Source organism: Pongo pygmaeus, chromosome 3 (genome assembly GCF_028885625.2).
Source record: "Pongo pygmaeus isolate AG05252 chromosome 3, NHGRI_mPonPyg2-v2.0_pri, whole genome shotgun sequence".
Taxonomy (NCBI): domain Eukaryota; kingdom Metazoa; phylum Chordata; class Mammalia; order Primates; family Hominidae; genus Pongo; species Pongo pygmaeus.
This window is the reverse complement of record NC_072376.2, coordinates 81,940,729-82,084,907: the sequence shown is the minus strand read 5'-3', so window position 1 is coordinate 82,084,907 and position 144,179 is coordinate 81,940,729. Positions and strand designations below refer to the sequence as shown.

Sequence of the window (144,179 nt, the reverse complement as noted above, 5' to 3'; positions counted from 1 at the left end):
ATTATTGTACAATATAACTATCCACTATAATTTGAGAAAACATGATTTTATATGATTATTGTAGATTTGTGCAATCAATGCCCAGTCTGCAAGATTTTTACTGAGGTTTAATGCATTATCTTGATCATTTTCTGTATGCTTTTATCAGTTAAATTTGGTCAGTTCTAACCATTAAAAAGCTCCATTTGAAGCATATATTTAGGCCATTTGTGGTCAGATGGGAATTTGTCCCATAAGTAAATACAAAATGAAATTATTTTCTGAAAGTCAGTATTTAATTTTCTGTGTAACAAGGTCACATGTAGGTTCAATATGTAATTGATCATCCAATATTCAACACTTCTAGTAATGAGAGGGTCAGCTCTTAATTACTATAGGACAACACCATAAACCAGGACTATTCCAGGCATACTAGGGCATGGACACTCTAGTCAGATGACACAACTACTTTTGAACATCTAACAGATTCCTTAAACAAGTGAAAGTGGAAATAGATCAGGTAAGGGGAAACTACGGAAAGCTTATTTCTTTTTAGGATTCATACTCATTAGAAAATTAATACATATAGGCCAGGCACAGTGGCTCATGCCTGTAATCCCAGCACTTGGGGAGATGGAGGCTGGCAGATCACTTGACGTCGGGCTTCAAGGCCAGCCTGGCCAATCTGGCGTAACCCTGTCTCTACTGAAAATACAAAAGCCAGGCATGGTGGTGCCTGCCTGTAATCCCAGCTACTCAGGAGGCTGAGGAAGGAGAATCACTTGAACCCAGGAAGTGGAGGCTGCAGTGAATTGAGACTGTGCTGCTGAACTCTAGCCTGGGCGACAGAGCAAGACTGTGTCTCAAAAAATAATAATAATAATACACACATACATACAAAAATGAAAGGAGACCTCATTAGCAATAGATAGATTTTGAGAAAAAATACTTTGTCAAGTGGTAAATTTTACTATGCAAAATTATGTATATTACTGCTACACATTCTACTTCATATTTAAACCTGCTCTGGGGAACTCATTTTGTTGAAGTCAATAATTCAGAGCATGAAATTTCAAAGGTAGTTTGTCATAGTTGTCCCAGGACATTTGACAAAAGATTGATAACTCTTCTAGGAAAATGTTCTTTTATTATGCAGCAAACGGCTAACCTTCAAGAAAGAAGCTTACTGAGAAATGTAAAAGATATTTTTGTTTTTCTCTAGAAACTTACATATAATTCGGAACCTACCAATCAGAAATATCTCTTTCTCTGACTTGCTGGAACATAGTTTTTGTAATTGATATATTTTCCTGAGTCTAAGCATTGGACATTTTTGTATAATAATGTTATTATGGGGATATAATGCATTTGATAGACACTATTGGTTAACAGAAACATGGTTTACCAGATTGGTGACTAAGTCATCCATCAGCAGAATGTAATGTGCTATTCCATAATTAATTAATATGGTTCTTTAAAATGATCAAAACCTTTTTACAATTGTTATTCTACTTGCTATTCACAAGAACTGTATACTATAGGAAAAGCAGGCGTTAATTTTTCTTTGATAGATAAGAAAATCAAAGCTTTTATAACTTAATTAATTTCCACAGGAGGCATATAGCAGTTAACAATAGCAATTTAAGCCTTTCAACATCACAGCCTATGCTCTTTCAAATATACCATGTTATTCACTGACTCAATGAGAGCACTTATTGTATGGAAGATATTATATCCTTGGATAGTTGTTGGAGAAAGAAAATTGTAACTAGTGGGGGAATTTCTAAATGCAGTAAGATGAATTTATTTAAGCCATCAAGAGAAGGAATGAGAGTGAGAAAAACTAGTAGAACAAAGTGTCATTGGATTACTAAAGACAAACTTTACATATTTCTTTAGAAGTCTGTTGACTTTCAGATATGCAATTTTCTTAATTCAACATAATCCAATCAACATCTTTGGATCCATTTTTCCTTTTAGCTATTACAACGATATCAATAATAAGAATGTTTCATTGATTACTTAAATTTTAATAGCTAGTAAAAGATTTTGGCAGCCATATGGATGTACTAACCTGCCTAAAAGTAAATAATTGAATAGAAAGGACATTTTCGGATTGAAAAATTTAAGGATAAAGAGATTCCTTAAAAAACTACACATACAGCTACCATATGATCTAGCAATCACACTACTGGTCATTTCTTCAATATACTGCTTTTCTTAAAGCAGTATATCGAGGTATATCGAAGAGGCATTTGCACCTCCAGGTTTATTGCAGCAATATTCACAATAGCCAATATATAGAATCAACATAGGCATACAATAGCAGATGAATGAATAAAGAAAATGTGTTATATATACACAATGGAACACTATTTGGCCATAAAATGGATGAAATTCTATCATTGATGGCAACATGAATGAAACCAGAAGACATTATGTTAAGTTAAATAAGTTAGAGACAGAAAGTTAAGCACCACATGTTCTCATTCATAGGTAGAAGCTAAATAAACATTGATCTCATAGAACTCAAAAGTAGAACACAGGACACTAGAGGCTGAGAAGGTGAGGGGGAATGGGAAGATAGGGAGAGATTTTTTTAAAAGATACAAAATTACAGCTAGATGGAAGGAATAAGTTCCAGTGTCCTATACCAGTGTAAGATAACTATAGCAAACAAAAACATTAAATAATTTCAAATAGCTAGAAGGAGGATATTATATGTTTGCAACACAAAGAAATAATAAATGTTTGAGATGATGGATATGCTATTAACCCTGATCTGATCACTATACATTGTATGTATCCACACATCAGTATGTACATCATAAATATGTACAATTATTACATGTCAAATCAAACATGTAAGAAAACAGAAAACAATAAGTGTTGATGAAGATGTGGCGAAATTGAAAACCTTGTGCACTGTGGGTGGGAGTGTAAAATGACATTGACTCTATGGAAAACAGTATCGTGTTCTCTCAAAAATTAAAATTAGAATGATCTCATTTTCCAGTAATGCCAATTCCGGATATATACCCCGCCAAAAAAAATTGTGGTATAAAAGAGGTATTTATTCACCCATCCTTTTATCAGCATTATTCATATTATCTAGAGGAAAAAGCAATCCAATAAATAGATAAACAAAATGTGGTATATGCTTAGAATATAATATAATTCATCCTTAAAAAAGAAATGAAATTCTGACACATGCTACAAGATGGATGATCCTTAATGACATTTTGTCAAGTAAAGTAAACCAGTCACAAAGGAACAAATTATGTATGATTCCACTTAAATGAGGTACCTGGAGTAGTCAAATGCATAGAGAAAGAAAGTAGAATGATGGTTTCTAAGGGCTGGGAGAAGGGGAAATGGGGATTATTGTTTAATGAATATGAAGTTCCATTTTTGCAAGATAAAAAATGTTTTGGAGATGCATGGTAGTGATGATTGCACAACCATGTAAATGTACTTAATGTGCCCCTAAAAATGGATAAAATGGTAAATTGTATTGTGTGTGTATTTCACCACAATTTTAAAAAAGAAAATTGTCAACCTTAAGTATAATAATATAATAGGTAAGTAGTACCAGTCTAAAAATAGGAAATGATTAAATTTATCACTTTGTAAGAATCAAATCAGTCCTTAGATGGTAGCTTTAAAAATATTTCACTTATGGATGATTTCTTCAACATAAATGACATTAAAAAATATCAAGATAAAGCATGAGAATTCAATGTGAATAACTGGGAAGACCTTTACAAATAGGAAGTAAAGCCTGAGAGTCATTTAGAGCTTTTTTTTCTTCTTCTTTTTTTTTTTTTTTTTTTAAGGTAGAGACTCTTGTTAATGGAAAAAGGCTAAAGAAAGTAAGGTAAAGGTCATTTAAGTAAAACAGGCTGGGATGAACATGGAATGAAAATGAAACCTATGAATGAGAAAGGTTCACTAGAGACCCTTACAGACTGTAGATAGACACAGTAATACTGAGAAGAGGACCAAATAATGGAATGACAGATATGTCAAGGCAAGGACGCCACTTGAACAAACTGGTGCAGAATGTAATCAGAAAGTAGAAGTGGTTATAAAATTGGGTGGTTTTAATTTGGGTTTAAATTTTGGCCTTTCTTGGAAGTAAAGGAGATGGAAAAGGTTATTAGCAATATAAGTGAATTTTTATGGACACAGCGAAAGTGGCTATAAGAAGACTGTGGGGCTAGCATGTTTTGGGAAAGGGATAGCATGGAGGTGAATTGGGAAGAGGAGACAGCAGTCTAGAAATTTTTTGAACATAGCTAGTTATTATGCATTATAGCAGTGAAGAATGTAGTATGGTAGAAAAGATTTCATGGAGGCACATGAAAATCCATAAAAATTTTTTAACAAGTAGGCTGGGTGGGATGTGGCTCACACCTGCAGTACCAGCACTTTGGGAGGCCAAGGTGGGAGGATCACTTGAGGCTAGGAGTTCAAGATCAGCCTAGGTAACATAAACAAGAGCCCATCCCTACAAAAAAAAAAAAAAAAAAAAGAAAAAGAAATTAGCTGGGTATAATGAGATGTATGTGCCTATACTTGAGAAGCTGTGGTGGGAGGATCACTTGAACCCAGGAGTTCAAGGCTGCAGTGATCTAGGATGGCATCACTGCACTCCAGCCTGGGCAACAGAGAAAAACCCTGTCTCTTGAAAAAAATTAACAAGTAAAATTTATCACAGGATTTAGTTTCTAAATGTCTCATAAAAGAAATAAAGTATGGAAGAAGTCCTCACTTCACAAAACAGACAGCATGTGATGGGACATGGTGGCCAGGAATTTGAAGTGACTATCAGTATTTGTGTAATATTAGAAACATTGAGAGTGAGAGGAGAGGTTTACAGATAAGTGTTAATAACCAGTGTGTAGAGACATGAAATTAAAATTTTAAAATAATTTGGTCAGAGAAACAAACATGAAATAATACATTTTATATTTTGAAATACACTATAGTTGAGGAATATCAGAACTTCGGAGGAGTACAAAAGAGGAATTGTCATTCTAAACACGAAAAGGTTGAGAGAGAAGTCTTGAGAGATGAATAGGAGGGTGAGCTGAGGAAGTGAGGATGCAGGAGGAGGATTACATATGGAGGTAGGAAGGTGTGCTGATGGCAGTGATTTGAAGTGGATGTACCATGGTGCTAATAAGGGAAGTGATGGGTGATATACTTGGAAAGAAAGGCTGAAAGTGAACATGGAAGGCCATACAGTATAAAAAGAAATTTGGACATGATCTTGACAATTGGACATTCTCCTTCCTTATAAGCAAGGCAGAAGAATGAAATGTTGATACTCTCTTTCCATGGGCCTTGAGATGAAGCTCTGCCATGCTCTCACCCCACCTCACCTCACTCTAGCTCTTTCCTGCATGTTATAACTTACTCCTGTTGTTTCAAATCATTATGATCATGAACTGTTTCAATCCAAGTACCTTCAGGAAGTTCCTCTTTCTCTGCCTGGAAGCTCCATAAGAAAGATATAGGAGTTATATTCCTCCCTGATTCAGCAATTCACAAGCCATATTTCTGGCTGCCTTTTTACTCTTTCCAAGCACTCACTCAAGGAGACAAGGAAGGGCATTGACTACAATGAACTGTTTATTGTCATGCCAACCCTCTAATGCAATTATATTCCTCCAACAATAGTAAGAGCTGGCATTTATTGAGCACTTACAATGAGCCAGGCACACAGGTATAGTGCATAAGTCGGAATTTGTGCCAACTGAGTTTATCCAGAGCCTCCACACTTAAGCACTGTGCTTTATTTTGTAAATTATACCCCAAAAGACTTGCTGTGCCTTGGATAAATATTTGAGCAGTCAGTGGAGTTCTACAAATGACTTTATAATACTTTTGTGCTTTATTATTTATATTTTTTATAATCAAATAGATTAATAAAATAAAGTCAGTTTTAGAAGTTTAATTTGTAAAGTGAGGTATAAGGTGTGAGCTATAAGCTCTCACTTATTGAAGAACAGTTGTAGATTAAGTTATTAGTTAAATATGTATAATATTTTTAAACATAAATAAGATAAATAAGTGACAAAAATAATTGACCAAATAACCAATCATTGATGAGGAAATACTCATGACAATTATAGTCCTCATTTCTGCAACTAGTCACATGATCATAGCTGGTATTGATAACTACCTTCTTTTGCTACCCATTAGCTCTATGGTTTATGTATATGAAGCTCGTGTGTAAGACATTACATATAATTGCATAAATCACTTATTTTCACTTTTTCTTATATCACCATTTTCTCAATCATTTTTACAGATGGTTAATTTTCAGCGAATTTTAAGCAGTTGATCTCATTCTTCAAAGTTCAAAACATAAAACAAATAGTCGTAAACTTTTTGGTTGGACTATTTTTCCTTACTGAATAAATATTGACCTTTCCATTTTCTGGGGCTCTTTTAAGGCCCCAAGAACCAAACCTGGAAAATCACAGTTCTATATAATCCCATTGAATGGCTCTACAGCATTTCATCTTACTGTTAAATCAAAATTTATTTAGTCTATATGGCCAATAGTTTTATATCACATATATTAATCTGGTTTTAGATTTTGTTTATTTGCTTGCTTCATATCTCATAATTTGATAGTCAATCAGTTGCCCCAATCAAGATATAAATTAACTTTCTATACTCAGTAATTATAAAAATATTGCTTTGGTTTTTAGAGTAGGTAATCTAGAAGCGATTAGGACTATGCTGGCGAGAGAAAAGGGACATCTAGAATTTGGTAGCCAGAGAGGATTTCGACAGATCAGTAAGCAGAACACAGTCTGGACAGGGTAGGCTTGTGGTATGTATACTGCTGTTGGAGATCCTGGGTAACCTAAAGCCATTCAGCTTGGTGGTTGTCTTCATCCCTTCAGGCTGCTATAACAAAATACCATAGATTGAGTGGTTTATACACAAAATAAAGATATTTCTCACAGTTCTGGGGGCTGAGAAGTCCAAGATTAAGATATTAGCAGGTCTGATGTCTGGTGAGGGCGCATTGCTGATACAAGGCAACTTCTTCCTGCATCCTCACGTGGTGGAAGAAACTATCTAGCTCTCTTTTGTCTCTTTTATAAAGGTACTAATGTCATTTATGCATACAGGGCCATCATGACCTAATCATCTCCCAGTGGCCTCAACTTCTTAAACTATTTCACTGGGGATTAGATTTTGATGCATGGGCTCTGTGGAGATAAAAATACCTAAACTATAGCAGTGGTACTGTTGAAATATCACTTCCTAGGTGGTTAGGAAAATGTTAGATACATGCCTACCTCAAAGTTTCACCATTTGCCTATATCCTGGATCATACTCATCACTTCCCTCTTAGCATCTAAATTTCCCCTCATATTTATTACAGAATGCAGGAGCCTTTTCTAGCCCCAAGGGTTGGTTGTTGGTTGTAAGTAACTGAAACCAGCTCTGGCTATCTTGAGAAAAAGTTTATCGCAGAGGAGAATTCAGAATTACTGAGATTCTATATTAAATAATCAAGGTATCTCTGAAAGGGATAAGATAGAACAACAAGGGTATCTCACTGGAATAGTTTGAGCATTACAGAGCAGTTGGGCCAAAATATAAAAACTTGTCTTCCCCTTTGGGTTATTCAATAAAGATTTGCACTACCAGGAGAGAGGATCTGATTCTCTGGGTTATATTGGCTTGGATTAATCAGGGTTCTCCAGAGGGACAGAACCAATTGTATATATATATGAGTTTATTAGGGAGAATTGGCTCACACAAGCACAAGGCAAAGTCCAGTAATAGGCCATCTGAAAACTGGGAAAGACAGAAACTGGTAGTGGCTGTGTCTGAGTTCAAAAGTCTCAAAACCAGGGAAGCCAACAGTGCAGCCTTCAGTCTGTGGCCAAAAGCCCAAGGGTCCCCACAAACCGCTGGTGCAAGTCCCAGTGTCCAAAAGATAAAGAACCTAGAGTCTGACGTTCAAAGGCAGGAGGAGTGGAAGGAAGCATTCAGCATAGGAGAAAGAAGGAAGCCAGAAGACTCAGCAAGAAAAGCTATGCTATCTTCTTCAGGCTGCTTTATTCTAGTTGTTCTGGCAGCTGTTTTGGTGGTGTCCACCCACATTGAAGGTGGGTCTTCCTCTTCCAGTCCACTGAGTCAAATGTCAATCTCCTCTGGCAACACCCTCACAGACACACCCAGAAACAATACTTTACCAACCATTTAGGCATCCTTCAATCCAACCATGTTGACAACTGATATTAACCTTACATAGCTATAACAAAGCATGGAGAATTAGGATTTGGTTCTTTTAGCTTGCATAGCAGGAAATCAGGTAGTATGCATACCAACACACTAAGATCACACATAATAGAGGAAATCAACATCTCCAAAAGACATTCTGAGAGCTATTTAAAACTGGAAGTTTGAGGATTTGCACAGTACAAATCCTAGTCAAACATGGAAATCTTCCAATTACTTCTGCTGATGAGTAAAACAGTAAGTAACTTAAATAATCTGCAAATCATTTATGTTTGATGAATTATAGCAAATTCTTGTGACACATAAAGTAACACAAATTTAGCATTATCAGTATGCATAAGCTGTGGTTAAAATTGCATTTATTGATAAAGGGGGTAAGTAACACATAAGAGAGTTTTACTGTACAGAATAGTAAATTTTGTAATTAGGTCACATTTATAAGAGAGTAGATATTGTAGACAACAACTACATGTTATTTATTATATTGCAATCATAGTATATACTTGTTTACATCTTTATTTTTGGACTTCCGTATTTAAAATGTGAGAATCTTTTGTCTTGACATTTATACCTAGTACCATGCTTGGACACATACATATAGAATACAGAGATAAATGTGTCCCCATAGATTGAGATGAAATAAATAATAACATATCTGCATTTCATTTTCTAAGTTATTAATATATTATTATAGAATAATATTGCTTACTATAATTTACTTCATAAACTTGAAATTTGGAGTGCTCTGGAATCACATGTTTTTCTGTCTTCTTACTGCTTTTGAGATCTGAAGAAACACTGTTGGAAAAGTGCCTTCTTTTGAAAAAATACGACTTTTTCTTAAATCTATGATAAAGGATTACTGAAATAGTATTTTTATTTTTCATGCACCATGAAAGGTATTTTCATCCTTACAAATGTGAGAGTAGTTAAGGTAAGATGGGATATTTTCCATATTTCCAAAAAGTTGGATGAGAAACCACAATCCTTGAGAGACATGCTTTGAAACAATGTGGCTTTCTTTCTTAGCAGTCAGAGTTATCCCATGTTAAGAATCCTGCAGGGCAAAAAAAACAAAAACAAAACACACACAAAAAACTGTGTAATTAATAATCAGTGGTTTTATAGGTGTCTTGAGGTAGTTACATATATTCTTCTCTGTGGTGCTAAACTTCTAACTCTAATCTACATTTTGCAAACTAAATATCTAAATGTGACTAGGTAAAAAGGAAAAAATCACTGTAATCAAATACATTTAACAAGTGTTGGGTTAAATGCTATGAGAGCTTTTTTTTTTTTTTCTTTCAGTTCCAGGGATATTAGAGCCTTTGATTTACTAATCTGTTGTACAAATTTCTAGGAGAAAGGTATAAAGGCATAGACTATATTATTTCCCAACAATGTGAAAAATCTTTTTTTCTTTCTTTTTTTTTGGAGTCCTGTTCTGTCACCCAGACTGGAGTGCAGTGGTGTGATCTTTGCTAACTGCAACCTCCACCTCCCAAGTTCAAGCAATTCTCCTGCCTCAGCCTCCTGAGTATCTGGGATTACAGGTGTGTGCCACCATGTCCAGATAATTTTTGTATTTTTAGTAGAGACAGGATTTCGCCATGTTGGCCAGGCTTGTCTTGAACTCCTGACCTCAGGTGATCCATCCACGTCGGCCTCTCAAAGTTCTGGGATTACAGGAGTGAAGCACTGCACCTGGCCTTGAAAACTCTTTATTTTTGACCTATCAGTTACATCTCCTGAAAATACTGGGAAATTCTAGTACAAATAACTAGGAAGGAATCTTATTGGTGCATCGCAAATTTTTAAATCAGCCTTGGTCGTCATATCCTGTCACTTTCTGATGCTAGAAGTTCCACACAGATTTCTTTTCCTGTAATGACATCCTGGCAGCCTTTCAGTGGTTCATGTTTTCTATTTCCAAGTCTATGCATAATTTCTCACTTGTCATCCTGAAAAAAAATGATCAATCCCCAAGGGAAAAGAGGTTTTAGTTCAAGTTGAAGGTTATTAAGACATGAGGTGTTCATTGACCATAACACAAATGGGGGATAGACCATGGAGCAAGAGCTTCTAGAACTTGTTAGGAAAGAAATAGACTTTTACATTTCCAGCATCTGGTGTAAGACTTCAGCATATATATTTCAGCAAAAAATAGGTTATATTATCTCATAGCTGAGAGAAATTATAATTTTTGTGGTAATAAAGATAAATCCTTTATCTTTGGTCTAGAAATGTGGACTACCAGGCAGATTCAACTAACACATTATTGTTGAATGAACAATACATAAATAGACCAATTAAATTAGACATTACAGACTCTGAGGACAGAAGGTCAAGAAAAAAAAAAACTGCTTACGATAAACTTGATTGCTTATAGAGATCTAATGTCCCAGTAATCATATTGGGTCACTTAAATTGAGTAATCAGAAAAATATTCTGGCTGTAATATTATAATAACAATAGAATTGCATATAATATTATCATAGCAGTAGAATTATACTATAGTACAGTCAGCAACAAAATCATGTTGCACAAGCAAAAAGAGTAAATTAAAGGTTATTAATGCACTTCACATAATATTCTCCTTTAACTATTGAAACAAAGTCTTCTGGCAGACATAGAGCTGGTCCTCCTTATAGAAGTAGTGCTCATGTCCATAAAATGACACAATACCAAACACTGTGTATTGGGTATTAGATTAGAGATGCCAAGTTTTATTCCGTTAGGAAATTCAGACTGTCCACAAGTAAAGTTGTGATTTAGTTAGTTAAAATATGTGTAGTTTAATAAATAATTTTTACAACCTGCTTGAATTGAGAAATTCTTTGAAAACCAAGAGCATGCATGCCTAGGGTGACTAGCAGGCCTCTACCACTACCCTCTTCACATAGAAAATAAAAGACAGAATATATATACATAGATATTTATGTATATTCCAACATACATGCATACTTAAATATGTACTTAAGTATATAAGTATATAATATATATATATACTTAAATATATATGTAGAAGGAATATCTATTTAGCTACACATAAGGCAATTTAGCAATACCTGACTATGTTTTTCTAGTTTAATTCAGCTGTTTTTATCTAGTAGGATGCTTTTTACCAAAGTGACAATGGCAGAAGTTCATTAAAATTTTGGATGGTGATAAAATTAATACCATGTTGCTGGTACATATCCTGCGAAGGAAATAATATAAAATGTTAATTCTTATATTTTATATTATGATTCAGATTATGCTGAATTTGAAGAAGAAACAATTTCATCTTCCTATTTTTGTGGTATAAATAAGTTGAGGGTTGAAGTGGAAAACATAGAAACCTTTGTCTGACTCCAGTTCATGCTATGATCAAAGTAGTTAAAGCAACTAGAAAATAAATATAACGAATAAATAGAGCATATAGAAACATTCAGAGGAAAACTAAAAGCTTTGCTGGAAGCAATAATAGAATAACCAAAAATGTTTTCATCTTCAATGCCTCTTTGAAAACCTATGGAAAAAAAGCATGTGCCAGAAACAAATCAAACAAAAAACAAACAAAACAAAACAAAACAAAAAAACCTACACATTTAAACACAATCATGTAATGTAACTTTTCTAAGATTATGGCATATTGTTTTGTTAATTATTCAATTTTCTGTTTCAGGCAATTGAGGTAGCTAGTCAGGGTCAGACTTGGAAAGCAAAGGATAGTCTGAATTCTTCAGACTACAAGGATAAAAATAGAAAACATACTAAATAAAAAAAGATAATATTGCATTTGTTTCTAGACACTGTATAAAATGTTAATTTCAAAAGGCAGAACTAAGGCAATGACATTGTTACACGGTTATTTATAGGATCCTGTGAATGAACAAATCATTGTTCCAGGTTGGTGATTTGAACACAATTGATACAACTCAATCTTCTGCATTACAGAGTAGAACTTTTTACAACTTGCACCTTTTGTCTTCTCAAGTTTCTATTTTATTCCAAACACAGCATCTGGTGAATTGTGTCTAAACTTGGCATTATTCACATATATTTTCTTTGTCACAAAATTATCTTTGTAATGAATTCTCACAATTCGCTGCTTACCATCCTCTGCTTCAGTCAACTGCCCAATTGCTATTTCTCAAACTTACTTTTGCTTTTTCATCTTTCTACCTTTGCACAATTTTTTCTCAAACTCTTGAAATATACAGATCTTTAGATGAAAGAAGTAACAAATAATGAAAAAAAAGGAGCTGAGGTATAAAATAGACCTCAGTTCAAAATCAAGCCACATATCCTAGTATAATTGGGTAAGATAAAAATGTTCTTTAAAATAAAATAAAGGCAGACATTTCTCTATTTTTTTGTGACTCATAAAAACTTGTTTAATTTAGCAAAGATGTAGCAATATCCTGGTTAAATTTAGGTTTAAGATCTGTTAAACTGTTCTTTAAGATGAAGTAAAAGAGTATCTGTTATGAGTGAAGACAATGTTTATATGCTAGTTGAGTTTTGGCTTTCATCAGTCACCTTGAAACAAGGATATGAGAGTCTTGAATTTAGCTAGAGGTGACAGAATATGAATAACTCATTTAAAAAGAGGTAAATTCCAACATATGGCTCTAAGACATGGACAAGAAAAATGATGTCGCTTGAGAGACTATTGGAGTTTACCTCATAGATTTTACCAACTTTATGTCATAATTTGGTTTTAATGTGTGTATGTTTTTTTCTGAAATATTCTGTTCTGATATCAAGTGCAGAGAAATGATAAAATATTCAACAGCTTTGTGTGATGATATCTTGAAGAGTGGAGGAAAGCCTGCATTCATGCTTGGAAAAAATAAAGTAAGAAAAGAAATTCAATATGAAGAAATTTTGATGCAATCCCCAGGGGAAATGCCAGGAGCAACAGTTCAAGATGAATCAGGAAGAAGTTTCAAAATCCTCTAATATTCTGGAGACTTCCATTTCCTGGGGTATATATACCTGATGGTTTTAAGCAAGAATAGTTCTTTTTGCTTATCTAAAACCAAACAAATTATTCCAAATTCCTTTACTTCATTCAGATTTAAAAAAATAAAAATGAAAATGTTTGTATTATGAGACCATGTTATTAAATAGATTCTCTTAGAAAACAATTTAGTTTTTTAGTATAAAAAATCTAATTATAATACTTTGTTAAATGAAATTATAAATAAATTGGTAGCAAAGACAATTGATCTCATTTTCCATTTAAAAAATACTGTGTGACGTGCACCTTAGTCTCACTGACATCTCACAGCCCTATCACTGTGGCACCTCAATGTGACCTCACAGCTCCATCACTGCTCACCATACCAATGCCCTGTAGCCTGCTTTTCTGTTCCTTTACTTACTTTCTTTTCTTTCTCTCTTTTTCTCTTTAATATCCTTTACCATCCTGTAGCTTAATGCATACTTTCTAATTTATGTATTAATATTTTTTCTACCTATACTCCTTTACAACATAACTACCACAAGATGAATATTTTTTGCAGTGTTGTCTACTAATGGAATCTAATAATCTAAAACATAGTATTGGGCAAATAAATAGATTTTCAAAAGTAAAAAGACAAACAATGTCCAAATCAAAATTTAGAGATTAATTAATATAAAGGTTTTACACATTGCATTGATATATCATACTTCCTTAAACTATTCTTATTTTAAGAAGCCAAATTTATTTTTTCTCTTTCTCACTTCCTCTACCTTCACTGATCTAAAGTTAGTGTTTGGATGTGGTAATTGTTGTAACAAAGTGCAGGAGTACATTCATTGCTTCGTAATTTTATTTTGTTTTGTTTTTTGGGATGGAGTTTCACTCTTGTCACCCAGGCTGGAGTGCAATGGTGCGATCTTGGTTCACTTCAACCTCCGCCTCTGGGGTTCAAGTGATTCTCCTGCCTCAGCCTCCTGCATAGCTGGGATTACAGGCACTGACCACCACGCCCGACTAATTTTTGTATTTTTTTTTTTTTTTTTTGGTAGAGATGGGGTTTCACTATGTTGACCAGGCTTGTCTCGAACTCCTGACCTCAGATGATCTGCTGCCTCATCTCCCAAAGTGCTGGGATTACAAGCGTGAGCCAGTGTGCTCAGCCCATTGCTTTGTAATTTCTAAATATATTCATTTTATGGATATTGCTTTGTATAATTATGTAAGCTTTATAGAAAGAGTTAAACATAAATAAGGAAATGATGCTGAAAATAGTTTATGTCTTTAGCATACAATAATTCATGAGTTTGAAATAATGAGAAGTATTAAAATGATACATTAGGAAATTAAGATGTTACAGATAAAGTGTTCAGAAAATAAATACAATGTATTTCCTAGGAATGTTCTGAACTCACTGGCAACTATTTTAAAGTAGACAGAACCAGGAAATTTTTTGCAAGGAATATTTCCCTGACATGAGGTCTCTAGCACTGGTATCTTCCTTCAGCCAAAATTAAACAAGTAAATGGGAAAAAAGAACAAATTGCTCTTTTAATTCATGACATAGATTAACTATACTTTAAACTATAAGCAGATTGTACTTATTTCACATATGTTCTTTCAATTTGAAATCTCAAAGTATTGAAGAGGGAAGAAGTAGAAAGTTATTCAAATTATATGGTCTAATCAAATGTTATTCTACTACTGATCTAATATTGATATATCAGGTTCTCACAGTTAAAATTATAATTTGACAAAGTTATTATTACTTAACCTTCTCAAGATTTAAGTGTCAAGTAAGCTCAGAGAAACAATATTGTATTTTTTAATATTTGGAAAGGAATAGAGATACAAAAGTAATGAAGCGATATGAATAATGCTATTATGTCTCATTTTATGAATACGGACACAGACCAGCTGTTTTAGATAATAAAAAATGTACTTCCATTTCAAAAATGTAATTCTAAAAGTAATATTTATATGTAATATTCAGAAAACTAATATGGTTGTTAAATATGATTGCAATTTCCAAGTAGCCACCATAGATCATGCATAACCAGTACATGATTGGCTCAGGAACACACAAGTTGTTGAGGTCCCTGGCAATCCCAACCAGAAATCAGTTTCACCAAGTTTTTGCTTTTAGACTTAATTCTATTTTACAATATATTTTGTCTCTATCTTATGTCGTAGCCCATGGGGTTCAAACCCATCCTTTCCCTTTAATGACGAGAGGACATTTGCCCTACACTGTGTTTCACTGATGCAAACAATAATCCAAAATCTTCCTTGAACTTCACCCTTAAATTCCCTTTTACAACCACCTGTTATGATATCAGATACTTGGTTTTGAAAGTAGTCAAACGGTGATGATATCTGTGAGCAGACTACCTGTGTTTACGGGATCACACCTGAAAATATGGGTGATGGAGGTAGGAGGTAATTTAATATGTGAGAAGATATTAGAAGAAAGGGCATCTGGGGTAAGAATCAGAGACCTGTTGGGAAGAAACAAGAATGGAAAAAGGAAAAAAAAAATGACTTTTGAGCATCTGGCTCACTCAGCACACTTTGTAGTGTAAATGATGGCTAAATGTTGTCCCATAACTTGAATAATTTTGGGGGGTCTGAAGCATTCAAATGTTTGCACCATTTAAAAATACAATATATAATTTAGTAATTTTTGTCTTTCTTGAGAAATCAGATGACCTAACAACACTGGTCTGACATTCCTATAGGGAATCTGTACAACTTGGTCAGGGGCTGAGTTGTATCTGTTTTAAGCAAGTTATGCACTTTCAACTTAACTCACTTCCTGCAATGCTCTGTTAACATACATTTAGCCTGATTCACTCATTTTCTTGTTGTTAACTGCTTGGTTCCATAGGAATTTGAGTCTGGACAAAACACAACCTCAGAAATATTGCTTATTCATCCATTCACCAATATTTGTTAATAATGTAAATTGTCTAGAATATTGTACAAACTGATAATGATTAATGCAAAGATACTTTAAATCATGGGTCTTGCTTTAGGGAGATTAGGTTGTCTAAAGGGAAATAAATGAGCCCAATATCAGCTGTAATCAAGGTGGAAAAAGACTAGTATCTCAAAATATGTTATCACTGCATAAAAGAGAGAAAATCCAGCTAGGAAATCAAGGAAAGATATTAATGGAGAGAATAGAATCAAGACAGTGACTTGGTAGCCAGTTCAAGGGTAGGTAAGTGAGAACTTATGGAGAATGTTGGGGAGATAAATCTCTTTATCTCTATATGAGCTTGTAATATTAGGCATTTGGTTAAATTTATTAAGTTTATATATGTATATGTATAAACATATATATATATGTATTTTGTATTTATATAATGTATTTGTATGGTCTATACATGGAGACTATATTGATATTATTAATCATTTGTCCTTCAGCATATATATATATATAAACTCTATCAAAAACTTTTTTAGGAAAATCTCCAAGGTTTTTAATAAATATTTTATGCCCACTTCCATGCATCTAAATAAAACCAACTTTAGATTGTTTAATAATAATTAATATTAATTGAATAATTATGAAGTTCCAAATACTTTATGTACATTATATCTTTTAGTCCTTACAAGTACTCTGTGAAATTATCTCTAGTTTACTAATGTGAAACCTGAGCCTAAGAGAGGTTAAACAATTTGTCCACAGTAAGATAGGAAGTGGCAGAGCCAGGATTTGAATCCAGATAGCCCCAGGGATAATACTACTATGATATATGATGACTGCATATGCAAAAGCAACTTTTTTATCAGTGGGAAAAAAGGAAACATTCAAATATTGGACATTACAAGTGGACTAATCCAGGGCATGAATGTTTCTCATGTGATTTGTTAATTTCTCTTTTCAAATTTTTTATTTATTCATTTATTTATTCTTAAATTTTTGTGGGTTCATAGTAGGTGCATATATTTATGGGGTATATGAGATTTTTTGACACAGACTTGCAATGTGAAACAAGCACATCACAGAGAATGGGGTGTCTATCTCCTCAAGTATTTATCCTTTGAGTTACATACAATCCAATTATACTCTTTATTTTAAAATGTACAATTAAGTTATTATTAACTATAGTCACTCTGTTGTGCTATCAAATGGAAGGTCTTATTCATTCTTTCTGACTATTTTTTATACCCATTAACCATACCCACCTCCTCCTACAACCCCCTACTATGCTTCCCAGCCCCTGGTAACATCTTTCCACTTTCTATGTCCCTGAGTTCAATTGTTTTTATTTTTAGATCACACAAATAAGTGAGAACATAAGATGCTTGCCTTTCTGTACCTGGCTTATTTCACTTAACATAATGTTCTACAGTTCCACTCATGTTGTTGCAGATGACTGGATCTCATTTTTTCTTGTGGCTGAATAGTACTCCATTGTGTATATGTACCACATTTTCTTTATCTGTTTATCTGTTGATGGACACTTAGGTTGCTTCCAAAACTTAGCTATTGTAAACAGTGTTCCAACAAACATAGGAGTGCCGAAGTGCTGCAACAAATATAGGAGTGCAGGTATCTCTTCGATACACTGATTTACTTTTTGGGGGTTGCATACCCAGCACTGGGATTGCCATATCATATGGTAGCTCAGTTTGTAACGTTTTGAGGAATTTCCAAACTGTTCTTCATAGTGGTTGTCCTAATTTACATCCCCACCAACAGTGTACAGGGGTTCCCTTTTCTCCACATCCTCTCCAGTATTTGTTATTGCCTGTCTTTTTTATATAAGCCATTTTAACTGGAATGAGATATCTCATTGTAGTATTGATTTCCATTTCTCTGATAATCAATGATGTTGAGCACCTATTCATATACTTATTTGCCATTTGTATGCCTTCTTTTGAAAAATGTCTATTCAAATCTTTTGCCCATTTTTTCAGATCAGATTATTAGATTTTTTTTCCATAGAGTTGTTTAAGGTCCTTATATATATTATGGTTATTAATCCCTTGTCAGATGGGTAGTTTGCAAATATTTTCTCTCATTCTGTGGGTTGTCTCTTCACTTTGTTGATTGTATCCTTTGTTGTGCAGAGGCTTTTTAACTTAATGTGATTTCATTTGTTCATTTTTGCTTTGCTTGCCTGTGCTTGTGGGATATTACTCAAAAAATCTTTGCTTAGTCCAATCTCCTGGAGACTTTTCCCAATGTTTTCTTGTAGTAGATTTATAGTTTGAAGTCTTTAATTTTTAAATCCATTTTGATTTGATTTGCAAGTGTCAAGATATAGGGGTCTAGTTTCATTCTTCTGAACATGGATATCCTGTTTTCCCAGAACCATTTGTTGAAGAGACTGTCTTTTCCCCAGTGTATGTTCTTGGTACCTTTGTGAAAAATGAGTTCACAGTAGTTGTCTGGATTTGTTTCTAGGTTGTATATTCTTATTAATTGGTCTATATTCCTGTTTTTATGCCAGTACCATGCTGTTTTGTTTACTATAGCTCTGTAGCATAATTTGAAGTCAGGTAATGTGATTTCTTCAGTTTTGTTCTGTTTACTTCGGACAGCTTTGGCTATTCAATGACTTTTGTGTTTCCATATAAACTTCAATTTTTTTTTCTACTTACATAAAAAAAGTTGTTGATATTTTGATAGGGATTACATTGAATCTGTAGATTGCTTTGGGTAGTATGAATGTTTTAACAATATTGATTATTCCAATTCATGAAGTTGGAATATCTTTCCATTTTTTGTGTGTGTCCTCTTCAATTTTTTACATCAATGTTTTATAGTTTTCATTGTGAGATCTTTCACTTCTTTGATTAAGTGTATTCATAGGTATCTTATTTTGTTTGTAGCTACTGTAAATAGTATTACTTTCTCTTGATTTCTTTTTCAGATTGTTCACTGTTGGCATATAGAGATGCTACTGATTTTTCTGTGTTGGTATTGTATCCTGCAACTTAACTGAATTTGTTTATTAGTTCTAATAGTTTTTTGGTGGGGTCTTTAGATTTACCCAAATATAAGATCACATTATCTGAAAACATGGATAATTTGACTTCTTTCTGTCCAATTCAAATACACTTTATTTTTTTTCTCTTGTCTCATTGCTATAGCTAGGTCTTTGGTCTTCCAGTTCTATGTTAAATAACAGTGGTGAAAGTAAGCATTCTTGGTCTTGTTACAGATTTTAGAGAAAAGGTTTTCAGGTTTTCCACATTTAGTCTGATACTAGCTGTGGATCTATCATATATGGCTTTTATTGTTTTGTGGCATATTCCTTCTATATTCTGTTTTTTTAGGGTTTTTATGGTGAAGGGATGTTACATTTTATCAAATATATTTTCAACATCAATTGAAATGATCACATGGTTTTTATCTTTCATGCTGTTGATATGATGTATCACATTGTTGATTCACATATGTTGAACCATGCTTGCATTCCAGAGATAAATCCCACTTGGTCATGGTGAATGATCTTTCTAATGTATTGCTGAATTTGGTTTGCTGGTATTTTGTTGAGGATATTTGCATCAAAATATATAAGCAATATTGGCCTATAGTTTTCCTTTTTTTTTCTGGTTTCAGTATCAGGATGATACTGGCCTTGTAGAATGAGTTTGGAGGTATTCCCTCCTCCTCTATTTTTCAGAATAGTTTTAGTACGGTTGGTATTAGTTCTTCTTTAAATGTTGATTTGTTAACTCCTCTTGAGTCTCCTCTCTAGAAATAAATAGCAGCCCCTTCCTCTGAATTCTCAACATGACTGTGTTGAAAAATGTAAAACAGAATTTCAAATGTCTTGTGACTTATTTTTTTTTTTTTTTTTTTTTAGACGGAGTCTCCTTCTATCACCCAGGGTGGAGTGCAGTGGCGTGATCTCAGCTCACTGCAACCTCCACCTCTCAGGTTCAGGTTCAGGTTCAAGCGATTCTCCTGCCTTGGCCTCCTGAGTAGCTGGATTACAGCGCCTGCCACCACACCTGCCTAATTTTTGTACTTTTAGTAGAGACGGGGTTTCAGGATGTTGGCCAGGCTAGTCTCAAACTCCTGACCTCAAGTGATCTGCTTGCCTTGGCCTCCCAAAGTGCTGGGATTACAGGCGTTAGCCACCACGCCCAGCCACCCTATCTCTTTAAACACTAAAATACTTTCTCGAGACCCAGAAATTGTATATTAATACAAAATAATAGGGCATGTTAAGTGAATGGGAATTTAAGGAAGAAAATAATACATTATATTAATCTGTTGGATTAGCAAAATTTTATCCTCTATGATACTCTTTTAACAAAAAGGTCAGCAGTAACTAGGTGTCTAGACCAAGATTTCATCTTTGATTTGTCTGTTTTCAATAACCCTTCATTCAATTAAATACCAGCTCTAGCAAAGCTTCCTTTTTAGTCTCTTGCAAATTTACTATATCTCCGTTCTCCTCAGTGTACTCTTCCCACTGTCTCTATCTCGCTCCATTTTCTATAGTATTCAACTTTTCCACACTGCAGCTTCTGTGATGTTTTCAAAGCTTGAATCTAAAAATGTCACTCTCTTGTCTAGAACACTAAACCTTCCATGACAACTAAAGTTGAGTTAGTTGTTTCTGCTCTATATTCTCAATCTCTCATGACTATCCTTATTTTAACATTTATTTCACTTATATTAGTAATTTACTATTTTTTTCCAGATTAAGGTGTAAGTTCCTGAAGGGGAGGAAGAACGCATTGCCTGACATAGTTGACAGTGACTAATCATTGAATGAATACATAAATGAGAGATAAAGAGTATGACATCTAAAACATCATATTAAATGCTTTACAAAGAGACAAGGAAGTATATTCATTATGACAATGGATCGATTTTTGAAACTCCATTTGTCACATACTCTAAAGATTACTCTAAGGAGCCGAATTTGTTTCCTATGAATTTCATTATAATCTTCATTTCATAATAGTTGGAAAACAATAACTAAGAGTACCTCTGAAAATAAGTATAAAATAATGCATAACAAAATAGAGCATATTTAACAAAACTATAATCTGGTACTATTTTGAGATACATTTTTTAAAAAAGTTTATCCCTAAAGTTGTGATATCATTTGTTATCCTTTGATTTCTTTACTCTCATTAGGTTCTCAATTTTTTAAAATACTCTAATGAAGTGGTATATTTTAAATATATAATCAAATAGATATCATTTTATTTCTTTTTATTCATTTAAGTATTTTGAATGCTTACAAATTAGTTGTGGTAACAGTATTTTGAAATACTTTGTATTAAGATAAGATCCCCTCAATAAATGTGTTGAAACATAGACTTAGTTGTCTCTTACAGGAGATGTTCAAGAAGGATCCAAGGCATACAAGTTATTGGTCTAAAAGCCCTGAAGAATTTCCTCTGAGCCTGACATTTTGTGATTCAGCTCATGTGGTATTATCTTTCAATAATACTGTATGGCAATTTTTCTCAGAATCATGTATATTATAGAATGTTCTACATATAGTACAGCAAATCAGAATAATTCTCCTTAAAAATAACATTGCAATAAACATTTCAAATGGAATTTTATGCGTCAAAATGTAGATGTATAACATTTCCTCCTTATTCAATTTCTTTTTGCCTAGTTTCCATTTAATTACATATATACAAAGAGAACTTTAAACAGTTTGGAAATTTCATGCTGAAACAATACTATCAGTTGCATAAATTTTCCTATTTTACGATTAACAACAACTGAGATTACTATCCTCAGTGTGAGATGTGGTCTTTGGTTCCTGATCTCATTTAGCCTTATGTTAGACTAACATGTTATGAAATTGAATTAAAAACACATGTTTAAGTGACGTGTAAAGTGTTATAATTGAATAATTTGCTCCTTTACATATTTTCACTTGAATAAGAAAGATCCACTTATTCACCTGTACTCTTTAATATGATAAATGTCCTGTAAAATATGAGAGAAAAATAATTGCTCAAAAAAAATTTCTGTTGGCAGGGATGTCTATAGTTAGAAGGGAAATGAATCTTGAGAAGCCACAGATCTGGTGCAGAGGGAGTTCTAGAGTTCAGAGCAGGACTCAATTCTGTTAAAATCTCAGAGCACTCAAATTCTACGAAGCCTCAAAATAAATAATTTACTAGCCTACATATGTACTCAGGATAAATAGATTCAAATGGAAGACTGATTTATTTATGAAAACATGTGAATGAAAAAGAAAAAAATGTATGCTTAAGCATCAACCAGGAAGGGTTGAATTTTCATAAGGAAGAAATTTCCCCAAATAAAAAATATTAAAATTCTAAATTCTAAATGTTAAAAATTTTAAATTAGATTAAATTAGGTTACAGAATCTTATTTTGAAAAAGTCTGTAAAGTATTTTATTCACTTTATTAAATAAAAACTAAAATTTACCTAATGGAAGGATATTTATTATATTTAATTTCCTCCTCTCTTTCCAGTTTAGCGAATTCTGAAAAATTCTCTTCTGTTTGCTTTGGCTTTTCAAGTCTATTTTTAGCTTGATGCAAACTTATCTGTACATAAAAACAGCCATCTTTTTATACCTTTTCTAGAGTTGATAATGAAAGTTTTATAACTAAAAAAATTTTTGAAGTATTGCCTGCATGTAAATGTGATTGATAGTGTTGCTACTGTTTGATTTACAGACAGAAACTTTCCAAATATGCACAACTATAATATATCAATTTAAAAACAACAACAAAAGAAATTTCACTTTTCCCATAATAAACATCATTGTAAAAATTTGTCAGTCAACAAACACCCACTGAGGACATATGAGTACTAGCCATGCAACTCTCTCAGTCCTTTACACTTTACACTTTCTCACATAATTACACTTTCTCACATAATTTTACACTTTCTCACATAATTAACCTCAAGTCCTTTACACTTTCTCACATAATTAACCTCAAGTAATTAACCTCAAAAAGAAAACCTGTATTTTCTTTTACTGACATCTCCAACACGTCTTTTAAAACCATAATAATTCCATTTTAATTTCTTTAACCATGGTCTTCATAGCTTTTCTGCATCTTTAATGGTTTTCATTATATACCTGCTAATTTTTTAAAAATATGGAATCCTTTAAACATAATTATAAGTCAATATAAAATATTTTTATCATAAATTTAGTTAGTTACATTGGATCTAATTTCAGCACATTGTATGTACTGATTCAAAAAAAATGGTAACGTCAATCTTTTAAAATAATCAAAGGAATTGAAATACTATTGTGATTTGATGCCCACCATCACCTTAGGTCAGGATTTCGAAACCAGACTGGCCAACATGGTGAAACCCTGTCTCTACTAAAAACATAAAAAATTAGCCAGGCATGGTGGCGGGCACCTATAATTCCAGCTATTCAGGAGACTGAGGCAGGACAATCGTTTGAACCTGGGAGGCCAAGTTTGCAGTGAGCTGAGATCACGCCACTGCACTCTAGCTGGGCAACAAGAATGAAACTTTGTCTCAAAAAAAAAAGAACAAGCCCTTCCTTAGCTTTCAGAAAATATACATCATTCATTTTCTCACTTACTGTACATTATTTTATTTCAATATCACATATTTCTAACATAGGAAGCCTTCTATTAATTATACTTTTATACTCCTCAATCATAAGACTATATTAATACAATGAAAATTAGTAGTCTTAAAAATATTTTTAGTGACTATACTTGTCTAAGTGTTAAAATACGCATGTAGTTTGAGTTATTCTTGTGTGTTTGATCAAAACAACATATATGCATTTGCCTATATATTAGTTACTTATCAAAAAGCTGAAATTGTAGTAGAAATTCTTATTTTAATGATATGGGTGATAGGATTCATGGTGCCTTGGTTATAGGAGGATTTGCTGACACCTATCGTTTGAATTGTTCCTTTAGTTTGCACCTCAAAGGTTTTTTTTTTTCTCTCTTAGAGCAACATATTATGTTTAGATTTGGGTTGAATAAAGGGTATGTCTTTATTATCCTTTAAGTAGAAGGAATTTGATTGTAAAAGGGTGGGTGAGAAAGGAGGACTAATATGGTGCCGCTACCATGTGTGTTCTGAATAGAAGTTTAAGGAAGAGTATGATTGAAAGTTGAATGTCTGTGCATTGATTTCTTAAAAACACATGTGTTTGATAGCCCTTAGAATATATTCGTGAGCCCCCAGGTATGTACCTATCAGTTTAAAGACTATTGTTCCATGAAATTATAATTTCATGTTAAATATAACTTTCCTTTCTATTAGCCTCCTAAATGAATGCCCTGAACTGCTTTGAAAGAAATCTGGTTTGCCCTGGAAGAACACATGTTTTCCTTCAATACCATCTAAGACTCCTCTGGTCTGAATTATCTATCCCAGCAACAGGACTGTTGAACCCTACTGAAAACAACAACAACAACAACAACAACAATATTATGCACATTGTTGCTTTTATATATTTATGAGCTCCAAAGGCATCCGGTCCATAAATATTGTCCACAAAAACTAATGTATTTCCCATTTTCCATTCTGCTAATTTGGTGGTCCCTCTGCCATGAAAACCTGACTGCATCAGATCTACATTCACTGTTCTTGCCATCAAACCTGCAAATTCATTTGTCTGCACTTTGCTTTGCTCTTTCTTTCTCTTTTCAATAGAACAAGTGTCCCTCTACTTCTTTAAATCAAATATTCCACAATGCTGAGTATTACAAGGACTGTGCTCTATTAATGACCTCCATAGTCTGTGTACTATTAACTCCTCTGCAGCATTTAATATTACTGACTTTTATTTTCAAGGAATTTCCTCTTCTCATGTCATCTCTAATAAGATAAAATATCTTTCTTGCTTTTCTTCCTCTTGTTTTCTTGGATAGCTTTCCTTCCTTAACCATTCCTTATAGATTGACATTTTCAGAATTTTTTTTCCAGCCATTGTACATGTTTGCTTTGTGTGTGTGCATGGTGGAGGAGGACGGTGTACAACATCTTTGGAACACTATTTCCTATATTTTGGTCATTTCTCATATTATGACTCCTCATCTTTCAAGGTAGAAACCTAAAAATTTACTTTGAGCCTCCCTTGCCACTACTACAGTAAAGTGCAAAGCAGATTGTGTTTTATTAAAGCATGTTTCCCTACTGGCTCCCCATTGCTCTAGGATGATAGTCAAACAGCTAAATCACCTATGAGTCTTTGCATGATATGGGTCTTGTTTAGATTTTTAACCTCACTTCATACCACCCTGCAGCATCCATCTTTTCTCAGGGATACAATCACAAGAGACTTCCCTCAGTTTTAAGAATGCATGAAGCTCTTACTCCTTCAACTCTATGCACGCGCTGTTCGCTTCTCCTGGAATATTTCTATGTTGTATTATTCCACTCTATTCCTTCTCTTGCCTGGCCTACACCTGCTTTATCATAAATTTCTTTCCAGTGTTTGTTACATGACCCTTTTCTGAGGTCTAATTTTCACATGTATCAGCATTGTATCTTACCAACACCGTATTTTAATTAACTATTTACATGTTTGTCTTTCCCTACAATAAATTCTTTGAGGACAAGTAGAGATATTGCGGTATCATCAGCAACTTGTAGTACTTGAAATATACATGGCCACAAATTGATTGTTTTTAATGAAATTGAAATTGAATTAGATATTCATCCCTAACCCCATAGCCTTGACATAAACTCAAAGGAACAAAAAAGAACATGCTTGTAGTAAACAATTTCTTTGTATGTTTTGATGCCTAATACCTGATGAGTTTAAATGTCTAGGATCTAATTCAGTAATGATAGAAATGTGTAGACAAATAAAATTGTAATGCTTGTCTCTCAACAAAGAAAGATAAAATAATTCACATTCTAAAGTCATGGATTTAATTGTAGAATTTATAACTGAAGGATTTGTTACGATTTTGATGATAGGTTTTTTTTCAGGAAATAACAAACTGTTTAATATTATTTCAAACCAGATACAGAATTTCTGACTGTCTAATTAAAGAAAGATGATTTACTGCAAGACCTATTTAGTTTTTCAGTTACTTTGCATTTAGTCGTCTGAGTATATTATGTTGCTCTTTGATGTCACTTAATGATCAAAGCTGATACTTCCTTTATGGAAAGAAAGGGATACAAATTAAAATAGATTTCTTGCCCACAAACCTTCTCAAATATATAGGGTGTAGAGAGGATTATTAAGTCTCCCCAGATTTTGTTTTTTTTGTGTGTGTATGTGTGGCAGGCAGGGGTGGGGTGATGGAGAAAAGGGGAGTACTGAGGGGGAAAAGATGGTACTTTGTAGTTTTCCTTAGTCCTTTTATTAATATTATTTGGTCACTACAACTATTCCCCAAATGAAAAATTAAAATATTTCCATTTGGAGTGGTCAGAGAACACTTAAATCTATAAAGTAAGACTTTGCACCTTTTAAAGACTTTATGTATGTCACAAAAAGGTGTTTGGAGTTAAAATAAATCCCAAAGTCTGGATTTGCTCTTAGCTTTTAACAGTTGGGTCAGCATCCTTGAAAACTTCTTAGGTTTTTACCTCCTCCTACTGGAACTAAAGGGAATATCACTGTTAACACCATCAGAAATTTAAAAACAGGATTTTTTTTCTTTGAATATTTAGTAGACCTCGTCTATAAAACCATCTTAATCTGATATATATTTTCTGTAAATTAGTAAATTGCTAATTAAATTTCTTTTGAGGCTCTAGCATTATTTAATTACTAATTATTAAATTTCTTAATTGTTATGGCCTTATAGTATTCAATAAGTATTAAAGAAATGTAATAAAAACATAGCATTTATTGTTATTTCTTTATATTTATTATTGAGTAGAGTTATATTTTATCCAGAATAGCTCCATTTCGTCTATGTTTAGTGTATTGGCAAAAGAGAATTCTTCAATGTCTGTCAACCATTTCTTTGTATAAATCACTGATTCTCATTTGTGGTATTATTTACATACACCATAGTATTCCTCAATCTATTTATCTGAATTTCCTCAATTCCAATTCTTATTTCAAAAAAAAAATCACTTTTTCTAATCCAAGAGTTCTTTTATTTTCTGCTCTTATATTAATGTTGAGCTTTGCATACTTCGAGTGTCTGAAACATTATTTTTTCTAAATGTTAAATACATTATCTCATTTTTTAATAAACATTTCATTTTAGAACAGTTCTATACATACAGAAAATTAGCGAAGACAGCACAGAGAGTTTCCATATATCATCTATATCCAGCTTTTCCTGTTACTAACACCTTAGTGTAGTATATTTGTTACAATTAGTGAACCAGTATTGCTGTATTATTAAAGGCCTTGATCACCTTTTAGTCCCAGGAGTGCAAACTAGCAGTTGAAACACACTTCATACAATTTTTGAAAAAAATTCTTTAAAAATTGGAATACTTCACTGTAGAAAATTCTACAATTTAATGTTTTATAACCTGACTTTTGCTTACTTGTTGTACTATTTATTCTGTGTACTTAAATTAGAATTTTATTCCTAGGTACTATATGGTTGGTGTACAGCCAAGGTGCTACAGGACAAAGATTCCAGGTGACCTCTTCACTTTTGTCTCACCAAAAAATCAAAGAAAATGTAAAACTGATGCTCTTCCTCTCATTATAATGTGTTATATTTGTTTAGACAACAAAGATGAGAACAAAGGATAACACCGAGCAAAGAATGAATGTCCCTAAGAAAGCAAGAGGGGATGGGATACAAGGCACATATGACAGTCCTGGACTTTAATAAGAGAAGGAATGCTTCTTCCACTTAACAGAAAGTAACAAAATTTATGCAAATGCAAGGAGGTTTATAGGCTTGTCAGTAGATAGGATAATAAAGATGTTACTGACTGTGGCCTCTATTTTTTTTCTATTCTGTTCCCATCAAACAAAATTCTGAATCATTCTTTGATTGTAATTGTTAAGAGAAGGATTTAGAAGTTTGGGGAGAATAATGAAAGTATACTAGCAAAAAACACCAAAAAGAAATTTTATCAAAAAAACCTCAACAACTATTTATGTAATAATTAATTTGATAAATATTTCAATACTTGCTAAATGCAAGGAACTGGTAGGTATTGTGACGAATAAATATAAGCTGCACAGTCATTGCACTCTAGCAGTTGATATTGTAGTAAATTTCACACTTATGGAATTGTCTCATTGAATGTGGAATGGCTAGAATCAAAATGCATAGAGAACGCATAATTTTCTTCCCAGAGTGATGCAGAATTGAGTTTAAATTTCGTTTAGTATCTGTATAACAATAGATAACTTTAAAAATATTCACTAAGTCTCAGCTTCCTCCCTGGAAAGTGGGAGTCCCCATCTGTGAATCACAGTGAATACTGATGAGTTTTGAGCAAAGCACATAGCACAGTTCCTGGTGCATAAAAAGGGTTCAGTAAGATATAAAGATGATGACAATGATAATGAAGAATATCAGGTGCTCTAAGGAAGATTTTATTTCTGGTTAAAAGCTGAATCTATAATATGTAAATTTTATAGATTACCAGGCTTTCATATATTTCCTTTATTTAAACTTTCCCCATACTCATTTTCATCTCTTAGTTCATAAAATATATAATAAAGTGTTTATATTATTTTATCCTCTATATGATACTGTGAATTGGGAGATATTTAGCTGAAGGAATTTTATGAATGAACAATAAATTTGATATTCTTACTCTAAACACCTAAAAGTAAGTGCTTTTCTTCTTGAAACTCTGCTATTTGACTGCACCTTGATAACCCCTGGTGTGTGGCCCACACACAAAACCTTCGTACACCGAACAGCATGTGTCAATATACGCCATATTTTTCTGGAGTCGCCTTCAATCTCAGGTTGCAGAAAATATCCTGCCCTCCCTCACTGCTGGTGTTTACCCTTCTTAAAGTAGGTATGGTGATTGCTTCCATAAAAAAGCCATTGCCAAACTGTTCAAGACCTAAGAAGTTAAGATTTTTTTCCATGGGAAAATTTGTATAAGAAGCAAAGTCCACCAACCTCTCACCATAAAATGTTTATCATCCAGATTAACACTTGGAGAACTAGCTAATTATAGGCAAAATATATGAGAGTTTGAGAAAATCATCCATGTAAGTCAGTACTACCCATCTCTTATAAAAGTGAATTCTAAGCCTACTTGTAGTTAAAAAAATTTGAAGTTCCTGCTGGTTGTGAGCAATGTAATTTAATTTAATTCAACCGTGATTAGTACATGTTATGGCAGTAGGTCCTAAGGATATAAGATTTCTCTTGTGTCCCTTTCTTTCAGATGCATACAAGCTAATAAAGGAGATGTATGCACAGACAGGTGACAACCAATCTTACACATGGTTGTTAAGAACAGTAGCAAGCAATAGCAACAGCTATTCTTTTTCATTCACTGATACAAGTACATTCATTGTATTACTTCCTTTCATTTTACATTATCATCTCTGTTATTTCTTACAACTAAACAGTAGGAAACAATCTTTTTATTTTATTTATTTTTAGAAAGGGTCTCACTCTGTCATCTAGGCTGGAATACAGTGGCATGATCATGGCTCACTGCAGTCTCAACCTCCTGGGCTCAAGCGATCCTCCTGCCTCAGCCTCTTGAATAGCTCAGACTACAAATGAGTGGCCACCATACCTGGCTAATTATTTAAATATTTTGTAGAGATGGGCATTGCACTATATTGCTCAGGCTAGTCTCAAACTCCTGAGCTCAAGCGATTTTTCCACCTTGGCCTCCCAAAGTGCTGAGATTACAAGCATGAACTACCTTAGACTTATTTTATAGGTGAGAAAATTAGATGCAGATGTATTAAATGATTAAATGACCATGTTGATGTCTTGATCTTGAACTTCTCAGCCTCCAGGATTGGAAGAAAGAAATTTTCATTCTTTAAAAATTACCTAGTATTAGATATTGTATTATAACAGCACAAACAGACTAAGACAATCACATTTTTACAAAAATAATGACAAGAAATATTTTATGAAAACATAAAAATTCATGCAGAAAAATCAGTTTTAACTTAGATTTCTAATGCATTAGAAACTACATTCATTCTACAAATCACATTATTCCTCTCCCATGTCTACTTATGATAAAATATAGACATGGCTCTGAACACAGTAAATGTAATTCTTACATTTTAAATCATTTTTAAACAAAGGAAAACAATTCAAATTTCTTTTTTGAGACAGGATCTCCTATATTGCCACTGGAGTGCAGTGGCTATTCACAGGTGCAGTCATGGCACACTGCAGTCTAGAACTCCCAGACTAAGTGATCCTCCAACCTTAGCCTCCCAAAGAGTTGGAATTACAGGTGCACACCCCAGCACCAGCCAAATTTAAGTTTACATCTCTACATAAGTTTGTATCACATTAAAGTTGTTTTAGGCTGGATATGGTGCTCATGCTTATAAGCTGTATCACATTAAAGTTATTTTAGGCTGGATATGGTGCTCATGCTTATAAGCTGTATCACATTAAACTTATTTTAGGCTGAATGTGGTGGCTCACGCTTATTTAGGCTGGATGTGGTGGCTCATTCCAGCACTCAGGGAGGCTGAGGTGGGAGGATCACTTGAGGTCAGGAGTTCGAGACCAGTCTGGGCAACAAAGCAAGACCCTGTCCGTATTTGTTTGTCCTTGCATTACTATAAAGAACTACCTGAGACTGGGTAATTTATCAATAAAACAGGTTTAATTGACTGATAGTTCCAGAGGTTGTATAGGAAGCATGACTGAGGAAGCCTCTGGAAACTTAAAATCATGGAGAAGGCAAAGGAGAAACAGGTGCATCCTACATGGCTGGAGCAGGAGGAAAAGAGTGAAGGGGAAAGTGCCATATACTTTTAAACGACCAGGTCTCATGAGAACTCACAATCACAAGAAAAGCAAAGGGGAAATACGCCCCCATGATCCAATTACCTCCCACCAGGCTATTCCTCCAACATTGGGGATTAAAATTTAACATGAGTTTTGGGTGGGGACACAAATCCAAACCATATCACTTTCTCTACAAAAAAAGATTTTTAGAAATTAGATGTGTTGGTATGCACCTGTAGTTCCAGCTACACAGGAGGCTGAGGCAGGAGGATCACCCGACCCCAGACTTTCAAGGATAGCAGCAAGCTATGATCATACCTCTGCACTGCAGCCTGGGTAACAGGGCTAGATCCTGTCTCTAAAATAATAATAATAATAATAATAATAATAATAATAATATTTTTTAAAATAGTTACTTTACATGAAAGAACTAGTTTTATCATGCCATAATACCTTGGGAAAACTTTTATCATCATATATCTACATTAATGAATATTTTACAGTTCACTTACATAAATCTAGTATAGATCAAACTTTCCAACAAGATAAAACAATTAATATAAATCTTTTTCTGAGAACAAAGATATTCAATATTTATTATTGCTGCCTTTGCAAAATACATTGACTTTCAAAAACAAAATAGTCATCTGACAAAGGACTAATATCCAGAATCTCTATGGAACTCAAATATCTCAATAACAACAACAACAAAACCAATGAATACTATGTAGCCATAAAAAAGAATGAGATCATGTCCTTTGCAGAAACATGGATAGAGCTGGAGGCCATTATCCTTAGCAAACTAACAGAGGAACAGAAAATAAAATAACACATGTTCTCACTTAATATTCCATGGTGTGTGTGTATGTGTGTGTGTGTGTATTGTGTGTAATACACCATGGAATACTACTTAACCATAAAGAGTGATGTGTATGTGTTCATGTGTATAGACATAAGTATATATATTTACACATATATATACACATATACAAACCATGAAAATGTGGTGTGTGTATGTCTATATATACACACACAACATGGGATATTACTCAACCATAAAAAGTGGTGTGTGTGTTTATGTGTATAGACATATGCATATATATTTACATGTATATACACACATACACAAAGCATGAAAATTCCACACACACACACACACACACGCACACACACCATGGAATACTACTCAACCATAAAAAAGAATGAAGTCATATTTTTTGTAACAACACGGATGAAACTAAAAACCATTATCTTAAGTGAAATACCTCAAAAAGTCAAATACTACATATTCTCACTTATAAATAGGAGCTAAATGATGCATACACATGAACATAGGGATTGAAATAATCGTGGAGACTTGAAAAGGTGAGAGAGAAGTGAGGAATGAGAATTTACTTAATAAATACAATGTATACTCTTTGGGTGCTGGCTACACTAAAAGCCCAGGCCTCACTGCTAGGCAGTGTATTCATGTAACAAAACTACCACTTGTACCCCTTAAATTAATAAAATAAAATTTTAAGAATAATTACCCACAATAATTGGCAGTACCATTTGAACAATATCTGAGAACTCAGCATTTGTAATTGAATCTCTACTGACTACTTATTGTTTGTTGGTTTATTCATTTAATGAACTTAATTTTTTAAGAATATTTTTGGTTTTACAGGAAAATTGCCAGAAAAGATGAAGATTTCCCATGTACCCTTCCTTCCCCCACAGTTTCCAGTTTCCCCTATTATTAACATAATGCATTAGTAGGGTACATGAGTTACAACCAATGAAGTAATACTGATACGTTATCATTAACTAAATTTATAGTTTATATTAAGGTTGACTCTTTGTCTTGTAAAATTATATGGGTTTTGATAAATTCATAATGTCATATTTTCACCATTACTCTATCATGTAGAATAGTTTTACTGTCCCAAAAATGTCCTCTGCTCCACCTATTCATCTCTCCTCCATTTCTCAAACCTTTATCTTTTTACTGTCTGCATAGCTTTGTCTTTTTGCCTATAATTCCATACATTTCAGGCTGGCTTCTATTACCAATATGCATTAAATGATTTTCTATGGTTTGATAACTCATTTTTTATTGCTGAGTAATATTTATTGTATAAATATGCTACAGTTTTTCTATTAAAGGACATCTTCATTGTCTCTAACTTTTGGCAATTATGAATAAAGCTTCTATAAACATTCAGTGCAGGCTTAGTATAGATATATATTTTTAACTCACTTTGGTAAATACCTAGGAGCATGATTGCTATATCGCATGGTAAAACTATGTTTAGTTTTGTAAAAAATTGCCAAACAGTCTTCCAAATGACTGCAGCCATTTATATTCCTGCCAGCAATAATGCAAATTCCTATTGCTTCACATCTTTATTAGCATTTGGTGTTGGCATTATTTCAGATTTTAGCCACCTTAATAGGTGCATAGTCATATCTTATTATTGTTCTAATTTGCAGTTTCTTAATGTTATATGATGGTGAGATCATTCCACATACTTATTTACCATCCATATATCCTGTTTGCTGAGGTGTCTTCAGATCTCTTGTCCATTTAAAAATCAGACTTATGAAAAAAATGAACAGTGTTAAAACATATTAAAAATCATGATTACAATGAAAAGTTTGGAATAACAACATGAAGCCAATAGAAACACCTTGAAATTAGTTCTACTTCCAAATAATACTTTAAGGTTCAACGTACCCAAATCAATAAATGTAACACAGCATATAAACAGAACCAAAGACAAAAACCACATGATTATCTCAATAGATGCAGAAAAGGCCTCTGACAAAATTCAACAACCCTTCATGCAAAAAACTCTCCATAAATTAGGTATGGATGGGACGTACCTCAAAATAATAAGAGCTGTCTATGGCAAACCCACAGCCAATATCATACTGAATGGGCAAAAACTGGAAGCATTCCCTTTGAAAACTGGCACAAGACAGGGATGCCCTCTCTCACCACTCCTATTCAACATAGTGTTGGAAGTTCCAGCCAGGGCAATTAGGCAGGAGAAGGAAATAAAGGGTGTTCAATTAGGAAAAGAGGAAGTCAAATTGTCCCTGTTTGCAGATGATGTGACTGTATATCTAGAAAACCCCATTGTCTCAGCCCAAAATCTCCTTCAGCTGATAAGCAACTTCAGCAAAGTCTCAGGATACAAAATCAATGTGCAAAAATCACAAGCATTCTTATACCAATAACAGACAAACAGAGAGCCAAATCATGAGTGAACTCCCATTCACAATTGCTTCAAAGAGAATAAAATACCCAGGAATCCAACTTACAAGGGATGTGAAGGACCTCTTCAAGGAGAACTACAAAGCACTGCTCAATGAAATAAAAGAGGATACAAACAAATGGAAGAACATTCCATGCTCATGTGTAGGAAGAATCAATATCATGAAAATGGCCATAATGTCCAAGGTAATTTACAGATTCAATGCCATCCCCATCAAGCTACCAACGACTTTCTTCACAGAATTGGAAAAGACTACTTTAAAGTTCATATGGAACCAAAAAAGAGCCCACATCGCCAAGTCAATCCTAAGCCAAAAGAACAAAGCTGGAGGCATCACTCTACCTGACTTCAAACTATACTACAAGGCTACAGTAAACAAACCAGCATGGTACTGGTACCAAAACAGAGATATAGACCAATGGAACAGAACAGAGCCCTCAGAAATAATACTACACATCTACAATTATCTGATCTTTGACAAACCTGACAAAAACAAGAAATGGGGAAAGGATTCCCTATTTAATAAATGGTGCTGGGAAAACTGGCTAGCCATATGTAGAAAGCTGAAACTGGATCCCTCCCTTACACCATATACGAAAATTCATTCAAGATGGATTAAAGGCTTACATGTTAGACCTAAAACCATAAAAACCCTAGGAGAAAACCTAGGCAATACCATCCAGGACATAGGCATGGGCAAGGACTTCATGTCTAAAACACCAAAAGCAATGGCATCAAAAGCCAAAATTAACAAATGGGATCTAATTCAACTAAAGAGCTTCTGCACAGCAAAAGAAACTACCATCAGAGTGAACAGGCAACCTACAAAATGGGAGAAAATTTTCGCAACCTGTTCATCTGACAAAGGGCTAATATCCAGAATCTACAATGAACTCCAACAAATTTAAAAGAAGTAAACAAACAACCCCATCAAAAAGTGGGCAAATGATATGAACAGACACTTCTCAAAAGAAGACATTTATGCAGCCAAAAAACACATGAAAAAATGCTCATCATCACTGGCCATTGGAGAAATGCAAATCAAAACCACAATGAGATACCATCTCACACCAGTTAGAGTGGCGATCATTAAAAAGTCAGGAAACAACAGGTGCTAGAGAGGATGTGGAGAAATAGGAACACTTTGACACTGTTGGTGGGACTGTAAACTAGTTTAACCATTGTGGAAGTCAGTGTGGCAATTCCTCAGGGATCTAGAACTAGAAATACCATTTGACCCAGCCATCCCATTACTGGGTATATACCCAAAGGATTATAAATAATGCTGCTATAAAGACACATGCACACATATGTTTATTGTGGCACTATTCACAATAGCAAAGACTTGGAACCAACCCAAATGTCCAACAACGATAGACTGGATTAAGAAAATGTGGCACATATACACCATGGAATACTATGCAGCCATAAAAAATGAAGAGTTCATGTCCTTTGTAGGGACATGGATGAAGCTGGAAACCATCATTCTCAGCAAACTATTGTAAGGAGAAAAAACGAAACACCACATGTTCTCACTCATAGGTGGGAACTGAACAATGAGAACACATGGACACAGGAAGGGGAACATCATACTCCGGGGACTGTTGTGGGGTGGGGGGAGGGGGGAGGGATAGATTAGGAGATATACCCAATGCTAAATGATGAGTTAATGGGTGCAGCACACCAACATGGCACATGTATACGTATGTAACAAACCTGCACATTGTGCACATGTACCCTAAAACTTAAAGTATAATAATAATAAAATAAAATTAAAATAATAAAAATTATAATTATAATTATCTGACCTCAGACTAATGTTTTTTTTCCTATATTTTCTAAACAACTTTTGGAATAAAAATATAGTAAGTACTTTTGATTATTGATAAATAAATAAATAAATAAATGGGGGAGGGAAGGAGAATGAACTAAAATACTGGAGATTTCTGTGACCTGATAAATACACAGCAAAATGTTCCATCCAAATATTAAAGTCACATTTTATATATTCTTTGGCAGTTTGTTACAAAGCATGGGGGTGATTTTGTTTTTAGTCATGGTAAAAAAAATCTATTTTATAAGTTTATGTGTCATAAAAGCCACTGTTACGAGGTAATGCTATGAACAATATTAAGAGATTAACTGCAATATAATCTTCTTGGAATTTCATGGTGGCCGTAAACACACTTCATTTGTTTCACTCATCGTACGGTACTTCAGATTCTGGCAGAAGAGTTTCTAATTCCATTTGCCAATGATTTACATTGAATATATATTGTCTGTGCTATTACTCTGACAACACGTCACCACAAGTATTTCCTACATAACTGTGTTCCCCTTTTACCTGGACTACTGGTACCCTAACCATAGCAACACGGTATGTGCAGGTAACTGCTGTCATACCTTCTGTGGATCTAGTTACTATGTGCATATGATCAGATATCCTCAGTTCCATAGCGGTTAACATTTTATAATACTCAAATGCTACAAACCAGGTTGCGCTATAAGAAAATATTTGAATCATAGTTGTCTCATTATCTTTATACAATCCAAGGTCCTATCTTTTGAGGGTAGGACAAAATGCAGAAAATGTCAGTTCTTAGTTTAACGACTTTCTGGTGAATCAGGCTTTTTATCTCTTTTAAAATAGGATCCAGAGTGTGTATTGTTAAAATAAATGCAGTTTCTGGAAAATGACTTTCCAAACAAAATGATAGACAGAGTTATCCATAACATATTATTCAAGGTGATGAAAGACAATCCACATAAAAAGTTAAATAACATGAGAATCCTCTGCACTGGACTATAGTGTTCCCCATATATGAGAAAGGGTGAGTTCTAATGTATATCATTCATACCACAGAGAAAGTGCAGTGCTAAGACTAAAATTTAAAGCAGGGGGCTAGGGTGGGGAGGAGTTTGTTTTAAATGTTGTGGTCAGGAAAGTCCTTTCTGAGGAAGTGGCATTTGAGTAGAAATCTGAGTAAGATAAATGAGCTAGTCATAGAAGTATTTTGAGGAACAGCATTTCTGAAAAGACGGCCTAGCAGTTGCAAATGTCCCAAATCAAAGACATGCCTTGAGTGTTTGGGAAGAGAAGGAGGCTGGTCTAGATGGAGGAGAGAAAGACGGAGAGTAGGAGGAGATAAGGCAAGTAAGGGGAGCCAGATCAACACAGGTATCCGCAGGCCACTGGAAATTACTTGACTTTTCTTGGAAAACTCATCACAGGGTTCTGAGCAGAGAATAAGAGATCTGACTTTTATTTTTTATTAAAAGATTTATCTTGGCAGCTGTGTTGAAAATAAAGGTGGGATTGGAGATATAAATAAGAGTAAAAGCAGAAAGAATAATTAGCAGCTCTTACAACTAACTATCCAGGCAATGACTAATGCTGATTTGGCCGAAAGTGATGGATATGAGAAGAAGGGGTCATAGAGCAGACAGGATTTGCTTATATATTAGAAATGGTAAATGAAAGAGAAAAGCAAAGGATGACTCCAAGATTTTGGGGCTGAGCAAGCCAAAGAATATTTCAGTTAAAATTTACCCACTTTCCCTTCCACCTTCCACCTTGATATTGGACTTCCCAGCCTCCAGAACTCAGAGAAATATATTTCTTTTCTTTATAAATTACCCAATCTGTGTTACTCTGTTATAGCAACATACAACTGGTTATGACAGGGGCTATTAAGCAGAAGGAATTTTTTGAGTGTTCTGGGTGAGCGATATAAAGACAATAACAGTGCTTCCTGATATCTGGTGTTCCTCCTTTTCTTGGGCGTTTGGAAGACTGTATTCCTCAGCCACCTTAGAGTTAAGTGGAGTCTTGTGACTTTCAGACCAATATGCTATAATCCCAAATGAAATGACAGGATGTGACTCCTGTCATTTCTGCTGTCATTCTGTCTTCCTCTGCTATAAGCAAACAAACAAAAACATTTCTTCAGAGATTCTTAATCTGGGATCTGTGAAGAGAATCAGAGTCTGTGATCTCAAATTGGAAAAAAAAATTACCCCTTTATTTTCAATAACCTCTAAATTAAAATTAGCACTTCTTAAAAATTATGAAGATGGCAATAAATGACAATAATATTAGCAGTATAGATAACCTTGTAATGAGTGGAAATTAGATCTATCTTCATGTCATGTGAGATATGACTTTCCTTATATTTCTACATTATAAATATAAAAATATTAAAAGTATATAACAGCAGTAAAAGCTTTTTATTGAAAAACCTAAAGGTAACATCATTGTTACCTTTTTTATATATATTTGTGTGTGTATACATGTTTATATTTATACTTTTTTGGCCAATGTTTATTTAAGGAAAATTGTTTACATACCCCAAATTAAGACAACTCTTTTAGAAAATTATGCCCTGAAAAAATATTGAGATATTTTCCAAGTAAAATTGATTATCATTAGAATAAAATATACCTTTTTAAAAAATTTTAGAATGGTTTATTACACAGTACTAGCTAACTGATAGTTATCAACTAGTACCGTAAATGAATATTCAACTTTCTTTTTTTTTTTTATACTTTAAGTTTTAGGGTACATGTGCACAACGTGCAAGTTTTTTACATATGTATATATGTGCCATGTTGATGTGCTGCCCCCATTAACTCATCATTTAACATTAAGTATATCTCCTAATGCTATCCCTCCCCCCTCCCCCCACCCCACAACAGTAACCAGAGTGTGATGTTCCCCTTCCTGTGTCCATGTGTTCTCATTGTTCAATTCCCACCTATGAGGGAGAACATGTGGTGTTTGGTTTTTTGTCCTTGCGATAGTTTGCTGAGAATGATGGTTTCCAGCTTCATCCATGTCCCTACAAAGGACATGAACTCATCATTTTTTATGGCTGCATAGTCTTTCATGATGTATATGTGCCACGTTTCCTTAATTCAGTCTATCATTGTTGGACATTTGGGTTGGTTCCAAGTCTTTGCTATTGTGAATAGTGCCACAATAAACATATGTGTGCATGTGTCTTTATAGCAGCATGATTTATAATCCTTTGGGTATATATCCAGTAATGGGATGGCTGGGTCAAATGGTATTTCTAGTTCTAGATCCTTGAGGAATTGCCACACTGACTTCCACAATGGTTGAACTAGTTTACAGTCCCACCAACAGTGTCAAAGTGTTCCTATTTCTCCACATCCTCTCTAGCACCTGTCATTTCCTGACTTTTTAATGATTGCCATCCTAACTGGTGTGAGATGGTATCCCATTATGGTTTTGATTTGCATTTCTCCGATGGCCAGTGATGATGAGCATTTTTTCGTGTGTCTTTTGGGAACCAAAACAGCATGGTACTGGTACCAAAACAGAGATATAGACCAATGGAACAGAACAGAGCCCTCAGAAATAATGCTGCATATCTACAACCATCTGATCTTTGACCAACCTGACAAAAACAAGAAATGGGGAAATGATTCCCTATTTAATAAATGGTGCTGGGAAAACTGGCTAGCCATATGTAGAAAGCTGAAACTGGATCCCTTCCTTATACCTTATACAAAAATTAATTCAAGATGGATTAAAGACTTAAATGTTGGACCTAAAACCATAAAAACCCTAGAAGAAAACCTAAGCAATACCATTCAGGAGATAGGCATGGGCAAGAACTTCATGTCTAAAGCACCAAAAGCAATGGCAACAAAAGCCAAAATTGACAAATGAGATCTAATTAAACTAATGAGCTTCTGCACAGCAAAAGAAACTACCATCAGAGTGAACAGGCAACCTACAGAATGGGAGAAAATTTTTGCAATCTACCCATCTGACAAAGGGCTAATATCCAGAACCTACAATGAACTCAAACAAATTTACAAGAAAAAAACAAACAATCCCATCAAAAAGCGGGCAAAGGATATGAACAGACACTTCTCAAAAAAAAAATATCAGTTTTGAAGTTAATAAAGGGACGGTGTGTGGGGGCCGTTGTTTGAACTAAGGCATTACTGCAAAGCATTTGTTTGTTAGTAACCATATTAATTGCTCTGTGATTAGGAATAATATTTTAAGCACTTACATATTTTAATTTTATATTAATTTTATATGTTAATATATATATAACTTCAATTGTTTTTCACATTAAGCAGATGTCTTTAGATAAATTTGTGAACTAAAGAATAAATATGGTTATTTAAAGTAAACCAATGTTTTTTGGATTGTATTCCTAATTTACAAAATTTCATCAGTAAAAATAAATATTCAGTACTACAACATGTCTCTTTTGCTATTATCAAATAATATGCTGAGGTAGATGAAGTGTAAGAGACAATATGTCATAATGTACATGCATAAAAATGGTATAATATGACACAAGTAATTTTAATAACAGCAAAACTGAGAAAGCACTTACTATGGCCAGGAGTGGGTTATTTTATGTAATCCTAACAGCAAATATGTATCATGTCTCTTTAAGCTTGGAAGACCACATCCATAAAATGAGAATAATATAACTATCTAGGATTTATGTTAAAGTCTTATGAGTTGTGAGACATCTAAGACACAGTTTGTTAGTTGCACACTAAAAATTTGGGGTAGTTTTGAAGCTCAGTTTATGGATGTGGGTTGTTTCTCTGTGATTGAACATTCTAAATGTTTTACTTGTTATTTTTTTCTATTGTCTGACTTATCTCAATAGATTGTGATGATTGAGGCTTATTTTTTTCCTATTTAGTAGACTGTACTTGGGTGCCTACTAGGCCCTCAATAAATATGTGTGAAATAAATAAATATAATGTCATTTAATCTGTGTTCTGAAATGATGGGATTAAAAAAAAACCGAGGAAACACCCAACACCAACCCTGCAACCTAACCACAAAAGTATGATTCTCAATGAAATTGAGTATTGGTGCAATGGTACATTTTTAATATTTATATTTGTTTATGTTATCTGAAAGTGAACATGAAGCTTGTGGAGCAGGGATTAGAGATATTATTACTTAGAATAATAACCTTATCACTCTTCCTTTGCCTTAATTCTTTCTCCTTCTGAAGAAACGTGATAAGAAACAAATGGGCAGAACTAAAAGTAGGAAGTTAGTTACTACACTATAAAAGAGAAAACACCCAAAATATGAATTTGGGAGTTTATATAAATGTTATCCTCAGAGAGAGAGAGAGACCTATCTCCCTAATATAAACAAATCATAATTGTTTTGTGAGAATGAGAGGGTCCTGAGTTCTTAACTTTTGGAATGTTAATAAATATCTTTAGGTAGAACATAAGCCAAGTGCCTGTAGCTCAGAAAACCCTGACATTTCCTTGATTCTTGATTTTATTCCTCTTTGAAACGTAAACACATGCCTCTGAGAGAGTAAATTTCAGTTCCCACTGTCTGTTCATACACAGTTTAATTGCCAGGGCTTGTTTGTTAACTTAGATCACAGATTTCTTTGCTCAGAAAGCCTTAGCAATACAAAAATTTTAAAATATTTTCTTCTATAGTCTTACTGTCCAGCCACCTTTTGACCTATGCTCTTTTCAAACATAGTATAGTTTTAGTCTTTTCTCTTTACAAGTAGTTTTCAATTCACCAAGTAATACACAGACATGCACACACACACAATCCTATACATTATATAATTTCAAACAATTAGATTAAGCAAAGTGACTCATTGGTGTCACTCAATTTCACATTCTTGTTCTGAGATACTTCCAAATCCATTTGTAAGCATTTGCCTGTATATATCCATACATTAAAATATATACACATATATTAAGACACAAAAATACTGAGGTTTATATATAGACATGTATAATATATCTAAGATGTTCTTGAATGACACAAATTCGAGGAAAAACAATGAATAGAGTGTGAACTCCCTAATGTAAAATACAAAAAACAAAATTATTTTACTATTAGATGGTTTGATACTGATATAGTTAGGCTTTGTGTCCCCAGCCAAATCTCATTTTGAATTATAATGCCCATAATCTCCACATGTCAAGGGAGAGAACAGGTGGAGAAAATTGGATCATGGGGGCAGTTCTTCCATGTTGTTCTCATGATGGTGAGTGAGTTCTTTTTTTTTTTTCTGATTATAAATTTTTATTTATTTTTATTTTTGATTATTATTATTATTATTATACTTTAGGTTTTATGGTACATGTGCACAATGTGCAGGTAAGTTACATATGTATACATGTGCCATGCTGGTGCGCTGCACCCACTAACTCGTCATCTAGCATTAGGTATATCTCCCAATGCTATCCCTCTGAGTTCTTATGAGGTCTGATGGTTTTATAATTATTTGATTCCTCCTATGTTCACTCTCCTTCCTGCCGCCTTTTGAAGATGATTTGCTTTCACTTCACCTTCCTCTGTGATTCTAAGTTTCTTGAGGCCTACACAGCCATGTGAAACTGTGAGTCAATTAAACCTCTTTCCTTTATAAATTACCCAGTATCAGGAGGTCCTTTCTAGCAGTGTGAAAATAGACTAATACTGTTAATTAGTACCAGATGTGGGATACTGCTATAAAAATACCCAAAGAGGTGGAAGGAAATTTGGACCTGGGTAACAGACAAAGGGAATAATTTGGAGGGCTCAAAAGACAGGAAGATGTGGGAAAGTTTGGAACTTCCTATAGACTTGGTGAATGGCTTTGACCAAAATGCTAATAGTGATATGAACAATGAAGTTCAGGCTAAGGTTGTCTCAGATGGAGTGAAGGAACTTGTTGGGAACTGAAATAAAGATGATGCTTGCTATGCTTTAGCAAAGAGACTGGTGGCATTTTGTCCTTGTCCTAAAGATCTGTGGAACTTTCAACTTGAAAGAGATGATTTAGGGTATCTGGGAGAAGAAATTTCTAAGCAGCAAACCATTCAAGATGTGACCTGGGTGCTCTTAAAAGTATTCAATTCATGCATTAACAATGAGAGGGTTTGGAATTGGAACTTATGTTTTAAAGGGAAGCAGAGCATAAAAGTTTGGAAAATTTGCAGACCGATGATGCAATAGAAAAGAGAAATCCATTTTCTGGGGAGAAATTCAAGCTGGCAGCAGAAATTTGCACGAGTAATGATTAACCAAAAGTTAGTCACCAAGAGAATGGAGAAAATGTCTCTGGGGCATGTCAGAGGTCTTTACTGCATCCCTTCCTATCACAGGTCTGGAGGCCTAGGAGGAGAAAATGTCTTTTTGAGCCAGACCCAGGGCCTTGCTGCTTTGTAGAGTTTCAGAACTTGGTATCCTGTGTTCCAACTGTGGCTAAAAGTGGCCAATGTACAGCTCAGGGCATTGAATCTGAGGGGGCAAGTCCCAAGCCTTGGTGGCTTACACATGGTGTTGGGCTTGTGGGTATACAGAAGTCAATAATTGAGGTTTGGAAACCTCCCCCTAGATTTCAGAAGATGTATAGAAATGCCTGGATGTCCAGGGAGAAGTTTGCTGCAAGTGTGGAGCCCTCATGGAGAACCTCTGCTAGGGCAGTGCAAAAGGGAAATGTGGGGTTGGAACTGCCACAAAGAGTCCCCACAAGGACATTGCCTAGTGAAGTTGTGAGAAGACGGCTATGATCCTCCAGAACCCAGAATGGTAGATCCACTGACAGCTTGCACTGTGCACATAGAAAAGCTGCAGAAACTCAATGTGAGCCCATGAAAGCAGCCACAGGGGCTGTACTCTGCATAGCCACAAACTGCCCAAGGCCATGGGAGCCCACCTCTTGCATCAGCATGCCATGAATGTGAGACATGCAGTCAAAGGAGATCATTTTGGAACTGACCAAATAACTGACCAGCCAGAATTGGAATTGTATTGGACCTGTAGTCCCTTTCTTTTGGCCAATTTCTCCAATATGAAATAGGAACATTTACCCAATGCCTGTATCTCCATTGTATATTGAAAGGAACTAACTTGCTTTTGACTTTACAGGCTCCTAGGTGGAAGGGACTTTCCTTGTCTCAGATGAAACTTGGACTTTTGGGTTAAAACTGGAATGAGTTAATAATTTGAACTTTTAAGTTAATGCTGGAATGAGTTAATACATTTCAAAACCAATCGTGTCTTCCCAAAAGGGGAGTCTTAATTTATGGGAAGTCAAGCCTTCCTAAAAGGGGACTCTTCATTTCCCTTTTGGTAAGGCATGATTGGCTTTGAAATGTGAAAGGGACATAAGATTTGTGAAGGGCCAGGAGCAGAATAATATGGTTAGGCTTTATGTACCCCCAAATCTCATCTTGAATTATAATACCCTTAATCTCTACATGTCAAGGGAGAGACCAGGTGGAGGTAATTGGATCATGGGGGCAGTTTCCCCATGCTGTTCTCAGGATAGTGAGTGAGTTCTTACAAGATATGATGGTTTTATAAGTGTTTGATAGTTCCTCCTGCATTCGTTCTTCTTCCTGCTGCCTTGTGAAGAAGTTGTCTTGTTTCCCTTGAATTTCCGCCTTGATTGTAAGTTTTCTGAGGCCTCCCTAGCCATGCAGAACTGTGAGTCAATTAAACCTCTTTCCTTTATAAATTACCCAGTCTTGGGCAGTTCTTTATAGCAGTGTGAAAACAGACTAATGCAGGTAACTTTACCTGATTTTTTCCCCTAAATAGAATGTTGTTTCTTCCTTTCTACTTTCTTCTTTTGAGAAATCTGAGTTGTCATTTAAAATTCAGCTCAAATATTGTCTTTTTCATGGACCCTTTCCTCACTCTTCAGGCTTAGCCATTATTCTGCTCTAAGGACCAGGGAGGCTGGAAGGAAGAGTGAGCCAGTATTGAGGGAACTAAGCCATCTGTAGAGCTTACCCTCCCTGCAGGCGTGTTCACAAATAAAAGTACAAATTTCAGTGTGGAGCGTGACAACCTGGAGGGTGATTGTAGATGGTATTCATGTCCATTGGAGGAAGAAGGTTTTAGGTAGAAAGTCTCTTATAATGGGGATATTTGTGAATCAGTGAGTAGGAGTGGGAAGGCACTGTGTTAGGATTCCAGATTTCTTTGGTTTTTGAAATAGGATTTTCTCCAGTAATTAGAATGACCAGGAAAAACATCTGATCTTAAAGGAGATGCAGTTGGAGCACACATGAGGTTCTCCTCCAAATAGTACAAAATACTACAAAATCCCAGTCGAGGATAGGGACAAGGAGTTGCTTCATGTGGATTAGCACACTTTTGATGTTAATCGAAAAGACTAGAGCATAGTGAATTAAGTGACGTTTTGAGGAAATGGTCTTAAAATGAGAAAACTAATTAAAAACCCTATTCTCTTCTACCAAGCTCTGTCAAGTTTATGTCAAGCACTAGAGGAAATAACACCATTGTAAATTAAGGCCTTCTATCTGAAATTGATCAAGAATAGGGAATGTGAGGACATTTATTTTTCCTTTTTGTTCTTTCTTTGTACTGTGCTGTTATATTCAGTATGACACATTATGGTAGTGTTATTATTATGTGACCTCCTTCAAAATAAAGGTCTACCTTTTACTGAATTGAGTTTTCACTGGCTAGCATAGTGTCTGGCACTTAGCTAATGCTAATAAAATGTTTCTCTAATTTATTTTTAAATAGTCTTATATATTTAATTGAAAAAACTATTTGAATTGAACAAAAAAAAATACATAGATTCATTCACTCTCACAGAACTTGATAAAATACCAGCAAATTAATAGCTTTGACTATCTCTAAACTTTTGGATCGTTTTTGATTTTTCTTTTGCTCCAAGCCAGAAGTCCAAAAATGAAGTAACATTGCTTAGTCAATCTACCTGCAGATATTGAGATGTGCCACTAGAGAGCAGCAGGATACTGTGCTGCCAGCATAGTCTGACGCCTCAGTCTATTCTGGGGTTGATCAGATGACACAAAGTCTTCAACAGAAAATTATTCTACTGCTTTATATAGATGAACAATTATTTATACAATTAAAATATATAAAGATTGCCTTTAAGGAGTCCATTTTTATATAATTGGTAATTGGTAAGTGGTTTATTTTTATTTTTGTACTGACATTGCATCAGTTTTGTCCAGCTGTTTGAAAAAAAAATACATAGACCATGAAAGGAAAAAATAATAATTAAGTGATTAAGAAGTGGAAGGGATCTTTTTATTTCACATATTACAGTAATATTTTTAGCTTCTATGTTCTTTTTTATTTTTCCACAATGACAACATATGTATTTTGTAATTACAATGTAAATATCAGGGAAATAATTAAGACATTTTTGTGTCACTTTGGTTGCACTGGTTGAGACTGGCCAAATCTGATAGCAAAGAAATGAAGAGAAGAAGGGCAGAAAGAGAACTCACTAGTGAACAATGTCACCTGAGCTCCTGCAGTTGCAAAGCTCACACTGAAATGGAACTGCTAGTGCAAGAGCTTTCAATCAATCATGGAACCACCTGACAGAACAAATGCTGGACAAAAACAAACCATTTGTAAAAGCAATATGACAACAACAATAATGACAAAAGATAAAATACCCTTCCCCATATAGCTAGGATCATATAAGACTTCTCTGAAAAAAAAAATGAAGCCTACAGAAGGATGAAAACTAAGCCTTGAACAACTGAGAGGTATGACGATTGTATATAGGAAGACATAAACTCATACAGATGACAAGTCTTCCTAAATTAATTAATAAAACAAAAGCAATAAAAATAAAAGATTTGTTTTATATTTTAATTAGACACGCTGATTCCAAGTTCATACAGAAAAATCAACAAGAATAGCCACACTTAAGCTCTTTCAAGGAGGCCCCTAATTCAGGTCTCACATGGTTGCAGGCACACCTTGTCTTCTTACCCCTTCAGGCCAGGAGTGGTGATGGCTTCCTACCAAAGCCAGTCCCTGGAGTTCTTAGCACTTCTCACCACTTTCTTTATCTTGTCTGTACTTTCATGAATAGTTCCTTCATTAAACTATCTTCAGCCAGATCCTGTTGAGTGAAATTATATTGCTGCTTGGCCACAGTCAAGTTTTTTGTTTATTTATTTGTTTTGTTTTGGTGAACTTGGAGTAGGGAAGGCTTTTCTAATCAGAGCTCAAAATCAGACACCACATAAGAACCTTAGATAAGATTGACTACATAAGTTCAAAACATTTCACAGTGTTTGAACTAATGTACACCACACCAACAGTGTATAAGCATTCCCTTTTCCCTGCAACCTTACCAGCACCTGTTATTTTCTGACTTTTTAATAATAGCCATTCTGACTGGTATGAGATGGTATTGCATTGTAGTTTTGATTTGCAGTTCTCCAGTGATCAGTGATATTGAGCTTTTTAGACAGTGTAGCAATTCCTCAAAGACCTAAAGACACAGATACTATTTGACCCTGAAATCCCATTACTGGGTATATACCTAAAAGAATATATATTGTTATATTATAAAGACACATGCACTTATATGTTCATTGCAGTGACAGCAAAGACATGGAATCAACCCAAGTGCCCATCAGTGATAGATTGGATAAAGAAAATATGGTACATATGCACCATGGAATATCATGCAGCCATTAAAAAAGAATGAGATCATGTCCTTTGCGGGGACATAGATGGAGCTGGAGGCAATTATTCTTAGCAAACTAATGCAGGAACAGAAAATCAAATACCACATGTTCCCATTTACAAGTGGGAGCTAATGATGAGAACACATGGACACATAGAGGGGAACAACACACACTGGGGCCTATTGGAGGGCAGAGGGTAACAGGAGGGAGAGGATCAGGAAAAATAGCTAATGGATACTAGGCTTAATACCTAGGTGATGAAATAATCTGTACAACAAAACCCCATGACACACGTTTAGCTATGTAACAGACCTGCACATGCTGCACATGTACCCCTGAACTTAAAATAAAAGTTAAAAAAATAAAAAATAAAAACAATCTGACAGGCAAAAAATGAAATTAAATCAAAACTCTTTGCATTGTAAAAAATCAATTCAAAAGTAAAAAGATATGTGATAAATGAGACTAAATATCGGTAACTCTTAATATGGAGTAAAGGGTAATGCTTCTAGTACATAACATAGCTCCAAAAAATCAATTAGGAAAAGACAACAACTAAAGAGAAATCTGAAAAAGAAGACCTCATCATCGAAAGTGCAAACACATCATATACCAACGCCTGAGCCCTATTACTCTTATCGCCATGTAAAAAAAAAATGTAGAGAAAAAGAAGGACACATGGCTTTTAAACATATGAATACATGTTCAACCTCACTCACAGTAAAATAAATGTTAAAACTATGCTAGGTAACATTTTTCTAACAAATTGTCAAAAATGTTAAACACTAATAACACTTTATTACAACTCCTAAAAAAGACAATTGATGAATGTCTAGAAAAATTACAACTAATAAATATTTTGAGCCAACAATTCTAGTTATGGGAAATTATCTTACAGATATACTTGCAAACATGCAGAATAATACATTTATAAGATTATTAGTATCAGCATTGCTTATATTAATAAAAGATAGGAAATAATATAGTCAGTAAAGTCCAGTAAATACATCACAGTAGAAATCCTTTCAGAAATAAGCAAACATGGCTGGGTACAGTGGCTCACGCCTGTAATCCCAGCACTTTGGGAAGCTGAGACAGGAGGATTGCTTGATCACAGGAGTTAAGACCACCCCCTTTGATTAGTGAGACCTCATCTCTACTGCAAATTAAAAAATTGGCCAGATGTGGTGGTGCATGTCTGTGGTCTCAGCTACATGAGAGGCTAAGGTGGGAGGACAGCTTGAACTGGAAGGTCGAGGATGCAGTGAGCAGTGATTGCACCACTGCATTCCAGCCTGGGTAACAAAGTCAGAGATCCTGTCTCAAAAAAAGAAAAAAAAAGAGAGAGAGAAAGTTTTATATGTGTTTCTATAGAAACACCAGTTATATTTAAAGAGCAAGGTACAAAACAGGCATTATTTGTATAAAAACTATGTGGAACTAAGCATTTAAAAAATATTAGGAAGGATATACAAACCCTAATAATAGTGGTTATCTAATGGGGGTGAAAAATGAGAATGAGTCAGATAGATAGAAAACAAGGATGGGAGAGATTCTTTATAGTATATCATTTTATACGTTTATTTTTTGGGTGACAAATTTTGCTATGTTGCCCAGGCTGGAGTGTAGTGGCTATTTGCATACACAATCACTGCACACTATAGCCCGGAATTTCTGGGTTCAAACAATCTTCCTGCCTCAGCCTTCCAAGCATCTGGGACTAGAGGCGTGGGCCATGGTACCTGGCTTCTCTTTTACATTTAATTTTATTGTGATACAATTTGAAACTTTTTATTCTAAAAATGAAAAGGATGAATAATTAAAATTTATGTAATAGAAATATATAGCTTCTAAAACTAGGCATATAGTTTCCCCTTGATGCTGTTCTTGGATCCAAAAGGTGCAGCTTTAGAAAAGAACTGCAAACCCACGTGAAAAGTTGTCAGAAACCTATTTTTCTTAAATCCAGTCCTTTTTTCTCTCTGTCTCCCTCTTCTCCTTAATTCGCATTGCAAATAAAATTTGGCTCCTCTGGTGCCAAATGCATTGACTTGCATATTCAAGAGACCAACCCAAAAGGATCTTGAACTGGAACGTCTAGATACAGATTTCTCATTCCCAATCTGATAGCCTTAATTGAGAGAATGTCTACTTCCTTCTTGGTCATCTGTGGTCAAAAAGAAAGGATCACTCTTACAAACTTGATTGTTGAGTTTCTAAGTCTGTAACATTCAGAACATTACTTTTTTAGCTGGAAAGAAACCCCAAAAGACGTTTATTATCTCCAGGAGTTGTGATAACATTTTTGAATATATAATTTCACATAGCCTTTCAGAAAATCTATGAGGAAGTTATATGAACTGCATCTACAGATAGTGCTCAAGGAGGTTAAATAAATTGCTTAAGGTCACAGCGATTAAGTGACAGAACTAGCATTCAACTTCAAGTGTGCCCTAAGTCTAGAATCAGAGCTCTAAACCCTTTCACTGTACTCTTCCCTGAAGGCTAGGCTCAGTAAAAGTTACTCTATGAGGAGACAAAACAGTTCAGTCTAATTCTATAGCTCTTCGATGGCCTGGCTTTAACTCAGGGTAACATCTTAAATATCTGGAGGAACAGATGAAATTTACTCCCTTCAAACCACTCTCCATAAATATTGCTTATCACAACCAGACTTTTAATAAGTCCTTGACAGAAGATAATTCAAAGTTATTATCTCTGGCAAATTATGCTTGACTTGTTCTTTCCTACTTGAGCAAGATACAGAGGCAAGCATGGGGTAGAGGAAGCAGTATGTCCTAACCAAGGAGCAAAGAGAGAACATGGAGCTCTTCTTGTCCCCTCACACCTCTGTGCTCACTCATTTGTTTAGCAAGTGTTCATTTTGCACATACTAAAATAACATGTGTGATGGTTTGCAGTTAACAAAGCATGCTTACCAATATTTTCATATTTTGCCTGTTCCATTTAATGAAAGAAGATAAGTGTTATCTTTTATATTAAAAATAGTAGTTAAAATAATTACCCTGCATTGCTTAATTCATGACAAGCAGACAAGGCAGACTCGCCATCATGTCTGTCCTCATTACTACCCTGTATTTTTCAGTAGTCTATGGAAGGCACCTGGAACTTCCAGGAGGACAGATGATTAACATTTGATTTCTCATCTCAGTGTATTCACAATTTTGCAGCATTACTGATAATGTAAAGTTTATCTGAGCCCTGTGCTCCTGGAAAACAGTGAAAGTTAAGTAAATCTCTTCACCCTTTTGTGTTCCAGAAGATGTATCACTGCAAAGATATACCCTTCCCCATAGCCATAGATATGACTGATGCATGGCTCCCTTTACCTATGACAAGGGCAGAAACAGACCCTCCACATTCCCATCCTTTGCCTAGTAAATAATTAGCTAACTGTTTAACCTCATTGACCAGTGGAAAAAAATGTTTTTAACTAAACTGGTTAAAATTTTCTCCTTTCCCCAAGACTTCGACCCACCCTAAGCTTGATCAGCAAACAACCCCTCTGTAATATCCCATCCTGAGAGTAGACTGGCTTTAAGGTAAAACATTCTCTGATTCACTTTTCTATCAGGACACCCTTTCATTCTACTTCTCCACACATGTTTCTTCCCAGTCTAGTCGACTCCTATGTATGAAAGAAAATTCTTTCTACCAAACTCTTAAGACATTTGCTGATCTTGCGGTCAGAACATTCTCCCTATTGCAATAGCCCACCTTCCTGTACTACAATAGTCATTCTATAGTCTTCCCCCTTGAGACAATTCTTTCAAATAAAGTCCTTCTTAAATACTGATTTGTTTTGTATGTAATATTACAATATTACAATTTAGAGGAAACATTCTCCATATCACTGCCAGAGCAAATGTTCTTTTGAAACATTAATCTGACCTTGTTATTCCCATGTTCTAAACTCTAAGCATGTGTTTAATTGCCCAATTCCACCTCGTAATACCAGCTCTGAATGTTTACAGACTTATTTCTCACTTCTAATTACATATGGCTTATGTCCTAGATAAAATGAGAGACTTTTATTGTCCTATAAAACCATATTTTTTTCTTCAATCCATGTAAAGGAACATAACTACTAGATTACTTTAGTGTCCTCTGTACTATACTTTTAAAATGTAGTGCTGTTTCCTTAGTCTATATATCACCACATAAGTTAATGTAACAATTATTTAATGGCCATTATCAGCAATAGTCTAAAGATTCATAAAGGTGAGAATCAATCTGTGCATCTTCTCTAGTATTGGTAACTCAGCAACTTGGAACATGTTTAGCATACGATAGACATTGAATAAGTATTTCTTTCATTTGCTGAGTGAATATACGAGTGTAATATAATACAGGGTAGATAGATTTAATAAGATGTGTATAAAATGTACGCCAAGTTTTGAAGGAGAAAATTATTTCCTAACAAGGTTTGAAATAGGGTATATCTAACAGGTGACCTTGAATATTTCAGGGTTAGATTTGTAACTACAGATAAGAAAATGGCATTTGGCTATTGCAGATAAAAGGAATAGCAGAGAAGAGAAGATGATAAGAAATGGTTTAGAAAAAGCATTTTTGGCAAAAGTGTGGGGGATATACATATATTAGAATAATGGACGATAAGTGAGTAATTAATGGCAGAGAGCCTATAAAAACCAAGACCACCATTTCTACATAAAGTATCCTTGTGCAAAGTGAAAAGAGGTAATCCTTACTCAGGAAAACTTATTTCCATCTCTTTGAAAGTTGCAATAATGTACCCATTTTTTGAAAAACAAGGCACTTTACTGATTTACAAAATTAGTATAATCAATTATATAGAAAATATTCAAACCCACTCTAGGTACGATAGTAATGATGCCCTGTTAAATTCCTGTACTCAACCTGCACAATAGTACTGCTGGCCTGTGACTCATTTTTGACCAATAGAATAGAGAAATGACACTGTGCCTCCTGAGGCTATGTCATAATAAGTGTAGTAGCTTCTTTCTAGGATTATTGATACATTCACCCTGGGGGAAGTCAATTTTCATATATGAAATCTGAGTTCATCTTACTACCTGATTTAATCTTACTCTGAGGAAACTCAAGTGAATCACATAAAGAGGCCACATGGAAAGAGAGTGATGCTGGCTATCTCTCAGTCGTTTTAGCCGTCTTAAGTCAGGGTGGACCATGTAAACAATAAAAGTGAATCTTGATTTTTTCAGCTCTAGTAGACATAAGAAGAACTAAAGTCCCAGATATATTGTTCCCATCAAGCACTTTTTAAGTCAAATTTACAGCCATTTGAGCCACCCTAACAGAGGCTTCAGACATCATAGAGATACCTCATCTGTATTCTACCATGAATACATTACTAACTCTCAGATATTATAAGCATAATAAAATAATTGTTGTTTAATTCTAATAAATGTTAGAGTTATTTATTAGATTGACAAGCAAAATGGAGGATGTCATCATTGTCAGATAATGCTATGGTCTTCTAGTAACTACATTACAATGAATCCTTTTAGAAAATATTAAAAGGTAATTAGCATGCTTATAAATCTTGTATTTTTGTTCTTATTGTGTCCTCTGAAATTACAAGGAACAAAAGCAGGTGATGAGGCTAGGCAGCTGGGGTAAAGCAGACTGGCCTGAAAACAATTCAATTAAATTACCATGCACTACATGGTACAGGGACCAATGACCTAACCAAGCTTAGGCACAATTCAGAAAGCTTCTCTATGGATCTGTATGGATTATTGGAAGTCTGCAAGTGATTCTGAGCTAGTTTTAATTTGGAAATTGAGTATGTTAATTTGGAGAGATATAGTCTTATTTTCTAGGACCCCTTCGGTTTTAGTCAGCATTTACCGAAAGAACAGACTACTGCAAAACATCTGAGATTTACAAGGAGAAATTTATTTCCTGCTCACACTGCTATGGCTCAGCTAGACTCTGCTGAACTTCATGTGTCTTCTCATTCAAGAACCAATACCCATGTCACCTCAGCTGATGTTATGGAAAGTGACGTCATCTTCTCTTCAGCCTCCAGTGCTATTTTCAGTTGAACACAACTGATATTCCAGGTACTTCTAATGTGAAAACCATGAAAGAAATAAAACAAATAGAAGTATAGCATTTTCATTCTTGCCACTTGGTTTTCAACAAACTGTTTTTCCGGAGCTGTCAGAGGCAAGATCAGGGATTTTCCCAGGAATATTCCCAACTTTGGTGAACAAGTTATTCTCTTTACTCTCAATTACCAATGCTAAGAAATGCTGAAAATCAAAGTGAAAAATAAAATCTCACGAAGCTATAAACTCCTGTTGCTATGTTTCTCTAACTATGGTTATTTTTAAAAATTAAGGTGTCTTTTCCACTCCTCTATAGAAAAAGGTCTTCTTGTTAGCTTAACATTGACTATGTGGTCTTGGTTTTGAGGTGTGAACCCTGAATATCTGAGACAGGTGTCAGGTAATTTAGAAAGTTTATATTGCCAAGGTTAGGATGTGCACCCATGACTTAGCCTCAGGAGGGCCTGATGACACGTGCTCAAGGTGGCTGCAGCACAGCTTGGTTTTATACATTTTAGGGAGAAGTGAGACATCAATCAATATATGTAAGATGTACATTGGTTCTGCCTGGAAAGGTGGGCCAACTCAAGCAGGGAGGGGGCTTCCAGGTCACGGGTTACTGAGAGACAAATGGTTGCATTCTTCTGAGTTTCTGATTAGCCTTTCCAAAGGAGGCAATTACATATGCATTTATCTCAGTGAGCAGAGGGATGACTTTGAATAGAATGAGGGACAGATTTGCCCAAGCAGTTCTCAGCTTGACTTTTCCCTTTAGTTTAGTGATTTTGGGGGCCCCATTATTTATTTTCCTTTCACATTTCCCCCCTTTTATTTTTTGAAAATCTTTTGGAGAAAGCACTTTAGAAGAAAATGAGTCTCTGATCTCAGGTTTTGTCTGATCTTTCATGTCTATCAGGGTTTATTCCTAACAGGTAGGTCCTGAGTTATTAGGAAAGATAATTTTTAACAGGTTAAGAAGTCTCATGTCCTATGAAGAGAAAAGGGGGAGAGAAAGGGAGAAAAACAGCAACAAACAAACAAAAATCCTGGAAAATCAATATAGGCCACATTACTCTGAAGTTCGTACATCAGTAGGGAGGTATGAAAAGGATTTCTGTATGTAAATAGGTTGTTGGTTTTTTTTTCTGAAGTTTAAGTTGTCTAGATTCAGTTTGCAGGGCTTTAGAAAAGCACAGGTTAGTTTTCAGTGATGTCAAATTTGGAAAATGAAGGAAAAAAATAAGAAAAAAATTGAAAACTCTTTTGGATACTTGTAGCCAGGAAAAATTAGAATTCAGTCCAAAATGTAAAAAAATAAGAAACATAGAAAAATATTAGGCAAGACTAGAATCAAACAACAGGTGTACTATAGTTTTTGAAACATAATTTTTCTCTCTTCAGTTTCCAACTTTTACTAAAGACTAATCTTGGTAGGACTGATTTGCTTTATTATACTTGTCCAGATTATTTGTATACAGTGAAGCAAGAATAATTATTTTCCACATAGACTTTTAAAATTGGCTTTGAAGGAATTTAGTTCCGTAGAAGGAATCTCAGATAAGACATTTTTTCAAGTTAAGACCAGCCATAGATTTTTACCATCAAATACCTATGAGTTGGGTGAATTCTTCTCCTCTTGAGGTTCCAAGATAACTTGGGGATCCTGGACCCATCAGAAAGTGTCATTCTTTACTTACCACAGGTCAGGAGCCCTGTATAGGGTCTGTGTAGTCAAGGTATGAGGTCAGTTTTTTCAAATGGCTTTTATTGGCTCTATAAGTCAAGTTGGATTCCTTAGAGAAAAGCACACCCCTCCAGTCAAAACCTTAATAAAATAAACAGTTTCTCCAATTGTGTCCTGTTACAAATGAAAACAGATTCTTATTGCATTTATGCAAGTAACTATACTGCCATAAATTAGGAATATTCACAAATAGTTTCCGAATTCTGGAGAAGTCAGGTAAAGAATAACAAATATGCTTCAAATGGTGTTCATAGGCATATACTTAATTGTTAAAAGCCATCAATAACTCAAAAGAAAAGTTTTCTTAACTCTGAAAAACAAAGCAAAGGATCAGCAACGTTTAAGGAAAAAGTAAAAAAGATTATTTCTGTCTTCTGAGTTCAGTCCATGCAGGTAATTCCTGTTCTGCTTGATATTCATGAACATTTCAGCCCTCCATGAGTCCTGAAAGGTGTTCCTCTACTCTGATGTTACAATCTCCAAAGTTATCAGAAACTTATATTTAAGAGCATCTATTAGAGTTTTACAGCTGATTATAAACCCACTTTCTAAAGAGGACCAAAACAAGACAACAATTTTCCCTGGATTACAAAAAGTTTTAGGGCAGCCACAGTCAAAGACACAATTGAAAGAAAATCTGTTACCTCTGTGGCACAGAATGATTTAACATAACAAGTATAATTATTACTGATAGCATACACTAAATCATATCAGAATTATAGGAGTTTCCCATAATTTTGGAACACATTCCAATAACATATTCATACAAATACAGTGCAAAGAAAACCAAACACCATTTTCTGTTTGGTAATGCTTCCTGTATAATTTTTATACAAATTAACCAAATATGTAGTTTTTGGACTTTAAGGATTGAGAGGATTAATATCTTAAATGATTAATTAGTCCAGAAAAAGACATAATTAATAACTTGATTTTGGACAGTTTGTCAAATATCAAGGGTTTAAAACACTTGATATCACAAAATAGGATCACAGGTCATTTTAAAGTAGTCATTTATTTAATCAAAGTGCTAACTCAAGGATTTCATAAAAAGATGAAAACTTTCATTCTTTGAGAGAGGACTTAATTTTCCAAACAATAAGTTGTAATGAAAACAGCATGAAGCCAATTAAATTTGTTTTTCAAAATTTTATAAACAACCTATAACATCTTGACCATAAGATAAAACTTTCATAAGCCTTTTATAACCTTTATTAAGGAGTCAGTTAATGCTTCAAGGAAACCTTGTTAATCTGACATAGGGGCCCATATACTGCTCTTGCATCAATGTGCCTTCGACATTAACGGTTAATTTATAGAGAAACTGAACTTATTTTATCTCTCAAAATTGGCCCTTACAGTCTCACTCGCCCACCTATTCTGCAATAGTCCCTGGGTCTTGAGGAGTTGAATAGCTTTAATTTCTGGCCCTGTGTCTCAGCAATGCAGTTTATTTTGATCGGTATTGTATTAGTTAGGGTTCTCTAGAGGGACAGAACTATATATGGGAGTTTATTAAGGAGTATTAAATTCACATGATCACAGGGTCCCACAATAGGCCATCCGCAAGCTGAGGAGAAAGGAAACCAGTCCACGTCTCAAAGCTGAAGAACTTGAAGTCCGATGTTCTGGGGCAGGAAGAGGCTGGGAGGCTAAGCCAGTCTAGTCTTTGCCTGCTTTTATTCTAGCTGTGCTGGTAGCTGGTAGCTGGTAGGTTAATCTCCTTTGGCAACACCCTCACAGACACACCCAGGATCAATACTTCGCATCCTTCAATCCAATCAAGTTGACACTCAGTATTAACCATCACAGGCATCTTCTATCAGGCCTGAAAATGAGACTTTAATTGCTGTCAGTGTTTAAAATTTAGCAGAACTTGGTGTCCTTTTTAGCCCATAAGTCAAAGACTTAAAACTCTATGTCACAAGTACTTTAAAAGCACATACAGAAAGACACACAAATGTAATAACCTTAATTAAAAATAATTTTAATCTTTTTTTTAAGCAAACCAAAACTTAATAATAATGATATAGGAATTGTTTTGATAAACTATAAAATCTGTTAGGCCAGTTACCAAAATGCAAAAGAAAAGACCTTCTGCAGTGCATAGAATATTACTTTCAAAGAAATTATTTCCTATAGACTTTAAGAAAACATTGTTAGTATCAGGCCACAACAAACAGAACTCGAGGGAAAAAAAAAACTTAAATGAGCTGAAAATGAGTTGAAGGAGAGTGCTATTATATCACTTCCCTTAAAAGGAGAGAGAAAATTGAAAATGGCAAGATGTAAAAAAAGTTGAGCTTTGGGTTAAAAAATTAAAGTCTCTTATAATTTGTTAATATATGTAGCTATTTCCAGTAAGCCAATATAAATATTCATTAAAAATTACATAAGCAAAGATAATTCTGTTTTGGGCTGGGATTATAGTTTTGTAATCCTTATGCCAAATTTTGACAGCTTACAGTATTTGGCAGGGATAAGCATAAAATTGCTTGATTAATAAATGGAAACAAAAAGGTATGCTGGCAATTCTTAAGGCATTTCTAATATTACTTTACCAATAATTTTAAAACTGCTGATTTATTAAAGATTTTACTTAAGTCTCGTAAACATGAAAAAGTGTTTGGCTAGTCTTTCCTCCTTTCTCATAAAATATTTGATTCAAGTACTTTTATTTTTCTTGAAGCCAGTTAATTAGAGCTTTTATATATTTTTAGTAGTGAACCATTGTGTCCACAACACATAAATACATAGATGTATTAGGCATAGCAATAGAAGTACATCTCATAGATTCCTAAGACCTCCTTTTTTTTTTCCAATTAGACTGCAAACTCAATAATCTGTTTCATTATCCTGGCAGTTGTCAGCTAAATAGCCCTAGATCTGTATATTCAAAAGAAACAACTCTTAGATAAAAAAATCAGATAGCAAAATTTACATATCAAGTTACAGAGAGAAAAAGTCTGGTAGTTCTGGAGGGAAATTAAAGATGGATGCCAAATCAAACATAAAATTACAGAAAGTTATCATAGGATTGTATGAGGAGACCAATTTTATTTAAATAGGAGCTACCTATATTTTAACTGGATCTCTGAGCTCTGGGCAGAACCCATACTGAATCCGGGTCTCCAAAGAGGGAGAATTATTATGAGGCTAGACCACATGATGCTTTTACAGGGCACTTAAAAAAATTTGTTTTAAACAGACATTTCTAAGTGCCTAAACTATACTCTTCCTTATATACCCATGAGTAGCCTCTGTTGCAATAACTATTTTAGTAAACAAATCAGATAATAAATCTACCTTCAGGTGATGTTTGCATATTATACAGTAGTGTCTATAAACTAGGCCGAAGTTTTCTCTTCCCTGTCTGTCAACTGATTGTAGAGAATTCCCCATGAGGCCATAAATACAGTTTGGGAGAGAGAAGACAGTGTAGCAGTAGTAGGAGCCATGGACATTTGAGCTACTTCTTTATGTAACTCACTTGTGCCCAGTCACATTTATACCACTTCCATTTGGTGATGAAGTATTGCTGCACACGCCTAAATTCATAGCTTGGTGGGTCAGATAACATCCAGTTAATAATAGGCAGCTCAGATTGCACGATAACTTGGTGGTACCCGATCAGGCATTCAGTTTCTACTGAGACTCAGTAGCAGTCCAAGATCTGTCTCTCAAAAGGAGAGTAGTTACCTGCAGATGATGGCAAGGCCTCTGCTGCAATTAAATTTTGGGCTCCAGAGAGCATCTCTATCTATCACTGAGACTGCAAGCACTATGAATCTGCTGGATCATAAGGTATAAGTGGCAGGGCAGCTTACACAATAACCTAGACCCCTTTTGCAGAGCCTTCTCTTAACCTGGACACCACTCCAAACTAGCAGCTCTCTGTTTTTATAATTTTTTTTCACTTGACCTGGAAGTTTTCTTCTTATACAGGTAAAGTAAAAATTTGGTAGGCCTCCTGTCTATTTCACTTCTGGAATACCATAATTAACTAGCCAATGTTGTAGGCCTATGTGATTCTGATTGCTAGTTTGGCTGTGCTCTCCATTATGGCAACTATACCCTACCTTCCCTTTGGTGGTTGAGTACCACCACTTAGCTGTTGCCACTCTGGGACTTTATTACACCCGTTGCATTTAAGTTTTTCATTTGAGTGACTGTGGTTCCTACTGAAAGGCCTGAAATACGGAGAAGGGCAATCACAGAGCTCTTCAAGGATGTTGGAGTTCCCCTCATAAATTAAAAGGTATATTTTTGGTAAGATAATAGTAAAAGTCTATCTTCTGGATCCTCCCAGAATGAAGTCTTAAATAAAAAATATATTATTACTATTCCAATCTCCCTAGCCTTTGAATCCCTTTCTATACATTATACCAAGGCAGATTGGACATTTCCAGTTCAACTATGATGGTTCTTCTTTTAATCCATGTTTTAGTCTACCAAACAAACAATATGTTAGAGCTCCTTCTATCTCCCCGAGCTGCAGTAGTAAATGTAGAACCTGTTACAGCCAACCAAACAGATTTTTAGAGTTCTTTCTATCTACTTGAGCTGCAATATTAAATGTGGGATCTTGACTTAATGAGGCTGTATTAATAAATTTGACCTGATATAACTGTATGCTCCTTCCACCATTATTCCACATTGTTATTATCCATTTCCAAATATGTTCCCCATGTTTCTGCTTGCATAAATTAGAAAACTCAATTAGCTCTTTAGAGCTCTACCTCGCCTTTAGAGGTCTTCCAAGACTTAAGTCTAGAGGCAAAGGAGGTTGTAGAGTGGGTACTGAGGAGAATTATCATTGTCTTGCCTGGCAATTGTCTCAGGAGAAGTCATTACAGCTTCCTTGGGCAATTCTGGGATAATTTCATCAGACAGAAGTGGAAAGGCTGATACCACTGTAGATGGGAAGCTGTTACCACCTGGGTTGGGAATGTCACTTCCACTGGGGGTAGAGAGACAACTTCTGCTGGGCAGGATGGAAGATTGTGATGAGGGTAGAGAGACTTCCTTTACTGGAAAAAATACATCAGAATCTAGGGGCTCAATGTCCCCAGCTTCATCAGCTTTCTACATATCAGCTTTCCCAACTCACAGGTGCCAATTCTTTCCCAATCAATGCCCTCACTTTAACAGTAGATACCCTGAAAAGCTGGGAGTTCAACTTGGGTTGCAATTTAGTCTACCTAACTTGGACTGTAGTTTTGTTGCAAGATGAAATCCTGCATTTGATTTTCAGCAATTTCAGCCCTATTGTTACAGGAGATATGGCTTTCCCTCAGGGCACACCTAGAAGCTCTTACATCATTTATTCATCACTAGAACTGAAAATTGAATCTGTGAGCTCATCCTTTTATTTCACCATGTTGTCCAGTGACATTAGAAGGAACCACGTAACGTTAAATTCCTGAGTTTAAAAAAAGTTCAAAATTATTATATATAGAGTCACTTTGTTCCTTGCTTCCTATAATTGGTTGATACAGAATATCCAGTACAGATATTTTGAGTATCTCTCTGAATAGATCATACCATAGACTATTAGTGCTCTCTTTACTACTGGAAATAGAGTCATTAGTGTCTTTAAATCTAATCAGATTAGCCAATTCCAGAAACTCCAGAACTGATTCAGAAAATTAATTCTTACAATTGTGTTCATCCAGAACTACTCTCAGTACTGAATACTGTATTAGTCAAAGTTTGTCTCAGTCGATTTGTGTTACTATAAAGGACTTCCTGAAGCTGGGTTATTTATAAAGAAAAGAGGATTATTTGGCCCATGGTTATGGTGAGCGAGAAATGGAAACAGGCATCACACAGCAAGAAAGGAGTAAAGAGAGGGGTAGGAAGGTTTATTTTTTAGTTTTTTTCAGTTTTTTAAAAAAATTATTATTATTAGATCTTGTGGGAACTAATAGAGCAATAAGTCATTTATTTCTGTGAGGATAGAACCAATCCTTTCGTGAAGGATCTGCCTCTATGTCTCAAACACCTCTCACCAGGCCCCACCTCTATCACTGGGGATCAAATTTCACCATGAGATTTGGAGGGAACAAATATACAAATTATATCATGGTTCTTAAGAGAAACAGAATGAACAGGATATATATGTTATAAAAGAGGAGATTTAATATGGGATGATTTGGCTCATGTGATTATGGAGGCTGAGATGTCCCACTTCTGCTGTCTGGAAGTGAGATAACCAGGAAGGTTGGTGATGTTATTCAGTTTAAGTTTGAAGTTCTGAGAACCAGGGGGATGTAGGAGGATGGTTGCTGGTATAAGTCCTGGAGTTTGAAGACCTGAGAACCAGAAACTCCTATGTCCAAGGGCAAGAGAAGATGGATGTGAAAGGAGAAAAAGAGCAGAAATGCCCCTTCATCTACTTTTTTGTTCTATTCTAGCCCTCAGTGAATTGGATGATACCCACCTACATTAGTGAGTGCAGATTTTCTTTAATCAGTTTATTAATTTAAATGCTAATCTCTTCCAGAAACACTCTTCACAGACATGCCCAGAAATAATATTTTACAGGTTGAGTATCCCTTATCCAAAATGCTTGAGACCAGAAGTGTTTTAGACATCAGATTTTTCTAAATTTTGGAATATTTTCATTATACATACTAGTTGAGCATCCCAAATTCAAAACTCTAATATCTGAAATACTGCAGTGAACATTCCCTTTTAGTGTCATGTCGGTGCTCAAAAAGTTTTGGATTTTAGAGCATTTTGGATTTCAGATTTGGGGATTTGGGACACTCAACCTGTATGAGTTACCTGGGCATCCCTTAATCCAATTAAGTTACATAAAATAAACCATCACAAAAAGAAAGGTAATCAAAACAATAAGAGAAAAATAAGATTTCCCAGTCTTCTGACCAGCTGATACAAGCTTAAATTCAAGGGAAAAATCAACAAAGTATGTAAGTCCACACAAATATAGAACCATACTATGAGGATTTTCAGAAGTATTTGCAAAACTGGCAATGGCATTTTACAAAGTATAGAAGTATGCTTCTGCAGTAATTATGTGATTACCTATGTAGTAAAGTAATATGAATTCTAATCTATTTTACATTGGTTGATTATTTTAAAATATACCAGTTTGTCAAAATGATTAGATGAGGCTAATTTGGTGTTAACAGTAAAGTTTATATGTCAGTGAGTATGGTTTTGAGTTTTAAAACCAACTCTAACAATTGGATGGCAGAAATATATCTGATAGGAGTGACAATAAACAGACTACTAAATTTGTAGTTGACAAAATCTGAACTTTCTTTTACTACAATTAAACAAAGATGATAAGTTAAAAAAATTTTTTTTTTTGAAATGAAGTGGCCCAGGCTGGAGTGTAGTGGTGCGATCTCAGATCACTGCAACCTCGGCCTCCCGGGTTCAAGCGATTCTTCTGCCTCAGCCTCCTGAGTAGCTGGGACTACAGGCACCCGCCACCACTCCTGGCTAATTTTGTATTTTTAGTAGAGATGAGTGGTTTCACCATGTTGACCAGGCTGGTCTCGAAATCCTGACTTCAGGTGATCCGCCCACCTTGGCCTCCCAAAGTTTTGAATTTTTTTAAAACTTGACATTTAAAAGATCTGAAATTTCCTAATATCTATGTGCTTAAATAAATACTACTAAAAAGTTAATTATGTCTTTCTTTTCTAACAAGATTTTCATGGAACTCCATGAGAGACAGAAGACTGTGTAGTCAATTTTTAGGCTCATGGAATATTAAAAACTGAAGCCACACAGACGCATTAACATACAGTGAGACTTGCAGTTTCATGTCTGACATATAAAGAGAATGTGAGTTGTCACTGTTATCCTTACAACAAGAAGAAAGCTGAACAAAATGAGAATCAATGACTCTTCTCAGATCCATCGGAGAACTGAGTTAACAGTGTGAACTACAGCCCCTAAAACTGCAGACACAGTGAAATACATAGAATGAGAACAGAGAGCAGAAGCCACTGGAGCCAGTAATTGGTAGAAACAATTAAATAGTAATTGATGAAATAAATACGAGAGGCTAAGTGGGGATTCACTTGAGAGTTAAAAACTCTTGGGAGTCCAGTCTTAGAGAAGCCTCACATTTTTTGTGAGCTTTACTTCCAGGAGCCTCATCAGGTAATCACAGTGAAGAACAGAGAAATATCCTCTTGTGCTTCAGGGAAAAGGAGAGGCAAAATAACCCTTTTGAAATAAACCTAGAGTATTCTTCACAGCAAAAACCTGGGCATGCATGTGCATGCACACACACGCACAACATTACCAGAGGGCTTTTCTGGCACCTGGGAGAAGGGAAGCACCCAAATAAGGGCCAATCTAGACTTCTTGTTTGACATAAAGGCTTGGTGGCTGTCTGAGAAGCACTTATGAGGGTCACAGCCCCATGAAAGGCTGAGACCTGATAACAGGATTTTAGAACCTCCACCCCCAATACCTTTCTGGTATATCAATAAGGGTCCTATACAATAATAGTGGCTTACCACTAAAAGAACTACAAAGATTAGACTTTATTTAAGAATGAGTTTCTAGGGAAACTGGAAGACAACAGAAGAGACAAATACAAGGAAATTAAAGGAACGGAAAGCCGGTGACACTAGAGCTATAGCAAATGTTAATCACAGCCTAACAGTCAGAAAATATCCAAAAATCTAACCATACCAAATGCTGGCAAGAATGGGAAGCAACAGGCACTCATGTTCGTAGCTGGAAGGAAAGCAAAATGGTGCAGCCACTTTGAAAGACATTTTGGCATTTTTTTTTAATATCGTTTTACCATACCATCTAGCAATCACACACTTAGATATTTACTCAAATGAGGTATAAACTTGTGTCCACACAAAAACCTGCACATAATTGTTTTTAGCCATTTTATTCCTAATTGCCAAAAATTGGAGATAACCAAGATGTCCTCTAATAGTTGAATGGATAAACAAAGTGTGGTATATCCACATAATACGGTATTGCTCAGCAGTTTAAAAACAACGAGTTATTAAGTCACCAAAAAACATGGAGAAGTCTTGAATACACATAGTTAGGCCAAAGAAGCTAATCTGAAAACGTTGCATACTGTTTGACTCCACCTACATGACCTTGTGGAAAAGGCAAAACTACAGACAATAAAAAGATCAGTCATTGCTAGGATTTCAGAGTAGGGAAGGCAGGATGAATAGGTTTAGAACAAGGGATTTTTAGGGCAGTGAAACTGTTCTGTATGATATTGTATTGACAAACGTGTGGCAATATGCATTTATCAAAAGCTATAGAATTGTATACAACAGAGAGTAAATCCTAATGTAAACTCTGGACTTTAGTTAATGCTGATGTATCAATACTATTTTTGTCTTGTTTTGTTTTTTGTTTTTTTTTTGTTGTTGCTGAGAATTAGTCTGGCTCTGTTGCCCAGGATGGAGGGCAGTGGAACCATCTCGGCTCACTGCAACCTCTGTGTCCCGGGTTCAAGAGATTCTCCTGCCTCAGCTTCCCAAGTAATGGGGATTACAGGTTAACTTTGACAAAGGCTCAGTTAAACATGCAACTTATTTTCACATTACTAATATTAAAATCTTGCTATTTATAAAACAGACTCTATAGGACCTTTGATTTTGATCCAGAGAAAGTGTGTGCTACAGAAAAAGCCCAATAGTCACAAAAAAGCAACAGTAATTGTTTTGGGAAATCTTTCACACAGAAGTGCCAGCTTTACACTTGTTTTCAGTGTTTCAGAGTATAACAGCAGTATGTCTGTCTGCACATCTGCCCACATTCTTTTTGTCTGACATTATTATAATACTTAATAAATGTACATATTTTCAAGATATCTGCCCAAATTCTGAGGGTCAAGATAAACATTAAAAACTGGTCCTTATCTGAGGTCCATTTTTTTTTTTGACATTGACTCAAACATTTTGTAACTCAGTCTGTACCCATTACTCATGGAGAAGAATGAGGTTTCAGGGCCATCTTGCCTATTGTTTTGTTTTTATCAGTAAGTGAATTCTTAACATTAGAAAGATTTTCTAAGAATAAACGTGTATTGAACATCTGTGGTTGCCAGAATTACATGAGTTAGGAGCATTTGTGACATCCCTGCAACCAATTGTTTACAAGTGAAAAACAGACAGATGTATTGAGGTTAAATCTGTTTATATTAGCTTGTGCTCATTTTCTGATTTTTTTTGGACTAAAGAATGTTTTCGCTAAACAATAAAGGAAACTTCATAGATTTTTGTCATTAGAAAAATAAAGTGAAGCTTTGTTGCAAGGTTAAAAATTATATTCTGTATTAAATTTGTATATATATACTTAATTTTTAAAGGTACATAGTAGGCATATGAATGAGTAAATTTGTACATTTAATGATTAAGCGTTTTTTAACACATATTTTATTTAACTCAAATAATATGACAGACTGCATAAAACAAAGTAAAATGAAAATCTAAATGTGGGTCCCTGGTTACTCCTTTTCTACTTTGATTTTCTATTATGAAAAGTCCCATTTTTCAGAAACCACTTAACAACTCTTATTTTGCGTAAGGCTAGATATTGCTTTCTATAACAACTATGGCCCCCTTAACTTCTTATATTTCTTGAATAAATCAGCCACTTTTATTCAGTAAATACATATTCAATGCCTACCCTACTAGATGCCAGAAAAAAATGCTAATTACAGAGTAAGACCCTGTTTTCAAGCTATTTATAATTTAAAAAGTACTCTGGACAAGCAAACATTGATTTACAACACAGTAAAATAAATACTAGTTAGGAGAAAGTTCAAAGTTTAAAAGTCGCTAAGAGAAACATAGAGTCTTGTAAGAGTGAGTCTCTCAAAGGAAATGTAATCTAACAGTAATTAATAGAGAAATAAGAAATAACAGGGTTGGAGGTGTTGATGGGGTGGAGCAAAGGATAATTTTCTTAAGTGACAGAGTAGGTGCAGAGAAATGAAAAGAAAGGTAATGCATTTGTAGATTCCACAAACCCTTGGCCATTTATTTTTCTAATTCTCTTGTGTAAATTCCAAGTGTTGGTAGCTATCGTTACCTGAAAAATTCACAGTATGCTGTTTTGTGATTGGGAGCAGAGAGAAGTCAGGTTTCTAAAATAATAATCGAAAGGTGAGTGATGTTTGCATTCTTTCTTTAGCTGTCATCTGCTTTTTAAAATTTTCAGGTCTGCTTAAGAGTTAAAGGCAAAGAGTTTAAATAGGTGTTTTCCAATTAACATGTTAGGAGACAACCCAATGACTTCTTTGGCAGGTCTTAGTAAACTGAGCTAGGTCTGATTGAGGGTCCTTGCTGTCTTATTTCTTTCCTCATTGACTTCTCTTTCTTCACTCAAATAAGTTTATTCTTTTGAAAGTTAACCATAGTCATGCTATTATTTGTCAATGAGTGAATAAGGGATTCTCCCTTCCCAGTCTCTCTTCCCAGGCCTCTTCTTTCTCATCTTTTCCTTTTCTCCCTCCTTCTTCCCCAACCCCTGACGGCAGATTTGGGAATTTGAATATGAGCCAAATAATTAAAAAAATAACAGCAGGATATTTCTACATCTCCATGAATGAACATGACTTTGTGTGGTTACTGAAGCTGCAGGTATGTATTTATATCTACACTAACTATTGCATCATGGACTTCATGAAGCCAAGCCCCCAAATTAATCTCCACCTCCTTCTCTGGCATTCAGGATATAAATTCACCAGAAACATTCCAAATGCAGAAGTGGTTCTCATCCTTTTTTGCAGCTTAAGGTCTGCCTTGGTATTTGAAGAGATCTAAACTACATCAATTTCTTTCACAGGATCAACTAAACAGGTTGTACTTTTATATTATTAATATCAATACTTAGATTTTAGATATATAAAATATAGAATGCAAATTATATATTACAAAGCTCTTAAAAATAAAATACACAAAGACCAAAGTCTTCATTGATACTTTAATTAATGATGTAAAGCATTTAAGACCTTTTAAAATAATTTGTTGTTAAAAATAATATTTTACATTTATGTAGTATTTTGTTGCATATTGCTTTAATGTAAAATTACAGTAGCATTGATATCTTAAAAGTGCTGAATCCTGGACATGTTCTCCATTTTACCAATGAGAAAATAAAGCAAGCAGTGTAGAAGGAGGTAGAATAGAGATTGACTTTTAGTTTTGTGTTCCTGTGATAAGGGGTCTTGCAAATAGGGGCATTACTTTCATGTAAGAAACTTCAGATAAATATGACAGAAATCCAAAGTCCTTGGTAAATAATTAATATGTAGGTCATTGACATATATTGCCTTTTAAATCTGTGAATCCTTACTTAGTAGAAACTAGAGAGCTCCTTGATCTAATAAGTGAACTTAACAAATATTTCTGAACATCTACTTTGTGTCATAGTGCTGGAGACTGGGATAGAAACATGTACAAAAGTCACTTTGCCCTCATACAGGTAAATTTAAGAAAGTAGGGACTATGAGAACCCTATGTATCTATATCCACCATAGTATTCTAGCACTGACTACAGGGCCTAGGAACAGGGTAGGCATTCACACAGGGAATATTTGCCGGATAAAAGGCAGGTTGGAAGATGCAGGAGGGGAGTATGCAGAAAGGAAGGAAGAAAGAGAGGAAGGAGAGAGGGAAGGAAAAACACTTTCTGAGTTTAATTGAATTTATAAGTCACAATTTTAACAATTTTTATTGATGTTTATTTCTGAACAACTGACCTACATCCTTAGGATACAAAATTGACAATTTCTAACTGAAATAGGTCTTTTGAGAAAATGGGGATCACATAGGAAGTAAATCCATACATTGTAATATGAGACAATTTACCAAAAGGAATAGAATGAGAAAAGATATTTTATTACATGCTGCCTACTTTGCCTCTCAGACCAAAATTGACTATGAAGGGGTAGCTGGAAGTCAGCCAACCACTTAATGATAAATCTACCACTCCCAGCTGACTATAAGCCAATTCTTACAAACTTGGCTGAACACCAAGAAAGTAATTCACATGAGTAAGCAAACCAATAGGCAGGACAAATCGTGGTGCATTTTATACACATTTCTTCTAGTGAAAGATCTATTTTCTAAGACTAAGGAGAAGGCTTGGGGAACAAGTGATTTATTGATAAGGCTAATTTGCATTTTGGAAATAGAAATCTCATATTTTTGGTGACATTACATCTGATATGATGTAGAGGAAGGTTTTTTAAAAGTTGAGATTGTCCTAAGGGCTAGGGCAATTTATGCGTGTAGAAGAACTTATCAGGCAGGTTCTTGGGCAAATGTGAACAGGAGGAAGATCTAGAAAGGCTAATGTCAGGAAAGACAAAATGTGTTGGGAAGCTATGTCAGAAACTTGAAATAAGCTAAGTTTGGCGGTTGAAAACACAAGATACTAAAGGAATTTGAAAGCTAATGAAAGAGAGTATGCCTAATTAAAAATTCTGTTAATAACCTTGAACATGAAATATATTGTCATGGGATCAGGAGATGAATTAGGAAATGATAACCATCTTGCTTAACCTTATCATTTTTAGCCAAGTCATTCAATGGGAGTATCCACTACCTTATTGATCAAATGGGGAAAAAAGTAATTTTAAAGGTCACAGAGGAATCCTTTATACTCTCGAGATTCAATTTCTTCGATATAACCATTACAGTGTCATTAATTTCATCTTCTTTTCTTTTAAATACATTCACCAAGCATTTGGTTTATTTTTAAAAAATGATACATATTCAGGAAATCAAAAATCTCTGACTTAGATACCCGGCAATAATAATCAAATGTAATGATCTTTATTGTTATTTGACATATACATAATTGGATAATTTGCTAAAATACTGTAATTCTGGACCTCTTTGTCTTTTTATATGCCCCAGCAATTTTGAAAGAAATTGAAGGCTCTGTGGTTTTTATTTATCACAGAATAAATATAATTGAGTATATCCACATTTTTATTTAGTTTTAAGCATTTTACGTCATAATCACTTGTGCTTTCCTATTCTTTTATGTGTTAGACATCTTTCTAATAAGGTTAAAAACTCTCTATGTATCAAAACTATTTGATATGCAACTTTACTATGTTTTTGTCCCCTATGTGCAACAACTAAGAAGTGCTAGATATGTAGGAGGGTTCTGTTATATACATAGTTGTTAATGATGAAATATTGTTAAGTACATACAAAGTATAACGCAGAGTTTTTTTTCAGTGTACCACAATGAATTCTGAACTTGACTATTATGAAAATTTTGAAGAAGTCCATGGGATTCTAATGTATAAAGATTTTGTCAAATATTGGGATAATGTGGAAGCATTCCAGGCAAGACCAGATGATCTTGTCATTGCCACCTACCCTAAATCTGGTAAATCTCTTTGTTGTTCTTTTTTCACTTAAAAATAATAAACACACTGTAAATGGTAAATATCAAGGTGTTCATGTCGTACACACTCATTCTCTATATTAAGAACAGATGCAGTAGTTTTGATATGGACATAGAAAAAGTAGCTCTATTCCATGACCACAATTTTTACCTATAACTTGAATAGCACATTGACAAATGGATGTTGTTGAGCACAGTTAGAAACTTACATAATATGTACTAATGAACCTGTATTCATCCCATAATGAAAATTTGAAACTACCAACTGTTTACCTTGTGTCATTAATGTTGTTGTATATACAGAGTATGACCACCACTTTTTACAGATACTCTAAAACTCTCTTTCAGCTCACCAGCTCTTTAAGTCTATCTACAAAACTCCATTTTTAAGCATAGTTCTGGAGTTTTACAACTATAGGCTTTTAGAAATTAGACTAGTCCGAATTCATATTTCTTCATCTGGTTGTTCCATTTACCACTTAAAAATAAAGCCAAACACACTAAGTATGCCCTTGGTTATCTTGACTCTAAATCTGCTTCTTTATTTTCTTCCCTATTGGAATAAATGGAAGCACAATACCAGTCATCTGAAGAGGAAACCCGTGAGCTATTCTAGATTCAATCCCTCTTGCTTATTCATCTGGCATTTGTAATCAGTCAAAATGTTTTGGTCATTTAGTCTGGTAGATAGGTCTCACAGTCAGCCTCTTAACAGGTCTCTTGTCTCCCTTTTTGTTGATCCTTCCTCCACTACCGTGTTTATTCTGGCACTAGAGAAATTCTTCTAAAATGCAATCCTGATAATCTTGCTCTTCTGCTTAATATATGTCAGTACCTTTCCATGATTTTTATAAAAATAACTTGGACTCTTTAGTATGAACTACAAGGCTTGCTATCTGCTTGCCTGAGCCCCAACTCCTCTCTTCAGATAGACCCTTTGATTTAGGTCTTATAGTCTATTTCCAATTATTTTCCTAACCACTACAACATTCTTAAGTACCAACTTTAGATTAAAAAGAGAGACTGGGCTTCTGCCTGGTAGAACTGTTTCTTACCTCCCACAAGTGGTGAATTTATGCCAGTAATTATTAAGGCTAAGCTGAAGGATCACATCCTCTCAAAGGCATTTCTTGTCAAAATATCATGTCAGCAGCAACAACAGTACCAGCAGAACACTGTGTTATAGATTCCTTCTTTGCAGTTATTTAAATCCCTGTGCCATATTATACAATAGTATCTTAATAAAAACAAAATTTATTGTAGCTATTGAACAATGGCACTGACTTCAAAAGCCCTTTAGCTCCCTAAGGACAGGAACCAGATTTATCCTTTCCTAAGTTTTCTGACCTAGGACCCAACATGAGACGTAATATACCATCAGTAAAATTTTTTATTGGAAGCATGCTTATTCAAGTCTTCTTACTTTTTAGATGTAAAAATTTAAGTCCAAAACTGTTATCAGCTTGCACAATGTCACAATTCATCATGAACAAATTTGGACACAGGTCTCAGGTGTGCTTTACTATAATATTTATCTTTATCTCTTGAGGTTACTTTTTGTGTCCTAAACATAAAATATTATAGAAAATATTTCCTGAGTCTGTGGCTATTCAGACACCCTTTAAATAGTATTGCATTGGTACCTTCCAACTTTTTCCATCCATAAATCCAGCACTAATGTCATCAACTCTACATGGTCAGCAGGAGACTCAGGTTTATTTAATTTTTACAGGTACAACCTGGGTTAGTGAAATTGTGTATATGATCTATAAAGAGGGTGATGTGGAAAAGTGCAAAGAAGATGTAATTTTTAATCGAATACCTTTCCTGGAATGCAGAAAAGAAAACCTCATGAATGGTAACGTTCAAGTTGATTTTAAAAACTATTTGCATATATTCTAAGGTATGTGTATGTACATGGTACAAGCAACGAGATTATAAGCAAGAATGGCAATTAGTATCAGGTCTTCTACATAAGACAGTATATAAATTTAAATTTAAATTTAAATCTTGACAGGCTTTGCAGCATAGCATGTGTACAGCATGTGTCTGGAATAGAGTGAATAAGGACAATTCTTATATGCCTTCAGCAGAGTTTAGTAATATGTAAACATTTATTTCTCTGTGGGCTAAATGTGATGATATTTTAAATATTGAGAAAAATACCCATAAATTTTTCAATGATATATGCAAAAGTATATTTACCACAGATTCTTTTAATATTGTGGAAAATTGGACACAACCTAGATGCTAATCAACAAAAGAATAAAGGTTGTATAATAACACTATAAAATCATTAAAATTTTTTGGATGTTTCTTGAAATTGCAGTTTAAATATAATATTTTGAGAGAAAAAGACAATTAGAAGCTATCAAAACGTTCATCTGTGTGCATGGTATTGGGATGGCTGTAAATTTGAGAATATAAGTAGATTTGTATAGAAGGTTGCTTGCCAAAATATGAATGATTTCTCTCAGGTGATGAAATTTTATTTCATTTTATATTTTTCTACATAATTTTCTCTATCTATATTTCTTTCTTTCATAGTAAGTATTATTATGAACACAATATAGAATCTTTTAATTTTTAATTTTTGTGGATATATATTAGATGTAAATATTAATGGGGCACATGAGATGTTGTGATATAGGCATGCAATGCATAATAATTACACCATGGAAAATGGGGTGTCCATTCCTTCAAGAATTTATACTTCATGTTACATACAATCTAATTACAATATAGAATCTTAGAGTTACTTCTATTTTATAAGTATCTATATAAATCCACATAAATAGTTATAATTTTTGAAGTTGCCTAACCTTTACTTTTTTAAAAATCAGGAGTAAAACAATTAGATGAGATGAATTCTCCAAGAATTGTGAAGACTCATTTGCCACCTGAACTTCTTCCTGCCTCATTTTGGGAAAAGAATTGTAAGGTAACCAGAGTTAAGTGTTCTCAAAACTTCATCCAACTCCAAGAAATGATAGAATGATCTCATCAGTTATACACACTTGTTTATTTATTCTTTCATTGAATCTATAGACATTTAACAATTGTGGAATAAATACAGTCAATATTGTCAGAGAGTCTATATTTTAATTCCAACTCTGTCTTTTGCCAGATGTGGTTCTAAAAAGTCCAGTTACACTCCCTAAGCCTAAGTTTTTACATCTGTAGAAGAAAGATAATAATAACATCTTTTTCATGGAATTGTTATAAGGATTACATGATAACGCTTATAAAGTGCTTCACATAATTCCTAGCATATTGTAAACAATAATGGTAGCTACTTTTGTATTTGTTGTTATTACTAATTGCATTGAATATCCTCCCTTTGCAAAATACTGTGCTTGGTGTTGTTAGGCATGCAAATGAACCATAAAAGGATAGGTCAGATAACTGTCATATAATAACTATGTATTGAGTGCCTATTATGTGTTAGGGACATAACAGTAAGACACATGCAAGCTTGTCTTCATGGACACATAGTCCATTTGAGAAAAAGGACAGGTTAACAGACAAGACAAAAAGTACCATAGGTCAAGTAAGAGAGAGAATTCTAACTCAGACACTGGGGGTAGGGAAGGCATCCAGGAGCAACATCTCAGCTGATATTTGAATGATGTATAGGAGTGATGATAATTCAGAGATGATCTGAGGGGGCATCTGAAATCAGTTCAGTTTGGCTGGAAGATTAAGTGTACATATTGGTTAAATAAGTAAAGGGAGATTAGCTAGGAACGGATTAGAAGAAATATTGAAAGTCAAGTTAAGATGTTTGGACTCTGCCATTTTAATGGTAATGAGGAGTAATAGACATATTAAGCTGATGGTTTACACTATCAGTTTTGCTCTTTAAAAATAATATTATACATGACCTCAAAATACAGGGAAAACATGAAGTCTGAGACCACCAATTCTGTTCTTCAAGACCTTTCTCTTACCAGTGCTGTTCTTCAAGATCTTACAGTATTACTTGCAGTCATCGCTAACAAAAAGGGGATATATCCCAGTCATTAAATATTTCCATTTTGTAATCTGTTACATGGCATATTTGACATTTCCTGGAGATCTACAGACAAAAATCAAAGATTGCCAGGTTAGTTTGTTTTTATCATTAACAATCCTAGATAGACCATATACATCCTGCTGAAGTCATTCCATGCATAAGGGCTGTCTCATTAGTAAAGACCAGTTATGTACTTTCCAGGAGATATGCCATTATTATTTTTTAAGAGATTTGACCAAGACACTTTTTTCCTTTGGAGGATAGTGGTGGACTTGCTGTTAACTCCTTATTTCTCAAATGGAAACAGGTACCATACATTTATAACAGTCCAAGCCTTCACAAAGCTGCTTATTTTTCAGAGTTTATCAAAGACTAGGAGATAGTTGGAGGGATTCATGTTTGGAGTATTTCCAGGGTGATTTACAGAGAAACAACAACAACAAAATAAAACAAATAGATACAGGATATTTGTAAATATCCTTTATGCAAATAGATACAGGATATTTGGAATGATGGAGCAGAAACTATAAGTGATAAAGAGAAGAAAGTGACAAAAAGTAACAGGCTAGTAGATAATATAAATCACTGAGGCCAATGGATTTGAGCCATTGGTTTGATTGTAGGAGAGGTATGTGGAATAACTGATGGGGAAGAAGGAAGAAGCGGGATTTTTTGGAAGAAAAGATTATGGCTCAGGATAATTCTTCAAAAGTGAAACCTTTATGGTGAAGGCAAGATTCAGTATTTGGTTACAAAAGTGGTTACAAAAGTCTGAAGTAACATAGAAGTAATGATCAATGACTACATGAACTTAGAGAATCAAGTAGATCACACATACCAACAATAAAATTACACAGAATGATAAAAGAATTTGAATGGAGAGTGAAACCATGAGGCAGGTGTTCAAATCTTCAGTTAAAGCAAGGGAATGGCCACAAGCTTAGAAATGGCATCAGATAGGAGAGGTACAGATTAGTTAGTTAAGTATCATAGAAATAGAATAGGGGTCTTTTTTTATACTTCAAGTTTTAGGGTACATGTGCACAATGTGCAGGTTTGTTACATGTGTATACATGTGCCATGTTGGTGTGCTGCACCCATTAACTCGTCATTTACATTAGGTATATCTTCTAATCCTATCCCTCCCCGCTCTCCCCACGCCACAACAGGCCCCAGTGTGTGATGTTCCCCTTCTTGTGTCCAGGTGTTCTCATTGTTCAATTCCCACCTATGAGTGAGAACATGAGGTGTTTGGTTTTCTGTTCTTGAGATAGTTTGCTGAGAATGATGGTTTCCAGTTTCATCCATGTCCCTACAAAGGACATGAACTCATTCTTTTTTATGGCTGCATAGTATTCCATGGTGTATATGTGCCACATTTTCTTAATCCAGTCTATCATTGTTGGATATTTGAGTTGGTTCCAAGTCTTTGCTATTGTGAATAGTGCTGCAATAAACATACATGTGCATGTGTCTTTATAGCAGCATGATTTATAATCCTTTGGGTATATACCCAATAATGGAATGGCTGGGTCAAATGGTATTTCTAGTTCTAGATCCCTGAGGGATCGCCACACTGACTTCCACAAGGGTTGAACTAGTTTACAGTCCCACCAACAGTGTCAAAGTGTTCCTATTTCTCCACATCCTCTCCAGCACCTGTTGTTTCCTGACTTTTTAATGATCGCCATTCTAACTGGTGTGAGATGGTGTCTCATTATGGTTTTGATTTGCATTTCTCTGATGGCCAGTGAGGCTGAGCATTTTTTCATGTGTCTGTTGGCTGCATAAATGTCGTCTCTTGAGAAGTGTCTGTTCATATCCTTCATCCACTTTTTGATGGGGTTGTTTGTTTTTTTCTTGTAAATTTGTTTGAGTTCTTTGTAGATTCTGGATATTAGCCCTTTGTCAGATGAGTAGATTGCAAACATTTTCTCCCATTCTGTAGGTTGCCTGTTCACTTTGATGGTAGTTTCTTTTGCTGTGCAGAAGCTCTTTAGTTTAATTAGATCCCATTTGTCAATTTTGGCTTTGCAAGGAATTCATGTCTAAAACACCAAAAGCAATGGCAACAAAAAGAATAGGGGTCTTTAAAGTGCAGAATTTTTAAGACAGATTACAATCACAAGTGAATCATTGGGAAACTGGTAACTTTGACTCAAGAGAGATGCAGTGCAAGTCGTATCTTCAGGAAAGAGCTATTTTCCCTTGAGGACAGAAAAATAAGCATGTACAGTAAAAAGTTTGGGATATTGAATAAGATCTGCCAGAATAAAGAATATAAACTAATAGAAGTTTAGGGAAAGAGAGATCTCTCTTTTTTTCTATCTGGGAAAATAAAAAGCCTCATGGAGGACCTGAAGGCAAGCTACAAAATACGGATAGCATTTTGAGAAACAGAAAACATTCAAGAAAGAGAGACTAGAACAAAGAAGACAAGGGGTGAAAATTCTGAAGTAAATTAATGCGTACAGTGGCAAAGGGTTCCATTCAGCTAAAAGATGAAAAGAACTAGGAAGAGTTATAAGTAAGATTGGAAAAGTTCAATATGGCTAATGATGGATTTTATATGAAAAATGTTCACTTTTATTCTGCAGTTTTTAGAGGCTTTTACAAGAGGGCTATAAAACGAGAGCTGTACATCTAAGAATAAGCTAGATTTCTACAAAATTGTTAGAAAATGTCATCAGTAAGACAATTTAGTAGCTTTAGTTATTCGTATTCCATAGACAGTGGATACTCAACAGCATCCTTTCATGACATTGTTTAGGTGCCTGAGGGCCTAAGTAGAAGCCCATAAGGATACTGGACTTTACTTTCACAGATCTTTTCGTGTAACATTGGGTATCAGACCTACAGTAGGCCACAGATGATCTAACACAAATCATTTGTTTAGTAAAGAAAACATTTAGGACAAAAATTACTGGTACTGTTTTTTCTTAGTGCCAAAACTAGAAACTAAAACCACAGTTTTCTGAAAACTAATTCATTGGTATTTCTTCTGCATGTAAAATGGAAACTAACAAGGTGTTAGCAGAGGTTATATTTTCAATGAGATCAACATGCATCTAAACAGAATCTCATAAGCATGTTTTTTTCCTGTAATATTGAAAGTGAAGAGACCTCAGAACTATTTTTTTTAATTATGTAGAGTGATGGTGTAGTATAAAGACCAGAGCACTGTATAGTTGACTGAATGATATGCCAAATGGTTTACTTTCATTGATTTACTCTCAATGCTATATTATCACTAAATTTCAGCTTAATCTCTTCACTTATACATTGAGAATAATAAATAATGTAACTGACTTAATTTATATTGATAAAATTTACAACACTCAAATGAGGTATTATGTGTGAAAATGGCATAATAATGTTATTCTGTTTGTAGTGAGAACAAACAGAACAACACTACAAAAACCACTGTCACCTCAGGTTATCGAAGATGTCTTTATAAATAATTGTACATGTTTTGTGCAGGTATTATGTTTATATTTGAAAACGTAAATCCTTTTTTAAAAAATCTTGATAAGACTGTTTGAAAAAAATGTTAAGTGGTTTAATATACAATTTCATCCTCTTAGATAATCTATCTTTGCCGGAATGCAAAGGATGTGGCTGTTTCCTTTTATTATTTCTTTCTAATGGTGGCTGGTCATCCAAATCCTGGATCCTTTCCAGAGTTTGTGGAGAAATTCATGCAAGGACAGGGTAGGAATAGCTTCTTTACACTGAATTTTTCTCAAGGTGATATAAGACAAATGCCATCTCCGAGTAGAAGTTTTTATCTGTTCTGGTATGTTTTCTTCCGTGATTCATAGTTAAAACACAGAAATTCTAAAGGTGCCTGGAGGTTTAGAGCAAGCATACTGTGTCCAGATGTAGATGGCGAATTGCAGAATCTGAGCACTCTGGTCCAACACCTAAAAATAAATATATAGAAGTATGTTTGGGGGCTGGGGGTAGTAATTTTACTCTCCAAGATTGAGACTCAGTGTCTGATTTTCTGCCTTGTCTCTTTTTAGTAGAAAAAAATATTTTACACCATATTATTACAACTCTATTGAACAATGCGTTGGGGAGAGATTAGAGAAGAGAGAATGTTCACTTATTTCCCATAAAATGGCCAGGTTCTATATGAATATGGAATTCACAAAGAAGTTTGACTATCTACAAAACTCTTCCTCATTCTACCCAGAGTGCAATCTGAATATTTTAACCAGGTTTCTCAAATTTGTTAAGAGTTACTTGAGCAGATATTCTGGAAAATTTTTTGTTTTTATTAAACACTTTTACTAAAGTGTTTAGATTTGAGGAAGAAAAGGTGCAGGATAGTCTAGTATTCACTAAAGAAGGCCATTCTGATCATGTAGTAACAATTATAAAGAAAAATAATAATGTGTTTTCATATCCACAGATGATAATATTGACTCAAGACAAATAGGGTATATGTGCTTTGTGTTTGTTGCTACATTTTGGGAAAATTTTTGCTAAAGCATAATGAGTAATATATATGTCTTAAGATTGTCAAGATCTCCACTGTAGGGCAGAGAAATATAATTTTGCATCACTACAAAGGGAGAAATAAGATCACTATAAATTTCACTGTAGAACGTTTTCTGTAAAGAAAAATTCCCTAATGGAGTCAAAGAACAGAGGAGGTATATAATGACTTCAGGCAAAACAGAACCTTTTGACTTACACAACATTATATTATTTTGTCAGCTTTATATTTTATGAAACATTTTTACTATGAGTGAGGGAAGAGAAAGAAAAAGGAAGAGACAGCATTTGGTTATATTACATCATTTCTAAAATCTAATTTCCTGGAGTGAGAATGACACTAAGGGTACCTAGGAGAACACTCCTTCCCATGTAAACTAACAATGTAATAAATACTCATATAGTTACTAGTTTTAGTTGCCAAATCTAGTTTGTAAATGGTAAATTTGGGACCGGAACTATATTCTTCTGACTGTCAGACCACTGATAGTTTCACTAAGTCAACTCCCTTCACTAACAATTCGATTCTACACACACACACACACACACACCAGTTTCAACAATTTTCTCATAAGCTTTAAATCAAATTGATGAGAGAACTTTCCCTGTTTTTCTGTCATAAACTACGTTATATGATAAAATTCATACTATTTTTCCATACATAGATTATTTAACATACTTTGCCTCTCTTGCTGCAGAGAACTTTGCTTAAGATATACAGCTGATCTATTCTAATTTCATGATCATCTATTTATATTTATTTGTTGCTATTGTTGCTTGAACACTAGTTTTCAAGCAGTTTTAGAGATTACACCACTTTTACACTGTTTTTCTCTCTAATTTTAGTTCCTTATGGTTCCTGGTATAAACATGTAAAATCTTGGTGGGAAAAGGGAAAGAGTCCACGTGTACTGTTTCTTTTCTATGAAGACCTGAAAGAGGTGAGGAACTGGGAACACATAAGCAACTTGGTAATTTCTAAGATGTTAGCATTTGAAAATACTCTGGATACAAAAATATTCCTTTAAGTAAATGATGACAGCCATCTCGTAAATTTTTAAAAGGAAAGGACCAAAATAATACAGATACTTTAGTGTAGATTTGAAGCTAGCAAATAAAAATATTCTGAAAATAAATACATTTTAAACCGCAAGTCTCAAAAATTTCAAAGAAAAAATTTGAAAGATCTTGACTTCATGAAACAATAACATGCACACAGACACACACACACACACACACACACACACACAGATATTCACACCCAAGGAATCAACATGGGCAAGCAATTAACTGGTCTGCAAATGTAGAGATGTTGCAATTGTTAGATAGGTTCTATAAAATAACCATGCTTAATATGTTTAAATAAATAAAAGATGAAATTTTAAAAATTACAAAGAAACAAAAGCTATTAAAATTGACAGAGCAGATTTGAAAAAAAATAGTCAAATAGAATTTCTAAAAATAATTTAAAAAATATGAAAAATTAAGAGATGGGTTCAATAATAGGTTAGACATGGCTACATAGTGAATTATTGAAGTAAAAGATGGAGCTAAGGAACTTCTGTAGAATGTAGCACAGTGAGATAAATAGGCTATTTGATGAAAAGTAATGGCTCTTACTAAGTATTAGCATTTTAAAAATAAAAATGTTTTTGGTATATAAGATGCAGTGATAATGTCTCACAGATATCAACTCAAACTTCCAGAAGAAGAGTGTAAAGAGAATGCTAAAATATCAATGCACAAATTTTTTATGGCCTTAAAAGTTTCTCATCATCTAATTTTTCTTCAGCTTTATTGTTAGCGTAATTCAAAATAAAAATCACTATGAGATACCTGTTTTACACCCACTACACTGATAACAATTTAAATATCTGACAATAACAAATATTAGAATGTGAATCAGTGAAAAGTAACACACTGTTGATCGTAGTGTGGAAAGATACAAACACTGGAAACAACTTGTCATTATCTAGCAAAGGCAAACATGCACATAGCTTAAGACCCTGAAATTCTACTCTTAGACGTATGCTCTAGAAAAACTCTGGCTTGTGTACATTAGGTTAGATATTCAATAATTTTCATAGTAGCATTCTTAATAACTGCAAAAATTGAAAACAACCCAGATATACATATACCAAAGAATCCATATATAATGTATTTTATTGTATTACAATTAGATATTATATTATAATGAAAGGAAATACACTTTAAAAACACACATCAGTTAGGTAAAATCAAACTGTATGTTGTCTAGAGATTCATACCTAAGTTTGAAAACTATAAAGTAGAGCAGATAATAATTTGAAATTAGCAGTTTTTTTCCTTTTCTTTTCTTTCTTTCTTTTTTTTTTAAAATTGTTTTGTTTTTGTGGGATGGGAGTAGAGGTGAAGGGAACTCAAAAGAAAAAAAAACCTAAGAAAACTGTGAATGTTCTATTCCATAAGTTAAGTAGTAGGTAGTAGGTGCTGTATATAGTTTTCCTCTTTAAATGAGATATATACATATATCTCATAATTTTTAAAACATAGAAAACATAATGAGTTTCTTTATTTAGAGGTGAGAAATTTTCTCTATTTTCTTATCCTTTACTATCACCAAAAAAGCAATTGATATCCATGTCTTATTCATATATTTGAATAACCTTTAAAATCCTTTATGGTATTTCAGTAATTTTAGAGCTGTTTTTGGTGAGCATTTATTTAAAATAAAATCATAAATAATATTTCATAAATTAAATTATGTATTTATAGAGTTTAACACTAGATCAAATTTGAATAAGAAAAGCAGTCATGATCTACAATTTATTATATTATCCAATACTGTGTTCTGTAATTAGACTATTAATGACAGTGAATTTGAAATACACACAAAATTAAATAGTTACTCCAACTCTCTTCCTCCGTTTCAAATTGTCCATGTCTACTTACTCACTATTTTGGTCAATAATAGCCATGTTTAGGTTTCCTCTATATTTGAATTAATAAGGCTAAGAATATACAAATTAATTTTTATTTGTTTCTACAATGTATCTAGTAGAAAGAAAACAAGACATTATCACTATATATATACACATATATCTGTATATATAAAATAAGATTTTGTGTATATATTATATATATATACACATACATGTGAGATGCCTATTTTACACCCATATATACATATAATCTTTTTTCTTGTGTCTTGAAGCATCATCTTTTTTTAATTTCAATTTTTAATTTTTATGGGTATATAGTAGGTGTATATATTTATGGGGTACATGCCATATTTTTATATAGGCCACCATGCGTAATAATCACATCAAGGTAAATGAAGTATTCATCACCTAAAGCATTTATCATTTCTTCATGTTACAAACATTCCAATGATAGTTTTTAATTATTTTAAAATGTACAATAAATTATTGTCGGCTATAGTCACCATGATATGCTATCAAATACTAAATCATTCTATCTAGCTCTATTTTTGTACTTATTAACTATCCCCACTTCTCTTTTGAGTAAGATAGACAAGTAAATAAAACATTACAAAAATACACATGTGGTAAATTAGATTTATTTAAACAATTATGGGAGCAAAACAGGGTCATCTATCCAAAATTAGAATAGCCAAGGATACTATCCTAAATAAATTGGTAGATAAGCTGAAATCAAAAAGGCAAACTACAATTTATTGAGCAGAGAATTTAGAAACAGCATTTGATTGGCATAGAGAGAAATGTGCACTTGAATACACATTGCGGTTAGTATTGCAAATAGTTGCACTGAGAGATATAGCTGAATAATGGTGTATATTATAGGAGTGGCACAGATATGGGGATGTTTGTAGCTATGGTGTATAGACAACTGATGTTGCATTGTGAGTATTTGATTTTTACACCTTTTCTTAATCTTTCTTGTTTCTTTGTTTCTCACTAATTACACCAATAAATTAGGAGAAAAATGAAAATTGCCTGTATATTTTTATGCCCCAAACCTGATTTTTCACAGGGGACTTTAGGTTTTGAGTATGATGTTTGTTTTCATAGATAACATCTATCAAGTGTGATTATGCATCAAGGACTATAATAAGCATTCACAAACATCTCATTTAGTTTTCTGAATAATCTTAAAGTATCTTTTATAAACCTTTTATGGATGAGGAAAATTATACTTAAAACAGCTTTTATAAAATTCCCCCAAAAGTGTTTTTTTCTCATTAGAAATCTAATTCCAATATCAGTAGGAGAAAAGAGAAAGGTTTATTTTTTCTCTTTTGTTTAGATAGTGATCTATTCAGTTTTAGCAATTTTAGCAATTTAGTTCTCAAAACATTTTCTCTCCCTAGGATATCAGAAAAGAGGTGATAAAATTGATACATTTCCTGGAGAGGAAGCCATCAGAGGAGCTTGTGGACAGGATTATACATCATACTTCGTTCCAAGAGATGAAGAACAATCCATCCACAAATTACACAACACTGCCAGATGAAATTATGAACCAGAAATTGTCACCCTTCATGAGAAAGGGTGAGAAAAATGTGGTTTGCCTCGATACTAGAGGAAGTCACAAGGTGACATGGTTATAGGCAAAAATCTAGTGAGGTATTTTAATGCCTATGAACCCAGCTTAAGTTTTCTTCAGCAGTCTCTCATATTTGAATACACTCTTTAAGTTACACTTCTATTATATTGCAATTACATGTTGATTATTTAGTATATGCATTATATTATGTTAAAATAACTAGCAGACACCTCAATCTCAGCATTGGAAAAATATCACACCCTACTAGCTGTAATTTACCAAGCCTATGTGCCTCAGTGTTACAACATATATCATATAGTTCCTTTAAGTTCTAACCAGAAATTCTGCAGAAAGATTTTATTCCTCTCTCTTTCTGAGTTGAAGAAATAAGTTTAGAATAGTTCGTCAACTTTTTTTTAACAAGTGGCAAACACCTTTCAAGGGTAAGTGGCAAAAAATAGAAATTCGAATACAGCTCTGTTTAGCAAAAAATATCAACATATAAGGAGAAAAAAATTCTATTTGGGGGGAGACACAGCCTAATGAGATATAGCCAGTTAACAAATTTAAAGGCATGTAAGATATTCAGATATTCAGAGCACTGGGACACCAGTCTATTTATACATGAGGAAGCAGAAACAAACAGAACGAAATCAAATCTTGCTCTTTGAAACATACTGTCAGTGAGAGAGTCAGGGAATTTGTAAAATAACAAACCTGGCACTGGGGAAAAAAACAAAACAGAACAGGGATCCACTGAAAAGAGATTCAGTTCTCAAACTATATTTTAATTATGTACTCTTTTGATTATATGTTTCCTTTTTCAAAATTCTACATATAAACATTACAGAGGACTTAAAACGGTTGTCTTACTTGCAAACGGTGACTTGCTGCTGTACCCTCAGAACCTATCTGATTTTTTTAGGATACACATCTTCTGTCTTCTGGTTTTTGGCTTATTGCAGTGGGAAAGTTTAGAGCTCCTTGAGCAAGAGGGCAAGTGAACTCTTGAATAGTTTAAAAAAGAAGGTGGGCCGGGCGTGGTGGCTCACACCTGTAATCTCAGCACTTTGGGAGGCCGAGACGGGTGGATCACGAGGTCAGGAGATTGAGACCATTCTGGCTAACACCGTGAAACCCTGTCTCTACTAAAAATACAAAAAATTAGCCAGGCGTGGTGGCGGGCGCCTGTAGTCCCAGCTACTTGGGAGGCTGAGGCAGGAGAATGGTGTGAACCTGGGAGGTGGATCTTGCAGTGAGCAGAGATAGCTGCACTGCACTCCAGCCTGGGTGACAGAGCAAGACTCTGTCTCAAAAAAAAAGAAAAAAAAAAAAAAAAGAGAAGATGAATTCCTTCTGCAAGGTGAGTGTTGGAAGTATGTTGGAAAGCAAAACAGGAAAAAGCCTGCTGGACTATTGTAATTACCCAGATGAGAAACACTCTCTGGCTGGCAGTAGCAGAAGTGTTTAAGAGGCAGTAGATATAAAGAAAGCCTGAATATAAATAATGAATTAAATGTTGTGGTTAAGAGAATAACATCCAGGCTTATGTGTAGATACCTGGTGTTGACACTACACAGGTCATTAAAATGTAAATGGAGAAAACACAATATGCTAAGGAATAAAATGAATTTATTTTTGAACTAATTGAATTTGGAAAATTTGGACATTTTTCAGGTGGCAAAGTCATGTAGGCCATTATATATAAACCATAAGTCTGGATTTTAGTGCTATCAGCATTAAGATGATATTTAACACCTTGAGAGTGGGTAAAACATGGATCCTATCCTGGGAGCCCCAACAACTGAGATGAAACTTCAGAAGAAAAATAAAGTAAATGGCATAAGAAGAAAGAATCAGAGAATTAAACGTGTTTTTTTAAACCAATTAGGACAAATCCATCTTTGTAAGCCCAAAAAAGTATATCATTAATGGTATACATTTGATTCCTACAATTGAGAATTACAAGTATAATATTTGATTAGGTGTTAATGAAAGTGATGAAATTAGCAAATCTAATGATTCTTTTTTGAAGACTTAATATTTATTGCACTTTCTTTTTTGTTACAGGAATTACAGGAGACTGGAAAAATCACTTTACAGTAGCCCTGAATGAAAAATTTGATAAACATTATGAGCAGCAAATGAAGGAATCTACACTGAAGTTTCGAACTGAGATCTAAGAAGGTCTTTCTTTACTTAACATATCTGATATTAAAGATTTCTTTTCATTATTCTCCACTTTTTCTTACTTTAGATTGCTAGAAAAGACATAATCATGGATTATGTTGACATTTTCTTTTTAAATTTTTGTTTAACATTTCTTTTTTTTTGAGACAGAGTCTCACTCTGTTGCCTAGGCTGGAGGACAGTGGCACAATCATGGCTGATTGCAGCCTTGACCTCCTTGACTCAATTGATCCTCCCATCTCAGCCTCCCAAGTAGCTAGGACTACAACCATGTACAACCATGCTTGGCTAATTTTTTTTTATGTTTTTTTGTAGAGATGAGGTCTTACTACATTGTCCAGGCTGGTCTTGAATTCCTGGGCTCAAGCCTCCCAAGTAGCTGCAACAACAGGCACACACCACCATGCTCAACTAATTTTATTTTTATTTTTTGTATAGACAAGGGCTTACTATAGTGTCCAGGCTGGTCTGAAGCCCTTGAGCTCAAGTGATCTTCCCACACCAGCCTCCCAAAATACTGGGATTACAGGCGTGAGCCACCATGCCTGGCCCAGGTAACATGTTTATTGAGCTGTACATATATATGAGAAATAAGAAACTTTTTTTTTTCTACTATCATCTCTTAAATTTTGTTTTCTTTTTCTTTTGCTTCCTCTTCTTCTTTTTTATTTTTTATAAATATCATGCACAACTATAACCTATGGGAATGATGTAGTAACACAGATTATTCATCTTGTTAGAGTTGTATTAAAAATAAACAAGCATTTCAAATTACTTTTGTGATTGATTTTCCATTTAGTAGGACATTAGTATATAATAAAAATGGTGCATGAACTTTGAAGACTCTAGAAGAAAGAATGAAATAATATATAAATCGGGGGCATAACTATAGCTATGATTTCCTTCCTTATTTTCTTTTACTTTCTTTTTTTTTCTGTTTTTTTTTTTTTGAGATGGAGTCTCACTTTTTCTCCCAGGCTGGAGTGCAGTGGCGCGATCTCCGCTTACTGCAAGTTCCACCTCCCAGGTTCATGCCATTCTCCTGCCTCAGCCTTTGGAGTAGCTGGGACTACCGGCGGTCACCACCACGCCTGGCTAATTTTTTTGTATTTTTAGTAGAGACGGGTTTTCACCGTGTTAGCCAGGATGGTCTCGATCTCCTGACCTCGTGATCCACCCGCCTCGGCCTCCCAAAGTGCTAGGATTACAGGCGTGAGCCACCGCGCCCGGCCCATTTTCTTTTACTTTCTACAAAATGAGTTAATTTTAAATTTACCTTAGTCTAACTCCAATTTTTCAACATAACACAACTGATTTTCAAACATCCAAAAATAATTCCAATGAGTGTTATTTATCTTCAGCTAGTTTGAAATATTTATGCTTTAGGGTTCCTTCTGTCCTATATGTAATCCAACAAATGTAAATGTTGTAAAATAAGTTTTAAAGAATAAGATATTTGGCAGTAAAATATAACAAAAACAGAAGAAAAAAGAATTAAAATTTTTTATTGTTTTTTATTTAAAACATCTTCTATTTTTAAAATTGTATTCTTTTTCTGTAATATGTTTAGTCAATGCTTCCTTTCACTAACATAGAGGAGACGCAGGATCATTACATATTTACCTTGGGTCTTCAGTAGAACGCTTATCTAGACTACAATAGATTAAAAGGCCAAATCTGGGTAGAAATCCAGATAATTTATTTTCTTACTTTTTGGAGAAAAATCCATGGATTTCTGAGCACCCTGTTCAATAGTTATAGTTTTTCAGAATCAAAGCTTTTTTTTTTTAATGTTTAACATAGTTATTCATTATACAAAAATTGAAGAGTCTTGGAAAATATTAAGATATTGTTGAGGACAGTGTTTACCGGGGGAATTAGAATCAATCCCTGAAAACAATTGTTATACATTTTTTATGTGCCCATTTAGTCATAATTTTTAAAATTTCACATTATAATGTCCAATAACTTTTTTAGCATGCATTTTGTAAGACTCATAGTTGATGTTGCCCACATTATAATTGATGTAAGTAAGCAATAATAAACCTACGTATCTTTCTGACATCAGTCCTTAGTGGAACAACATATTCCAGTTTAGCCTGAATAAAATTTGGACCAATTACATCTTTCCAAAGCTTGCCCAGAAACTTCTGTATCTTCTTTGGAGAAGTAATAGGGCTGGGATCTAGCTTCAATTTCACATAGAAACTTCAACCCCTTTAGATTCTTGGCATCATCCTGGAGCTGGGCTTACAGTCCATACAGACTGGAGATGATGAAAACCTTGGACGGCATCACGTGGCAAAATACATAGGGGTGGCCAATGTAGCTTTGGTTCTGTGCTTCCAAGAAAGCTACAGAATTTTTTACCTCATTGCTTAATATTTCCTAATAATTATATCTCTAGAACAATGGCTTCAGGCCCAGATAAATTCAGAGAAACACTTTTTAAAGCTTTGTTGACTGACTGATTAATACCATGTGTTATCATTTGAATGTGTTCCCCAAAAGTTTATGTATTGAAAACTCAGTTAATCTGCCCTCATAAATGGATTAATTGATTAATGAGAGCTCTGCACTCATGAATGGATTGGTGTCACTATCCCAGGAGTGGGTTCATTACTGCCAGAGAGACTTTGTTACCAAAGTGAGTCCTCTCTGGCTCTTACTGTCTCACATGTGATGCCTTTTATGTTATGTTGCAGCAAAAAGGACCTCACCAGATGCCAATGGCATGCTCTTGGACTTTTCAGTTTCCCAAACTGAGCCAAACAAACTTCTGGATTTTATAAATTCCAGTTTATGGTGTTCTGTTATAGTGACAGCAAATAGACATTCTGTCAACACTAGGAAGTACTCAGTTAGCACTTATGGGTGTGGTAATTGCTCATAATTGGAGCCATCCCATAAAGTTCATTCATATGGTTAAAATACCTAAGAATTCAACTTGAGCAACGAATAAATAAAGTAGTATGGGACTATAGCTGACAGCATAAAATAAACAAGCGTCCATGTTGATATAAATAAATGATTAAATAATTAAATGTGGTAAATAAATATACCATACAGAAGAATTTCACCTACTTATGTATAGTTCCCCTTGCCATTCCTTAAGTGTGAGATTCATATCGGGACTTTCTTATAAAGGGCAAGGAGTATAGTATGAGGAGAAGAGTAACTTTGGAGTGGAGAAATCCTACCTCAGCCAGGTAATTCCCCTTTTGTATATAACTAATTACCTGATCAGGCGGATCACCTTCTATGTCCTGCTCTGTATCAGACCTCTGATCTCACTGCCACTTTCACATTCCCCAGGCATGCCACTGTCTGCTAGGCCTCTGAAACTCCTTAGCCCCTTGTCATGCTACCATTTTCAAGGGAACAAAGGGAAAGAAAAAGAAAAGAGAAAAGAAATTTTCACTTATTTTTAGGTCTAATGTCTTCAGGGTCCAGTAAAAGTACAGCATCATAAAAGACCTCCTTCTGCTCCCTTTGCTGACACCTACCTTAGCCTCGTAAGCCAGAAGACTTGGAAATGTTCTGGTCCACGTCTCAGGTAACTTCTGAGAAATCAAGAAATGTCTTCATTGGAATAGCAAGGTTTAACTCTCTTGAATTCTGCTCTTTCTGGATTTTGGCCCAATATTTAAAAATTTTCTTCTCAGTTCAGCAAAATGAAATAAGCTTAAAGTAAGCAGAATAAAGTAAAAAATAAAAATAAAAACAATTAAATTAAACTGGATACAGGAAAGCAATGGAGAAAATTAATGAAAGCAAAAGCTAGTTCTCAAAAAAAGATTAATAACATTAATAAACCTCTACAAAGACTGACAAAGATGGGAAAACAAATGAGCTACATTGCTAAAATCAGCAATAAAATAAGAAATATAACCACAGATTCTACAACCAGTGAAAGCATAAGAAGAAAAGTCTGTAAACTTTATGCTAGTAAATTTGACAATTTAGAAAGAATGGCCAATTCCTCAAAAACCACATGCTACCAAACTCATACAAAATGAAATAAAATACCTGAATAGTCCTATAACCATTACACATATAACAAAATACTCTTGAAAGAGAATTCACAAAGCCTAGATGACTTCAGTGAATTTTATGAAACATTTAAAAAAGACATCTAGTAATGGTAATGATACCTGTCTTAAAATATTAAAAACTGGCCAGGAGCAGTGGCTTACACCTGTAATCCCAGCACTTTGGGAGGTCGAGGTGGGAGGTCTGCTTGAACCTAGGAGTTTAAAACTAGCTTGGGCAACATAGTGAGACCCCATCTCTACTACATATGTATAACTGGTTTGAGATTCTTGTAATTTTTCATATAACCAATATATTTTCTATTATGTGGTTCTTTTTTGTCTTTAGGGTTTGAATCATGATGCTGAGAAGTGGTAAAGTTTTTAAATTTTCAAGTTTATCAATCTGTACAATAATGGAATTTAAAGTTGAAGTTTTAACCTCTCATTTAACAAAATATGAAGATACAGTTATATCTTCATCCTTTCTGAACATCCCAAACAAAGACTTTCTTTGACTCCATAAAAAGATCTTGATTAATATTTTTTTTATCTTTCAGGGGAAAAGCCAAATAAACCTTAATAAGAATAATAATTATTATTACTGTTAATATTTTATTGATCATTGCTATGTGTCAGGGATTGTTCCAAATGTTTTACTCATTTCATAGTCACAACTCTTCAATAAAATGGAACATAAAATTATTCCCATTTTAATGATAATGACATTATGGCAAAGAAAATCTATACAATCTACACAAATTATCCAAAAATCACACATGGAAAGTCCTTGCGAAAACCTGCTCCCAGATCCATAGTAGATGCTCAATAAATGGTAATTTCTGCATTTATCTAACCCCTACCTATATATATATTTTTTTGAGACAGGGAGTGTCTCGCTCTGTCATGCAGGCTACAGTGCAGTGGCACAACCATAGCTCACTGCAGCCTCAAACTCCTGGGCTTATTTCATCTTTCCACTTCAGCCTCTCAAGTAGCTGAGACTATAGACACATGCCACCATGCTTGGTTCAACCCCGACCTACTTGTTATTTTACAAAATAGAAAACTTTTTGCTAATTGTTTTATAATAAACAGTTAGATATTGTCGATATTTCAATCTCCAATTTAAAATTTCAGATAAAACCATATCATCATGATAAAAGCATGGTGACAGGAACACAGTATTATTACAGAAACAAAGACAAAATAAATTAATACAGATACACAAACACATGTATACAAAATTACATTTTTAACAAAGATATATGTTTTACTTTTGAAATATGTTTCATTTAGACTGCAAAACAAGCAAGAAGATTTATTATGAATCAGAGTTGTTTGTGCTGTCAAGAAGGAAGATAATGATCTAACCAATCTCTTTCACTGGGAACTGTTTTCTGAATATTATAAGGCCCCAGGGATTCCAGATGGAATAGAGTATAATTAACTCTTCACCACCAAATACCTATGTTAGAAGACCTTGAGAATACATGATTGCCTAGTAGCAAATGGCATCCTGCTTCTTGACTATACTTGCACCTGAGGATACAAAGTACAAGGTGTATTTAACCTTAGAATGTCTCTATAAGATGAAAACAAATAAGTATAATTATCTTCACTTAAAGTCTAAAGTTGGCAAACACTTATAAGATAAATGATTTGCTCAAGACTGACTAGGAGGAAGAGTTTTAGTATAAAAACTTAAACTCATTATTTCTTTTTTACATGGGACTGAATGGAGGATTGAGAATGGCTCTTTATGTGGAAGATAATATATTTAATATATTTTCTTTTGTTTTAAGGCAGTATTGAAATGAAAAAAGAATAAACTTTTAGATCCTGATAGTATACATGGTGATAATGTAATCATTTTAGTAATAATTAAGCTATATTGGGTAATTTTTGCATGCCAAACAGCATACTGCATATTTACACGTTAAATCATTCGTTTTATGAAATTTTAACAATGACATTGACATAATAGCAATGATTCTATGAAGAATCTGCTAAGATTAAGAATCCTAGGCCAGGAACTCTGGTTCATGTCTGTAACCTCAGCACACTGGGACGCCAAGGAGGGAGGATAGCTTGAGGCCAGGAGTTTGAGACCAGCCTGAGCAAAACAGCCTACTTTCTACAAAACAACCCTGTCTCTACAAAAATAAAAATAACATAAATAAATAAATAATCCTCTACTCAATAACAAAGTTCATTTGCCCAAAGATACATATTTGGTAACTGAACATTTCTAATGATAATGTGAATTTCAAAACTATTATTTTTAGGTTGAAATGTTAGCATATGATATAGAAATCATACCTATCAATCAGAATTCAGTAAATATTTATCTTCTACATTTATTTTCTTTAATAATATATCTTGGTCACTATTCCTGTTTATTATTACACCTTTATCTTCCTACATTCCCAGTCATAGCCTTTCTATCTCCACTTATCATAAATTCAGTTTGAATCTTCCAGTTCTCCAAATAGACATAATGGCTATCTTTCTCTGTTTCTAACACTTTTGTAACAGTTCAAGTTATTCTCTCTATTTAAGATCCAGTGGTGACAAAGTATTAAGTGCTGAGCATGCAAAGACAGTAAGACACGCACAGTTCCACTTCTATGGAATTTATAATGCAATGCCACAGAAACAATCAACTCTAATATTAGTCATATGCATTTAGCGTGACAACAGGATGCTTTGGAAACACATAAAGGATACATATCCAAATAATGGAAAGTTTCTTAGGGAAAGTGATATGGAAACTGAAGGACAGTTAGCAATCAGCTGGGCAATAATGGAGCATGATGTTCTGGGCAGAGGGAAAAATATGTGTGAAGGACTAGGTAAAAGAGTTTAGGGTAATATAATTCAGAATATGTGATGCAGAAAGTAAGAGGTAAGGATGGAGTTATGCATATGCCTGATAGTAAAGATACTTGAGAGCATTAATAAAGAATATAAAATTTTTGACTTTTTGATATGGTAACAATTCTTCAGCAGCTTTGTAACCAGCAGATTCAGTGGAGTATCATGATAAGTATAGGGAGAGGATCCATGTTGGCAGAAAATGGGGGGTGAAATAGAAATAAGGAAATAGAAATAGAGATTTTCCCTGTGACTGCAAGATATTTATTATATTTATTGGGAAATTTACATAAATTTTATGATCCTACTATTAATATTACCACTGGATTAGATTTATAATAAGGATATCTTTCTGCTCTTTTTCCTTCTATGCTTTCTTCTCCTGCTGATGCTACTGTTACTACTACAACTGTGATAGACACCATTTTTTAAGCACTTCAGAGGAATAAAACAGATGAATTAACTCATTGGTTCTCACAAACTGGTGATTTACCAAGATCACTGTGGCTTAAGAGTGGACCATTTATTAAAAGAAATGGATAAAGCAGTTAAGAAGCTGTTGTTATCCAATTGAAAGAAGACAGCAGCTTGAGATGAACACTGAATATAAGAAGTGGGCAATTGAAGAGATGGTTTACATGAATAGATCAGAAAATGTCATGGTGACTAATAGAGACAATATGAAGGAAGTGAGAGAAGACAAGGTTATAGTTTATAATATTGCCTTACTGTCATTGACAAAAATAGCAAAATAGAAGTCTTTTCCTCCCTTTGTTTGAGGCAGGGTATGGATACAATGATGAATTCAATTTTGAATGTGTCAAATTTGAAATGTTATGAGATATCTAAGGAAGATGTCCAGTAAGCAGCTTACTGTACAAACCTGGAGCTCAGGAGACTTAAATATAGAAGTGGATATAGGAGATTTCCTGGGGGAGAAAGTGTAGCATTATCAGAAAAGAAGGCTTGTAGCTTGGAAGGAGTAGGATCTGGATAATTACCAATATGTAGGGAATGGGCAGAAGAAAATGAGGTCACTAATAACCAACCACCCAAAACAAAATGTTTCAAGATAAAGGAGGAAAACCAGAAGAAACTAGTACAACTAAAGCTAAGCTACAAAGAACATTTCAAAGGATGGAGTGGTCAAATGGTCAAATGCTATAGGGAAGGTAAATACAATTAAAAAGAAAGTATTGGCTTTAAATTTAACAACAAATGTGATTATTCTTTGATGGCTTTTAACATAGAATTATTTGCAAATGATAGTGGAGTAGTGAGATGGTGGGAGAAGAATCAATGTCTCCATGGGTTAGTGCCATGAAAGGGAGGAAAAGCAATGGAAACAACAGGAATATAAGTTCCTACAAGGAGATTGACTGTGAAAGTGTGAAAGAGTGGAGAGAACTGGTAGTACTTTGCCTATGGTTAATATTCGGTAAATTATTAGTGGAAAATGGCAAGAAGAGGCATGTACTACTTAAGCTTATAATCTATTTTGATCTTCTTCACTGTCCCTTTACTTGTTGGCAAAGTTTCTCAACTTACCTCTTGGCACAGTGTAAATTGCATAAGAAACTACTCAGAATTTCAGATTGATACTTGCCTTCAATTGTTTATGAAGGAACCAGACAGTAAGTTCCTTAGCAATTTCAGTCATGCATGGAAATTCTACCTAAGTTATCTGTACAAGTAAGAAGTCTGTTATTAGGAAATTACATTGTATTCCAAAAGCAGGCCTTTTCTGGCCACTCTATTGTAATACTAGAGATACTTTCTAGGCCTGAAAACAATTTTCATGCTAAGATGTTGAGTGTACACCATGCAGCCACATGAAACTAGGTATTTTACATATTATTACATTTTAATCCTCATGTCGACAATGTTGACTGGTATCATATCCCTCATCTAAAACATCATAATATGTTTTAGATGAGGAAACCAAGTATCATGCCTAGGGTTCCATATAAGTTGCAGAACCATAATTTGTACTTAGGCACATACAGTGAGGCAGGATATTAAAGAAAGAAAAGCAAAATAAAAATTAAAAGAAAAAAATAAAACAAGCTGCCTGTGTTAAGCAGACTCATTTCAAAAGCAGTAATAGGCAAAGCTTTGATAACGTTATCTAAGGGCCAGAGCTCAAAGGGATGTGCTCTGAAGACTCTCCCAGCACTCCCTCAATATAGAGATGTGAGGAGATAAGTTCTCCTATCTCTCCTTTAGTGTGAGTAAACTTCCCCCTCAAATCCCATCCTGTCTGCTATGTAACTATATCTTGCTCCTTGCTCTGTAAGTGTTATGAGTTCTTGTTTTCCCTATAGTTAATGATTGTAGGTTCCTGCTTTTTCATCTAAGCAGTGTAACAAAGGTCACCAGACATGCCTGAGCAGGTCTAGCTTACAGCCAGCTGGACGCCATGGTGGGGGGTCGCAAGATGAATCTTTGTGAAACTCCTTTGAACTTTGAACCAACCCAGATAATGACCATCTGGGCTGCATAGTAAGGGGTATGCTAAACCTGAGTTATAAGCCTGGCATAGCCTGATTAATTGCCTTTGTCTTGTTTCTCTACATTTGTTTTCACACCACTTAGGAGCAGGTATATGAGCAAGACCTTGTCTTTGTTTGGGGTCCAGTCTTTGGACATTGAGTCCACTGTGTCTGAGTGCACTCAATAAAGATTCTCCTGCTTTACCCTGAGGTCTCTCTTGCCCTCCTGATTTTTCTGCAACATTTCTGGTGAGCCAGCCAGGAGGGAGAGATGACAGATTGGCTGTCTTTTTTGCCTGTGGGTCTGGGGCTCCCAGCCATGGGAGATCAGTTACCCCAAGCATGCCACTGGGAGAACTTCAACCTGAAGGGAGATCAGCTCTCCCACGTCTCCAGCACCCCTCCCCTAAGAGTGCAACAGAACCTGGAAGGGGTTACAGGACAATCCCAGAAGCAGCTCTACTGAACTGTGGTAAGGTTTTGGGGCCCAAGGCAGGACCTGTCCCATAAGGACAGAAGAGGAGCTTGATCACCTCCTGGGGTATAACCACTAATTTGACCCAGAGAGGCTGGAGGCGGTGAGAGTGGCTCTCCAATTCAGATGAAACTTATACCCAAACCGACATGGTATGTGAGAGAGGATTGCTAAGTCAGTTAGAAAAGGGAACTGGGAGAGGAGAAGTGTGTGAAAATGTGTGAGCGATGGTTCTGGGAGGGAGTAACGTGGGAAGTAATGTGGGGAGGCACAGATCTCTTAGTGTGGACTGTGTGCTCCAAGCAAAGTGTGGGGCCAACCTGGGCTAGTGACAATCCACATCTGGCTAATAGGAGCTCCCCCCTGGCTGCAGCATCCGTGGTGGGAATAAGGAACTCTCCTAGCTAAGCAGCATCTGAAAACTCCCGTAATAGGAGATGGTCTGGTCGGTCGGAAATGAAAGTCAGAGCAAGTGCACATTGTAAAGGGAGGAAATGGGGGGACAGTCGTTGAAACCCACTCCATTGGAATGTACATTAAATAATTTTAAGAAAGTTTTTTCAGGGGATTGTGGAATTAAGCTGACCCTCCAAAGGTTGAGAACTCTCTGTGAATTAGAATAGCCCTCTTTTGGTGTCAGTTGGCTGGCCAAGGATATAGATAGGGAGACAATAGGCTGGCCATTTAAGGTGGTGACCAGGGTCAGGGGACAGCAAGGGTAACCAGACCAATTCCCCTATATCAATTCATGGCTCAGTGTTATACAAAACTGACCAGCATGGTTGCAACCCTGTTTGGCAGCATATTGTAAGACACTTGTGGCCCAAGGAGCTGAACCCAAAAGTAAAATCGGCCATGCTGGCAGCTGCAGAGAAAAAGAAAAGCTACAGGAAAGGCAAGATAAACCAGTTTTACAGGCACCTCAGGAGGAAACATAATTTCCTCATCCTCCTTAGGTTCCAATCAACCCCCCTTTACCAAGACCAACTGCTTTTGCTGCTGGTTCATCTGTGAGGCCAACTGCCCCAGCTGCCCACAAGGAGTTAAATCCATGTGGGTACATGCCCCCAGCCTCACGTGAGAAGGGGGAATCAGAGCTACAGAAAGTTAGGGTGGAAAGCCTAGAAAGTCAAGTAGGCTGTCTCAGGTCTGGCTGTGCCCAAGTCATGCAAATGGCTCTTCATGAAATGAGAGGACCTGTCTATTATCATGAGCATGGCCACATCCAGGGGGCAGAGTGAGCTTTTGTTTACCAGCCCTTTTCAATCACGGATCTCATGAACTGGAAGCATCATGCTCCCTCTTACACAGAGAAGCCACAGACTCTTATAGACTTGATGCAGTCCATTTTTCAGACACCCAATCCAACCTGGCCAGATTGCAAACAGCTTCTTCTGACACTGTTTAATGTGGAAGAGTGCCAGAGACTGACACAGGCAGCCCTCCAGTGGCTAGAAGCAAATGCTCCTGCAGATATAGTTAATGCCCAGGCATATGCGCAGGGCCAGTTCCCTGAAACAGACCCCAGTTGGGACCCAAATGTCACATCCCAGCTGCAGCATCTGCAGCAGTATGAGAGGCAATCCTGCATGGGCTAAAAAATGGTGGGAGAAAAGCAGTCAATACAGGAAAAATCTCAGAGGTGCTCCAAGGAGCAGATGAAAATCCAAGCCAGTTTTATGAAAGACTTTGTGAGGCATTTCGGTTGTACACCCCGTTCAACCGTGAGGCTACTCAAAATCAGCATATGGTAAATACATCATTCATAGGGCAGGCCCAGGGCAATAGTAGGTGAACACTGCAGAAGATGGAAGATTTCATGAGCATGAATGCTACTCAGCTTATTGAGGTAGGCACCAAAGTGTACATTAACCAAAATCAGGAGGCAAAGAGGGAGGCTAATTGAAGGCTTAAGAAAAAGGCTGATTTGCTGGCAGCAGCCCTTACAGGAAGGGAAGCTGGCTTTGCAAGGGGACACAAACATGGGTGTGGAAGAGGCCAGACTGAACAGGGATTTGAGAGTTGGCTGAGACTAGAAAGAGATCAATGGACCCAGTGAAAAAGGAAAGGACACTGGAAGGATGAGTGTCCAGAGAAGGATAACAAGGAGAATGGTCTGGGCCATGGTATGGGAAGGCCACCAGCAGGGGGCTACCACACCCAGGACTAACCACTGATCTGATTGGACTGGCAGGGGCTGAGGGATATGAGGACTAGGACAGACCAGGCTCCATCTCTTTGGGCCTCCAGGAGCCTATGGTCACTTTGGAAGTAGGGGGCCAGTTGATGGACTTTATGGTAGACACTGGGGCTGAGCATTTGGTAGTGACCCGACATATAGGGCTGCTATCCAACAACTGTGCAACCATTGTAGGAGCCACTGGAGTCTCAGAAAGGAGGCCTTTCTGTCGATCAAAGAGATTGTTATAGGAGGACAAGGAGTCCAACATGAATTCCTATACCTTCCAAATTGTCCAGTTCCTTTGCTGGGAAGAGACCTACTTCAAAACCTGCAGGCACAGATTACATTTGGGTGGCAAGGGAATGTAACTTTAAACCTAGCTCACCCAGAGGCTATGGTGTTAACCCTTACTGTCCTGAAAGCTGAGGAATGGAGGCTATATGCAGAAAAGACCCTGGAAGCAGGAGTAAATGAAATGCCCACATTACTTACTAAAATTCCCAGAGTTTGGGCTGAAAGTAACCCGCCTGGACTGACAGTAAATCAGGCACCAATTGTAGTGGACTTAAAACCGGGAGCAACTCTGGTTTGGGTCCATCAGTACCCACTACTACTTTCCAAGGCCATACAGGGAATCTACAAACACTTAGAGCGACTTCATAAGCATAGAATCATAGTCAAATGCCAGTCACCGTGGAACACCCCTCTCTTGTCAGTGAGGAAGCCGTCTGGTGAATATAGGCTAGTGCAGGATTTGCATGCGGTAAACCAAGCTATAGTGACCATCCACCCAGTGGTGCCAAACCTGTATACTTTAATGGGACATATTCCAACAAGTGTCACTTGGTTTTTACAATCCTAGATTTAAAGGATGCATTTTTCTGCCTCCAGCTGGCACGGATTAGTCAGCCTATTTTTGCTTTCCAGTGGGGTCAATCACAGTACACTTGGACAAGACTCCCACAGGGATTTAAGAACTCTCCCACAATCTTTGAAGAGGCACTGGCCTCAGATCTTAAAGACTGCACCTCACTGAGCAGTGACTGTGTCTTGCTCCAGTACCTTGATGATCTCCTTCTAGCAGCCCCAACCCAAGAGGACTGCTACCAGGGGACCCAAGACCTCCTGCACATGTTGTGGAAGGCAGGATATAAAGTGTCAGGGAAAAAGGCTCAAATCTGCTCTGAAAGTGTCCAGTGTTTAGGCTTCTATATAAGCCAAGGGAAAAGATGGCTCAGTAGTGAATGGAAGCAGGCTGTTTGTGCACTTCCTACTCCAACCACCTGGTGACAAATAAGAGAGTTCCTAGTGTGTCCAGAATTGGTTCCTTCTGGTGGGTTATTGGTCTTGTTGACGTCAAGAATGAAGCCACGGAAACTTGCAGTGAGTGTTACAGTTCTTAAAGGTGGTGTGTCCAGAGTTTGTTCCTTCAGATGTTCAGATGTGTCCAGAGTTTCTTCCTTCTGGTGGGTTTGTGGTCTCGCTGACTTCAGGAGTGAAGCTGCAGACCTTTGCAGTGAGTGTTACAGCTCTTAAAGGTGGCGTGTCTGGAGTTGTTTGTTCCTCCTGGTGGGTTCATGGTCTCGCTGACTTTAGGAGTGAAGCCACAGACCTTCACTGTGAGTCTTACAGCTCTTAAAGGTAGTGCAGACCAAAAGAGTGAGTGGCAGCAAGATTTATTGTGAAGAGCAAAAGAACAAAGCTTCCATAGCATGGAAAGGGACTTGAGTGGGTTGCCGCTGCTGGCTTGGGTGGCCAGCTTTTATTCCCTTATTGAGGACAGTCATCCAGGACAGGAGATTAACACTGAGAAGGCCTCACCAGTGTCAAGGAGGAAGACAATTTTCTGACCCTCAATGGTTAAATGTACCTGGAGCTCAGTGAGGGTGATGACATGTGCTGGCACTTGCCTCAAGCATCCTCAGTCCTGTTGTTGGATCATCTGGTTGGGGGCTTCTGGCCTAAAGAACCTTTGCCCTCTGGGGCAGTGTGCCTTCCAGTGATCGCATTGGCATAGCAGACATGGATGAGTGGTTGGCATAGCAGACATGGATGAGGGGGTGGCTTGTTTCTTGTTGGACAATCTTTTTTAAAGTGTCCTTGTAAACCACACTGATAACAAGCCCTCCCAGGTAATTGGCCTGCTCCATTTTCTGTCCTCTCTGAACCACCAAAGTTTGTTTGTCTGAGGGCCATGACTAAGGCTGCAGCCTTTCTCTGATCTCGCTTTTCCTTCTGGGCCTGTTCCTCTTGGCCCTATTATAGAACACCGAGGTTGCCAGGTTTAATAATGCCTCCAGATTTTGTTCAGGGCCCAGGGCTCGCTTTTGGAGCTTTCTCTTGATATCTGTGGCTGACTGGGTAATAAACTTATCTTTTAGGATCAATTGACCCTTGAGGGAGTCAGGTGACAGGGGAGTATATTTCCTTAAGGCCTCTTATAGCTGCTTGAGGAAGGCAGAAGGATTTTTTTTCCTTTCCCGGAGTTATGGTAGACATCATTGAATAATTCATGGGCTTTTTTCCTAATTCTCCTTAGTCCTTCTAGAACACAGGTCAACAGATGTTTGCAACTCCAGTCCCCATGATCTGAGTCGAGGTCTCAGTCGGGATCCATACTGGGGACGGCTTGCTGACCAGTAGGGAATTCGTCCCTTTCTTCAGCTGTCATTCTATCATTTACTTGACCAAGATACCAGGTATCTCCAAACTCTGGGGCTACAGCTAAAGCCACATTCTTTTCATTAAAGGCCAGGGTTTGGGCTAACAATAGCATGACATCTCTCCAAGTGAGGTAGAAGGTTTGCCCTAGACCCTTTAGGACATCTATATACCTATCAGGATCATCTGAAAGCTTCCCCAGGTCTACCTTGATCTGCTTTAAATCAGAGAGGGAGAAGGGGACATGTACCCGGGTTGAGCCAAATTCCCCTCCCCCTACAGCTTGAAGGCGACATAACTGATAGCTGGGGGTTTTCATGGTTCCTTGGAGATTTCTTTGCTTGTTTCTTTCTGGGCAGGGGAGATTAGAGGAGGCTTATCATTAATAGGAAGGGGAGCTATATGGAGGCTAGGATATGGGGATAAGCTGAGAGGTCCTCCTGTGGGATGTAAATTGCAAGCTTTGCATAGTTGTGTATTCTCCTTCAATGAAAAGAAAGCTTGGACATAAGGTATTTTGCTCAATTTGCCTTCCCTCTTACAGAAAAGGTCAAGCGGCAGGATAGTATTATAATTTATACTTCCCTCAGGTGGCCATTTTTCCCCATCAGAGAGAGAATAGTGGGGCCAAGCCATAGGGCAGAAAAAAATAAGCCACCTCTTTTTCAGGGTTTGTGGGCCAAATTGGTCCCAATGACTTAGGATGCATTTCAAGGGTGAGCCTGTTGGTGCTTGAGTGTTTCTCATCTGAAAGACAAAACCACCCATGGTTTTGCTGTGTTTCTCCCCTGCCCAAGAACCCACAACAGTCCCTGGACCCTGCTGATCAGAATAGTTGCACTCACTGACACAGCAGCAGAAACACTAGTTCTACTCCTAGACCACAAGGAGGACCGAGGAATGTCAGATTTAGTGGTCCTTACCAACACATTCTCAAAAACCTGCACCCTTGCCTGTCCTCCTAGACCACAAGGAGGACTGAGAAAAATCAGATTTAGTGGCCTTTACTGATGCATTCTCGAAAACCTGTTAGAGTCCTAAGCATTCTCCTGTTAGTATTGGGACTTTACCCCATCTATAAAGATGTTATGTCCCCAGAATGAAGTGGAGGGCCATAACCTGAGGAAGGGAAGGAATCTCCAGGGGTTGGAAGAGTGATGCCTTTTTTCCTCACTTATATGAATAGGAAGTATACAGTTTCTGAGGCTCCCCATATCCTAGCTTCAGGAATAGCTTTTGTTAGGCCTGCTTGTCTGAGGAGGGACCCTAAAATTCCAGATAATACCCCCTATGATGGGGCTTTGGGCAAAAATTATGTCTTTCCAATTAGTGAGCCTGGGTGCCTAAAGAAGAGAATAGAGTCCTGGAGTTTACACTAGAAATCATTCTTAGAGGAGAAACTAGAAAAGCACCAGAAACGGAGTGGTTTTTAGAAGTGGGACTAGCCTCGGAGAAGAGAGACAAGAGGAAGTTTTTCTGACAGGCATTAGGACCCAGGAGGCAAGGGTCAGGATAGATAGGATAGATGGGCAAGTCTCACTTGGGCGACATGACTTTCAGAGTTTCGCTTATGGTGGCAGGGTCAACTGACTTGTTGTCAGGACCCTGGAGCTAAATGGCTTTCCTCTCTGTTGATGCTCGGCTCAGCCCAGAAGTACAGGAAAAGCAGAAGCTGGTTCCAGGGAAACCAATGCTCCCAACTCTGAAGAGTCGGGGATTGTTAGAGAACACTATTCCAGAAAGCCTGACACCCGTGTATTTAGTCCAGCAGCCATGCTAATTGCTTTTAACTGGCCAACAGGTGCCTGGTATTTAGCCCCCGAATTCTAAGGAAAAATAGGACAGAATAGCAAGTGAAAGGGGTCTGATGCTACTCACTGCTTGGTGATTGTCCCTTCACAGTCGCCAAAATGTGTCCAGAATTGGTTCCTTTCAGTGGGTTCTTGGTCTCGCTGACTTCAAGAATGAAGCCACAGACCCTTGCGGTGAGTGTTACAGTTCTTAAAGATTGTGTGTTTGTTCCTTCAGATGTTCAGATGTGTCCGGATTTCTTCTTTTTGGTGGGTTTGTGGTCTTGCTGACTTCAGGAGTGAAGACAGAGACCTGCGCAGTGAGTGTTACAGCTCTTAAAGTGGCGCATCCAGAGTTGTTTGTTCCTCCTGGTGGGTTCGTGGTCTCGCTGGCTTCAGGAGTGAAGCCGCAGACCTTTGCAGTGAGTGTTACAGCTCTTAAAGGTGGCAGATCTGGAGTTTTTCTTCCTCTTGGTGGGTTAGTGGTCTTGCTGACTTCAGGAGTGAAGTTGCAGACCTTCACAGTGAGTGTTACAGCTCTTATAGGTAATGACCCAAAAGAGCGACCCAAATAGTGAATGGCAGCAAGATTTATTATGAAGAGCTAAAGAACAAAGATTCCACACGGTGGAAAAGGACCCGAGCGGGTTGCCACTGCTGGCTCAGGTGGCCAGCTTTTATTCCCTTATTTGGCCCTGCCCACGTCCTGCTGATTGGTCCATTTTACAGAGCGCTGATTGGTGATTTTACAGAGTGCTGATTGGCCCATTTTACAGAGTGCTGATTGGTCCATTTTACAGAGTGCTGATTAGTGCATTTTACAGAGTGCTGACTGGTGCATTTACAATTCTTTAGCTAGACACAGAGTGCCGATTGGTGCATTTACCATCCGTTAGCTAGACACAAAAGTTTCCAATTCCCCACCCGACCAAGAACCCCAGCTGGCTTCACCTCTCACTAGGGGCAGCAGGGTTCTGCTGCATCTGGATCCCAAATTTCTTGCTCATGGCTCAACCATTATGTGAAACCACAAAGCAGGGAAAAAGGAGCTCCTCCTCTGGGAGACTGACCAGGAGAAGTCCTTTAAAGAAATCAAAGGACCCTTGACTCAGGCTCCAGCTTTAGGGCTGCCAGATCTAACTAAGCCTTTCTTTTTCTATGTCCATGAGTGAAAAGGAATGGCCATAGGGATCCTAACCCAAGTCATAGGGTCATGGCACTGCCTGGTGGCATACTTATCCAGGAAGTTAGATTCTGTGGCACTTGGTTGGCCTCCTTGTTTTAAGGCACTAGCTGCCACTGCTTTGCTGGCACAGGAAGCTAATGAACTGACTTTAGGACAGCAACTGACAATCCAAGTACCGCACTCAGGTGTAACTTTGATGGACCAAAGGGAGTACCGTTGGTTATCAAATCTGAGAATGACTCAATACCAAGGGGTCTTATGTGAAAATCCCTGAATAACTTTAGAGATTGTGAACACCCTAAACCCGGCTACCTTGCTCCCCAATAAGTCAGTGCCAGGAAGTGCCCTTCATTGCCGTGTGGATGTGGTAGATGAAGTGTTCTCAAGCCAGAGAGATTTGACAGATCAGACCCTCAGGGACCAGGACATTGAATATTTTATTGATGGGAGCAGCTTCATTCTGGTGGGGGGTCCACTGAGCAGAGTATGCAGTAGTGACTTTGGACTCAGTAGTAGAGGCACAGTCTTTGCCTACAGGAATTTCTGCTCAGACAGCAGAGCTAATAGCTCCGACAAGGGCTCTCCAGCTAGCAAAAGATCAAAAGGCAAATATTTACATAGACTCTAAATATGTTTTTGCCACTTTGCATGTTCATGGGGCTATTTACAAAGAAAGAGGACTTTTAACTGCTGGAGGAAAATAAACAAAGTACAAGGAAGAAATTCTACAGCTCTTAGACACTGTATGGGCCACAAAGCAGGTGGCAGTGATGCACTGTAGGTGGCACCAGAGGGCAGGAACATTAAAGGCTAAAGGAAACAGAAAGGCAGACACAAAGGCAAAGCGGGCTGCAATGATGACTCCACCTTCTAAAGAGGAAGACTTAACTATGCCTCTCCTCCCGGAGATGCCTCTCCTCCCAGAGATTCCCCTCCCAGAGACCCTAAGCTATACTCCAAATGAAAGAGCTTAGTTTGCTCAAGAAAATGGAAGCTACATTGAGGGAGAATGGTGAAAATTCTGCAATGGGAGGCTAGTTATACCTGAAATAGTGGCCCAGATAACGATAGTGGCCCAGATAATAGTGGGCTGCATGGTAAGGGCTACACTAAACCTGAGTTATCAGCCTGTCATAGCCTGATTAAGTGCCTTTGTCTTGCTTCTGTACATTAGTTTTTGCACCACTTAGGAGTAGGTATATAAGCAAAACCTTGTCTTTGTTTGGGGCCCATTCTTTGGATGTTGAGTCTGCTGGGTCTGAGTGCACTCAATAAAGATTCTCCTGCTTTACCTTGAGGTCTCTCTTGCCCTCCTGATTTTTCTGCAGCAATAGCACCAAAGCAACTGCTGTATTTCCTCATACCACATCATAATTCCACAAGGAATTATGGATATACTCAGTATGGCCTTTCAGGGCCATTTTGTTTTAAAAAGTAAAATAAACATTATCCTCTGCTCTACATTAATTTTGCAAGACCATTTTTTTCACTTTTTCCTTTATTTATGCAATACATATTCTTCTGAATATCTCCCATGTACAGCAGTTCTCTATGACAGATACAACGGTCGGGTGGGAAGCTAAATCAGAAATGGATTCCACATTCAAATAACTTAGGGTCTAGAAAGAAGACAAACCGTGTAATTAAGTGACCATAAAACAAGATGGGGATGAATAAACGTGACTGTAGACAGTAAACACCATAACAAAGTAGTAAAAATCTTGCAGTACAGAGCCTAGAGTAATTCTTGACTCCTTTTCTGTTCTTCTTCTACAGACAGGGTCCAGGTTGGCATGGTCACAGTTCACTGTAACCTGAAACTTCTGTGCTCAAATGATCTTCCCACCTACGCCTCTCAGTCTCCTGAGTAGCTGGGACTGCAGGTGCAAGCCATCACATTTGGCTAATTTTTAGTATTTTGTGTAGAGATGGGGTCTTGCTATATTGCCCAGGCTGGTCTAGAACTCCTGGCCTCAAGTCATCCTCCTGCCTTGGCCTCCAAAAGTGCCGAGATTACACGTGTGAGCCACTAATGTCTCCTTTATTTACTATTCCTGCAAACTAGACAAATAGCTTAACTTAGAGCCTCAGTATCTTTACCTGTGAAATAGTAATAATAGTACCTACCTTAAAAGTTGGTGTTGGATTAAATGAATAAGTTACCCTGATCTGTTTCATTGTCTACCAAAAACAGAATTGTTGAGGGAATTAATTATATCACAGTAATTACATAAAACCTAATTGATATTAGTTTAATAAAAAGTAATGTATAAATGTTTGTTCTTTTCCATTGCTATAGCTAGATTAATATTGATCCAGAGCATAGAAGGACCATTCTTACTTTTCCGAGTTATTCAATCTGGATAGTTCACAAGTGAGCAACTATACATAATTAACAACAACCTAACTATTACAACTATACAGTTCTGACATGTCAGTTATAACATCTGTTGATTTAATAATCAAACCTCAATGTAATGGTTATGAGCTTTTAATATTTCTTTCCCATTTACCCCCAAAGTTTTAAATTATATTTCTTTGATATGACAGAAAATAGGAAATGGAAACTAAGAGATTAGAATTAAAACATATTTACTATCATAGCTTTAATATATCCATGATTACATTGTTTAATGCACACGTAAAAGTAGCCAGGGACAGCTGGGTAGCCTGAGGTTCCCATGCTAGGAAGGAGAGCATCCTGCTAAGGATTGGAGGTTAGAGATACATGAATGAAAGTATCTGTCAGGATGGAATGATCTAGGTATGATGGCCATGGATCTTCATTGATAGAGAAACTGTCTTCTGTATTAACTGACAGGAGAAAAGTGAAGAAAAGCAAAGGATATTCAAATGACAGATAATTTTGCTGCATAAGGGAAGAGTAGTTCTAACTTCAAATCTAGCCCTTTCATATCTATGTCTTAATGTTGCTCCATGTTGTTTTATGCCAATCAAATTTGATAATATGAACTAAGATTTTTTTATAAGGTATAGTGTATGGAAAAATAATACAGCCTTATTCTTAGGTATCAACAGACTGCTAAACAAACTGTAATCATAAGATATGAAATTGGGTTATTTATTACAGTGATAAACTGCTGAACATTGTGTGAAAAATGTAGGATAGTTTTGCATTAATTTTAAGTTTTTATACATTCTGTAAACATTGGGATTTATAAAAAAACAGTGTTTTAACTGATGATATTCTGTTGGAATTTTCTAGCAATAAAGGGGTGTTTTGTTCAACTCTTCATTTGTTTCTTGTTTCTGCTGTTGTGATTTATTAAAGCATATAATTTAGTAATCAAAGAACATTCATTTTACTTAGATTTGTATAATGTTAGAATGGCGATCATTAAAAAGTGAGGAAGCAACAGGTGCTGGAGAGGATGTGGAGAAATAGGAATGCTTTCATGCTATTGGTGGGAGCGTAAATTAGTTCAACCACTGTGGAAGACAGTGTGGTGATTCCTCAAGGATCTAGAACTAGAAATATCATTTGACCCAGCAATCCCATTACCAGGTATATACCCAGAGGATTATAAACCATACTATAAAGGCACATGCACATGTATGTTTATTGTGGCACTTCTCACAACAGCAAAGACTTGGAACCAATCCAAATGCCCATCAATGATAGATTGGATAAAGAAAATGTGGCACATATACATCATGGAATACTATGCAGACATAAAAAAGGGTGAGTTCATGTCATTTGCAAGGACATGGATGAAGCTGGAAACCATCATTCTCAGCAAACTAACACAAGAACAGAAAACCAAACACCACATGTTCTCACTGATAAGTGGGAGTTGAACAATGAGAACACATGGACAAAGGGAGGGGAACATCACACACCGGGGCCGGTCGGGAGGTGGGGGGTGGTGGGGGAGGGATAGCATTAGGATAAATACCTAATGCAGATGATGGGTTGATGGTTGCAGCAAACCACTATGGCACACGTATACCTATGTAACAAACCTGTATGTTTTGCACATGTACCCCAGAATTTAAAGTATAATAATAATTTTAAAAAAGATTCACTAAAAAGCAAAAAAGAAAGAAAGAAAACAAACTGAAGTGATCATTTTATACATTTATCATATTATTTTAGACAAGTAAAATATGGCTCAGCAATATGAGATATGTAGCTCAGGGTCATACTGCTGGTTTGTAGAAGAACTGGACCCAAATGCGTCTTTTCAGGCTCTCAATCTTATGCCTAGAAGAGCCCCAGAAATTAACAGCATTCCAACTATTAAAATATTTTAGTTTTTACATATTCAAAAAGGAGTTAATAAAACCTGTCCTGTCTATGTCAAGGATCTGTTGAATATAAAAATATCACTTTTTAGGAGAATAATGAATTGACTATTATCACTTTAGTATTCACTTTTTATGGTTAATGCACATAATATCTTTTGGTACAATATTTGCTTATTTTAACTCATTAATGGATATGCATGTCAATGATTTTGTTCAGGTTAACATAGACTAACCCTGACTATTACCAACATGTGGAATATTTCATTGTTCCCAAGGTCTTACAATTATCCTCCAGAGGACATTATATTTCAAGGGACACGTTCAGAGAAGTAAACAAAGAAGAGGCCTAAGGGAAACAATCATCTTTCAACATTTCCTGAGCTTTCAACAACTCAGTTTCTTTCACATATTAAGTTATATACCACTCAAGGGCACTATCATTTTAATGAATTTTTCGCTCTGATTCTTCATCTGAGAATATTCATTAAAAGCTCTCAGGAATTTAAAGGTAAGTTTAATTTGACTACATTTCTTCCATACATACTTTGGTTGTGAGCCTTTTAGGAATATTCATGCTAATCTAGAATATTGAACTCATACACAAAATTTAAATCAGATTCAGGAAATATTAAAGCATGTTTATTTGATTTTTCCCCTTCAAAGTGTGCTCCATAATCACATATATTCACAAATCACATATTTCAGAAGTTACAAAGAACTGTATATTAATCAAGTTAAAATGTATTTCATAATGGTTTTCACACATGAAACAAGGTTCAAAATGTACAATTTCTCCCATCAGAAATGATTGCAAATTAAATTTTACATTTTATATAATCAGGTAAAATATGTGAGTACTAAAGGACAAATATTATAAAACAAATTGGTAGTGTGATTCAGCTTTTCTAAGTTATTTAATATGCTCTTTAGTATATACCTCACATATGAGTATACACTCTCATATATTTATAATGTACTTCATTGTATGAGATATTGAGCCAAATATGATACTGTTTTCCTATCTTTTCAATCTAGAATACTCTTCTGTACCTTCATTTAACCAAATTTCATGATCAAAAGCTCTTATTATAGCTTTGCCAACCACCTCACCATAGTTTGGCACTTCTCTTATGTAACCTCGCATTTTTTTGTCTTTTCAATGTTTACAACACAGTATAGAATAGTGATTAAGATTGCAGGCCTTGGAGTCAAACTATCTGGGTTCCAATCTAATCTACTCTGCCACTTGTTGACAGAGTAGCCTTGGATTATAAAACTAAACCTAGTAGATTCTTAAATGAAGATTAAAAATATAATATATGCACTGTTGTGTTTGTTTTGAATAATCATTTAGAATATCATAATTTCAGTTTGAGTGGGACCCTGTCTATCTTTTTTTAAATTTGGTCTTGAGTTCTCTCTCAGGAGAATGGCTATAAAATTTAGCTGTGCCCTGTTGGGGCTCCAGAGTATTTGGATGTGGATGTTTACAATGTGCTTTTCACAGGATACTTCTTTATTCTGGTGGACAATCTAATGCTTAAGGATCTGACCTGAGACCAAGTGTCTCTCTCATAGGAAATTTGTTTACACTGGCAGACAATCCTGTGGCTCTAATCTGATCAATGTCAAGTTTATTCCTACCAAGATAACCATTATCTGTGAAAACTCTGACTAGGAAAGAAGTTAGACTTGGGTGTGTCAGTCAGATAGACACAGAGTAGCAAATCAACAAAACACATAAAATGACTGAGGTAGTTTATTACTTACAGATCCAAAGAGAAGAGGGCAGTATGCCGCACAGCACCAAAGGGAAGGAGGGAGCTGTCCAGGACACTTGTGCTCAGTCTGCAAGTGGGGAGCAAGAGAGAGAGAGAGAGGGAGGGAGTTGTGGCCAAATCCTTTAGTGGGGTTCAGGGATTTATCCAAGCAGGTTTCCCACAGGAAGTTTTAATTGGTGGGTTCATGGCAAGCAAGAGCAAGTTTCAAGTGCACACTGTGACTGAGAGATGGTCCCTGCAGCATATCTGTGCAGTCCATGTAGGGTGTGCACATCAGTGAGGTGAGTAAGTAGGTTATCTCTTGCTGTCCCATAGGGAGGTGGTCACCACACTGAGGGACAGAGCGGGCAGAGAATTGGAAACTGTGTCAAGGGTGCCTACTGCTTCTGGTATGATAAAGTATGGCTTATATTCAAAATGGATGCAGAAGAAACATAAAATTATAAGAAATCACTACACCTACTAATACTTCTCAGTATATCCTAAAGTGGTAACTTGATGATCAAAATTATTATACAATGGTAAACATAAATAACTTAATTCCTGATTGTTTTACCTAGTGTACTAGAGAAATTTCATTTCATTTCAATATACATTTATTTACCTTAAGTATAGGTCTTGGAGTTAGAAAGTCAAATATATGTCCCAATCCTAAGACAAGAAATCTAAACTCTAACTGGAGAAACAGATGAAATAAGTAATAATAATACAGTGGAATATATGAAATAATAGCATCATATTCAGGATATGGAAATGGAGAAAAGAGAATAACTCATTTTGTCTGTGGACCACCGGAAAGAATATTCAGAGGATGTGACTTGTAAAAGATTTTTGAGAAATGAATAGAAGTTTTCTAGGTAGACAAAGAAATTAAGGGTCTTAGCTTGAAAAATGAGACATGCAAGTGCAACAGCTTAGTGTGAGGGGGACGGATCTATGCTTAAAAAAAAAATTATATATATATAGCCTTCTTGCTGAAGGCTAAAGCCTAAATGTGCTAGAGGGAAACGGGAAAAGTCAGAGAAGTTTAAATGTAAAATCCGTGGTAAAGATCTTTAAACTTTATCATTTAGATGATGGTGTTGTGGTCAGGTTTTAGGAAGATCTCATTGATCTCAATCAATGGGGAAGGGGAGGAACTAAACTTGAGAATAGGAGGACTAATTTTAAGACCTTTGCCATAGTACAAGATAGGTAATAGTAAGGAAATAAATTAGGGCAGGTTATTTTTGGCAGTAATAATGGTAATATTAATAATGGCTACCATTTATTATGTTTTATCAACATACACACTGAACCCATTATCTTATTTCTTCATCACAAGAGCTCTATAATGTAAATTATTACTTCCATTTTAAGATTAGGAAAATGAAACCTAGGTTCATGATTTGTCTAGAATCACATTGGTTGGCAGACCTAACATATGAGCTCTGAATCTAGAGACCTTATAGTCTTAACCACTAAGCCACTTCACGAAGAAAAGTTGCTATTCTGAAGGATACTTAGAAGATAAAACAACTAGATTTGTGAGTCAATTGAATATGCAAGATTCTAAAATTATTCCCATATTTCTGAGTTGTGCAATAGGGTAAATATAGTTTCACTAAAATATTAAGTACACAGGAATCTGGGACAAGAACTGGTTCAGTGGAGAGTAAGGCTAACGGGTTAAATTTATGTTGTTGAATTTGAAATGCCCAGGGAGTTTCTAGAGGAAAATGGGCAAGAGTAGCTGGCTCCATAGGTCTGGAACTCAGGCCATAAAATAAAACTAAAGATAAATCTACATTCTTGAGGCATCAGCTTATAGATGGTTGTTAAAACCATGGGGAAGTGTGTAAAGTAAGATAAAAGAGCCAAGTATGGAGCTCCAAGAAAGAATAACATTTCTGGCCTAAATAAAATAGAAATACTCCTTTGGGAAATTGAGAATGAGGTAACATGGAAGTCAAGAGAAGAGAGTTCCAAGGAAAATACATGGTCAAAAATATCAAATACCATATAAAAATAAAGACACATATGGATTTTATTGTTTATACTGTGTTTCAACATTGAAAGGGCATTGGGAGTTTATGAGAAAAATCACGTTTCTTTATTTACATTCATCCCCTCTTAACCCTTTCTCACATTTCCTTACCAGTTACATCATATCATTTCTCTGTTCACAATCTTAAGTAGCCCTTAGAAGCCCAAAATTCACAACTGTCCACAATGGAAACAATTTTTTAGTCATATCTTTGATTACCCACTAGAAAGCAAATTTTATGTAGGCAAAATCTTTTCTGTCTTATGCCAGAGCAATCTTTGGCACATAGTTGGCACTTAATAGATATTGTTAAAGTTATCAATGAATGAATGAGCTACACTCCTAATTATGCAGTAAGCTCCAGTCAATATGACCTACTCACTCTACACTGGACATTTTTTTCACACTTTTCTTCTCCTTTACCTCTGTTCATGCATTGCACACTTACACGAATGATCATAGTGTCTATGCTCAGTAAATTCCTTCCAATCTCTGACACCTGATCTCAAATGCTATCACAATTCTTCAGGTTTCTCATAGTTTTCCCAATTAGATGTTCTCCTTCTTTGAATTTTTATCATTGTATGCTTCTATTTTGTGAGACTTAAATCCATTTAGCTTTGGCATATAAACATTTTTATTTTTAAGAATTACACATTTGTTGAGATCAGATATTACAAAAATAAGCAATAGCTGTGTATGCATTGCACATGGTAGGTGCTTCAATAACTATTGACCATAATACATAGAAAATTATATTTAAAGCTTTCAATGAAATGAATGTATTGATCAGTGTGTCTTATATATATGTATGCACACTTTAATATGTAATTGCAATATAAATGTACTCTGATATGATCTCTTGAAAAATCATCTGATATATTTGACTATATTTCAGCTGTAGGGTTTAGATTTTTTAGCATCATAATGTAGATCATAACCAGACTTTCATTTTGGCTAACCCACGATTTTGAGTTCAAATATAGTCACAAATTCATAGAAAAATAGATTTGGAAGGGCTCTAGGTCAGAATATATTTCAATCTCTTATTTTACAAATGAAGAAATTGAGAAGCAAGAGGCTTTTCGTGTTTCTTTCCTCTCTTTAGCTTTTACATAAGGTATTCATTATCTCTCCGAGACTTCACTTACTTAAACTTGTTTCTTTAACCTTATCCTTTTGTCACTAATTTCTTACTAGACCCTGCCCCACCCCAATGCTCATTTTCTCTCACACTTGTGGTCTGTTATAGATAATTTAGATAGAATAATTCATTGGTCCACCTATAATTTAAGGGAGGGAAGTATTGATTAGGCCACCCTTGATTTTATAGTTGAGAAGATCCGTGCAGTTACAGAACTTGTTTAAGTTCCCGCTGCAATGAATTGATGTTGTTCCCAGACCAAACTGAGGGTCGGGATGCTTATTCTCATTGCCCAATAACAAGATGCAGACAAACTGAGAGAGAAGGGAGTTTTTATTTCTGTAACCGATTACAGGGAGAAGGCCTGGAGATTACTGCCAGATCGACTCAAAATCACAGTTTTTCCAGAGCTTATACACCTTCTAAGCTACATGTCTACATGTAAGTGCGAATTTATCTCAAGGCATAAGTGATTAACTTCTTTTAATCTATAACTAAGATCTGAGTCCTGAAGATGTTCCTTTGCAGTCTCAGTAAATTTACTTAATCTAAATGGGTCCTGGTGCTGGGGTGATTATCCTTGTCTCTTGCTAAATCATGGAGGTTTAGGGAGTTCCTTCAGACCCCCAATAAACTTGTTTGTGGAGGCCTGAGGGCTTTCTTCAGACCCCCAATAAAGCTTGTTTAATCTTAAATGGGTCCTGTTAAGAATGCCTTCCTTATCTTGTCATGCTTCAAGGCCCAGGAAAGGCCTAGCCAAAACTCTTGGTGGGCTTTTGTTACATTCCAGCCTTTGTATAAGGGCACTGCCTCTATGAGCTTTTAATATCTAAATAAACCACTCAGTCAGTGCTGAAACAGTTGTTATGGAGGCCTGTGTTAGCAATACCTGCCTGACACAATGGCACTGCAATTAAGGCACTTTTCATCTGACTCCAAAGTTCAGTAAATTTATTATGTATCCCAGAAAATTTTGCCTGAGGAAATGCTATAAAAGTAATTTTGCCAATAAAAAGTGCTAGCCTTATGTAATAAATGAACAGTACAAAACCCAGAGTATTAAAACCTAATGCTGCTGGATCTAGAGTAATGATAATACTACTAAAATATTAACCTATTGTTTGATGTGATTGATACTACACTTTGGTCAAAATCTAGCTTCCTCCAAATGGAGAATGAGCAGCGTGGCTTCAGAAGGGAGTTAGTGGATGTTCAGGGGATTCCCCTTTTCTAGAGCATTGCCGAAGAGTGGTTTCAAGTAGAATTGTTTGAGGCCTGACCATATGATATTCTGATCTCTACCTATCCCAAATCTGGTAAGACATTTTCATTTGTTTGTACTCAATGATTTGATAGTGATCCATATGTGTAAACCCACTGATCTACAGATTATTAGTCAGGTCTAACTTGAAATTATTAAACATTTTTTGAGGAAACCCTGTGGTGATTGCTGAGAGAGTGTCATCTTAAGTTAGACTAATTTACTTCCTATTCTGAAAGGCTAGCAATTGAATAGAGAATATACCGGAGAGAAAAATTAATGCTGTTTCCTTGTTTTTCTTTTTAAATTCAAATACAAATTATTAAAACTGTGTGTATATATATATATGTTTTGGATACATTAGAATATGTATATTCCATTATATACACACACATATCAGATATATTGGAATATATATAATCTATACATTTTGATATTTAAATATTTTGTTTATATATTTAAACAACTGCTGATTTCAGTATACAATCTCAGAAAAACTTAAGATGACTTATTAAGAATCAACAATTTTTATTTCTCCATATCTGCTATGATAGAATCTTCTGATTTACCCAGTGATAGTTGTGCAGAGATATATCACAGATGAGGCTCTTTCTAGCCTTTTGTTCAATTAAATTAATTTAGTCCACAATTAATCAACTGTTCCATAATTACCAAACCCCCTAAAGTCAAGTTTCCTTTATATTCCTGTTTAATTTCTTAAAGAAATACATTTCAAATAAACATATTGTGTACTGATTATTTTATATTATGTATATCAAAATTATCAAAAATATCAAAATTATTTTAAAGTAATGTGTAACAAGTCTCAGGAGGAAAGCCCTGAATTTGAGGGATGTTAATCTGCCAAAATTATGAACCTGTATGAGAACAAAGAGCTTCTACTAGGAAGTAAACAATGCACAATACAGATTTTGGTACATGTAAAAAACAAACTTGTTTTGACAAAGCATCTTTATTTTCTTACTACTTACCTTGCTTTCTGAGTAGTTCACCAAACCCAAATTGTTTAAGACCAAAATCGTATTTCATTTCGTTGTTGAAATAAGTGTTTAGAGAAGGGAAGTCAGTTACTGAGAATGTACATGTCCTTCTGTTTTTGCTATTTTTGGATATATTCAAAAGAAGAAAACCATTAAGATAATCTTTGAAAGGTACCGTTATACAAATAGTTCATCTACAAGATACTCATTGAAGCTAAAGTTTTTCTAGTATAGTAAAAGCTAAATGGCTACACATAGTTTATTTTTTATTTTTATTTTTCTCTGTGAACTCTGCAGATAAGTATACACATAGTTTAACATTCTTTTTGGTAGGTTTTTGTCAATGTTTCCTTTACACATGGGTGTGAACATGTCTTAAAGTTTTAAAATTATTAATATATTAGTGCCTTATTAATATTGTTACAAAAGGTACAAGTTAACTATCTCCTTAGATCAGCTAAACCATGTGCTATTTTTTTCTCTACAAAGTCCACAAACTTTTTCATTACAAAGCATACAAAATAGCTAAATTGGTATTTCTTTCAATCAGACCTCAAGGGCCGCAATTTAAACCTCTCCCCAATAAGAGATAAAATGAGTTACATTGTACTTTGAAATTTAGGTATCTCTCCTTCTCTCTCTTTTAACTCATGAATCATTGCTTAAGCCTAAACCAGATCAAGCAGCAAAATGTTCAACGTTGGTACTGATTTGGCTCATCTGTTTTTTAGTACTAAATCTGTCTGTGATAGGATTGGGGAGATTGCCTAGTACAGGTACTCATGATTTGGGGATAAGAAGGAGGAAGAGTTGACCAAAAGAAAAGACCAAAAAGGGGGCCTAATGTGCTGTAGTATCTGGGTGCAATCCAAATGTGTATCTACCTATAGATCATTATTTAAAAATGTTGTCGTGTGCATGGCTTAATCAAATGATTAACTAATTAACTTAATATTTTAGTTACTGCCTCCTATTATTTAATTTATCATTATACCTTTGGTAAAGAAGAAGAAAATGGGAACAGTTAAGGAGATACTTATTTCTTATGTCTTATATTTCTTTTTTTTTTTAGCAGTGCCTCAATAACCTGACTGTTGAATGTACAATTAAGTACACCATAGGCACATATGATTTAGATACATTTCTCAAATAGCTGGTGAGACACAATATCATAATGATCAGAGTATCTTCATCCACTCTACTCAATCAGAATCTATTGTCTTTTTTTTTGTGAGTGGCACACTGGTCACTGCATGGAAAATTGCCAAGTTCTTTTTCTTTTCTTTCTTTACCCTTTCATCAAATCTAGAACATTTTTACCTGAAATGCAATTCAATTCCAATAAACTTTTTGATATTAATAGGAAATTTACAAATTGATAGACATTGAAGTTGGCTACTTACTCCACCCATTTTACCCTGGAGAGTACGTTATCATTACTCACAACCTGTCTGTTTAATACTTCCTGTTTTACCTCCTTTTTGGGTCTTATTTGTATGATATTTTAATCACATTTTACACACACAGAAAAAATTTTATGTATGTTCAAGATAAATAAGAGCCTGAACAACACAGTGAGGCCCCTTTCCTAAAAAAATTAAAAAGTTTACCTAGGAGTGATGGTGCACAACTTAGTCCCAACTACTCAGAAAGCTGAGATGGGAGAATTGCTTGAGTCCAGGAGGCTGAGACTACAGTGAGCCATGATTCTGCCACTGCACTCCAGCCTGGGCAACAGAGTGAGACCCTATGTCAAAAAACAAAAACAAAAGATAGATAAGGATTGTTCCTAGGAAAGGAGAGAAGAAAGGGAGTGGAAATAGAGAGCGCATTTTTGTTTTAGATATTGTTACATAACTTCTCTACAGCCACTGATTATCTTATACTCTTTCTGACAGAAAAGTTTAAAGTTTTGTTAATATTTTCTTTCCTTAGGGATGACCTGGATCAGTGAAATATTGGATTTCATCTTTAACAATGGGGATGCAGAGAAATGTAAAAGGGATGCAATATACAAGCGAGTGCCTTTCATGGAACTTATAATTCCTGAACTCACAAATGGTATTTTTTTAAATGTTTCTTTTCACTGTAAGAGTAAATTCCCCCCCCCCTTTTTTTTAAGATATCTGGAGGAGTCATGATAGAAAATGACAAGCTTGGACAATTGAATCATAAGCATCTGTAATAGAGGAGTCAGAATCTGACTGTGCCAATAATCATATTATATTCTTTCTCCATCCAAGGGTAATATCTGCATAAGAGAAGATTTTAATGTATGTAGCATGTTTTTTTTCAAAGACAGATGGAAGTTTTCAACGTTTAATTATTAGGTAATCATTATATAGACAAACTTCAATATTTGATTCAATATAGAATCATATATACTACAAGTTATCTCATATTTACAAACTCAAGGAAAAGAGACATGGGTATATGATCTTGCATTATTAAATTAAAAAAATATAAAAAATAAAAAAAATTAAAAAAATAGCCATAAGCTTCATGGCCTAGTTCAATCTTAGAATTCAAATATGGGAGAGCTGGAAAGGGATTTTGAAATCCTCTAGTGCAATTTTGTCATATCATAAACGATAAACAGAAGAATATAAATGAAGAAAAATTCTAGACATTATGACTCTTGACCTGTAGCTCTTTCTGCCTCATCAAGGTGTTCTATCTGAGGATTTTATAGCCACTTATGAAGATAATAGTCTTATGTTGCTCATAGGCATAAAAGAGTCTTCTCAGAGTTTATCATTTTTTATCTCAGTGTAGATTTTAAGAGTATATGAAATCATATAGCCATTTTAAGCCATATAGTGGGGTTTAGAAAATCTTAGATTATATTGTAAATCATATTTATAATTCTATGTTTATATGGTAGTTTGTTAATTTTTTGTGATTGTAGGTTTTGAGCAGTTGAAAAACATGCAGTCTCCTCGATTAGTGAAAACACACCTGCCTGTTCAACTTCTCCCTTCTTCATTTTGGTAGAATGACTATAAGGTAGCAAATTTTAAAGAGAAATAATTCTTATTTGTGTTGTAAATTTTTTTTTTACCAATTATGCAGAAACACAAGGTGAGGGGTTGCAACCTCTAGATAAGTAATTGCAAAATAATAATGTGGCTCCTATATCCCACAGATCAAAGTAATACTAGTGGACACCAATGTTGTAGCTAGGGTTTACACTCAATGCTCAAGGACTGAGAACCTATCAACTTTTCTCAAACATGCCTGTCATTCTCCAAATCCTTTGACTCATTGTCAGTTGCTTTTAAACAATGGATATTCAAATAACTTCTGAACTGCTTCTTCATTATTTAGCATAATTGTAGTTTACAAATATGAATTTATAATTGGGTACAGGCTACAAATAATATAAGATTTTATATTTAAAAATTTATTTTAAACTTTTTAAATAAACATTTTAATTCAAGTGTAGTATTTAGATAGAAAAGTCCATAAATCCTATGTACGCAGCTTGATGTATTTTAACAAAGTGAGTGTACCCATGAAATCAGCACCCAGATAAAAAATATAGAACATTGCTAGCACCCCAAAAGCTTCGTTCCTGCATACTTCTAGTCAGTAACCCTTATCTTCAAAGATAACCACTATCCTGAATGTTTTCATGAATTACTTTGCCTTTTTTTGGTCTGTAATTGTAGAGTATATACTCTTGAATATTTGACTTCTTCCATTCAACATAATATTTGTGAGATCTGTCACTGTTGTGCTTGCTATTTTATTTTTGTTTTGTTTCCTTTGATGAAGCCTGTTGGATCCCAAGATGGGAGCAAAAAGCTGCTAGTTAGATATGCAAAGTCTTGTTCCCCATTCAGACCTCCTGAATCAAATATTATGGAGATGGGACTCAGAAATCTGAGTTTTAACAGGACCCCCATGTGAAATTGATTCATTCTAACATTTGAAAACCTATGATTGACTGAAACCATTCCATTATGTGTATGTGAATATTCCACAACTTATTTATCCATGTGTATTAGTCTGTTTTCATGCTGCTCATAAAGACATACTAGAGACTGGGTAATTTACAAAGAAAAAGAGGTTTAATGGACTCACAGTTCCACGTGGCTGGGGATGCCTCACAATTATGGCAGAAGGTAAAAGACACGTCTTACATGGTGGTAGACAAGAGAGAATGAGAGAGCTTGTGTAGGGAATCTCCCCTTTATAAAACCATCAGATCTTGTGAGATTTAGTCACTATCATGAGAACAGCATGAGAAAGACATGCCCCCATGATTCAATTACCTCCAACTAGGTCCCTCCCATAGCATGTGAGAATTATGGGAGCTACAATTCAAGATGAGCTTTGGATGGGGACACTCTCCCCAAAGCCAAATCACATCATTCTGCCCCAGCCTCTCCCAAATCTCATGTCCTCACATTTCAAAACTGATTATGCCTTCCTAACAGTTCCCCAAAGTCTTAACTCATTTCAGCATTAACTTAAATGTCCACAGTCCAAAGTCTGGTCTGAGACAAGGAAAGGCCCTTTCACCTATGAGCCTGTAAAATCAAAAGCAAGTTAGTTACTTCTTACATACAATGGGGGTACAGGCATTGGGTAAATACAGCAGTCCCAAATGGGAGAAACTGACTAAACAAATAGGCTACAGGCCCCATTCAAGTACAAAATTTAGCAGGGCAGTCAAATCTTAAAGCTTCAAAATTATCTCCTTTAACTCCATGTCACATATCCAGGTCACAGTAATGCAAAAGCTGGGTTCCCATGGTCTTGGGCAGCTCTGTCTCTGGGTTTGCAGGATAGCAGCTCTCAGCTGCTTTCATAGTCTGGCTAGGGAGTTTCTGTGGCTTTTACAGGTACAGGGTGCAATCTGTCTGTGGATCTATTATTCTGGGATCTGGAGGATGGTGGCCCTCTTCTCACAGCTCCATTAGGTAGTGCCCCAGTGGGGACTCAGTGTGAGGGCTTCCACCCCACATTTCCCTTCATCACTACCCTAGCAGAGGTTCTCCATGAGGGACCTTCCCCTGCAGCAAACTTATTTCTGGACATACCCAAGCATTTCCATACATCCTCTGAAACCCAGGCGAAGGTTTCCAAACCTCAATTCTTGACTTTTGTGCATCCACAGGCTCAATACCACATGCAGGCTGCCAAAGCTTGGGGCTTGCACCCACTGAAGCTACAGCCCAAGCTGTACCTTGACCCTTTTTAGCTATGGCTAGAGCAGCTAGGATGCAGGGCACCAAGTCCCTAGCCTGCACACAATAGCAGGGCCTGGCCTGGCCCATGAAACCATTTTTTCCTCCTACGTATCTGGGTCTGTGATGGGAAGGACTTCCACAACAGTCTCTGACATGCTCTGGAGACATTTTTCCCATTGTCTTAATGATTAACATTTGGCTCCTCATTACTTATGCAAATTTCTGCATCTGGCTTGAATTTCTCCTTAGAAAATGTGTTTTTCTTTTTTCTACTGCATCATCAGGCTGCAAATTTTTCAAACTTTTATGCTGTGTTTGCTTTTAAAACTGAATGCTTTTAACAGCATCCAAGTCACTTCTTGATGCTTTACTGCTTAGAAATTTCTTCCCCCAGATACCCTAAATCATCTTTCTGAAGTTCAAAGTTACAAATTTCTAGGGCAGGGGAAAAATGCCAGTAGTCTATTTGCTAAAATGTAGGAAGTGTCACCTTTACTCCAGCTCCCAATAAGTTCCTCATCTCCATCTGAGACCACCTCAGCCTGGATTTCATTGTCTATATCATTGTCAGCATTTTCGTCAAAGCCATTCAACAAGTCTCTAGAAAGGTCCAAATTTTCACCCATTTTCCTGTCTTCTTCTGGGCCCTCCAAACTTTTCCAACTCCTCCCTCTTACCCAGTTCCAAAGTCGCCTCCACATTTTTTGGTATCTTTATAGCAGCACCCCACTCTACTGGTACCAATTTACTGTATTAATCTGTTTTCTCACTGCTCATAAAGACATATCCAGGACTGGGTAATTTATAAGGAAAAAGAGGTTTAATGGACTCACAATGCCATTTGACTGGAGAGGCCTCACGATCATGTCAGAAGGTTAAAGACACATCTTACATGGCAGCAGACAAGAGAGAATGACAGAGCTTGTGTAGGGAAACTCCCATTTATAAAACCATCAGATCTTGTGAGACTTATTCACTATCATGAGAACAGCATGAGAAAGACCGACTTCCATAATTCAATTACCTCCCACTGGGTCTCTCCCACAACACAGGGGCATTATGGGAGCTACAATTCAAGATGAGGTTTGGGTGAGGGCACAGCCAAACCATATCATCATGGTACTATTGATGTGAAGTTGGATTGTTGCTAGTTTTCAGTAATTAAAACAGTGTTGCTATTCTCATTTTTATACAAGTCTTTTATTTCACATATACTTACAGATTTCTCTTGGTTATATATCTTGGGATAAAACTGCTGGCTCTTAGGTTATGCATTTATCCAAATTAGGAGATATTTCCAAATGCTTTTCAAAACATATGCACCAGTTTTCACTTTGATCAGCATTGTATAACATTTGAAGTTATGCCACATCCTGGCCAACACAGAATATAGCTATAATATTTAATTTTAGCCATCCTAGTAAATGTCTGGTGGCATTGCACTGTTGCTTTACTTTGTATTTCCCTAGTGACTTATTAGATGAAGCCCCTTTACATGGCTTATTGACCATCCAGATGTCTTTATTGAGATACCTATTTAAATATTTTGTCTCTTTTCCTGTAGGGGGTCCCTTGTCTTTATTATTAAGCAAGAAGTCCTCTATATATTCTGGATGCAAATTCTTTGATGAGATGATTATATTTCTTATATCTTAACTTACTGTTTTATTTTTGTGTTTTCACTTTTCTTTTTGTGATGAATATATATGGTTTTTCCTTTATGGTTAGGGCTTTTTATTTGTTTTTAAAAATGCCTACCCCAAATCATGAGATATTCTCCCTTCCATTTATGTCTAGAGGATTTATTGTTTTAGTTATTACCTTTAGAGCCAAATATCTGTACTTATAAGGAGTGACAGTCTTTTAAAAAATTTCTAACAAAATAGTAATTCTCTGTCTCACTCTTTCTCCCTTGAACACATGCACAAGTCCATGTGTTATTTTCCAAATGTTTTCTGCTAGTGTAAAAGAAAAAATCTGAGACAAGTTAAATTGAACAGATTTTAACTGAGCAGAACAAATTTTATGAACCAGATAGAATTCGGGATCAAAAGTGGTTCAGAGGCTATATCCCACAAAGTGAGCAGGCAATATTTATAACCAAAACAATGGAAATGGGATACAGAAACAGCTTAATAGGCTGCAGTTTGGCAGTTGCCTTATTTGGTCATAGTTTGCAGCTTTCAGCCTATGATTGGCTAACATTTGGTTGCTATGACTGGTTGAAATTCAGCAACTTGTTAGGAGAGTATACACTCAGGTTAGGACGCAGGGTGTTAATGCATTAAGTGAGGTTACTGTTTGCTATGCATGGAGGTAGCTGTAGTTCAAGCTTAGTTCAATTTCACAATAATATATAGACATAAAAGTAATATTTACAATTTGATATTTTCTTCTAAAATCTTGCTAAACTTATTTAATAAATCTAATAGCTTTTTAATAAATTTCATTTAATTTTGTATATATACGCTTCTGCTGTCAGCAAATTCCTTTTGCCTAATCCGGGTACATTTCCCTCTTTTTCTTGCCTCAATAAACTGGATACAACGTCTACTATAATGTCAAATAGGAGTAGTGAGGGCAGACATCTTGTCTTACTCTTGATTTTAGGAAAAGTGCATGCAATATTTCACTGTTAAGTATGATGGTATTACCTGTTTTATTTTTGTAGACACTTTTATTTGGCTGAGGAAATTCCTTTCCAAGGTTTTTATTAGGCATGCATCCTGGATTCAGTCTAATATATTCTTGGTGTCCATTAAGATCCATCAAATGGTTTAGCATCATTTTTTTCTTTTAATATGCTGAATTACATTAACTGATTTTTTTTTTTTTTGAGATGGAGTCTCGCTCTGGAGTCCAGGCTGCACGCCAGGCAGCCTCCTGAGTAGCTGGGAATACAGGTGCATGCCACCACATCTGGCTAGCTTTTGTATTTTTTTAATAGAGACAGGGTTTCACCATATCGGTCAGGCTGGTCTCAAACTCCTAACCTCAGGTGATCCATCTGCCTCTGCCTCCCAAAGTGCTGGGATTACAAGCATGAGCCACCGCACTCAGTCGGATTTTTCAATGTTAAAACAACCTTGTATATGTTGTATTTTGTCTAATGCTTTTTCTCCATTAAGATCTATCATATGACCTTCCATTATTTTAGTCAATTAATATGATAAATTTCATCAGTTGATTTCCAAATGTTAAAATGACTTTGCATACCTTGTTTTTAGTTATGTGTATTATTATATTTTAATATATTCTTTGATTTGGTTATCTAGTTTAAAAATGCACCTTTGATCATGAATGATATTGATCCATAGTTCTATTTTTCTATGATGTCTTTGTCATTGGCTGCAATGGCTTTGATATTAGGGTAGTTCTGACCTCAGGAGTCAGAAAATATTTAAGTATTTGCTCTTCTTCAGTTTTTCAGAAGTGTTTCGTTAAATCATTGTCATTTCAGTCTTAAATAATTTGCACCATTGAAGCCAGCTGAACCTGAAATTTTCTTTGTCTGAAAGGCTTTTTTTTGTTTGTTTTTGTTTTGTTTTTTTTTTTTCTATGAAGCCACTGTAGTTAACAGAAATAGGAGCATTCTGGTTATGTTCCTTTCCTGACTTAATGTTCAGTATTTTGTGTCTTTCAAAAAAATTGATCTATTTTGTTTAAACTGTCAAATTTTTGTAATAAAGTTGTTTGCAATATTCCTTTAATATTTGTAAAATCTGTCCAGATGTCACCTTTCTCACTCTTCATGTATTTTTTAATTTTCTTTTAGAGATAAAATATCACTCCATCACTCAGACTGGAGTATAGTGATACAAGCATAGCTCACTGCAGCCTCAAACTCCTGGGCTCATGTGATCCTTCAGCCTCAGCCTCCTGAGTAGCCGGAACCACAGTCATGTGCCACCACATCTGGATAATTTTTTTAAAAATTTTATGTACAGATGGGGTTTTACTGTGTTGCCCAGGTTGGCATTGAACCCCTGGCCTCAAGCAATCCTTCTGACTCCATCTCCCAAAATGCCAGGATTATGGACATGAGCCACTCCATGGCCGGCCCGCTTTCTCAATAATATTTTATCAGTTGCTTGGAGAAGTGTATTGAAATTTGACTATAAATTCTTTATTTCTCCTTTCAACTCTGTCTGTTTCAGCTTTTTATAAGCAAAATCGGTCAATAAGCATTTAATCAGTAATCATTTATGGAAATGTTACTGTGTATCTACCAAATATTGGGACTGGTATTATAAATACAAACATAAATAATACATTATCTGCCATCTAATTGAATTTTATTTAATTTCTACAAATACCATCAAGCTTCTTCTGCATGCCAGTCACTTCACTGTACTCTACTGGGCAACGGTTAAAAAAGTCTGTGACCTTTGTCCTGTTTAGCATGCAGTCCTGTGGAATACCTTAAGTAATATGAAAAAGATCTATTTGAAGAATAATTACCTATCAGTAAGGTAAAATAACTATCAGTAAGAAAAATAATTACCTATCAGTAAGAAAAATAATTCCTATCAGTAAGATATATTTGAAAAATAATTACCTATCAATAAGATAAATTCTTTCTTATCTACCATTTCTTAATGTATTAGAAAATATTCTAAAACATTATGTAAAAAAGATTCTATTTGGCAAAGAAGTCTCATAGAGAAAAAAAATTGGTCAACATCCTGAAGAAAGAGTAGGGATATTTTCACATATACAGGACATTTCACAGACAGGAAACTGTGTATGCATAAGTTAAGAGATGTGAAACAGCAAGAGATATGTTAGAGATCTACAAATGGTTAAGTACAATGTGTAAAATGTAAAGTGGTGAAAATGAATATGGGAAGTAGACAATCACTAAGTCCCTACATTTGAGAGAGATGTTTAGAGTACATCTTTACCCCAGCACCTTTAATAGAAAGAGGAAAATAGCTGTTCTTTTTCATTTGAAAACCTGATATTTTCATCATTATTATATAAAAAGTTTTTATACTTGTGATTATGTGTGACTTTCTTTTTTCCTTTCAAAGTCCAATTAAAAACAAGAGAGATAAGGGAGTAGACATGTAATTTATTATCTTAATTCCAGTATTAAAAATCTATAGAAGCCCCAGGAACCCATGGCTTGCTTTTAGGAAAACTGAAAGATATCTTAATTTTTTTTTCTTTTGAGAAATGGGGCCTTGCTTTGTCTATCATGCAGGCTGGAATGCTGTGGCATGATCATATTCAATGCAGCCTCAACTCCCGGGCTCAAATGATCATCCAGCCTCACCCTCCAGAGTAGCTGGGACTACAGGTGTCCCACACCATGCCTGGCTAATTTATTTTATTTGAAGAGACAATGTCATTCTACGTTGGCCAGACTGGTCTGCACCTCCTGGCATCAAGTTGTCTTCCTGCCTTGACCTCCCAAAGTGCTGGGATTACAGGTATGAGCCACAGTGCTTGAGCAAGCACTGGAGGATATCTTTGAATAGTCTTCTTTTTACACTGAGGCTAGCAGAAACAGTTCCTACTAAGAAAGTTACAGGTGAGGATGATAGGTAAACAGTTGGCTTATTACCATAGTCTCTTGGAATTGAAATAAGAAGTAACTGGAAATGTTTGTAGGTTTACTATTTTCTCAAGAAGTTATGCCAGCAACAGTCTCAACTCTTAGAGCTATATACTCAAGCTGTTGAAAAACCCTTTTTCAGCCGCTCCCTTTTAATCCAAATCCTTGTCTCAGACTATAAGAACTATTAACAGTAACTTGGGAATATAAAGGTTCCTATTTTATTTGCCCATCACTTTGGGATGAAGGAAGTTAGATGGAAGATGTTACATGGAAGATGTTGGATGGAAGATGGCTTCTTCCTGAATGCACACTCCCTTAGGAATATATTTATTGCATGGGTGGCTGAGTCCTCAGTATTATTAGGTGTGCTTCAAGTGAGAAGTATGTTTAATAGATTCTTGCCTGAGAACCGAAACTAATTACCAATGAGACATAACTATCATTTTTGCCTTCAAGAAGACTTGAGGCCACATATGTAAATTAAATTATAATCTCACACCAGTAATTACAAGTATCAATGATTGTTATGTAACCATGATCATGGGTAGAATAAAGAAGTTTTAATCTTTTGTGACTCTGAGTTTATCCAAGTAATAATTTATTTTCAATAAAATATTGGGCATTTTTTCATCTTTTAAAAAATTGCTTATCCTTTTTATTAGTAGTTTTAATAAATGGTGCAGAAAAACATTATGAATTTCAGCATAATATTAACTAAGTTTTTATTAATTTAATACTTATTATAATTCTTAGATTTGATTTTCCATGTTTCAGGAGATGCTCTTGCTGGAGTGGTAACACATGCCTGTAATCCTGCTATGGTGAGGCGTAGGCATAGGTAGGAGAATTGCTTAAGCCCAGGAGTTTGAGATCAGCTTGTGCATTATAAAGAGACCTCCCACTTAAAACATCAACAACAACAAAAAAACCAAAAACAAGATAGAGAGGTGTTCTTTTCTTTTCTTTTTGAGAGATAAAGAAAAAGTAGGTATGTAAGAGATGAGAACTCTTCATGTTAAAACAACATACAATTGTTGAGTATCCTACATCAGGATATAGATATAAATGCCAAAATCAGGAAATAGAAAATAAGCATTCTGTTAAAGTGAGCAAAAGCTTAAAAACTATTAGACAATAGAAACAAAGTCCTGCTTTTTCAAATCTCTCCACAGATGATCTACGTGGCACTGAATGCCAAAGATGTGGCTGTGTCTTACTATTATTTCCACCAGATGGCAAAAATGCACCCAGATCCTGGAACTTGGGAGGAGTTCCTGGATAGATTCATGACTGGAAAGTGTGAGTCCTGTTCATCATTTAATCACGGAGCTCTGTAATGAAAAGCCTTCTTTTGCAAAGAGATATAAATTTTAAATATGTTTTGTGTTTATTATAAACCAATTATGTACCCAGCACTCTACTAATGCATTAGGAAGACTACAGAGGAAGCAGAATATATTATTGTCTCTTTCCTTAAAGGACTTTTGGGTTATAAGGGACAGACAGATATTTTAGTCCCTGATCTCATCATTTTATTCATGATTAGTGACTATTGGCAATTTATTTAAGCACTTTCCTCTTGCTATCCATGACACTGCACAAGTAAATTTTAAACATATTTTAAAATTCTTTCTTATCTACCATTTCTTTATTCTTATTATATAAAATGAGTTAAAGGTTTTTTTTCTCAAGAGTTTGTTCTTCTATCTCTATATTCTCTTCCTCAGGGAAACATATTCACGTTCACAGTAATAACTCTACCTTTAATTCTCATTTAACATTCTATACAAACTTTATCTTTCAGGCAGATATATATCAATAATATCTTTCATAGATTTACTCATGCCATTCCTTGGACTAATTTTTTTGTCCATAGAATGTAATCCTTATTTTTATGATCAAAGTTCAACTCTTTATTTTACATTCAAATGCACTCATTTTCCTCCACATACTTTTCTTTTTTTTCTTTTTTTTTTTTGCTTAATAATTTCTTCATTATGATTTCAATCTCTCTGTCAAATTTCTTGTTCTGGTTACTTATTATTTTCCTTACTTCTTTACATTCTTTGTATTTTATGGAATTCCTTGAACTTTCTTAAAAGAGCTATTTTGAAGTCTTTGTAAGACAATTCGTATATGTCCATTTCTTTAGGGTCAGTCACTGGCAGATTATTTTGTCTGTTTGGTGAGATCATGTTTTCCTGATTGTTCTTGATCCTTGCTGTCATGCAACAATATCATGCAACAATGTCTACACATTTGAACAGGTAGGTGCTTACTATAGTCTTCTCACACTGTCTTTATTTGGGAATGCCTGTTAACACTAAGACTGTTCAGAGATTTTGGGTGGGCCATCTGGCATGGACCCTAAGTACCAGTTGTTGCAGCATTAGTGAGTCCTAGTGTTGCAGTTATTATTTTAGCCAAGCACCATGCTTGGCTAAAAGAAGCATGTGCTACAGTTGTTTCAGCACTAGGGGTAAACTCTAAGCCTGGGGCCGCTGTGCTGCAATTGTTGCAGCACTATGGGAGACCTCTAAGCCTGGGGCCACTGTGGCTGGCATGGTGCTTGGCTAAAATTCTGCTGCCACTAAGGCTAGCACAGCACTGGGCATGTCCAAAACCCCATGGCCACTGAGGTCTGCCCACCACTAAGGGCTATCCAGAGCCCAAGGCTGCTGTAGTTGGCCGGTGGTGATAAAGACTGAAGATTGAGTCTACCTCACAGGGGATACAGGTTCCTACCTGGTGTGGGGGCAGGTCTGGAGGCTCAGTCTGCAGGCACTGGCCTGGAGTCTGAGCCTCTAGGGTTCTACCTAGTGCTTTATTTTACTGTGACATCCAAGACTAAGTCTTATACTTACTTGCTTCTCTTTCACCCAAGTACAGTGTATCTCTCTCCATTTTGTGTTGCCTGGAGGGGGAAAAGGAATGACATGGATAATGCAAAACTTTTATTTCTACTCTCGTCAATGTATCTTTTATTATTCTTGTGCTATAATTAGGTAACGTGGTCTCTCATCTGACTTTATTAGCTCTTGTGGAGGTACTTTTGTGTGTAAAGAGTTGTTAAAATTGATATTTCTGCAAGGGCATGATCACCAAAGAGTCCTGTGCTACCATCTTGCTCCACCCTCCTCTGAAGCCAATGCTTTTCTTCTTTAATTGGTCTCTCTTGACTTGCAGTTAGGAGAAACCAGGCTGAACAGCCAATATTTTGTTTAGAAATCTCCTCAGCTAAATATCTAAGTTTATTACTCACAAGTTACACTTCCCACAAAACACTAGAACACAATTTGGCCAACTTATTTTCCACTTTATAACAATTAATGACTTTCCTCCAATTTCCAATAATATGTTCCTCATTTGTCTGAAACCTCATCAGAGTATGTTTAACTTTTAGAGTATTTTGTTCAACATATTTCTACTAATATTCTGCTCATGATGACAGTTGTATCATGAGAGAAGTTTTCTTTATAAAATTCTTCTTTTGTTTTATAAGCCCTTATCATAATCATTCATAGCATCTATATTTCTACCAACCATCTCTTCAAGGCAATCTAGGATTTTTTTTTTCTAATATGTAACTCAAAGCTCTTCAACTTCTATTCATTATCCAATTCCAAAGCCCCTTCCACATTTTAGGTATTTATTACAAAAAAGTACCCCACTTCCCAGGATCAAAATCTATATTATTTTGCTAAGGCTGTCATAACAAATTTCCACAGACTGGACTGGATCTGATGTTTTAAACAACAGCAATGTATTTTCTCACAGCTCTGAAGGCTAGAAGTCCAAGATCAGTATTTCATTAGGATTAGTTTCTTCTGAGGCTTTTCTTTTTGGCTTGTATATAACTGTTTTTCCCCCTATTTTCAAATGGTTGGTGAGTGTCTGTGTCCTAATTTTCTCATCCTGTAGAAACAATTGGATTAGGACCCACCTAATGCCTTTATTTTAACTTAATTATCTATTTAAAGACCCATCTCCAACTACAGTCACATTCTGAGGTACTGGGATTTAGGACTTCAACATATGAATTTTGAGAGAACAGAATTCATCTTATTATATAAGAATTTTGTTCCTTCCAAGGAGATTTTAAATTCATTGAGAAAAGTGGTTATCTCATATACTTCTCTTATGCTTATTCCTCTTTCTTGAACTAATAGCTAATCAATGTGTGTGCATTGATAATGATGATTTGGAATAACATATAACCATTATTTATTTTATGTATAGTGTAATTTTGCAAAAAAAACCTTTCAATTTAGTGTGTTTTGGTTCCTGGTATGACCATGTGAAGGGCTGGTGGGAAAAGAAGAAAGACTATCGTATCCTTTACCTATTTTATGAAGACATGAAAGAGGTAAGAAATAACTGCATTTTATTATTTATTTTTGAAAGAAAGAAAAGATTCATCTTCTTTGCATAATACTTTTGTTTCCTCTCTGTCTGTAAATATGACTAACTTACCATTCTTTCAATTGTAGCTTGAAAATGGATGTTTTACGCATCCACATCTTTCTAGCATCACTGCCTCCCACTCTACTTTAGACATCTAAATTTCTTTGGACAATCTCATCTTGCATTATCCATCCATAAAGAATAATATTTTAAAACTCTAAATCCTAATATGCTACTCCATGCTTCAAATCTCTTAATGGCTTTGGTCCCTACATAAAATATAAAATAATAATTAAGAGCATACATAGAGTGACATTCTTCCATCCCCATCTATTTGTCCAACCTCTTCTTATGCCACCTTTCCTTTACTCACTGAGTGTACCCGAAAAAATTTATTTACTAATTTTCATTTAACCTTTTTTTTATTCTTAAGATCTTTGTCATGTGAACTTTGTGAGTCATACTTGCATTCAAAACTGAAGCCTGTGTCAGGTAAAACTGTTACTGTAGTCTACCTTCCTTAATTTGCTTAAGGTCCAGCAGCCCTCACTCAGTCTCATCTTGGTCACTTAGATTTCTCTAGATTCCTTTAAGATAGCTGTTACTCTCATTTATCTCTAATTTGATAAATCTGTTGTACATCTCAAGAGAAACCACCTGACTCAGCTAAGATATCTGCCTCTGGCGGGTTCCTTAGTCAAATTTTCATCATCTTCTGCATCCTGCTTAAACTACTTTGTACCTGTCACTCTGAATGACAGTGAGGTATTGTATTAGTCAGTTTTTGCATCATGATAAATACCTGTGGCTGGGTAATTTATAAAGAAAAGAGGTTTAATTAGCTCGTGGTTTTGCAGGCTGTACAGAAAGCATGGTGCTGGCAACCTGCCTCTAGAAAGGGCCTTAGAAAGCTTACAATTATGGCTGAAGATGATGAAGACCCAGCACGTCACATTATGAAAGTGGGAGCAAGAGAGAGAGTGGGGAGGTACCACACACTTTTAAACAACTAGATCATGGGAGAACACACTCAATATTGTGAGGACAGAACCAAGCCATTCATGAGGCATCTGCTCCCACGATCCCAAACACCTTCCACCAGGCCTCACCTTCAACATTGGGGATTACATTTCAACATTAGATTCGGAAGAGACAAATATCCAAACTATGATATATCAGATGTTATTCTATTTATGGGTCAAGAAGCAACAAGAGGCCAGTCGTGGTGGCTCACGTCTGTAATCCCAGCACTTTGGGAGGCCGATGTGGGCAGATCAGGAGGTCAGGAGATCGAGACCATCCTGGCTAACACGGTGAAACCCTGTCTCTACTAAAAATATTTTAAAAAAATTAGCCGGGTGTGGTGGTGGGCGCCTGTAGTCCCAGCTACTCCGGAGGTTGAGGCAGGAGAATGAGAATGGCGTGAACCCGGGAGGCGTAGCTTGCAGTGAGCTGAGATCACGCAACTGCACTCCAGCCTGGGAGACAGAGAGAGACTACATCTAAAAAAAAAAAAAAAAAAAAAAAAAAGAAGCAACAAGAAGTGTTTGGGTCTATAAGAGGGTAAGAATTACATTGAAAGAAAACTTTTCTACGTTGGGCCATTATAAGGTCTTCAAGCAAAGGAAGTTTAGTCTCCTCAAATATGAGAAGGGAATCTACATGTGCTGGAAGAGAACTTCATAATTACTCAAGGGTTTATGATTCTCTGTGTTATCAAATCACAAATATTCACATTCTGAGCTTGAGCATTCCACCCTTCATCATTCTCAAATTTAACTTTCACATGTTAGACTTGGAACAACTGTGAATTCAACTTCTACAAATTAAGGTTTGTGTCTAATTTTCAACAATTGCAGCTCTGTGACTACAAGAAACAGATTTTTTAGGGCCATTCATAGAAACTCTCTGGTTCTGTTTCATTGAATTGACATGAGTCACTCAGGAAAGCTAAATCTCAGGTTGTCTTTCTGCTTGATCTTGCTAGGTAATTAAGGTTATGGCTTTATGCCTCAGTTTGATTTGAAACACTGAGGAGAACACCCACCTGACAGGTAGCAGGGCACAAACTCTGTCTAGAATGTCATGCTTCATTGTATCTAATATGCCTTCCTATGTCCAGTCTGAAGCACAGAGAAGGGAAACCTTAAGAAATACATCAAATAAATATCTCTTATTCATTGCTGTCTTTATCTTCCCCACCATTCTTTAGGTTAGAAAATCAGCACACCAGTTAGAATGGCGATCATTAAAAAGTCAGGAAACAACAGGTGCTGGAGAGGATGTGGAGAAATAGAAACAACTGTAAACTGGTTCAACCATTGTGGAAGACAGGGTGGAAATTCCTCAAGGATCTAGAACTAGAAATACCATTTGACCCAGCCATCTCATTACTGGGTATATACCCAAAGGATTATAAATCACGCTGCTATAAAGACATGTGCACACGTATGTTTATTGTGGCACTATTCACAAATGTCCATCAGTGATAGACTGGATTAAGAAAATGTGGGGGAGGGGGGAGGGATAGCATTAGGAGATATACCTAATGTAAATGACGAGTTAATTGGTACAGCACATCAACATGGCACATGTATACATATGTACCAAACCTGCACATTGTGTACATGTACCCTAGAACTTAAAGTATAATAAAAAAATGGTAAAGAGATTTTCAAACATAAAATTTCAAATATATATAAAAAAAGAAAATGGACAACACTTTATTTTACTTTCCATCTTATATACACATACTATCAAATAATCTATGTAGGTATGAGAGGTAGAAAGAATCTTCTTTCCACTATAAGAGAATTCTTGAGATAGGTATCAATTCTTGATGTTAAATTTGCTTAAGAAAGTAGATTAACAGATCTTAAAAATTATACCTAATGATAATAACAGGTTGCTCTGTTACCACTGATTATTCTAAAGGTGTATTCTATTTTTGAATTTGAAAGTTTGAATATTAACCTAATCTTTTTATTTGCAGTTTAAATATTTCTTTTAGCAGATGGTTTGCTTGGTATAATCAAGATTAGAATATGTACTTAGAAAAGCAAAATTTAAAATGCACATAAAAAATCTAAAATTATTTTATCTATTACTTTGTCATATGTAGAACCTTGGTAAATGCATTCTCTGCTTCATGACCAAATCTGCCTGAAATGATTATTTTTCTCTATAATTTCTTTATAATCCTAAGTGTGAAATTCAGAAGGTGTTAAAGTTTCTGGGGAAAGACAAGCCAGAAAAAATTATGGATAAAATCCTCCATCACAGCTCTTTTGATGTGATGAAGCAGAACTCTTGTTCAAATTATACTACTATGGGAAAGAATGAGATGGACCATTCTGTGTTTCCCTTCATAAGAAAGGGTGAGGCCATCATATACTTGTTTCTGTACAACTTGCTATCGTGATCATGGAGAGAGTAGATAACAGCAATATTGTAGGAAATGGAAAGAAATTTGGTATACTGGGGAGAGAAAAATGGAAAACTAAACAAAACAAAAAAATTTTAGAGGAAATAATTGGTGGCAAAGAAATTCTTTTTTCTCAGGAAGTCTAACATGTAAGAAAAGCCTTCTAATGAGAAACATTTACTACGTATCAATAAGCATGAGTGTTGGCACCCATTTCTATGTCAGAAGAATGCCCTCTGTCTGAATCATCTAGATACTCTCTACATTCCTTAAAAATTTTACTGTGTTAGGTAGCTAGCTTAAATAATGTTAGGCATACTAAATTAATAAAAGAGTGTCCACTCCTTGAATTTGTTGCTATGACTGTGGTAAATTATTCATTCCTTATTAAAGAATCTCAGTGGCATAAAACCACACATTTCATTTCTCATTTCAGTAACATATTGGTGGATACTAGTCACCTATGGCCACCGCACTGAGCTCTCCTGGGCTCAGCTTCCTGGATCTTCTCTTTCTGAAAACCAGGCTGAAATTGCTGCCCATATGTGGGATATGCCCAATATCATGATAGAGAGAAAGAGCAAGAGAGTCAATGAAATTTATAATATCTTTTGAAACTTCTTTTCAAATGTGGTGTATGTCACATATATTCAAAGTTCATTGGCCAAAGCATATTAGAAATCCAAGCTAAGTTAAGGAGGCAAGGAGGAATTGCACAACACATCATGGTGAACAGGGATGTAAAATCTTCTCATGGTAAAGAAAGGAGTAAATAATTGTTAGCAGTAAAAAAATTTAAGACATTTTTTGAGAGACAGGTGTTTTGGCTATAGGCTATAAAGGGTAATGGTAATTATAATGTGTTTTCACAGGTCTCAGATTTTTTTTTAATTTTAATTAGGAAGTATGCCATGGGTAAGTATTGCTGGGAATATCTGGATCTTGGCCAGGTACAATTTTGTCTTTCAGGAGATGTTTGGCAACTTCTGTAGACATTTTTGATTGTCACAACTAGGAGGAGACTGTTGGCATTGCATAGAGGCTAGGAAAGCTGCTAAACATCCTACAATGCCCAAGTCAGTTCTCCCTTCCCCCAGCAAAGAATTGTCTGGCTCCAACTTTCAACAGTGAATATTTAAATCAATTAAGTAAAATGCCAAAGTTGAGAAACCCTGAGCCAGATTGACATAGATATTTAGACAATTTTTTCCCTCTTTTTTCCTGCAACCAGGCTTCCAACTATATCTCTGCGTTACCCTGTGAGATATTCTATGAAAATGGCATTAATTTTTCTTATCAGATATTTATTGTAAATGCTATGTCCTATATCCTTCCTGTAAGGTTTTTGATAAGGATAACATTTTGAAGACTGGGAAATTCTGTGGGAAAAAAATGTTTAATTTCATTTAACCCAGCAATGTCCAATCTTACTTGACCATAAAACTTTTTTTTCATAAATTATCATTTGACGTGGAGAAATATATATATATGCTTATATGTATTTATACGTTTATATATATTTATATACATTTATATATTTATATGTGTGTGTGTATATATATATATATATATACATATTTATTTTTTATTTTTTGAAATAGAGTCTCACTCTGTCCCCCAGACTGGAGTGCAGTGGTGTGATCTCGACTCACTGCAGCCTCCACTCTTGGGTTCAAGTGAATCTTCTTCCTCAGCCTCCCAAGTAATTGGGATTTAGGCACATGCCACCACACCTGGCTAATTTTTGTATTTTTATTAGAGATGGGGTTTCACCATGTTGACCAGGCTGGTCTCGAACTCCTGGCCTCATGTGATCTGCCTCCTTGGCCTCCCAAAGTGCTAGGATTACAGGTGTGAGCCACCACGCCCAGCCAGAAAACATAATTTTAAAAGGACTAAAAAGTCCTTTATATCTTTTGTTAAGAAAATTCTTGAAGCCAAAGAATCAAGATTTTGAGATGTGTTTTTTCCCCAGTGACATTTCTATAAGCTATTTAAGGGATTGTTTATTTACACAGGATACTGAAAAAATCTGTGGGAATTTTTTGAAGAGTAACAAGGTCTAGAAGTATGGGAGTGGAAGTTTAGGATGAGAGATATGGCACCGATATGATGTCCAAAAGTTAAAGGGGTAAAAATAAAGAGTATAGTAATTCAAATTAAAACTTGTTTCAGAAGAAACATTTTACAGTAGTCTCAAATGTGTTATTTTAGATTTCTTTTTAGGTGTTTCAGGAGACTGGAAGAATCAGTTCACTGTAGCCCAGTACGAGAAATTTGAAGATTATGAAAAAAAAATGAAAGAGTCCACACTGCAGTTTCGATCAGAAATCTAAGAAGTACCTGCTTTTTCTCAATCTCCTTTAGTTAGCACTTAATTTATAAGAAAAAAATCTTTCCTGTATTTGGTAAAGGAAAATTCAGTAGTGATGTATTTCTTATTTACCCAGATTGTTTGTAATGAAATAATAAAAAAATTGCAAAGTCTACATAGGAAAACCCAATAGTATCTCTATGATTTTAATTTCCTTCCACTCTGTTTTTGCTAGCCTTACAAATTAAAGTATAAAATGAAGTTTAAAATCTACAAAGTTACCTGCTTTATTTTTCAAATATAATTCTGAATTGCTAGACTTGCCAAGAAGACATTTAGGCCAGTTTTCAAGATTAATGGATCAGAACAAAAAAAGGCTTAATTTCTCTCTGTTCTATGCTGAGAGTAATCCCAGCGTAATATAAGTTTGACAACATCTTTGTACAAGAAATTCACTGAAACGTATTGCCCTAGAATGGTTTACTATAGATTAAGTTTTGAATAGTTTATTATTCATAGTATCTTACTATCATATTTTATATGTTAATGATCTCAAATAGTACCAAACAAGTAATCGGAAAATGTGTTGAATGAAGTATTGTTTGCATAGTGATGTGTTATCCACTGTCAGAGAGAAAAATCAGTAGTTATAATGATATCAAAGTGATTAAAATGTATTAAATAACTCTTATGCAGTAACCCTGAATGCAAAGAACTTTAAGTCAGGTGAGAGTCAAAAAGACAACATGGGGAAACTTTGTCCCTTCTGCTAAATTTTGCTGTGAACCTAAAACTGCTTTAAAAAAATAAGAGTCTCTCAAAAAAAAAAAACAAAATAAAAATATATACACAGAGAAATAATTATGACAGCTTACAAAACAGCCACAATACTAGCAGCTGACGTTTACTGAGTACTTAAATTGTGCCGTAAACTATGCTATACAATTTACATAGCGTTAGTTCAACTGACATCCATTCAAGTCTTTAACATATATATTTTAATTTTTCCTAATTTTACTGAAAGTAAACTGACAGAGAGGGTAATAAATACCCAAGCACACATGTAAAATATTCAGTAAAAGCATGGAGAAAGAATAGTTTGATTTTTTATTTTTTTAAGAGACAAGGTCTCACTATGTTGCCCAAGCTGGAGTGCAGTGGCTATTCACAGGCATGATAATTTTGCCACTGTGCCTGGCCTTTCTTCATAATGGGTTAAGAGTCTCAGTTACTCACTCTTATCCCCCTAAACCCTTAGTAGGTATCCTGTCTCTTTTATGTTCTCATATATCTGCCATTGTAGGTTAATCAGATCATCTAATTTATAGGTAATTCAGATGTGACTACGTTTACAAAGACAGCTGAAAATCCTTCCTGACATGAAAATAGCAGATCTCGTATCTTCTATGGGACTGTTCGCTGCTCTAATCTAGCAATCTCCAAATATTCTGAATTATTCATCATTGCAATAAAAAGTTTTGAGTACTCTCCAAAAATATACACACATTCATTTCTTGGAAATTACACATATGTATGTTGTATGAATATATTAATCATATTGTGGAATGCACATAAATAAAAATAAGAAGAATATGAAAAAAGAATAATCTAGAATATATTTTTGTTAACTATAAAAAGTACATTTGCTCTCACTAAAATATTTTAATTGTTATACTTTAGAATGAGAAAAATGTGATTAAAATGTCTTTATTAATTTAAAAAATCTTGGTTTGACACCTTGATTTGGAATTATGGTTCTAAATTCAAATTATTTCAGCACTTTGTTGCAGTGAATATAAAAATGAAAAAAAGGCATAAATGAAAGAATTGCAAATTTTCCTATGCCTATTAACTACTTATTTGCCTTTTTAGAAAAGGTTTTTGCTGAAATATGGTAAATACCTTTCTATCTTTGTTCTGTCTTTATGCAACATATCATTCATTTTGCATTTTTTTTGTTTCTAACAAGGAAGATCAAAACCTACTGAAAGTCCATGAACATTTCTAAATGAGTTAAATAACTATGTTGTTTTCCAGTTTTCGGAAATGCATTTATATTAGAATTTTTAAATAATACATTTACATTATTTTCACCATCAATTTCCAAAATTTTCAAAAGTCCCTCTCCTTAGTTCACTTTTGAGTTATGTTTTAGGAAGTCCTTATTATCCTATTCATTGTTAATATTAAATTTCTCTGAAATCATATAACTGACAAGCATTTTTTATCATAAAGAGCAATTTGAAAGGACATTTTTAAGGATAAATTTTAAAAATGGCAAAACTTTTGTGCTTAAATATTTGTATGATTTATCTTCATCTTTTTAAAAGGTAAAATTTGTTCTTCTTTAAGATCATTGTGTTTATAAAGTTAGTTATATATATGATAGCCAATTTTCTGCAAACAGTCACCCACTTCAGTGGCTGAAAGTAAAACAAGACAAAACAGTTGAAAATGCCACTGTCGATTCTTCTGTCTTCTTGGAACTCCCTTTTCTTCTTAGAATATTGGTGATACTACTGTACATACTTCATAATCATCTGACATAGGGAACAAATGAGGATTCTAGTGTGAATCTGCAAATTGTATTGGAATAAATATCAATTTCTTTCTTATTTTTGTCATTACATATCATTATATGTTATCACTGTGTATGTATAATTATATATAATCACTATATATGTATAATTATATATAATCATTATGTAATGATTATAATGATTATAATGATACGTATAATTACATATAATCATATAAACTGGGGACTGTCTGTATGCATATGTGTGTGTGTGTGTGTGTGTGTGTGTGTGTAAACAGACGGTCCCCAAGTTATGAGGGCTTGACTTAATGATTTTTCCACTTTACGATGGGTTTATCATGATACGGTCCCATTGTAAGTTTAAGAGTTCTTTAAAAATTACAATGGAATTGCAGTTGCTATTGAATGAATAACACATTCTGCATCATCATAAAACTGAAAAATTGTAAGTCAAACTGTTGTAAATTGGGGACTATCTGCTCTTTGCCAGAATTCAGTGCATTTTCAACTTACAATATTTTTTATTTATGACGGGTATATCAGGATGTAGCCTCATCATAAGTAGAGAAGTATTTGTACATGAATAAAACATATATCTATAAACATGTATTTATAGAAAAATCAATTAACATTTTCTTCTTGAACCACATTTTATGAACCTAGGTACTCTTTGGAGTGTATGTATGTTACTTTAAAGAACAATCCTGTAAGTCACAGATAATTCTCTACTTGTTATCTGCCTTTCAGGAACATTTGTCAACTAGTTTTCAATTCTTTACTGCCAACATATTATTTTCAAAGGTTCCACATTAAACTACCTTTTAGTGACTAAAAGTTTCCCATTACTTCTTACTCAGTCTCTCATGGTCTTAGAACCTAGGTTTCTGAAGGTTGTTGTCTCTGGCATTTAGATTATTACCTAGACAGAACTTACATTAAATAAACTCAAATTAACTCTTTAACTTAATCTGGTGTTATTTTATATCTTAAGGTATCATGACTGACATAGGCAATATAATCAAGCTGATGATGTCAGACTATCTCATTTCCCCTTTACAGCTAGTTCAGATACATTAAATTTTAAAAGAATGAGCCAACACAACTAATTCTGTAGCATCTAAAGCAAGGAAAGTTAGGGTAATCTAATCATTTGTGTTCTTCATGACACATATTGAAGCTATTGTAAAATTCAACTGCTGTGTCTGGTGATATTTGTTCAAAATATTCCCATCAATGACTACCTTTTTGTTCACAACATTTGAATCAGATTTGAATCACCTCTGTCAGGGTCTCCATATACAATTAATCACATTTCAGTCAGACCTCTTCTCTTCTTCACCTGGCTTCCAGCCCACATCAGGGTGCTTCTACTATATAGCATTGCTCCTCTGGCATTAAATAGTGCTAGTTGAGATACAAACCCTTCTATCCAAGATTCACTACTGAGGACTAAAAATTATTGATACACAAAACAACTTGAATGGATATCAACGGAATTACCATGAATAAAAAAAAAAACTAATCTCAAAAGGTAAAATACTGTATGATTTTATTTATATAACATTCTTGAAATGGAGAACCAATTAATGGTTGCCAGAATTTATGAAAAGGATAGGAGGGAAGTAGATATAATTATAAAGGAGCAACCTAAGGGATACTGTGGTGATAGAAATAGTCATATATTAACTGTATACATATTCTGGTTTTGATATTGTACTACAGTTTTGCAACATGTTACCACTGGAGAAAACTGGGTAAAGAGCATTTGTGATTTTGTATAATTTTTAAAACTTCATGGTGGCACATATACACCATGGAATACTATGCAGCCATAAAAAATGATGAGTTCACGTCCTTTGTAGGGACATGGATGAAATTGGAAATCATCATTCTCAGTAAACTATCGCAAGAACAAAAAACCAAACACCGGATATTCTCACTCATAGGTGGGAATTGAACAATGAGAACACATGGACACAGGAAGGGGAACATTACACTCTGGGGACTGCTGTGGGGTGGGGGGAGGGGGGAGGGATAGCTTTAGGAGATATACCTAATGCTAAATGACGAGTTAATGGGTGCAGAACACCAGCATGGCACATGTATACATATGTAACTAACCTGCACATTGTGCATATGTACCCTAAAACTTAAAGTATAATAATAATAAAATAAAATAAAAATAAATAAATAAATAAATTTTTTAAAAAACTTCATGTAAACCTACAATTATCTTAAAATTTTATTAAAAAAAACAGGCTGGGTGCAGTGCTCACACCTGTAATCCCAGCACTTTTCATGGCGGAGGCGGGGGATTGCTTGACAGCAGGTGTTTGAAACCAGATTGGGTAACATAGCAAGGCCCTATCTCTATAATAAATCAAAAAAACAAAATTAGCTTAGATACTCAGGAGGCTGAAGTGAAAGGACTGTTTGAGCCCAGGAGTTTGAGGCTACAGCGAGATGTGATTACACCACTGTACTCCAGCTTGGGTGGCACAGTAAGACCGTATCTCTAAAATATTATACAATAAAATGAAAATAAATAAAGAACAATTTTAAGCAAGTGATGGTAATTATAGCCTAAAATAAAGCCTAGTGAAAGAAAACTACTTATGGTAGAATTTAAGAGGGTTCTAAACCTTGGTAAACGACATCTTTAGGGCTTAGAAAGCCCTAAAGTGAAACACATGTGCTAGTTACTTGGGTATTTGGTTAGCTGAGCACAGGGTTCAGCTGGCTCTAAGCCCTGGGGATACAGAAATGAATATGCTGTACTTTTAAAATATTAACTTTAAAGTATTAAAAGGATTAAGTTTCCAACACATGAACTCTGAGGGACATATTCAAACCTTAGCTCTTGCTGAAGAATGTTCTTGATTGACACGACAGAAATCTATCTTTTAATGTGCATTTTATTTGGCTTCCTGACTAGGAATATTCTACTATTCTACTCTGAGCCCAGAGAAGTAGATGACAGGGTCTGAATGTATAATGTGGAAAAAGAGAAAATAATAGTTCGTGCACACTAAGCAGTCACTCATATTCTGGGAAATGTAGACATTAGATATTCCCAAAGCTAATCATATAGTTACTACAGAAACCAAATAGTTCCTAAATTGTATAAAGGGGACTTTTTATAGCAAAGGCCTTACTGCAAAGAATGAATCCTGATACCTTCTAAATTTCATTAGCATTATATTGGCTATAACCCAAGAACTCTGCACTTCCCATGGTGAAATTTTTATATTAAAAAGACAAATTTCTCTGAAGTCTGACACAGTGACCTAAAATTAGATCAATGATCAGATAATTCCATGTGATTATCAAGTGCTAACTAGCTTAACTTCATCTATACCCTGAAATATTTGATTCCTTTAGAAAGCTTGACCATATTCAGTGCCTCACTCCAATGTACTAACTGATCTATAACTGTAGAAATTACAGAAAGCTTCTCATATGTTAGTACCATACAACTGAGGGCGTCAACATTCTTGCCTACTTGCTTGTGCCTGCTATTAGATATTTTTATTATCCCTACTTGTTTTTGGTTTGCCATGCTTCCCATCCATGCCTTTCTTTTAGTGTGTGGCTCAGCTTTGGCTTCTAACAGATAATTCTGATCCATGGCTTTGCCCCTCAGAATTTGAATAGGACTGTACACTACATTACTTGTGTTCTATTGACTTGTCCATAATGACAGTATGTGGCGGCTTTTTGCCCCCAGGTCAATCTTATTATTATTTTATCTGGTCATTCAAGCCTCATCTATTTCAGGACCCACTCACTGTTTTGTTTCTGAATTGCTTTCACTCCATGGATGTAAACCTGAAGACTATACAAGATTTTATTGTATTTAGTGCCCAATGAATAAAGAGTATTCTAGGTTTGGTGAGAGATTAAGAAAAAAGCTACTGTTAAAAAAGAATAATAAATCATAGGCACAAAATATGTGACATAAAATAAGTAGAAAAAAGAAAGAAAGGGAATGTAACTATTATTAGTATCATACCAGGAGTATCACAAAGATGTCATTTGGTCAATAGATATTCTGTACATGGCAAAATCCTCTCTGCCTTCCACTGAATATGTGCATAGAACTCTTTCAGGTAAAAATAAAAATGATCTTTACTTCCAGCACTTCTAGGCTCTTCCCATACTACATACTCTCAAGAAAGAGACTTCCTACTTATTTGGAGAATCGCTAGTTTCAGGGATGAGGAAATTTCCCAGATATATAAAAATAATGTTTCTTACAATAGAGATTAGCATTTAGCTTCGCTTATTGGGTTTGGTTTCCTTTGTCTCTTCGTCCCAAAAGCTGCTCTCACTACAAAGACTTTGGGCAAGGATCCAGGTAGCCTCTTTTTACCTCATGACCCAGTATTCCCTGAGTGTGGAAAAACAGCCACACAACTATACAGACTCTTCAGAATGGAACATAGAGAGGTGAGAGGGATTAGGGAGTAATCATTTTGCCACAAAGCCACAAAACCAAGGCATGCATTTAGGATGTTCTTGTTGCTTTGCAATAATTATGCTTCCCGTCATAGTTGGGGAGAAAAGGAAGTCAGGGTGCAGGGAGTTAGTCATCCCAGAAAAAGAAAGCAAAATTGACCCTTCAAAAATGATATAAAATAAAATCCAGTTTAAGTGATCACATTCATGGTTGTGAATCCTGTGTCTCTCTCATATTTTACATAAGGCCTGACTCTCTAATTACACCAGGGTTCAATACATGATTTCTGTGGAGATTGCATCTGTATGTGAAGAATTCTTGATTTAATATCCTGTATCTGACATAAGGTTAGGCCAAATATTTTTCTCGGTAGTTTGACATTTCCATTATTGTTTTTGGCATAGCGAATTCAGGAAAATAATACCTGTTAGCACTATGGTGGCCTTACAATAATGTTCTCACATTATTCAATTACATATAAAGTAGTGAGTGAATGATTTATCATTAATCCGTTATAAGAAGGAGGATTAATGTAAGCTGATTAAAGAGATTGAGTTCCCAAGGAGAAAAAAAATCTATACTCAGGTTGTTCCAAAAGGAAAAGGAATATATCCCTGTTGAGGTATAAAGACTGGGTCTTTTAAGCCAGAGGGGGTAAATCTTTTCCTTATTTCCTGAGGCAAGGTTCATTGCCTTTTTGTTCTTCTTAATTACTTTTTTACATCTCCTCAATTACACCTTTTCCATCCTTAGAGCAACGCTTCTCAGTGCATTCTCCAATGTAAAATCAAATGTCCTACCTATTTTGAAAGTGCTACTTTGCATCAATTCTAAAACTTCTACTGTATTTTAAGTATGAAATTCTAAAAATCATTCAGACTTTCTCTGTTCATAGCTTAGAATATTACATAGTTGCCTGCCTGGCTTAGAAATACAATTACTTCCTGCCTGCCTTAGAAATACAATTACTTCCAACAAATTTTCTCATTATTTTAGATTTGTTTAACCGTGTTCCTCTAATCAAGTGAAACATGCAAACAGGAAATTTATTCTTCCTAGGTTAAAAAAAAAAACATGTATTTTGAAATGGGAAAGCTATCCACAATGTGGCGAGCAAGGGGCATGTTTCAGCCCTGTTTGTGTTACAGCACTTCTTTTAGCCTTGCCATTCAGTGGGTCCTGAGTTACTGTCCTGTGACCAGGAAGACTGAGGTATGCAGACAAATGGAGGATGAGCAAGATGAAGAGGAGCTTTATTGAGCAATAGAACAGCTCAGAGAAGACTCACAGTGGGAAGCTTCTCTTTGTAGCCAGGTTGTCCCGACAAGTGTTCAGCTCCTAGCAGAGAGGGTAGTTCTTCTCTGCAGGCAGGCATCCCAACAAGTTTCAGCTATCAGCAGAGAGCTTATCTTCTCTCTGCAGCTGGTCATCCCATCCTCTCTCCGTCCTCTCCTTTGCTCTGGCTAAGCCTGGGGGTTTTATGGGCCTCAGTGGGGGAGAAAGTGTGCATTGATTGATCCATGGGCAGCCAGGGGCAGGCCTGGAAAAGGCACCACAAGTCCCTACTTTAGTTTGAGCAACTAGCAGCCCAGCTCTGCTGGCTTGAAGTTGGGCCTCACTGGGAACTGGTCCCCTTCCACCCAGGAGCCAATCTGTCTCCTGCTGCTGTCCATGGCATCCAGGCTGCTTGTGCCAAGGGGCATCTGCAGGCCAGCACCAAGCAACCCTCTGTCCCACCACTCTGGTTCCCCTTCACCCCCCCAAGACACACACCTGCCCAAGGTGGCAGGGCCTGAGGGTGCATACACCCAGCCAGGCTGTGACAGTGACTGGGCTTGGCGCCAACCCTGCTTCAAGATCAGAGCGGGCACTGGGAGTGGGGAGA

The 144,179-nt window shown here is 35.5% G+C and overlaps 1 protein-coding gene and 1 pseudogene across 1 annotated transcript; both read left to right on the top strand.

Annotated features, from left to right (window-relative positions):
• Nucleotides 1-67,340: 67,340 nt before the first annotated feature.
• Nucleotides 67,341-85,991, top strand: SULT1E1 (sulfotransferase family 1E member 1). Its single transcript, XM_063663149.1, has 8 exons — nt 67,341-67,437; nt 69,832-69,985; nt 71,736-71,861; nt 72,847-72,944; nt 77,603-77,729; nt 79,368-79,462; nt 82,852-83,032; nt 85,098-85,991. The coding sequence occupies exons 2-8, from the start codon at nt 69,841-69,843 to the stop codon at nt 85,208-85,210; spliced, it is 885 nt and encodes a 294-aa protein (XP_063519219.1). The 5' UTR covers nt 67,341-67,437; nt 69,832-69,840; the 3' UTR covers nt 85,211-85,991.
• Nucleotides 85,992-113,299: 27,308 nt separating this feature from the next.
• Nucleotides 113,300-135,318, top strand: LOC134739321 (sulfotransferase 1 family member D1-like; annotated as a pseudogene).
• Nucleotides 135,319-144,179: the final 8,861 nt, after the last annotated feature.

What these genes read in the sequence shown, in the direction of transcription:
- SULT1E1 (XM_063663149.1), top strand. Translation starts at nt 69,841, where the DNA reads ATGAATTCTGAACTTGACTATTATGAAAATTTTGAAGAAGTCCATGGG. An exon ending in TGCCACCTACCCTAAATCTG is followed by an intron (nt 69,986 to 71,735) that starts GTAAATCTCTTT and finishes TAATTTTTACAG; the next exon opens with GTACAACCTGGGTTAGTGAA. An exon ending in TCTATGAAGACCTGAAAGAG is followed by an intron (nt 79,463 to 82,851) that starts GTGAGGAACTGG and finishes TTCTCTCCCTAG; the next exon opens with GATATCAGAAAAGAGGTGAT.